The sequence below is a fragment of the Sminthopsis crassicaudata genome, chromosome 4 (assembly GCF_048593235.1).
Source record: "Sminthopsis crassicaudata isolate SCR6 chromosome 4, ASM4859323v1, whole genome shotgun sequence".
Taxonomy (NCBI): Eukaryota; Metazoa; Chordata; class Mammalia; order Dasyuromorphia; family Dasyuridae; genus Sminthopsis; species Sminthopsis crassicaudata.
Window position 1 is genome coordinate 401,815,666 of NC_133620.1, and position 144,179 is coordinate 401,959,844.

The 144,179-nt window shown below is 38.1% G+C and overlaps 3 protein-coding genes across 4 annotated transcripts; 1 reads left to right on the top strand and 2 right to left on the bottom strand.

The window, feature by feature from the left end:
* The first annotated feature begins 5,563 nt into the window (after positions 1 to 5,563).
* Positions 5,564 to 46,501, top strand: TMEM63A (transmembrane protein 63A). Its single transcript, XM_074262626.1, has 25 exons — positions 5,564 to 5,682; positions 11,372 to 11,589; positions 15,781 to 15,977; positions 18,033 to 18,112; positions 20,567 to 20,633; positions 22,191 to 22,228; positions 24,784 to 24,926; positions 25,642 to 25,693; positions 27,185 to 27,293; positions 28,836 to 28,906; positions 30,644 to 30,724; positions 31,129 to 31,252; positions 31,441 to 31,574; positions 32,644 to 32,781; positions 35,299 to 35,452; positions 36,513 to 36,619; positions 36,753 to 36,839; position 37,998; positions 38,080 to 38,141; positions 38,885 to 39,047; positions 41,133 to 41,238; positions 41,580 to 41,747; positions 42,856 to 42,971; positions 43,426 to 43,488; positions 45,356 to 46,501. Exons 3-25 carry the CDS (start codon positions 15,783 to 15,785, stop codon positions 45,512 to 45,514), a joined length of 2,418 nt encoding a protein of 805 aa, XP_074118727.1. The 5' UTR covers positions 5,564 to 5,682; positions 11,372 to 11,589; positions 15,781 to 15,782; the 3' UTR covers positions 45,515 to 46,501.
* Positions 46,502 to 50,516: 4,015 nt separating this feature from the next.
* Positions 50,517 to 96,175, bottom strand: EPHX1 (epoxide hydrolase 1). 2 transcript variants are annotated; one of them, XM_074262624.1, is made up of 10 exons: positions 95,914 to 96,175; positions 93,931 to 94,005; positions 63,403 to 63,590; positions 60,896 to 61,076; positions 59,719 to 59,946; positions 59,049 to 59,178; positions 57,845 to 58,056; positions 56,850 to 56,958; positions 51,704 to 51,829; positions 50,517 to 51,337 (listed from the first exon to the last, which is right to left on the bottom strand). In XM_074262624.1, the coding sequence occupies exons 2-10, from the start codon at positions 93,974 to 93,976 to the stop codon at positions 51,136 to 51,138; spliced, it is 1,422 nt and encodes a 473-aa protein (XP_074118725.1). In that variant the 5' UTR covers positions 93,977 to 94,005; positions 95,914 to 96,175; the 3' UTR covers positions 50,517 to 51,135. The 2 variants fall into 2 exon arrangements, with proteins under 2 accessions (XP_074118725.1, XP_074118726.1); XM_074262625.1 differs by lacking the exons at positions 93,931 to 94,005; positions 95,914 to 96,175 and adding an exon at positions 79,089 to 79,127.
* A 10,390-nt stretch (positions 96,176 to 106,565) lies between these two features.
* Positions 106,566 to 123,695, bottom strand: SRP9 (signal recognition particle 9). Its single transcript, XM_074262623.1, has 3 exons — positions 123,471 to 123,695; positions 111,904 to 111,972; positions 106,566 to 107,506 (listed from the first exon to the last, which is right to left on the bottom strand). The coding sequence occupies exons 1-3, from the start codon at positions 123,540 to 123,542 to the stop codon at positions 107,387 to 107,389; spliced, it is 261 nt and encodes an 86-aa protein (XP_074118724.1). The 5' UTR covers positions 123,543 to 123,695; the 3' UTR covers positions 106,566 to 107,386.
* Between the last annotated feature and the right edge of the window lie 20,484 nt (positions 123,696 to 144,179).

Genomic DNA, 144,179 nt, shown 5'->3' on the forward strand with positions numbered 1-144,179 from the left:
GTTGGCTTTCTATCCACTCCTCCAAGCTGGCTTATTCCTGATCTTTTTCACTTTCCTACCTAGTGGGTCCTTTGAGATCTGAGGAAGAAAAGTGATACAATAAACATGAAGAGTTTATAAGTTTGCTAATTCTGATTCAGTCTTTGATAGAGACTTCCTGTCAACTTCAATTTGATTCAATTCGATAAAATAGTTATTAAACACTATGTATGTGAGTGTGTATACACATTGTGTCAAGTGCTAAATATGCAAAGATAGTGGAAACTCAGAATAGACCCAACTATCTTACCATCTAATTTAGGTTGTAATTCAGCTTACATGAGGATAAGAAATGACACAAAAAAACAGATATATAAAGGAGAGTGAAATGACTAAAATGGAGAGATCTGAGCAAGAAGTGAAGAAACTTAAGGGAGAGATCACTTTTAGTTACAGAGGTCAGGGAAGTGAATGGAATGAATAATTATTGAGTAGAACTCCAAAGGAAAAGAGGAACTTAAATGAGAGATGAGGAAGAAGTCCCTTCCAGATATGGACAACCCATTGCCTCCCAAAAGTTTCTAGTAGGAGAGCCCAGTTTTATATAATATTTTTTTCAAATTTCCTTCCCAGTAATAGTGGCTATACCTTTGATGTGTGTGATAATGACGAACGCCTATGAACTCAATGATGTTTTTAAATGAAATGATATTCTATTACAGCACCTGCAAATATTTGAAAAGTCATGTATGTGTGTATGACTCATAGTATTTATTCAATATATAGAAGGTATACTTGCTTCTTTATTACCTCAATAATGTTGCTAAGCAGCTTTCAACAACTGAAAATTTAGTTGAAGTAAAGAACATTCAATTCCAGTTCTGATCCTATTACCCTTTGTATTTCAGATTCTTGGCCAAAAAATAGATAAATAAAAGGTCATATTTCTTTGTAAAATTGTTTGTTTGTGTCTATATGTTTCATTGAGATACAAATGGTCAATCAATCAATCAACAATAATTTACTATCACTTAATATATGCCATTTCACATTCAAGTTTGTTTTTTTTTTCCAACTGTGCCCAACTTTTCTGGATCCCACTTGTGGCTTTCTTGGCAGACACTAAAGTGGTTTGTCATTTCCTTTTACAGCTTATTTTACAAATGAGAAAATTGAGGAAAACAGGATTAGGTGATTTGCCCAGGGCCACACAGCTCATAAGTGTCTGAGGCCAGATTTGAACTCAGAAAGATGAGTGTTCCTGACACCAGGCTTGGCAGTCTATCCACTCTGCCACCTAGCTGCCCCAGTATATGCCAGGCACTGTGCTAATTGATGAGGGCTCCAAAAAAGGCAAAACAAGTGATTGCCTTCAAGGAGTTCACAGTCTGATAGGGGAGATTGTGACTCTGTTATAAATGTAAATAACTAGATACATATAAGACACATTGAAAGTAGATAATGGGGGTGGGTGGGGAGGAAGAGGGAATGTTTATCTCTGAAACACTAGCAACTAGGGAAAACCTTCAGAAGAAACTAAGAACTGAGCTGAGAGGAAGGAGATTACAATCCTTTTTGTTATTGTTATTGTTGTTTTAGTCCTATATAAGGTAAAGCCTACTGCAGAGGGAGGCACTATGGGAAGGAGGCTTGAGGAGAGACAAGTGTTTGGCACAATGTGATGGACCAAATCAGTTCCAATAGAGCAGTAATGAACTGAATCAGCTACACCCAGTGAAAGAACTCTGGGAGTTGACTATGAACCACTACATAGAATTCCCAATTCCTATATTCTTGTCTGCCTACATTTTTTATTTCCTTCGCAGGCTAATTGTATACTGTTTCGAAGTCAGATTCTTTTTGTACAGCAAAATAACTGTTTGGACATGTATACATATATTGTATTTAACTTATACCTTAACATATGTAACATATTGGTCAACCTGCCATCTGGGGGAAGGGGTGGAGGGAAGGAGGGGAAAAGTTGAAACAAAGGTTTTGCAATTGCCAATGCTGGAAAATTACCTATGCATAAAATTTTTGTAAAAATTAAAAAAAAATTTTCTACTAGCCAAAAAAAAAATTGAATTAGTGTTTGGCAAAATATATTAAGAGACTTTGTTGCCTGAAATATAGTCAATTGCAGGAATCTGGGACAATGCAATTAGAGAAATTCCTTCCTTATCTTTTTTCCTTCCTTCCTTCCTTCCTTCCTTCCTTCCTTCCTTCCTTCCTTCCTTCCTTCCTTCCTTCCTTCCTTCCTTCCTTCCTTCCTTCCTTCCTTCCTTCCTTCCTTCCTTCCTTCCTTCCTTCCTTCCTTCCTTCCTTCCTTCCTTCCTCTTATCTTCTCTTTTCCTTTTTCACCAGTTTGTAGAACTTCTGGTGTGAAAATTGCTACCATCCACAAAGATCAACAATGGTGGAAAGAACATTGAGTCTGGAATCAAAGGATCTGGATTCTAATCCCATTTATAATAATTATATGAAATCTTGGGTAAGTTACTTAACCTCCATGGAACCTCAGTTTTTTCATCTTTAAAATAAAAAGTTTGGACTGGAAAGCCTCTGGGTTCTCTTTTTGTTCTAGATCTATGAGCCTATTAATAGAGTTTGGATTAGAGTCAAGAAGAGTTGAGTTCAAATCCAGACTCAGATACTAGATGAGAAACCCTGGACAAGTCACCTAGCCTGCTGGCCCGTTTTCTTATCTAAAATGGGGGTAAGGAAAAGACCTGTAATGATACTTAACTCCCAGCTGTTAGTGGGAGAATCAAGTGATACGATATTTATGTTGGAAATGAAGATTTCAGACTCAAGTTTTCAGAGTTAGTGGAGAAAGGCTTTTATTACATTTCTTGCAAGAAGCTGGCATGATATTCCTTTCAAAGAGCATCAGTATCTTCACAGAAGTTAGAGCAATCCTGCCTTAACTCCAACTCCTCCTCCTTCTCCTTCTCCTCCTTTTCCTCCTCCTCAGAGTTTCCATTGGAGGATACCTCTCCAAGATCTAACATTTCATTACATTCCCACTACATGTACCCCTTGATATATTTCCATGTCCTTTTTTCCCTTGCTTTAACACCATGTGTTCAAATATGGTGGATGGCTCCTCTGTAAGAGAGAAGTTGGTATGCATGAGACTTATTAAGCATATTCAACAGAAAATTTAGCTTGCCTGGGCATGAACCCAAGTCATTTATATTCAACCAGAGCTTGTAGTCCCTTCTGTTAACTTAAAGACATTCTTTAGTCCCCTTATCCAAGAGGTGCTGACCCCAAAGCCTACATACATCACATTCTTTTCTTACCATGGAAATATTTACATAACTCACATTTATTCCTATTTAATTTTGATGGGATACAACTTCTAGGGGAAATATGGCAGTAGTACTGAGGCCTTGACAGTACTATAGTTACACAGATAATACTGGCTGCCAGATACCAATCTGTTGGTCTGTGATAACAGGGTTTCCAACCCTGATGGGATACTCTTCTGTTTCTATCTCTAAATCATAATATTCTATATTGAGGGGCATAATAAAATTAGCATTTTAGTGACATGAAACACCAGATCTCTGTCCTTTTCTTATATATTTATCTTCTTACTCCTGGTTCTTTGCTAACATCCTTTTGGAACTTAGCCAGCTTCAATTGGCATTCCGATTACAACAAACTTTGCCCCTTGACTTGGAGATGGGCTCAAGCCTTCAAATTCTTTTGAGATACCTCATGACAGGGGTCTGTGATACCAACCTTTGGGGGTCTCCTTCTGAATTTCAACAATTTCTTCTAATTGAATTTGGCTTAATATTATAACTATTATATATATAATTTAATTATTATAGCTAGTCAAGATTTTTTTGGAATTTTTCAAATGTGTGTGAGAATTGGACAGTGATTTAGTTTCCACAGAGTTATGAAAAATAGAATTGGAGATTTGAAACAAATTAAATTAAATTAAAAAGTGGAAACCTAAGAAATGGGAGGCTGGGACCCACAAGGAACTCAAAGACTGTCATTGGGGTGGAGGTTTTAGATTTGAACAGAAACCCTCTAGACTTTGTCCCCTTCCCCTCTGGTTATCTTCTAAAAAATCTTAAGAATGTAAGCTCCTTGGGGCAGCTAGGTGGCGCAGTGGATAGAGCACCAGCCTTGAATTCAGGAGGACCCGAGTTCAAATTTGATCTCAGACACTTAACACTTCCTAGCTGCACTGGGAGATGAGTGTAAACTGTTATTTTTACCTTCTGAATCCAATTCTTCCTGTGCAACAAGAAATTGGTTCTACACACATATATTGTATCTAGAATATATTGTAATATATTTAACATGTATAAGACTGCCTGCCATCTGGGGGAGGGGGTTGGGGGAGGAAGGGAAAAAATCTGAACAGAAGTAAGTGCAAGGGATAATGTTATAAAAAATTACCCATGCATATGTACTGTCAAAAAAAAAAGTTATAATTATAAAATAAAATAAAAATTAAATTAAAAAAAAAAACACTTCCTAGCTGTGTGACCCTGGGCAAGTCACTTAACCCCTGCCTCAAAAACAAAAAAACAAAAAAGCAAACAAACAAACAAAAAAAAAAAACCAAATATGCATATTCAAGCAAAACAAATTCTCACATTGGCCATTCTAGAGATGTGTCACGTTTGTAAGGAGCCAGGTAGCATCTTTATCCATGGTTCTAGGACCAATTGTAATTCGAGTCTTAACAGCAATCTAGTCACTCCAGCACAGTGCATGGAGTCTTTTGGCTCTCAGTGGAACTATGTTATCTATACATCAAAATATAAGGTATATAAGTATAAAAATACTTTACTTACACAATACCTTACTACTTTGAAGATGGTATGGAGGACAGGAGGGCTGGCCTTGGGATCGTAAAGACCCAAGTTCAATATTTTCTTTTGCTCCTACAGACTGTGATCATAGATAAATAATTGGAGGAGGGAATTTATAGGGGCATTTTATAAATATCAACTCATTAAATTTTATAATCCTGAGAGGGGTATCTATACATGTTTCTCTGCCTTAGCTTCTATCTTTTCCCATACTCTCCTTCCTTTGGCAATAATTTTCCCGGTTTGCCAAAAAAAAAAAAAAAAAAAAAAAAAAAAAAAAAAAAAAAAGGCTGGGAGCTGCCCCTTTTCTACCCCTAGCTTCACATCCAAGCACTCGCCCTCTTCCTTTTTCTCCACCCAAACCTCCATCCAGGGTGGAGGTGAAAGTGAATTTAAGCGAATTTATTTCACGTCTCCCAGACCACGTGTGAATCTCCTAAGACGAGCTGGGTGCTGGCTAACTTCCTTTTCCCTGCTCGGAGCTTCAGTTTCCCCGTGTGGAAAATGAGATTTTGGGAGCAGAGGTTTTCTCTGAGGTCGGTAAGAAGTTCGGGAATGCTTAGTGAAGAGGAAGTACTCAGCTGTGAGGTTTGAGGAAGCGAGGTGGCAACAGGAAGATCGGGGACCCAGTGGAGGGGCGCAGGTGCCTCGGTGAGTTGGGCTTCGGGGCATCACTGGAGCGGAGCCTCCTGGGTGACCAGCGAGCCCAAATTGGGCAAGAGGCGGAGCCTCTGCGCATGTGCATTGAAAGTGCTTGAGTTTCACTTTGTAACTTTTAAGTAGTCAGGCCACCTCTGGGCCGGGCCAGGTGGAGCTCGGCAGCCTCTCGGGGCCAGGACCGGAGCCACTGCTTCAGGTAAAGGGCTACAGGGGTCGGGAGGCGCCGCCGCCGCTGCCCCTCGCCTCCCGGCTCAGGGGTGCTAGGGACTGGCTTGGGCAGGGGACACCGTCCCCCAATCCTGCCACGTCAAGTGTGCGGTTCCGGGGCGGGCGTGGCAGGTCCAGGCCTTCTGTTTGGTCCGGCCGGACTGTTGGTGGTTGAGGGGTGCCCATTGCCCTCCTGTCTCGGCTACGAGAAAAGAAAACCTAAAGAGGCCCCTCCCCGGGGGGAAGCGTGACTGTACCCTCGGGGCAGCGCAGAGCTACTCCATTCTTTTCTGGGATTCCTCACTCCCTGCCCAGGATTCTCTTCCCTACACTTCACTGCCTCTTTTCTTCCGCCTTATTTCTGCTCCTTCCCCTTCTGATGCTCTTTCCCCCTCACTACCTACTCCCTCCCCCACTTCGGGGGGCTGTCCCCCTTTCTCTCTGTCTACTGGCTCTGAAGCCTTCACCGGCCTATCCCGGAGCTCCATTAATTGACATTTCCTCCCTAGGCTCCAAACCCTCCCTTTTAGGGTTCCCTTTCATCTACTCTGCATCTTTTAGATACCTTTTTTTAATTTACGTTGCTCTTCTCCCCACAGCAGGTAAGTCCTTTTAGAGCAGGGACTATTGTTTTTTTCCCTTTATATCCCTAGAGTTTAGCTCTATGGCTGTTAACTGGTTAATAAATGCTTTCTGATTGATCGGGTTCATCTACCACCGGGAGACTTGGCAGGAAAGAAGTCAAGGGACTGCTTATTGAAAGGCCTGAGCTCACCAGTGGAGTTTGACCCCACAGGCTTAGGCAGAATATATCCCAAAGTGCTTAAAACTGCGCTAAGACTTTTGGGACACGCGGTATTTGGAAGGGCAAAAGATAGCGAAAGAAGGTACCTGGATTTGAACCACCTGTAACTAGTTTGGGGTGGACAGGACTTGAAAGCTGGCTAAGGAAGTTATTGTAAAGAAAGAAAAATCTACTAAGGTTTCAAAACCAAGAGAGCTTATGGTGACTTGGTGATTTCAGTCCTAAGGAGATGCCTCCCTTCAAGGACAAAATAGTAGTGGGGTGTTAACTTTCTGCTCTAAGTCCCAAGTAGTAAATAAGCAGTGGGGGTAGGAGTGGGGGATTGAGTCAGGCCCCAGACTGCTGAATGAGGCTATGCAAAAAAAAGGGCTCTCTATCCTTCCTGTGTGTGTTGGTAAACACTAGGAGGGTAGAGAAGGATTCTGAAAGGAGTACAGACAGAAGGAATCGTTCTTCCGCAGAAAGCATCCCATAAAAATGTCCCTCCCAACACAGGAAGTTCATTGGGCCCCTTAATAACAACACATCTGAAGAAATTTTTCTAAGGGTGGGTGTAGTCAGGAACGGAAAGCATATCCTCATTTCCCTTAGAAGTGTCATCACACAGTCCAGTGTTCAGTTGGGGGATGAACTTGAGCCAGCTGGCAGTTCCTAGACCAGAGAGTGGAAGAAAACACAAGTGTGAACTACTCCTGTGGAAACTGCTTGTGTGTTTCTCTAACTTGAAGGAATGACTTTTTGAAACCAGGAGCTGTAATTTCCTGGCCACAAGTTTGAAGTGTGCACAAAGTGTCCCAGCTCCAAAGAAAAGGCATTGTGTTGGGAGCACCCTTTTCAAGGTGCCTAGCTCATTTGCATATAGTTCAGCTGATGGTTGTTAAGTAAATGCCTTTAGAAGTCAGACTGTCTGCCCCACTAGGGGTCCTCCATGGAGAAGCTTTTGCAAAGAAAAAAAAAAAATTGAGTTCATTCACTAATCTAAAATTATCAGAACTCCCCAGTTACAGGATTTTAAGGGAGATGGCATCCAAGCTCCTGGACAAGAGATTAAGCTGCTTGGACTTAATTGTTCTCTCTCTCTCTCTCTCTCTCTCTCTCTCTCTCTCTCTCTCTCTCTCTCTCTCTCTCTCTCTCTCTCTCCCCCCCCTCTCTCTCTTAAAGTTTTTCATTTTCAAAACATATGCATGAATAATTTTTCAACATCAACCTTAGCAAAATCTTCAAATTTCTCTCACTTTCCCCCTCCCCTCCCCTAGATGGCAAGTAACCCAATATATGTTAAACATTTGCAATTCTTCTATATATTTTTCTACAATTATCCTGCTGCACAAGAAAAAATCAGATCAAAAAGGAAAAAAAAACGAGAAAGAAAACAAAATGCAAGCAAACAACAACAAAAAGAGTGAAAATACTCTGCTGTGATCCACTCTCAGTTCCCACAGTTCTCTCTCTGGGTGCAGATGGCTCTCTTCATCACAAGATCATTGGAACTGGCCTTAATCATCTCATTGTTGAAAGCAGCCACATCCATCAGAATTGATCTTCATATAATCATGTTTTAACTGTTCCATTAAATTGGTGGGGGAGGAAAGAAAAAAAAATATCTTTGTGTTTCTGTAGTGTCACTCTTCTGAGCTGCTTAGCCTTTTTCTGGGAGGGAATAACAAGGGTTAGTTGTTTGATGTTAGAGTTGAGGGAAACAGATTCAGGAATGCTAACTTACCAGGGTTATAAGGTGAATCTGTCTGTCAGAGCTGAAAAAGAAATTCAGATCTCTTGATTTCCAACACGTACTCTTTCCATCAATCCATGCAGTGTGTTACCTTGTAATATAGTCATGTAGACCCCCAAAGGCACTGAAATGTGCAGTTTTCACTTTGGTAAAGTCAAGGTTGGCAACTAGATTTGACTGAGAATCTAGGGTTTTAGACAGATTATGATTTCAGAAGGACAGCAGTACTGGGAAAGAATGCTGAATAAGGCATGCTGAGCCAGCTAGGGTCTAGCATCAATTATACTTTTTCTCAGCAGTGTCATCTTGAGCTAGCTACTTCAATTCTGTTCCTCAGAGGTAATTCATTCAGGAATATTGTGGAGATCAAATGGAAAAATTGTCCTAGGTATTTTTAAAATGTGATTTCTAGGTAGAATAGGACAGTTGTATTTATAGCTTTAGAGCTAAAAAGGATTTTAGAGGTCATTTAGTCCAATGTCCTCACTTTATAGATATGGAAACAGATTGAATAAATATTAAGCAACCAGAAATGGGATTTGAACCCAGATTCGCTGATACCAAATCTAACACTTTCCACTGTGCTGCGCTGCCTTATTATTTATTTTATTATATTGAACTATCCAATGTAGTGTGAGAGAGACATAATCTGAATATACTCTCAGAACACTCCTCAGCAGTAAGTGCCTACATGGCTAGTTTTCCTAGTGCCTTAGATTCTAGTTCACTGTGTCAAAACTAATGGCCTTAAGTATCACACCTCTGTCCCAGCCATCTGGTAAGTGGAGCTAAATCCTGCTCCCTTGAGGTTTTCAATCCCCAATCAATAAGCATTTGTTGCTTATTGCACCGTATTAGGTGCTAATGATATGAATGGAACAATATAGGACAATTAGGAATAGCTAGTTAGTACATTGGACAGAGCACAGGTATCAGGAAGACTCATCTTCCTGAATAGGAATTCAGCCTTAAACACTTCCTAGCTGTGTGAACCTGGACAAGTCTCTTAATCCTGTTTGCATCAGTTTCCTTAGTTGTAAAATAAACTGGAGAAGAAATGGCAAAGCACCCCAGTATCTTTGCTGAGAAAACCCCAAATGAGGTCATGAAGAGTCAGACATGACTGAACACAACTTGCTTCCTTGAGGGAATTCTATACAAAAACAAGAAGTTATATTTTGACCTGGGAGATAACATATACACATACATTTATGTAAACGTTCCCTGTGGAACAGAATTCCCCAAGAACGGGGATGTACATGCACTGGGTTTGATATTCATGGTCTAATCCTGACTAATCCTCACCTTAAGCCTGTGCTACTTCCCTCCCAGGATAGTTAAAACTTCAAATAAGATAAAATATCAAAAGTGTTTTAGAGATTGTAAATGCTATACAAATGTCAACCATTATGATTATGACAGTCTAGCAAGATAATAAAAGCTGTCTGCTGAGAACCAGTGTTTTGGCCAACCAAGAATGTCATTATTTAAATAGGCACTGAACTAGGAAGTTCGAGGATATGGCTAAGGAGTTGACATTCAGTGGGCCTTCATATATTGTTCATTTTGCTGCAAACAGATCCTAAAATGACTTCTAAGCTACAAAGCTAATCAAAGGAAACTTTGTTGTGGTGGTTTAAAAAAAAATAATTCTCTTCTTCCCCTACCAATTGAGAAGGCAAGAAATCCAATACCCAGTATACATATCATGTGATGCAAAATGTATTACTGCATTAGCCATCTTCCCTCACCTTAAAAAAGGAGTGGGGGGGGGGACAAGAAAAATAAAGAAAAAAATATGCTTCAACCTTCAGCCTGAGTCCATTGATTCTCTCTACCCAGGATGGATAGCATTTTATTTACTTCATTATACTTCAAAGAAAACTAGGTATCCTTAGTGTGATTGCTTTGTAAAGCCAGCCTCTGATCCCAGAGTGGCAGGATTGTACTGTCCATTAACTCTCCAGATTATTCTCTGGTAGAATTGCCCTGGTAGTATTTAGTCCCAGAGAAAAGAATCAAGAAATGTACGGATGGCTAGTAGTTGGGTGTTGACTGAGGGAGGGTGAATGGGAAGTTGGAGTGGGAACCCTTCATTTCCTAAAACTGTGGTAGAAAGAGGCATGGGACATTACTAGCCCCACACAGTATTGCTTTTGCCTCTCGAACTAGCAGAAGTTGTCTTATGAGTGGCTTGTTTTTGCTTCTAGGATTAGATACAAATTCCTGTTTGGAATGTAAAGGCCTTTCAAGACTGATTACACATTATTCCACTCATAAACTACACTCCAGTCAGACCATCCTATTTGATGTTTTTTGTACACAACTTCTATCTCATACAATTAGAAAACTATCTCCTATTTCAGAAATGCCATCCTTCCTCATCCTCTTAGAACCCCTAAATCCCTTCAAGGTCCAGCTCATGTGCTACTTCTTTCATGGGGCTTTCTCCAACTCCCCTAATTTTCTTTACTTCTTTATTTCCTCCTTTGTTCCTGATCATTTTGCATTTATTTTGCTTATATCTTCTGTTTACTTATATGTGAATATATTATGTTCCCCCCCTCCCCCATCCAGTAGAATGGAAGCTCCTTCAGGGAAAAGGCAGTCTCATGTTTGTATTTGTGTCCCTAGCACCTAATATGGTATTTGTCATATAGGTGATTAGTGAATTGTGATTGTTCAATTAAAAAACAATTGAAAACCTTGCCTTTTGAGGTAGAACAACACTCAAGTCTTAAGTCTCTGATCTTTCCCCTCCCCTTCTCTCTTTTCCTTTGCTTATTCTGTTTTCCTGTTTATTTTATGATCTAGCTGGGGGAAAGGCCTTTGGGGGATTAGAACATGACCTCAAGGGTCACCTTCCTAGACTACTATCTCTTCTTGAGCTAGAGAGAAAGTTGATCAAAAAAGAAAGTCGCTGGGAGGGACTCCCTTTGGAGGGGTAGGGTGAATGAAGCAAAACAAGCCAGTTTTTATATTTGTAGTGGAGTAGGAATTGGGAGGAAAGAGCTGATGTGGGTGGACTCTCAGGTAACTAGGGGCTTAAATTCAAAGATGTTTTAGCACCTTTCCAGGGAATGTGAAAATGCATCAAGGACCCTGATCTGGCTTTTTGACATTCCTTCCTATTTCTATTAGAGCAATCCATGACTGCCGAATGATCTCCAAGACTCTGGTTTTTCAAGACCTGCAGGAAATGAGTTGTCATCCTGGCGGAGTCCAGCTTTCAGCAGTGTGGGAGGCTCAGCTGTGGTGAGCCAGAGACAGGGAATGTGCGTCTCCCTTGCTCCCTTGGCAAACCCCAGAGAAGGCACCAAGTGAGGCCATTTTCACAGGATCGTGATTCTAGTCACCCAGTAAGTATAGGGAGGAGGGGAAGAGAAAGGCATTCATCTTGTTGCATTGGAACTCTTTGGGAATTTGGTTTGAGATCTTTTGCTGGAGGCAGTTGTGAAAGGACATAGGGAGACTCAGCCTCTGTAGCCCCAATCGTTAAATCACCCTTCCATATGTATCATTCCAGGAACACAACCATTTTCCTTGCTAAGCTGCTTTCAGGCACAGTTACATCTGACACAAAAGGGGTGTGTGTCCAGAATGGGGGGTTGGGCCCTTTTTTGTATGTGTTTCCTAATTATCTGTTAAGCTCATTCATTAAGTCATTCACTAAGCATGTTTGGGCAAACCCTTGAGATAAGTGCTTGAAATTGAGGAGAGTGAGCTCCCAGTGATTCAGTCTGTGCTCTTGGAGAGAGGACCCTGGACTTAGAGTTAGGAGCTATGCTACTTATGGCTCCTTGGCGTGTCTTAGCTTCCTCTTCTATAAAATGAGGTTAATGATACTTATATATACCTAGGCAGCTACGTGGTACAGTTGATAAAGTGCTAGGTGTGGAATCAGGAAGACTTGACTCCAAATCCATTCTGGGCAAGTCATACAACCTTGTTTGCCTCAGTTTCCTCATCTGTAAAATGAGCTGGAGAAGGAAATGGCAAACCATTCTAATATCTCTGGCAAGAAAACCCCAAATTAAGAGTCAGATGGGATTGAAAATGACAATGACAAATACACGTATCTAAAAGTGAATAGAGTTGGGACTAGACCTGGGATTTCATTGGCAGAGGGAATTCCCTAATGAGGAAACTCTTGCCAATGCAGGTAGATATCCTCCTTGTACCTTAGAATACTGTAGTTAAATGTCTTTCTTGAGAGTCACAGAGCCAGTATGTGGGGCTTGAACTCAGGTCTCCCTGGCTTCAAGACTGGCTTTCTACCCACTATGTCATGTTGTTTTTCAGCATGTAAATAATAATATCAGCAATGATAACAGCCATTTTTTATTGTACTTTGAAGTTTTCAAAGGACTATATGTACACTATTTCACTTGATCTCATATTTACCTTATATTTCTCCAGGTACACAAGCATACTCCATATATTCAGCCTTGGAGTTACGAATAAAGATGAGGCAACATATATTAAGTAACTTGTAAGCTTTAGTATGGTACACAAATGACCTTTGTTCCCTGGACAGTTGGAGAAGTTCTTGATTTGAGTGATCCAGGTTTCTGGAATTTAAGCTTAAAAAAGGATTTGAGGCTATGGGTCAAAGAAGAGAGGAGGCTGAGTATTTCTGTGTTTAAGAACCATGTGGTAAAAGACATTATTTTGCTATTATATTAACAACCAATTATTAAATTAGGATTAAGATTTTTTCCCCCCTTTATTTTCTCATTTAGGGACCTGTCCCTATAGGTCAGTCAACTAATCTCTGAAGGACATGGTTGACTGGCTTAAGACTTTCCTAATCCTTAGGAGGCAGTTTTTGGACCAGCACCAGTTGGACTCCACCCAACTAGATAATTTTACTTTTGTTTAGAATGTAAGCAGAATCTAATCTAGATGAATTTTTGTCCTTAAGAATTAAGCCCATGTCCTTGCACCCCTCCTTTGGATGTTAGGTTGGTCCACCTTCTGAAAGAGAAAACCAACCTGTGGTCTGGGTGGAGATGGGGAATTCCCCATCTAAATTGTTGAAGTTAGCCACATTCTCAGTAGATGGAGCTGGAGACTTAGCCCATCTCCTCATTTAAATGTTCACCAGTTGGGGTTGATTTCTCTTGTCAGGTGTATTTCCTTTCAAAAAAATATTTAAGTTATTTCATTATAGTAGGGAGTTTGGTTACACTGACCATCAATTTATTGATCATTAGTTAACCTAATTGATAAATTAATTATAAATTACTCAAAACTGTTTCAGGTTTTTCATTCGTTACAATGTACCACAGATGTAGCTACAGTTTCTACACCTGCATAAACAACACTCATAGTTTTTCATAGATCTGTGAGGTGAGGGCTTTGCAAACCTTAAGGTAACATAGAAATGTGAGCTCATCATATAATACACTACATAAAAATTTTTCCTGGTTCTTCAACTTTGTGCAACATCTTTAATTTTGCAGAATCACCAAATTATGGAGTTGAAAGGTACCTTAGTATCTGGCCCATACTTGAGAAGAAATCCCCATAAGATGATAGGATCATAGACTAGAAGGGAGTTTAAGCCTTTCATTTTATAGAAGTGGAAACTGAGGCTCAGAGAGGCTACATGGGTACCAAGTACCTGAGGCAGAGAGGTCACACTGGTAGTAAGTGCCTGAAGTCTTTCTGACCCCAATTCCTGTATTCTGTCCATCTTGCTGTCTGTATCTCCCACGAATAATCCTTTAGTCTGTTTGAAGGTCTCCAATGAGGGAGAGCCTGTTACCTCCCAAAGCAATTTATATTGCTTTGGACAGCTCTGATTGTTGGGGGATTTTTCCTAGATCATTCCAAAATTGTCTGTTTGCAACTTCTTCCTTTGAGACCAGATTGACTAAGTCTAATCTCTCTTCCAGCTTTTTCTTGAAGTCCTCCAATATACCACCTCCTGAGGTAATCAGTTTATTCCATTTAGGAGAGTTATTTTTAGGAAGTGGTTTTTCCCCCCTTTAACATGGAGCCTTTTCTTTCTTTTCTTTCTTTTTTTTTTTTTAAAGCATATTATTTTTACCTTTATTTTTTGGCAGTTCTTTTCTTTTTTTTAATTAATTTTATAATTATACATATATGCATGAATAATTTTTTTATAACATTATCCCTTGTATTCATTTTTCCAGATTTTTCCCTCCCTCCCTCTACTCCCTCTCCTAGATGACAGGCAATTTCATACATTTACATGTGTTACAGTATAACCTAGATACAATATATGTGTGTAAATCCAATTTTCTTGTTGTACGTTAAGTATTGGATTCCGAAGGTATAAGTAACCTGGGTCTTATACCTTCGGAATCCAATACTTAACGTACAACAAGAAAATTGGATCTACACACATATATTATATCTAGGTTATACTGTATAAGACAGTAGTGCTAATATTTTACATTCAATTCCCAGTTAACATGGAGCCTTTAAAGACAACCTTTAAAGTCATTTTAGAAGTTATCTAGATCTAGATTGTGTGGTTCTGGGATTCTATTTATCATGTACCTTCTGTGTCTCCTCTATCATGTTGTACATGTTGGACAAGGACATAATATTCCATTTTTTGGCTACTCATTTCTTTTCCATATATTTTCCTTATATTTCCTGGGGGTTTGCCTGTGGCCACCATAAACATTGTTTAATCCTGCTGGTGGCCTTTAGGACCATCTTTGCATAGAGAATATTCTTTTTTTTTTTTTTTTTCTGAGACAGCTAGTTGTCATTATAGATAGAGCATTGGGCCCAGAATCTGGAAGACCTGAATTCAAATGCAGCCTCAGATACTTTACTAGTTGTATGAGACTGGGCAGGTTACTTAATCTCAGTCTTCTACAGTTTACTTATCTGTAGAGCTGGGATTAGAATCATACCTTCCTCCCACCATTGTCATGAACATAAAATAAGATAAAATTTGCAAATACTTAGCACAATGCCCGGCACATTGTAGACACATAATAAATGCTTACTCCTTTTTTTTTTTTTTCCTTTTTGGCAATATGGCAAAGCCTATGGACTCCTTTTCAGAAAAATGTTTTTAAATATATACAAAGTAAACTGGTTTTGTCAAAATCCAGTTACCAAAATATTTTTAGAAACGAGTTCATAGGTCCCATATTCCATGGTCTGGAGTCTTTTAAAACATTGGCAGCTTCTTTCTACATGTTTCCCCTTGGTCTAGATTTCTCAGTTAATTTCCATTTGATAGACGGTGTTTGAGGGAACCTGTTTTATAACTAAGACCCAGAGTAAGTCTGGCTATCTCAACCCTTCTGATAATCTGGAATTGTTTAAACAATGGAACCATTCTCAAGTAAGGCTGCCAGGCACATAGCATTTCTGAATCCTGTTCTCTCTAGCTGACTTCCTGCTTAGCCACCAGTCCTTCCAAAGAGCCATCCACGCCCTACAGCAGCATAAGAGATGCTGGTACCAGTGGTGTGGTCTCAAGGGAGTGTCTTCACTAACTCTGACCCTGCTGCTTTTTTCTTTTCCTTTTTCTTCCTCTTTTCCCATCTGGCCTCCAGGAATGCAGGGGACAAGTTTCCCAGCCCTCAGCCTGTGGCACTCCGGGGTGATCAGGAGCAGAGAGCGGCTGAGCATTGGTGATAAGCCCAATGACACGTATTGCTACAGCACTGTCAACAACACCAGCACTGTGCTCCAGGGAGTGACCTTTGGTGGAGTTCCTACTGTCCTGCTTATAGATGTCAGCTGCTTCTTGGTGAGATGCTCCCAATTATCTCTGGTTTAAGGGGGAGTGAATCAAACTAAGTGGGGGCCCCTACCTCTAAGGAGTTTATAAGTTAGGATGAGGGATATTATTCTGTCTTGGGGAAGGGGAGAATTGACTCCTGAGCAGCATGGAGTGAAATAGGAAATTCAAGAAGGCTGAGGTTAACAGGATGAGTTGGGTCCTAGAAGGAGAGAGAAACAGGTAAGGGTGGGGCTAAACCCTAACCCTAACCCTAAATTCCCTTCTGTCTCTTTCTCTGTCTCTCTGTCTCTGTCTCTGTCTCTCTTCTTCTCTCTATCTCTCTGTTTCTGTCTCTGTCTCTGTCTCATAATGAGAGTACTGAATTACCCTGGTAAGATAGTGGACTTCTGACTCAGTCTTTCCAGTATTATGCCAAAATGCTATATTGTTTACGATATGCTTCAGTCAATTAGCATGTGCCTTTAAAACCAATCATTAAATACAAAAGCCACAAGTTTTAAGATTCTACCATGTGCCAGATACTGTGATAGAAAACAAAAGTGAAAGCATCTCTTCCCTTATGGAGTTTACATTCTCAAGGGGGAAACAATACGTACATCTTTTAGTATGGACAAATTCAATACAAGTGTTAACTTGATATGAAGGAACATATAAGGAATATATTCCTAAGAAGATGAAAGAGTTTTTTCCAGAGGAAGGTTGAGATAGCAAGAATAGATCAATTTCAGTTACAGAAAACCAAGGTTGTAGGGGCCCAACAATAAGTCATAGAAAAGAATGATGAGCAAATGACCTAATATGGTCTCGGTACTTCAGAGAAAGGAGGAGGGAATGTGTTTCTGGCAAAAACAAAAAAATGGGGATGAAATGTGAGGAAGAACAAGAAGGCCAGTTTGGATGGACCATGGAGGAGAGTAATACACAATTAACTTGAAAGAGCAAGGTGGAGCCAAGGTTATAATAGGCTTTAAAAGCCAAATGGAAGGATTTATATTTACTCCTAGAAGTAATAAGGAACCATAGAGATAATTGATCTAGGGAGAAACACACAGACCCGTGCCTATGATACATCACTGTGGCAGCTTCTTGGAAGATGGATTAGAAATAAAATGAAGTTCCTGTTTGCTTATTTGCAGTGATCCCCAGTGATAGCTCAGATCCACTGGAATCAAGCCAGGCTCTGTTATTGCTCTCTAAGAAAACAAAACTTGAGTGATTAAAAATTATTGATCAGGGCTCAGTCAAGAGAAAATGAGCAGGCTTTTTGCTGTTAATTCTTATACACACACACACACACACACACACACACACACACACACACACACACGCTTAGTCCTTTCAGTCATGTCAGTTCTCTGTGACTTCATCTGAGGTTTTCTTGGCAAGGCTACTAGCATGTTTTGCCATTTCTTTCTCGCAACTCATTTTACAGATAAAGAAACTGAGGCAAACAGTCAAGTGACTTGCTCAGTGTCACCCAAAGTAGTTAAGTATCTGAGGCTGGATCTGAACTCAGGTATTTCTGACTATAGAACCAGTGCTCTATACACTGCACCACCTTCTGCCATATATATGTATATGTGTGTGGGGGTATATTTTATATACATATATATATATGTATGTATGTATATGCACACACACACATATAGATAGATAGATAGACAGACAGATATAAATGTGAAAGAACTTGGTCTACAGGGCTGTTACATAAATGCCTCCAAGGGCCACTTTTTAATCTTTCTGTTTTGATATTAGTAGAAATTGGACAGTGGGAATGTTGCAGTTAGATAAGACTAAGATCAGGGGAAACACCTCCATTGCAAGAGAGTCTGTCCTCCTACCAGGTTACAGCTGGGTAGGGTCCTGAGAAATGATCGCCTTTCCATGCCCATGGAGGGGAGTTGCCTTTGCTGAAGATACACAGGGTGCCGATGTAGGTAGTGGACTTAGGATGGTGTTACCCTCATCCCCAAGAAATCTCTATTTCTAATTAGAAAAACATCTATGATGCATCTGTTTGTCTTTCTCTTTCCCCGGCCCTTTTTTCTTTCCTGCTCATAGTTTTTAATAGTTGTATTTTCCATAATTCGAAGAAGATTTTGGGACTATGGCCGCATTGCACTGGTGTCAGAAACAGACAGGTAAAAATAAGATTCCTTGGGGTGAGGGTAGATTAAAACTACTTTAGTGTAATGGCAGCAGGACTGTCCCTTGGGTCATCTCCCAGGCTTTTACTTTAGGGTTGGGGTAGAGGGGGGCCTTCTGGGCAGTGTCCACAGGAGGGAATGTGTGGTCAAGAAGGAGATAGCTCTTCTAGCTGGTATGTCTACTAGACCAGAGATATTCATTCCTCCCCCCCCAAGGGTTGCTGTAAGGAACAAATGAGATAATTTATGCAAAGTATCAAGTTAATATAAATGTTATAATTCAAGCAACTCATAAAATAGTCATCAAGGTTAACTGCTTTCCCTACTCCTCACCCCCATCTTCAGGCATCCCAATTTTGGCTTTTTTTTTACTTCATAGAAATCCTAGATTTTCACTTTAACTTGGTTTCATCTTGATAAATATGTTGAGGGTAGTTCAGAGGTGTGATTGACTGGGCTAAAGCCCAGAAAGTTAATGTAGGCTTATAATAGAATCCCTGCTCAGTTGGAGCATCACCATTGAAATGACCTTTTGTTCTTGCTGTTGCAGACACCCCTCCTAGTCCTGGTTCTGATTGTCTGTCTCAAAAAGAACTATGCCAGGCCTTGTGACCAGGGTTCTTTGCATTGAACTAAAAATGTACAGGGGAAATAAAGTTGCTAAAACTCCCTATGTGTTTCAACATTGAGGAAAATGTGGAAAGAGGAAGGTTTCTTTACTCAGTCTGCTTATTTCAATTTTGAAGTTAATAAACTCCAAAAAAACCAAAAGGGACTTATTAGGATAAAAAACGTTCATCTCCAGCCCTAGTTAAAGCATAACTCAGGTGCTTGGGCACCCTTTGAGTTTATTGGGGGAAAAATAATGACTGTATTGGAAGACATAAACTTTTAATATCATACTGTGCTCTAAAGGCCTTTAGTACATTTTACATTAAAGGGAGAAAGGTGATGGCAAATTATAGATCTGAACAGATACAACTTCCAGATCTGGCTAGATATTATACATACCTGGGTGTTGTATCTGCTGCTGCAATAGCATGTTAATAGGGAAAACTGGGGCACAGAGGCAACTTCAGCTGAGAATTCGTCACTACAGTGTTTTCTCTTTTCACCAACCTAAGCTAGTGCAGAAATGTGGCTTCTGTGGGAGGAGGGATGCCTATGACCTGCCCTGTTCTGGGACCCAATTATTTGTTACACCAAAGCTATCTTGCTTTGTATCGATTTATGAGCCTCGGGATAACCCTGAGAACAAAACCATTTGCTTAGATTTAATTGAAGGAAGTCTTAGGCTGTTTGTTTGCCTTTTGAAGATAGGGAGAAAAAAACCAAGGCTCAAAAAAAGTTTTTTGTGAGATAGTATTGTTGTTATTTGTCTTATGTTCTCAAAGAGGACCAGGACTTCAGGGAGGGGATGCCATAACATTCAAACGAATTGAATGACTTGAGGGAGGGGCTGTGCAAAATCACCTGCCTTGCTTTTCCCCCCAGAGCCCTCTGCGTCCAGTTGCAAGATATAGATCAAGACAACTGGATGAAATGGGACACCTGGGCCTTTTAAAGTTAAGATCTTCCACCAGGTCTCCATTTGCCTGAGGTTGTACCCATTCCATGAGTAAAGCTAGGTAGCAATTAGTGTATTGCTGAGGGCACTGAACACAGAATTCTATGATGGAGTAGAAATCCTGATTCCAACACTTAGTGAATGCCTGGGTGAATTTGGACAAATCACAACTTCTCCATCTTTAGTTTTCTTATCACTGGTTTATTGGCAGGAAAGTGCTTTGTCAAGGGGTCCCAGGCCCACATTTTAATGCATGTGGGAACACAAAAAACAAGTGAGAATTTTTTGCCTTAAAGATTTGTCTGCTGGTCAGAGGATTAAATGACTTGTTTATAGTCATCCATTTTAACCCAGACCTTGAACCCAGAATTTCCTGACCACAGATCCAGCACTCGTAGCCATTATACTAAGAGTTCCTAAAGTCACAGGTAAAGCCTATGACTCCTTTGGAAAAACTTTCTAAGAATGTCTTTAAATGTATAAAATTGTATGTGTGTATGTATACGATATGCACAAATATATGTGTATATATACATGCATGATTACAAGTTAAATTATATTGATAAACAGTTTCAAAAATTTTTTTTAAAACACCAAGATTGTGATATGTCAGACTTCTTTGAAATTTATCTTGGGGAGAGGAAGGAAGCAATCTATAGATCCCTAGTTGAGAACTAGCAATAGGGCTAGCTAGAAAGTTTCCAATGAGTCAGTAATTCTCCAAGTGATGCTGAAGGAAGCCATTGTGTTAGGTCCTACTCTAATGGGGTGACTTAGCATAGGGAATAGATTCCCAGTCAGGGAGGGAGGATAACGGTGGACATTGTGCCCCAGGTGTGATTACACAAGCTTACACACTTTTCTCTCCTTGTGTATCTCAGAAATTCCAGATACCAGAGGCTGTCATCTTCTTCTTCCTCAGGGCATTACGAGTTTGAATCGGATCTGGTTAGTATTTTAGAGGTCACAGCAATGTGGGCCGTGGCTATAGGGGAGAGTTCCTAACAGAAATTTGAGAGTAAGATTACTTCTGGTATTGAGTTTGGTTTAGTAAATATACCACAAGGGGGCAGGCCAGTTTAGGGGAAAGATGCCTGGATCCACACAATTGGATTGAGTCTCTGTACTCTAAGTGTGATCCCTCAGAAAATTTTTTAATTTCTCTGAGAGTCTTCCTCCTTAGCTATAAAATTACAGTAATACTCTACTTCCTACCTTTCAAGTTGGGGCAAAGAAAGAGCTCTGTAAATGTCAAAATTTAAATTTAAAAAAAATTTTAATCAAAAAAAAATAAAATAAAAACCAATAATTTTTAATCAATATTAACATTAATAACAGCAATTATAACATTACAGATTTGTTGTTGTTTTATGTCCTCTATTCTCAAAGAGGACCATGACATCAGAGGTGATGTGACTTTCCCTGCCAGAACACTCTGGGTCCAGTGGCCAGATAAAAAGCAGGTTGACTAGAGATGGTCCTGAATGCAGGGTCATAGATTTAGAGCTGGAAGAGACCTCAGGGACCATTTAGTCCAACCCTTTCATTTTTCAGAGGAGGAAACTGAGGTTCAGAGAGATTGTGACTTTTCCCAAGATCACACAGGCAATATTATTATGTGCTTGTTTGGCCCATGCTCATCAGAGATATAATGGTGGAGAATTTGGAAAGATATATCATGGGTTAGAATAGAATTGGGATATTTAAAGAATTCATGTCAACAGGACAAAGATAATAGAAAAGATGAAGACCAGTAATTGTTTAGCCTTGAAGTTAACCAGTAGTCCCAAGAGGGCCCCTTAGTAAATTGAAGGTATAGTGTTGTAAGAGGGAAGGAAGTGAGAGGAAGAAAAGTAAGAGAATAGGACAGAAAAAAAAGGAAGGAGAGGGAGAGAGGAGGGGAAAGAAAAGAAAGAGGTCCCCATGCAGTAGATGATCAGCATTTGGATTGCTGACCTATTTCTGAAGTAAAGGCATATTAAGCCCTAGGGAGTTTTTAGTTTAAAAATAATTGTGATTGCTTCTAAAGTCTACAAACAAATTATAACTTCCTTCCCTTAGACCTCACTCTAAAAGTGGCCCCAGATTGCTATTTTCTCCTTCTTATGCTTCTGGTCCAAGCAATATCAGTTTTTTCCAAATGTTCCACTGACAGGCTCCAAATCAGTCCTGAGATGTCATCATCTCTTGATTTAAGTGCTTGGACTTTACCCTCTTGAGCTTTAAAAATATTTTTCCCCTCAATTATTGAGACTTGAAAGAAATGTTTTTTCCAGTGTTCCACACACATGGTGCACGGCTGTGATTTTTTTTTTTTTTTTACAAGGAGCATATGGAGACTGTCTTGAGAGGGACAAAGGGCCAGCCTGCAGAATTGTGGACAGATAAACTGCTTTCAGAATAATAGGAAATTAAGTTGTTGTTTGATTTCAAAGATTATGAAAAGAATTGTTTCCTCAAAGCAACAGATGCTTAAAAGCTAATCAAGTTGTTCTTTATTTCCAGGGGTGTTGTTCATGGCTAACTGCTGTTTTTCGAATGCAGTAAGTATGTGATGGAGGGAGAAGTCACTTAGATTCTTTGTTACAGCTCATTTGTTTGGGTGGTAGGAATGTTAGAGAGAAAAGAACTGAACTGCATTGGGATATAGAATGAGTGTTTTTATAAGGGTGTGTATGCTTTTTTTTTTGCATTATAAGCATTATCTTGAGGTTGAAGCATAAGTTTCATCCCAAAAGTCCTTCAGGTTTGGAAATGGAAGTGCTCAAAAGGACGGAAACCCACAAAACAGTCATAAGCTGCTGAAGCATAAAGGGAACTTATGCTTTGCAACAGACCATCTTGGGAATGTGAAGTGGTCACAAAAAGAGTTCAATTGAGTTATTGGGAAATGACAGAGGAGGAAGGGTAGCTGGGGGTATAAGGCCCCCCCTTTTTTCTCAGTTACCCAAAATGTAAATTCTGCCGCTGTTGAAACTCGCAGCTTTGTGCATTGCTTTCTCTCTAAACAGAATCAGGTATGTCATTGGTGTTTTTCTGTTTGGACCAGGTCATTGTACCAAAACAGGGACACATTTCTAAGCTAGGTCCTTTAAAAACTAGCCATTGATTAAAAACTGCAATTAAAAGTTCTTTATTAATAGCAAATCACCAATATTAAGTCTAGTTATTGCTACAAGGGGTTTGGCATTTTTTTGTTTCACTCTTACTCCTAGTAAAAGGTAATGAGAGTGGGGCAAGAGGATGTTTTAGTTAAAACTGATGAAGGAAATAGCTGATTTTCTATTACTCATTCTTTCATTCAACAAAATATCATAAAATACTTGCTGTGTGTAAAGCTTAGTAGTAAGATCTCTGGTTTGGAAGCAAAACTATGCAGCCAGATGGGGAGAGCTTTATTTGAGCCCTGGTACATAATGATACTTGATTCAACTTTTTAGGATTGTAATATTCTCTTAATTCACTACCATTGTGGTAGCATTGTAGCTTTGTTGTTGTTAAATCATATCAATCAGATCCAACTTTTTGTGACTCCATTTGGGTTTTTCTTGACAAAGACACTGGAGTGGTTTGCCATTTTCTTCTCCAGCCAATTTTACAGATGGGGAAACTGAGGCAAACAGGGTGAAGTGACTTGCCCAGTATCACACAGCCATTAAGTGTCTGAGACCAGATTTGAACTCAGGAAGATAAGCCTCCCTGACTCTAAGCTCTGCATTCAATCCACTGTGCCACCTAGCTGCCTTTAATTCTTAACAATTAGAGTTATCCCAAAGTGGAATTGTGCTGCTTTAAGAGGCAGTAGGTTTCCCTACTCATCAGTGGTCTTTAAACAAGCTGTATGACCCCTTGGTATGTCATAGTATGATAAGGACTGGGGAGGGGTTGTAAACTAGATGGCCACTGAGGGCTTTTCCAATTTAGAAATTTTGTAATTCTGTAGGAAGAGAATGGAGATGGGAATACCTATTAGAAGTTATTGGTAGATAGTAATTAGGGCCTGTAAGGGCAGTGGGATTAGAAGGGGGGGTTGGGGAAAGGGAACACTGACTTGGAAAATGTTGAATAGCTAGAATCAATGGGATTTGACTATTGATTGGGTATGAAAGGTGAAAAAGAAAGAAGATTCAAAAATAACCGCAGAATTTTGAACTTTTGAGAATAGTGGGAAGTAGTGGTACCCCCTGACAGAAATAACAAAGTCAGAAGAAAAAGTGGGCTTAGGGAGAAAATGAAAAACCTAAGTTTGTGGTTCACGTTGAGTGTGAGGTGATTGTGGAATATCCAGATCGAGATATTCTATAGTAAGTTGGAGATAGGAGTCTCAGAAGAGAGGTCAGGGCTGGAGATAGGACTTTGGGAATCATCTGCATAGAAGTGGTAGTTAAAGGTATGGGATTGAATGAGATTATTATTGAAAGAAGAAATTAAAAAAAACATTTATTAAGTGCTTACTACATGGAAAGCACTGTGCTAGCTACAGGAGATACAAAGAAAAAAGGAAGGTCTCTGCTCTTATGGAATTCATGTTCTAAAAGATGTTTCAGCTTCAAGTCAGATGGAAAGGTCCCATGGTCCTTAGGATGCAGCAGTAAATATTGTCATTTCTACTGATGAAATCATCCCAGTTTCTGATGTTGGACCATTTGAAAGTGCTAATAACTTTCTTTTCTTGGTCTATAGTAGCTACATGCACAGTACAAGCAGAAGGAGTTGCCAGACTCTCTCTGGGAGTTGCTTCCCAAGATGATGACTTTGAGATCCATAAAGGAAGCAAGGCCAGTGGTCTGGGGAAGAATTAGTTAATAAATTAAGATTATTGAACTTCAGTGAGAACCCAGTAAAGTTATGGACCGTTCATTTGTAGTGAAATCAGCTCTGTTGTGTGACCTTTTCACCCTCTAAAGCAAAAATAGAGGAATAAAATGCACAATGTATTTTGAGATATGTGTGTGCACACACTTTCACACACTTGAGTGGCCCCATGAAATGCACAAATGTAGAGTCTTGGAGGAATTACTGGACCAAGCTATTTAATTGAAACTTGTGTGTGTGTGTGTGTGTGTGTGTGTGTGTGTGTGTGTGTGTGTGTGCCCAGAGATGAACAGATCCAGGAATGGTGTGGAGATGATGCCATACATTACTTGAGCTTCCAACGCCATATCATCTTCCTGCTGGTGGTACTCAGCTTCCTGTCTCTGTGTGTCATCTTGCCTGTCAACCTCTCTGGCGATTTACTGGGTAAGAAAGAACGTTCTCTCCCTACTTCTGGGGTTGGAGGTAGGAGAGACCAGAGCAGGGAACTCCTTGGGAACTCCTTGACAAAGATCCAGAATGGATCTCCAGGTCATTATTAACGACTGAATTCAGATATGAGAAGGTCTGAGTGCCAGGTCACCTAGATCAGCCTAGATCACAAAGATAGATCATATACAAACCTGAAAGTTGAACAAAGGTCTTTTTTTTTTTTTTTTTCTAAATTCAGTGCTTTTGTCTCAATACAACTCTTTTCAGTCAAGTTCCACATTCGGTGATTTTTTTTTCCCTTTAAGTATTCCACAAGGGATCTTATTTTCAAATGCTGAAATTAATTTTCATCCATGGTAGAGATTCCCAAACCTAGAAATGTTTCTAATTTTCCTAAGGACTAATGTTTCTAATGATCCAGGATGTTTCTAAGGGCTGCAATGAAATTAGCTAGAACTAAATTTTAGTTTATTTTGGCTTATAAAAATGCACGCATACTGGATAGTAAAAGAAAAAATATCCAGGATGGTGTTCCAAAGTGAATTCCAGGTAGTGTTGTAATTTGCTGAGAAATGAGAATCACTAGTTTCTAGGTTAGATTTTATTTTACTTTAGTCCCTTACACCAAGTTCTATAAATGCAAGCTGACTTTCCTTATCAATCTACTTCAAGACTTGTCTCAGGAGAGTTGTCTCTGTTTTACCTGCAGATAAAGATGCTTACAATTTTGGGAGGACGACAATAGCAAATCTGCAGACTGGGTGAGTGTCAGAGTTGGGGAGCAACTATGAATATGAATCCGAGGTTGGGCTAGCAATCCTTGTTCTGATGTGTGTTTCTTCTTAGGCAGGAATTTGAGGGGAAGCTAGATTGGGAATCACAGAATAGGCCCCAACAAATTCAGAAGATAAGAGGAATAGCTTTTGGGTGGAAGAGAAAGTTTCGTTTTGGACAAGTTAACTTGAAATGCTTGTGGGATATGCATTTGGAGACAACCTGTAGGTAATGGGAGATATAGGGTAATAGCTCAGAATCAAGTTCAGGCCTGAAGATGCAGCTTTGAGAGGCAGAGATAGTCATTTGAAGCATGAAATTGAATGAGGTTCTGAAGGGAGAGAGCGTAGGGAGTAGGATGTCTCAGAATCCCTCTCTTCCTTTGAGATCTAAATCAAGTATCATTTTCTGTATGATGAGTTTCCTATCCTCCCCCTACAACTACTGGCAGCCTTCCTTTCAAACTACTTTGTATTTAAACAATTTTGTTCTGATTTGTATTTATTCACTTTAAACTTATTATATATATATATATATATATATATATATATATATATATATATATATATATATATATAAATGTATTTATCTCCTCCATTAGAATGTAAATTCCTTGAGGGCAGATGCTATTTAATTTTTGTTTTCATGTCTTCATCACTTCTACAGTGCCTGGCACTTAGTAGGTGTTTAATAAATATTGGTTGACTAATAGGTAGAGATAAAGAGAGGGTCAAGTGCAAGCAGATTTGTGAACTTTAACTGCTTGCAAGTGTTCTTCTGAACCAGGATCTTGAATGTCACAAACAAAACTCATTTTTTATAGGGGGTGCTCACAAAAGAAGTAGCCCCTCATGCCCCAGAAATACGAATATTTTACAGTTAAAAAGGAATAAGGGCAGGGAGAGAGCTTTCTGACATATACAAGATATACAGAGTAAGAGGAAAGATCATATGGGAGAGGAAGTGGACGACAGCTAAAAGGACTAGGAAAAGCTTCTTGCAGGAGGTAAGATTTGAACTGAGGCTTGATCATGAGATAGAAGTGAGAAGGAAAAAAAATTCCAGGTATAGGGAAGAGCCAATAAAAACACACAAAGGAGAAAGTGAGTGAGAATGAGAAAGAAGGCAGATATTGATAAATCATAAAATATGGAAAAGGGAGTAAAATGTAATAAGATTAGACAGTTGGGAAAGGCTTTAAAGGCCAAATGACTCTTTATAATTGATCTTGAAGATAATAAGGCAGTCACTGGAGAAGAGGGAAGAAAAGGGATGTAATCAGACCTACATTTTAAAAGGAAGATCACTTTGATAGTGAAGTGATCAAGAGCTTGAAGCACCCTAGCTCACTAAAACCAGCTCTGCTACATGACTGCAAATACCAAATAGAGCCAAAAATTGAGATTGCATGTGAAATACCTAGGTGTTCCCCTCTGCACTCCCAAACCCGACACTGAACTTTTTTCTCTTCTCCTCAGAAATAATTTGCTGTGGCTGCATACCATCTTTGCCGTCATCTACCTGCTGCTGACCATTGCCTTCATGAGGCACCATACCCAGTCCATCAAGTACAAAGAGGAAAACCTGGTCAGTGACTGCCAGTGCCCAGAAATGGGAAGGGTGCAGAGAGGGGAAGCCCAGTGGGAACTCCCCCAGCTCATCCTGATCTCTGCTTGAGGTCGCAGAGGATTTGGGGGGAACTCATGATTGCAGATTTGCTCCTGAATTTCTCCTGGGCTTTCCAACTGTTTCTTCTAAGATCTGAAGGAAAATATTATCAGCAGAGGAGTTTTGACTGTTTAATTTTTCATTTTGCTGACTGCTTCTTTTTTGCTAAGATTTTCTGATATTTTATTCCTAATTCTCAAGTCACATCTTAAAACAAAACATTTTATATTTGCCTCCACTCAGATTAAACTCCCCCATGTAACAAAGAAAAACAGTTAAGCCAAAATACTTGATAAAGCTACTTTGTCTTAAAATATGTACTACATTCTGTTCTTGTACTGTTCTTGTACAAGAATTAAATTATTCTTTTCATTTCCTAAATCATGTCTTTCTTTTTATTTTAAATAACATTTGATATATTCCCCAATGAAAAGCAAAGACAATTTTTAACATTTGTTTTTTCTAAAAATTTTGAATTCCAAATTTTCTCCCTCCTCTCACCTCCTTTCTCCGTGAGATATAAGCAATTTGCTATAGATTGTCCTTATGCAATCATGCAAAACATATTTCCATATTCCATGTTGTGTAAAAAAGACACAGACTCAAAGGAGAAACACACACACATACACAATAATATGCTTTGACCTCCATTCGGCTGAGTCATATCTTTAAAAAATAATAATAAGCAGAATCAGGTGTTCTATGATCAGGCACACCCCCAGAGTGGAGGGCAGCTCTGGTTTTCCTGAGGTTAGCTGGGCCCCAGATTTACTCTGTGGTCCAGAGCCAGTCAGCTCTCTTTTCTGGGTTTTTGTTTCTCAATCTCTCTGTATTGCAAATAAAGCCAGCACTGTGTTTTCCGTGCCTCAGAGGCTTCTGAAGAAGGTGCCACATAAACAAATCTCTTCTTTTTCAGTTAACAGAAAGGCCTAAAGTAAAAGCCAATAAAGCATCCAGTAAAGTTTCCCAGATGTTTTCTTTCTGGAGTCTCTGGAAAGAACAAATCAAACTGTGCTGTTTTCTTAGAGCTTTTCAAAGCCCTCCAGGAGTAGTTGTCAGAGGATCCAAATCCTAGTCTCCCTTCCACTGCATGAATACCATTGGGCAAGCCCTTGAATCCCTTTGGGCTTCTATTTCCTTCAGCTAGGAGAACAACAGTGCGTGGTCTATTTCCTAAAGGTTGCCATGAAGTTGGAATGAGATTATCTGCATAGAAATTCTCTGTAAACTGGAGAATGCTTTACAGAAAAAAAAACAAAACAAACAAACCAACCCCAAACCCTGACATACATTGATATTTATCTATTTATTATTACAACATTATATGTTATATATTATTAAGGTTTGCAGAGGGCTTTTTATACAAGACTCATTTGGGCGGGCACATTTGAGGGACACATTCTAGAAGTGTTATTTAAAAAGGAATGTGCTGTTTTTGTCTTTTTGTTTTTCCTGCTGTAGGTGAGGCGCACTTTGTTTATTACAGGACTCCCCAAAAACACCAAGAAAGAGACATTAGAAAGTCATTTCAGGTAAGGAGGCCAATGATGGAGCTTCCTAGGGCCAAACCCCCACAGAAGTGAAAACATCCTTAGTTATTGAATTAACCTTGGAAATATCTGAGAGCCACATAAAAGTCAGGGTCCAGGATCCATTTAAGGAGAATGCTCAGTCATGGGACATAATCTGTGCTTAAGAAAGATCATTTTGTTTTGAAGATAGATGGAGCAGAGAGGGAATTGTGGCAGCAAGATCAACCAGGAACCATCCATTCAAAAGGCAGGTTTTTCTTGTATCACTTTCACTTTGCCCCATCTAAGAGGACTAGTTACTACAGGTTTTTCTTGTAGCACTTCCACTTTCCCCTAACCAAGAGGACTAGTTACTACAGGTTTTTCTTATATAACTCCCACCTTGTCCCATCCAAGGGGACTAGTTACTGAAGAACCAGTAACTAGTCCCCTTGGATGGGTGAAAGTAAGAGTGAGACAAGAAAAACCTGTCTTATACTATAGCACTTCATTAATGCAGACCACTTTCTTTGAGACCTTGGATCAGGGCTGGGCTGTAGCTGAGTCCAGCCTATCAAGCAGAGAAGCAGTGTGGCAATGTAGATAGAGTGCTGGGCTTAGCGTCAGGAAGACCTGAGTTCAAGCATAGCCTTTGAGGAAGGAAAGGAAACAAGTACTTATTAAGTGCCTACCTATGATCCAGGCATGTGATGAGTGCTTTAAAAATATTATCTCATTTGATCCTCACAGTCACCTGGGAAGTAGCTGCTATCATTATCCCCATTTTATAGTTGAAGAAACTGAGGTCTCAGAGTGACTTGCTCATGGTCACACAGCCAGAAAGTGCCAAAACTGGATAACTATATTTTAATATAATTGGTTTTCTTTGTAATCTTGTATATTATGCATTTAAAACAAAATAAGGTGGTTCCTGATTGATCTTGCTGCCACAAGTCTCTCTCTGCTCCAGTTTTTTCTCAACTCAAAGTGATCTTCCTTAAGCACATTTTGGCCATGTCACCTCGCTACTTGACAAACTCTAGTGACTCCCTACCCTCCAGGTTCAAATATTAAATCCTCCATTTACAACCTGGCCCCCTATTGTTCTAGTCTTTTTGCATCTTACTGCCCAGACCATCACAGTCTTGCCCCTGTAATATACTCTGATATCTAGGACCAAAGTCCTCTTTAAAGCTCCTAGCCCAAGATGCTCATCTGCAGATTGGCTCTCCTTATGCCTGGAATGCCTCATTCCTGCCTCTGACCTGCCCTGGCTTCCTTCCAAGTCCCAGCTAAAATCCCACCTTCTATAGGAAGCCTTTCCCAGTTCTTCTTAATTTGTGTGCTTTTCCTTTGTTAATTATTTCCTTTAAAAACTGTACAGTATATATAGAGCTTGTTTGTACATAGTTATTTGAACATTGTTTCCCCAATCAATGCACTTTATAGTTGAAGAAACTGAGGTCTCAGAGTGACTTGCTCATGGTCACACAGCCAGAAAGTGCCAAATCCTAGATTTAACATTCAGACTTTCATAACTTTAGGCTAGTACTCTGTTCATTATACTATATAGTTATGCAGTGATACCATATAGCAACTTCCTAGCCTTGTCAGAATTCTTCATAAGAACAACCCATGAAAAGCTCATCTTGCCCATTGGTTACCATTTTAAATGAATGATGATATTCTCTGAGTAAAGTTTGCTCTTTCCCATCATGCTTATTTTGTTTCCTTTTCCCTCCTTTCTCCATGATGCAGAGAGGCCTATCCCACCTGTACCGTAGTAGAGGTTCAACTATGCTATGATGTTGCCAAGCTAATTTATCTGTGTAATGAAAGGTAAGTTAGAAGAATATGTATGATGTCAAGGGATCCTGTGAGAGTGGGGCCAGGGAACCTTAGATTAAGCAAAACTGTCAGGTTCTAGTCCTGTCTTTCGTGGTGATCCATGTCTCTTCAGTGATAAAGTGAGCAAGACAAGCTTGAATAATAAAACAATTTTAATTAAAACATTTTGTCAATACACTATAAGCTTCTTGAGGGCAGGGACTATTTTATTTTTATCTGTCTTTTCCCCCAGCACAGTGCCATGTACATGGTTGGGACTTAATAAATATTTGAATTTAATTAAAATTTTTTCCCCCTGTCCACAAGGAGCAGATTCTTCTACTTTTTGTTGTCTGTCCATACCTTGATAAATATTGCCTGTGCCTCTGCTCTTGAATTTTCCTCCCCATTTGCAGAAAGAAAGCTGAGAAAAGCCTGAACTATTACACCAACCTGCAGATAAAAACGGGCGAGCGCACATTCATCAACCCCAAGCCCTGTGGCCAATTCTGTTTCTGCGATATCTCAGGATGTGAGAAGGTGAGGACCTTGAACCTTTTAGGAATAGGTACTGTTCCACAAGCTGAAGGGAACTGGCTCCTCTTTGTCTCAGTTAGTTGAGTTCCTATAGGACAGGTTATATGGTCTTATGAAGGTCCTGTAGCTTTCTGGGTCTGGGCAATGTCCCATCATGTTGCTGTGGGATTGAATCAGTATTTTCCCGGTAGGAAGACGCCATCATCTACTATAGTCGGATGAAAGACAGGCTGCTGCGAAGGTTATCCCAAGAGGAACACACTGTTCAGGATTACCCCTTGGGAATGGCTTTTGTCACCTTCCAGGAACACTCCATGGCTAACTTGTGAGTAGATACAAATGGGGATTTGGGCTCCAGATTCTGCTTTCCCAAAAGCTCCCTGGTTTCCATTTCTGTTCATTTTTTGTTCATTTCCCACTTACCTTTATGGGCTATCTTTTAGATACCAAAAGGATGCTGTGATTAAGATAATATGACCTTCTGCTACAAAAGTGAGGGGCTACAATGAACATCCTCCCTTTCCAAACTATTTTTTGACCCTTGGTATACATTTGTAAGATTGTAGATTAAGGGTGAAGTCATCTATGAACATGGCACAGGGATAGCTAACTGGTTCAGGTCACGATTCACCCCTGGTACATCAGCAATATGTTTTTTTTTTTTTTTTTTATTAAAGCCTTTTATTTTTCAAAACATATGCATGGACAATTCTTCAACATTAGCCCTCGCAAAAAAAAACAAAAAAAAACACAAAAAAAACTTGTTCCAATTCCCCTCCTTCCTCCACGTCCTCCCCTACATGGCAAGTAATCCAATCTATGTTAAACATGGTAGAAATATGTGTTAAATCCGATATATGCGTACTATTTATACAATTATTGATCAGCTCTATGTTTTAACTAATTGAGCTGACAAGCTTTGGTATCACCTTAGAGAACCATCCTACATTAACTCAGGCTTTGTCCTTTTTGCCATATTTAAAAAGATCTTCTCTCCATTTCATTTCCACCCCTAGGATATCAGTTTTAGAAACACACTAATCCTTTCTTCAACTTTTGAATCCTCAATATTCCTTGAAGTCAGAAGACAAGAGTTACAGTAAACATGGGAAAAACATTGGAAGGAGGAATATTCTGAGGAAGTTTATTTGTGAGCAGAGAGAAGAAACTGAGGGGAACCTGATGGTATAGCGATGAGCTACAAGACGAGTTATCTCCATGATCTTGAACAGGAAAGACTTTAGGGACAGAAATGGCTCAGAGGAAGGCAGAGGTGCTCATCTCACTCTTCAAGGCTTTCAGAAGGTCTTCCAGTGAATCCCAGTCTTTGCCTTGGTAGGAATGAGTCCCTTCTACATGCTGGATGTGTTCCAGTCTGTCTTTTATCTTGGCAGCATCCTCAAGGATTTCAACGCTTGCAAGTGTCAGGGTTGCAGGTGCAAAGGTGAGCCACAGCCTTCGGCCTACAGCAGAGAACTCTGTACCTCCAGCTGGACTGTAGCCTTCGCCTCCTATCCAGAAGACATTTGTTGGTGAGCCTGACTCCTAGGGGACTGGATTTGGGATGGGTATTGGTGGGAAGGACTTGTATTTATTACAATGAATTTTGCATCTGTTGTTCATTGTTGTGTCTGACACAAATCTCTTGGGGATCCCACTCCGCTGTGTTGATATAATAACTCAAATTTGTATAGAATTTTAAAGTTTGTTAAAGTCTTCCTATCCATCATCACAATAAACCTGTGAGATAGATATGACAGGCAGGTGTTATTATCCCCATTTACAAGTACGACTAAGTGATTTTTCCAAAGTTAATGAGTGTCAGGTCTATTTTGACTTATACGCCATCATTTCTTACCCCAATACTTCTTACCCACACGTATTCAATTTAGTGGAACTCTGCCTAGTGAACTCATTAACCATTTTCTGACCTGTCTCTGCAGTAGCCTTATGACAGGTTAAATGATGGAAGTTCAAACTGTTAATGACTTAGCTCCTTGGAGTCGCTACATGGAGCCTATAATCCCATTCCCCTCTCTCCTAGATCATGGCTTGCCCAGCCCTTCTGCTCCATGACAGGTCCAAGGCAGGAATTCTCATTCTGGGGTCTGTGGATTGATTTCAGGAGATCATGAATTTATATCAGGAAAAATATCTTTATTTTTGCTAATGTTTAACTGAAATTTAGCATTGCCTTTAATGTTTTAAAAATGTTATTCTAAGAACAGAGTCAAAGATTTTACCATGCTGCTCAAAGCGTGATACAAAAACAACAAAAAAATGTTTTTACATACAAATGGGGGGAAAATAAAATACTAAATTTAAAAAAAAGCCTAGATCAAAATGGGCACGAACAAATCTGTTATTGAAAATTCTAGAGCTCATTCATGTAAGCGTACTACACTGGATTGATTCTCTTCAGCTAAGACTGCTTCAGGCTGTCTTTTCACGGGTTGCTCTGGGATTAATCACTGTATATTCAGGAATATAAAGGGATGGTATTATTAGTCTGGGGGAAAAGTATTTATTTTTTGAGCAAAGTTAAAGATAAAGGTTAAAAAAGGGATATGATATCAAAAAAGAATACCTGGTCAAAGGTTTAAGCTGAAAGAACCAATCAACAGGCCTTTGTTAAGTACCTGCTATGTGCCTGGCACTGTTAATAGGAAAAGAGAGAGGAAATGGAGGAGGGAGGAACAAGAAAGGGAAGACGGATGGCAGGGGGAGAAACATAGAGATCTGTAGCCATATGCCAATGCTGTGGAGTCCAAGCCTTGCCTTTCCTCCTCTAGCCAGAAGTGTTCTCTCCTTTGCTTTTTCACAACAGTACATAAGGAAAACTTGCTTAATTTTGAGTGGGAAGGAGCAGAGATTTCCTCCTTTTTTCCAATTTGGGAAATTTTTCTTGTTTGTTACTAGCTCAGTTGTCTCCCTATGAATATGGATGATAACATTTCTCAGTTCAATTCAGTACCTACTATGTGCCCAATACTATGTTCATCTCCAGGAATATAAAGAAAAAAAAACAAACCATCACTTCCCCTCAAGGAATTCATATGCTAAGGGGGGACTACATTAGTAAACACACACATATACACATACACATATACATATGTATATCTGTACATATACACAGATGGACACACATAAATTATAGCTATACATATATAAATATATATCCACACATGCAAATGATATATATAATATATATATATATACACATAAATTATACACGCACATATAAAACTATATACATATGCATTTTATTTACACACATAAAATATAAACACATGTAAATTATATATACTCATTCGGCTTGCATATATGAATTACACATACACATGTAAATTATATATACACATTCAGCATGCATATATGAATTACACATACACATGTAAATTATATATACACATTCAGCATGCATATATGAATTACACATACACATGTAAATTATATACACAATATGTAAATTATATATAAACATGAATCTATTTAAGCATACATATATATTTAAATTAAACACACACATATATAAATAGAGAGAGAGAGATGAGGAAACATCATGAGACTAGTAGGCTGCAGAACAGGAATCAGAGCTTGCTTTTTCTTATGGCTCCTGGCTCAGCACTCATTCCACAGCCCCAGCTATGTTTTCCAAGTTACAGTTACAAAGTAAACATGTATGTCATCTAGTGGGTAACCCAAGGAGGGTGAATTTGCCTCTTTTGTTTCCCCTCCAAGCCTGCGGGGATCCAGTGGCTTGGCTTGCCTCCGGCTGAAAGCCATTCAGAGGTGGGTCTTATGTTAACTCCTGCATGTCCAGAAGTCAAGAGTTTTGTATTGAATCCCTCAGTAGGAATCCTCCATAGTCCTCAGTCTTGGCTGTATAAAGTCTAGAGACATTTAATACCTCTAAAGCCCTAGACATGGATCAGAACTGAGGCTGGGTGATATCTCTACACCAGGGGCTGCTCCTAGCAGGAAATATTGAGGGGAGTCGGGAAACGTTGAAAATGAGCTTCTCTTCCTTGTCTTCCTTTCTCCCACAGGAAGAATCTTTCTATTCAGGGCCTCCGATGGTGGTTTCAGTGGACAGGTATCAATTTCATCCTCTCGGTGGTATTGTTCTTCCTGACCACTCCCTCGATCATTCTCTCCACCATGGACAAGTTCAATGTCACCAAACCCATTCATGCCCTAAATGTGAGTGCTCGCTCTAACATACTTTGTTGGAGGTGGGAAGATGGGGGTAACAGGTGAAGATGAGAAGGAAAGAGAGAAAGAGGAAGAAATTGGTATAGTAATTGAAATAAGAAGGCACTAGCCAAGAATGAGAAAGATGAAGGGGTCATACTTGTCTCTAGAGTCTTGGGTAGAAAAGATAAAAAATCCTTATCATTTAAGACTAAGAATCTATGAGAATTATATTTATGATAATGAAGTAGGAGATGGATGTATGGTATAATGAATAGAATGTTGGAAGAATTGAGTTGAAATTTTTCTCATCACTTATTAGCAATGTAATCCTGAGCAAATCATTAATTGTTCTGTCGCTCAGTTTCCTTATCTGTAAAATGAGGGGATTGGCTTCTTTGAGTGCTCTTCCTACTTTGAAAGCCTTTGAAAATAACTGATATTGATTTACCTTACTTTAGCATTTGCAAAAGCATTTTTACATGCGTTTTTCCATTTGAACCACAACATTATCCCTGTCGCATAAGCTATGACTTATGATCACCTATTAAACAGATGAAGAAACTGAGGTTCTATCACAAGTTAAGTGACTTGTGCGTGGTCATACCTGTCTAGTTCAACCACTCTTATATCACATATGGGAAGACTGAGGCTGTGTCAAGTGGAATGACTTGTCCAGAGTCACTCAATCAAACCTAGTAGCAAAACTGGATCAGTGGGATCCAAGGCACCTGATTCCCAGTTCAAGCATCATCCCTTATCTGAATGGAGTTCAATTACTGCATCACTTTTCAGCTTGAGGATGTAATCATTGGTTTTCCTGGAATTGGCTTGGCTGAGGTCTCCACATTTCCATTTCTCTCCCCCCACCCACATATGTCTTTGTGGATTTTGTTTCTCTTTCATTCTGGTGTTCAATTAATTGTCAGCTGTTCATTTCAGACCCTTACCCTGCCTCCCAGAGGCATTGAATGCTGATACCAGCAGCTCCTTTCCCAGTGGGGATGGCATCCTGTGGACCCTATTATGCCTGTTCTTGCTGAGACTTACTCTGACTCTTATTCCATAGGATCCAGTAATCAGTCAGTTCTTCCCAACCCTCCTTCTGTGGTCCTTCTCTGCACTGCTGCCTTCCATTGTTTACTACTCCACACTGCTGGAGTCCCACTGGACCAAGTGAGTGAGCAGGGTGCCTTCCTCCTCTTAGACAAGTGGTTTTGGCCCATACACACATGATAAGGGACATTGAAAAGGAACATTGGAGGGCAGGGTGGAAATCTTTGGGACACTCACCTTTTCTTTTCTTTAGGTCAGGAGAAAACAGAATAATGATGATCAAAGTATACATTTTCCTGATCTTCATGGTGCTGATTCTCCCTTCTCTGGGACTTACCAGGTATAAAACATCACTTTCCACCGTGAGATCCACTTCTTTCCCATAAAAACATAGAATTTCATTGGCATGGATCTATGAGTATTTTTATTTTTTTCATTTTTGCCTATTTATAATATGACTGTAGGGCTTCATTTAGAATTAGGCATTAACTTATCCAAAGAGAGATTTAATTTTCCCCCTCTTTTTACTTTGATAATTAAAAGCAAACCCACCTTTTAACCATGTCACTTAGGGAAGTTCTCGTCATTGACCACAGGTGTCCTATTTAAAAGTTACAACTGAGGGGCAGCACAGTATGATGGGAAAAGCCATAGACCCCTAGTTAGGAGACTTGTGTTTGAATCCCAGTTCTTTTTACTAGTAGGATGACCTTGGATAGGGCTCTTATCCTGGATAAGCCTTGATAGCTGTAAAAAAGGAGGGATTACAAGTCTTGACAAAGAAAGACTCAAGTTTGTGAAATGAGTCATATATTTTAGGACCAAGCTACTTAAGAATTTGTTTTGTTTGATTTTGTATATTTGTCATCAGAGTTTTGTTTTTCTTTTTTCACTGGTAGGGAGGCAAGATGAGAAGACAGACACTAGTAATAAGGTTACAAAAGAAAAGAAAGAAAACGTATTATTGAAACATTTTTTTTAAATATACAGAAGGAAACCCCCCAAAAAAGTCTAGAAGCAAACATAGACAAACAGAAGAGTTTTGAAAGTATAAGATTGTATTTATTGTATAAAAAGGAAAATCAAGACTGCCAGTTTCATATACATATTCTTTTTTGTGAGTATATATATATATATATGTATATATACACAAATGTGTATACAATTTCCATATAATATTCTTTATTTGGTGTGTATGGTTTAAAATTTTTCTAAAAAGCTACAACCATTATAAAAAAAAAACCTTAAAGCACTAAAAAAAAAAAAAAAAAAAAAAAAAAAAAAAAAGAAGAAGAAGAAGAAGAAAAAGAAATAAAATGAAGGGATTAGATTAGGTCTTTTCCAGTTCTAACTTTCTGGAATTCCTTACAAAGAGCAGATATAGCTCCTGCTATTGGGCCTGTTTTTGGATTGGAGGAGAAATGTGTATATAGAGAGAGAGACAGAGAGCAGAGAGACAGAGAAAGAGACAGACAGAGAGAGAGAGAGAGAGAGAGAGTGTGTGCGTGTGTGTATGTGTATGTCTGTCTGTCTGACTGTGGATAATGGAAATAATATCAATGGATCCATTTCTATTCCAGTTTAGATTTTTCTTCCGGTGGCTATTTGACAAAGCTTCCTCTGAGACCTCAATCAGATTAGAGTAAGTGATATACATAGTGTATTCCCACATCCCTATCCCATGTTCTTTAACCCATTTATCTGGAATACTATGAAGGCCAAATATCCTACAGAGGATGAAGGGGGAACCTGATGCAAAAACTTTCAAGTTGAAATTTATGCTTCAAAAGATATTTTTCCTCCTTCATCCTTCCTCCTTCATTTCCATCCACCCCCTCCAAAAAAACCAAACAAATTAAAAAAAAAAAAAAAAAGTCTTAGGCTTCGTTGGCTCATATTGGGATTTCAGTCACCCTTGGGATAGGTGTGTACAGTGACTTCCTTGTCAGCATAACTGTGAGCTGATCCACTTTTTACTGTGCTTATGGAAATGTTATTAATTTTCTGGGGATAAAACTCAATTAGCCAGAGCCTTATTCATCCTCTGAACCTTATTTACAGCAAACTCATCCACTTGGGGGAGCGGGCACACTTGGGAAGGGAAGCAGCAGGATAATTAAGCTGTAACACTGAACTGCTGTCCTTGTGGGATCTGTTTGCCTGACTAGCTGAGACATATGCCGCGAGCACACTCCTACGCCCACATGCCTACTGTCCTTTCCAAGGACTCTCCCTGCCTGCCTCTGTGTGTTCGGCGTCATGGCTTAGCTCCCCAAAAGATTATTCCCCAAGGGAGTGGTCAAACCCTCCCTCCCTTTCTGTTTTATTAGGCCCTTCCCTTGCCCCCAGTCTCCTGCTTTGCCTCTGACCCAGGCTTTCCCCTAGGTGTGTCTTCCTGCCTGACCAAGGAGCCTTCTTTGTGAACTATGTCATCGCATCTGCCTTTATTGGCAACGGCATGGAGCTCCTGCGGCTGCCCGGTCTCATTCTTTATACCATCCGCATGATCATGGCCAAGACAGCTGCCGACCGAAGAAACCTCAAACAGGTGCTGGGGATAGACGGTATCCTCTCCTCTCTTACCTTCTTCCTCTCAGTGGCCACTTAAACAACTGCGTGGACACTCTGGAAGGAGCGAGAGATGCAGACTAGACAGACCTGGCCCTCAAGGAACTTAGGATTTGTCCAGGCAGAGTACTGGAAATAGTGAATAATACATTGCAGTCACTCTCAGTGCACTAGGAAGTTAGTAATGGAGTGGGAAGGAGTAATACATTTGGAATCATAAAATTTGGGTTTGCTATTTATTATCTTTTTGCGGTGTTTTTTTTTTTTTTTTGTTTTGTTTTTGGATGTGATTAGGGTTAAGTGACTTCCCCAGGATCACACAGCATGTCTGAGGTTAGATTTGAACTCGGGTCCTCCTGATTCCATTGTGCCACCTAATAATAGCCCCTATTTATTATCTCTGTGACTGGGCAAGTCACTTAACTTTCAGGGGAATCTCATTTTCCTCTTCTGTAAAATGAAGGAATTAGACTTAGATCAGGGGTTCTTAACTTGGGGCTCAGTTCTTAATCTTGGTCATGGATCCAGCCTCAGCCACTTATTAGCTGTATGACATTAGGCAACTTGCTTAACCTCTGTTTACCTCAGTTTTCTCATGTACAAAAAGATAATAATATTATCTATCTCTCAAGATGGTGTGAGGATAAAACGAAGTATTTGCATAGCTTTGTGAAACTTAAAACTACATAGAAATGCTTGTTGTTTGGTCATTTCAGTCGTGTCCCAATTTGGGGTCCCCCCTCTGTAACCTCATTTGGGGTTTTCTTGGCAGAGATAATGCTAAGATATAGAGATCCTTCTTTAGCTCGTTTTATAGATAAGGAAACAGGAAAATAGGGGAAGGGTCTTTCTAACTCTAACAATCTATCCACCGTACCACCTAGCTACTCGTATGAATTCTAGCTATTATTACTGAAAATGTTTGAAAATTGAATTTCAGTATAATTGGCTTCCCTTGTAATTCTACAAATTAGCATTGCTACCTTTAAGATTTGCAGATTGTTAGCATCTCGAGGTATACTGGCTCTCTAAAAACCAAAACAGAAAAAAAGCCATGCTCATAAACTTTTCATTTTAATTTACATTATTAGCATTTTCTCTAACACTTTCTTAAGTCTAAACAGGCAACAAAACAGCAAACTAAGTCTTGATTTGTTAACAGTTGCCAGTTTCTGTTATGTAAATATTTATACTGAAAATGTAACAGTTGGCTCTTCCCAAGCCAGTGCAAGCTGGCTCCAGCACCCCCACCTGCATCCCAGTTTTCCCCCTCCTATGGATAATAATATCTGCTCTCTATCCCACAGAAATAGGGAACGTTATTGTTAGACAGTTTTTAAAGATATTAGGGTGGAGGAACAGCTAGATAGTCAAGCACCAGCTTTGGAGTCAAGAGGATGTGAATTCAGATCTGGTCTTAGATACTAGTTGTGTGATTACTTAACCTGATTAACTCCAAAAGAAAAGAGAGAAAGAGAGAAAGACAGAGAGAAAGAGAGAAAGAAAAGAGGGTAGGAAGAGATGAAGGAAGAAAGAAAGAAAAAAAAAACTAATTTGGGTGAAAGAAAGAAAAGAGCAACTTGTCACTTTATTACTATACCTCCATAGAGCCGTCAGAACAAAGGCATGTTTAGATATCTTTGTGTGAATTCTTCTTCTTCTATTCTTCTTCCACAGGACAGTGTATTCAGGAAGACTTTATGGCAAGATTGAAAGGGGGGGGTTTGTTTGTAGAAAGAGAGCTGTTCTTCACAAAATCAAAGTTCTAGACCTGAAAGGGGCCTTGGAGACAATCTAGTCCAATCTCCTTGTCTTACTGAAGAGGAAATTAGGTCACTTTGGTTAAGTGATTTGCCCCAAGGCCACTCCAGTTAGCTAGCATCAGGCAGGCTGTTTCCTATATCTAAAATCTTCCATTGTACACTTCTCATTTTTTCTTTTTTTCTTTCTTTTTTTTTTTTTTTTAATTACCCTTTGGTATAACATTAGTAGTTGGGAAGTGAGACAGCTCTCTGAGTTTGGTCATTGCTTTCCTCTCTAACACTTCTTTCCTTCTGACCTCCAGCATCAGGCATTTGAGTATGAGTTTGGAGCTATGTACGCATGGATGCTATGTGTTTTTACTGTCATCATGGCTTACAGTATTACCTGCCCCCTCATTGTCCCTTTTGGTGAGTACTTCCCCTCCCCTCCCTCAGTATCCTTTGAAATACAAAAGAGAATTCTCAGTTGTAGTTTGGAAAGGAGTTTGTCCTGGGAAAGTGCCATTTGAGGACAGATCCTACCATATAGCAACTGGCTTTCCCTAGTAGCCATGGGAAATCGCAATCTTCTATTGAAATTGAAATGGGGATAAGTCAGTTGGCTTATCCCTGACTGTCCCTCTCTCCTGTGATTGGATGTGGTAGGGGCACTGGGACATTTGGGACAGGACAGATGACCCGGTGGCCACAGATCTGGCCCTTTTTTGCTTCTGCACCCTGATCCTTTGATCCCCACCCCCCTTTCACAGGTCTCATCTACATCCTCCTCAAGCACATGGTGGATCGACACAACCTCTACTTTGCCTACCTCCCTACCAAACTGGAAAAAAAGATCCATTTTGCTGCTGTGAACCAGGCCCTGGCTGCACCCATCCTCTGCCTCTTCTGGCTGTATTTTTTCTCCTTCCTGAGGTTAGGTGAGTAGCCCTGACCATGCTTATGAAAGGCAGTGATACTCAAGCACTTCTGTCCCAACTGAAGTCAATCCAGCCACTGCTCTCCATGAGGTAGTGGAATTGTGGCTCTGGATGGGGGAAAGGATTCCCAAAAACAAAGCAAGAAAAATCAGGAGTCAGACCAACTGGAAGCAGTCCCGATTTGATGGTGTTGGATTAGTCACTTTACTTCAGTAGAACGCATTTCCTCATCTGTAAAACTGGGGGAATTTGACTAAGGCCCCTTCCTGCTCTGATTCTGTGATGGTGTGAAGAGACAAATGGATTCCAGGCTTGTCCTAAGCCTTTCTTAGAAAGCTTACAGCCTTAGCATGTAGGATTTGGAAACTGTTGTCCCTGTGAACCAGCCAATCAGATCTCTTGCTGGTTTTAAGACATCTAATTGATGGTTCAATCAGAAAACAGCTTAACTTAAAGATGGCTCCTGGCTGTGCTTGGATGAGGTCTTCAGCAAAGTCAGTTTCCAAGCCATTCGGTACATAGAAGCAATCCATAGTGGGAAGGACCCAACTTGTAGGCCTGTGTCCCCACTGGACAAAACGATGGCATTGAGGATTCAGAGACAAAAGTGAAATGGTCCCTACTCTCAGGGAGCTTACATTCTTTTGGAAGGGATGATATAAAATAAAAGATCACAGGATCATAGATTTAGAGGTGGAAGAGACTTCCTGTCATCCTCCTCACTGTACAGGGAAGGAAACTTTTCGGTGCAGAGAGGTTTGCCCAGTATCACATAGGGAGAAGGTGGCAGGGCTGGGATCCAAATCCACAGCTTTTCCCACTGTACCGAGCTATCTCACTGTCTCTAAAGGATTGATACCAGGTTTCTTTGGGGCAGAGGGTGTATAGGGAAGGTTTCAGATCACCTTCACTGCAAGGTGAGGGGAATAGCCCAGGAGTTCACACATCGATAAGGGGGGGCTGACGTTTTCTGCTTTGGTTTTGTCGGGAGCTTCCTACCATATGAAGGTCTTCCTTTCTCGAGATCTGAGAGCGTGGGGTCCCCTCCCTCCTTCCCCTCTTGGCTCCGGCTCATTCTCCAATGCTGAGGTTTGTTTCTAATCCTCAGGTTTCCGAGCACCCACAAGCCTGTTTACCCTACTGGCAGTGTTGCTCACCATAGCCGCCTGCATAGGCTACACCTGCTTTGGCTGCTTCAAGCACCTCAGTCCCCTCAATTACAAGGTGAGATGACCCCCATCGTGGACAAGGAAGAGCAGTGGAGACTCATGTTTGTTATCCACTAACTGTTCTTCTGAATATTCTATTTTTACTTTAAGTGGGGTGGGATGACTTAGGTAGAAAAAAAAAGAGGGTCCCCATTCCAGTTCCCCCAAATCTTTTCATTTTATATAAGGACCTGGGGCTCGGGTTTGGTTGTAAGTAGAAGTCACCCAGTTTAGAGACTTCAGAGCTGGGATTTGAATGCAGATCTTTTAAATCTAGCATTCTTTACACCACCTTCTCCCCGTCCCCCATTCTTCATCACCCCTCCCCTAGTCTTCTATCTCTACTTCAGATGAGAGTCTGGTGCCAGCTGGTGCTGTTATTCTGGGTGTTAATAGGCTGTTTGTTTGGAGGGTGTCAGTTCGGGACAATTGGTTTTGTTTATCGTTGCAATTTTTGTTGTCGTCTATAGACAGATGAATCGGCAAACGACAAAGGAAATGAAACAGACGGACGCCTGCCTCCCAGAGCTGCTGTAAGTCACCACTTTTACTAGGAGTAATAGTGATAGTAGTAGTAGGATTTGTCGTTTGCTTCATTGCTCAGATTAATGGGATCCTGGCACACGGGAACACTACGGGCACACGAGAATCAATCATTATGGAACAGATTCGTCTGATTCTCTGATAAAGCAAGATAACGCTCATCAACAATCAGTCCCTTGTCTTTCAGATGCTTTGTAGCCCAGAGAAGAAAATGCATCTTCCTGGGCTGTTCCAAAATGATCACATTAAGTTTTGTCTCCCCTCCCAGATCTCTGTGCTCATTTATTTTTTCTGCAGAGTTAAGACATGTAACCCTCTGGCTTGACGGAGGAGAATCACAGGGCTCTCTGATTTTGTTCTCCTTAACTAGGATTTACTGAGCATCTACTATGTGTGAAGCCTTGTGCTTCCTAGGTCATAGGAATATGGCTATAAAGGCGGGGGGCACTGTAAGAGCCTTCTGGTCCAAACTTCTCATTTTAGAGCTGATGAAAAATAAGCTCAGTGACCTTTTCTACTCCTCCACCCCCAAACTAGGTGCCTCAGTGAATAGAGCCTTGGACCTTGAATCAGGAAGACCCGAATTCAAATGTAGCCTCAGACACTTACTAGCTTTGTAACTGTAGTAACTGTAATTGTTACTGTAGTAACTGTAGTTACTGTAGTAACTTTATCTTTGCCAAGAAAACTCTACAGACAGTATAGTTCATAGGATCGCTAAGAGATGGACACAACTGAATAATGACCAAGTCTCCTAAGTAGCAAATGATTTACACCATGGAGAGAACTCACTGGGGAACACACTATGAAGGTGGGGGAAACCTGGGAGTAATTCTTTCTGAGGTGTCCTTCAAAGGTTGGACATCTACTCCTAAAATACTAATAACAGTAAAGCAGTAATAACCTAAGTCACTTTGGGTTTTTCCATTTTGCTCTGGCTTTTCTCTCCCAACATGATTCATAAGAAAATATGTAAAAAAATGAATGTACATGTATAACCAAAAAAAAAAGTATATATATTGGGGAAAATAAAAATGTAATAAATATAAATAACACAATAATATTAATAATATAAAATAAATAAAAATAAATAATATATAAAATGACTAGGAAAGAAAAAAAAAAGAATAGCAAACTATACACAACAAATTTGCAGTTTTAATGCAATATCATCTTTTTCCCCCCAAAATTTATTATCTTGTGGAAATACTTGTTTTATTTATGTTCAGAATAAAAATTTTAAAAAAACAACAAAAATTTTAAAAATATATTCACCACTTTTAAAGAAAAGATAGGATCAATTGTGGATATCAGTCCTTGTTCCTTAGTTAAAGGAACTTAACTAATCCTTGTTACAGATTAGTTCCTTAACTAATCCTTAACAATTAATCCTTGTTCCTATAGTTGGGGTCAGTGTTGTATTAGAGTGGGAAGAACTATGGGCAGAGCTTTAAAATGCTCACAGGTCTCGTTTAAACCTTTGTACAGTTGGAAGCGTTCTAACTTTGGTGCTGGGAATATGAAGGGTTAGGTCTGGAGTTAGAAAGATCTGGATTCAAATTTGGCTTCAGACACTAGCTGTATGAAACCTGGGCAAGCCACTTAAGCTCTGTTTGCCTGTTTCCTCAACTGTAAAATAAAGTGAAGGTAAAAACAGCATCTACCTGGCAGGAACAAATGAGATAATATTTGTAAAGTGATTAGCCCAGTGCCTGGTATATAGTAGGTGTTATATAAATGCTTATTCTCTTCCCCTTCCAAGTATTAGGGGTGAAGGGTTAGATTGGGGTCTGGGACAGGTGGAGAGACTTAGCCAGGGACTTTAGCCAAAGTCCCACCTCCTCTTTTTGTCAACAGATGTATGTGCCCAGGGTCCTGAACGGCTTGGCTTCGGAGAAGACTTCCCTGTCCCCGCAGGATCAGCAGACATATGGCGCCATCCAGAACATCAGTGGGACCCTCCCTGGACAGGACTCTCCAAAGCCTTCAGACTTTGCTCCTTCCTTGGATGACTGAGATAAACTTAACCCAAAATGGGGATGACTGGGATAGAGCCTTCAGTCTGGCTCTGGGGAGAAGGAGAAGATGGACAGACTGCAGCTTGGTTTCCAAGCACCTCAGCTTCCTCCTCCTTTTTTTTTTTTTTTTTTTTGACCCATTTTAAGCACCATTTTCCTAGGACAGGATGAGCTTAAATGGCTCACAAAGTCAGGGACCTGAGAGGATTGTTAAAGTCTCTGCCCCAATCTGCTCAGCTGACATCTACTGGATGACCAGTAAGAGAGGCAACCCCGGCTTTCTGGACTCTGATAGCCCCTTTGGAGAGGGCTTTCCCTTCCAGCCCTGTCCCCTGGCAGTGCTGCCTCTGTGGTGCCAGCATATTTAGCTCACTGTCTGCAATAATGTACTTTAATTAAGGGTTCATGTTAGCATCGTGACCCTGGACAAATAATCCAGGGGACTAGAACAAGTACTGGGATTAAGAGACTGAGGCCAGGATGGGCTGGAGCAGGTTTTCTCCCTCCTGAGCCCTTGCACTAACACGCATATCCAAGCACACATGCGTATACCAAGTACACATGTTCCAGTTGTATGCAAAGAGCCTTCAGAGACAAAGGTTACTGGGTAGGTTTCTTGGTCAGAAGAAGGGGACTGCTCATTGTCCAATCTTCCCACTCTTGTCTTCCCACCTGCCAGGGAGTCCCAGTTTATTCTGTGCTGAGTCTAGACTTTCCTGTAGCCTCCAGGGCAGTGGTGATGGAGGGGAACGTGGTTTCAAAGCCCATCTCTTTGGTTCTTGGGTCCAGTGCTGACTGCAACCACAGTGCCACCGCTCCCTGCCTACAGTTGCCTTACTGCTTCTGTTGGTTATGCTTTCTTACTGTTGCCTGACGGTGTCAGTGACACTGCCAGCCAGTTCTCCCAGGGAATATGTTGTGAGAAAAAGATAATGGTACAAAGATGAAGTTGATGGCCCCTTAATAAAGCATGGAACGGAGAGTGCACAATGGCCAGCTAGTCTTTTCCTGACTTGATCCTCCCCCTGGCCCTCTTCTCCTTCGCTCCCTGCTTTGGGATTATGTGGAGTGTAAGCTTCCTCCCTCTAACATATACCCCTGCCTTGGACCAATAGCTGTATCTTCCTGATTTAAATTCTGCCACTGATGGCCCGGAGGGGAAAGTGAGGCAGGAGACCTTGCACAGCCTTCCCTCACTTGAATCTAACTCCTCTCCCCTGCCATATTAGGGTCCTTTTTGGAAACCAAGAACAAGAAGCAGCAATAGCTTGCTTCTGGTGACTGTCCTAGTGCCTTTGATCCTTCTTCCCTAGCCACACAGAAGTTTGACTCAGTTATTGGAAGGAGCACCTCCTCTGGAATGAGGGACCCTCAGCTTGTACTCAGACTACCATTAGTTACCTGGGGAATGAGATTGAGGGGGTCACTCTTTGAGCCTCAGTTTCCACATAACTAAAAAAGGTTTGGGGCAGGATACCTCCAGGGCCCCTTCTAGTTTTCAGTCTGCCTCTTGAATGAATGGAGTGCATCTTACATCTTTCCCAGCTCTCCCTGACAACCTTCCATCCCTCACTTGCGTCAGGGCCATCCTTGATTTCTCAATGAGTTCTGCTTCACATCACAAGTCCGCCAGTTGTGTGGAACCTCAGTTCCAGTCTCTGTCGTCTGACATTGCTCCAAGGATTGTTAAACTCTCTGTCTCTGGTCCCTGTCATCTGACTGCTACAAGGACCATTAAGCCTTGGGCTTGTCTGTGCTGTCTGGCCAGACCTCTGTTTGTTTATTCAGACCAAAGGGAAAGATTTTTCTGGTCTTTTGTGGTTCTGTGGCTAATTAAGTGAGGAATCCATCAACCAGCCAACGTTTATTAAGAGCCTATTGGGTGCTAGATGCTGGGGATGTAGTCAAAAAAGAAACAGTTGTTTTTAATATTCTGTCCCGAGCTTCTTTCTCTGGGTCTCTTAGTGCAAGAGCCCTCATTTAAGTATTTCAATCCTGTCTCCAGGCTGCTTTCCCTCACTCCTGGGCAAAAGCACTAAGGGCAGTCAACTGCTTTTCCGAGCTCTCTCGCCCTCGCTCTCGCTCTCTTTCCTTCTTTTCTTCCTTCCTTCCCTCCTTTACTTTCTCTTCCTTCCTTCCTTCTCTGTCTCTGTCTGTCTCTGTCTCTGTCTCTGTCTCTCTCTCTCTCACATGCACTTCCATTTCTGAAGGATGGTTTGGCCCTACTTTGGGAAATCAGGTGGGCAGTGTCATTGTCTTGGAAGAGCCGAGGGGTAGAGAGAGCTGCTGGTTTTCCAGCCCCGGACTTCTCCCAGTCTAGAACATTTGCCAGGCAGGGGCTACTGCTGCCAATAGCCTGTGATAGTCTCCTCCCTTGGGACTGGGATTGAGCAAAGAAGGAAAAGGATACAGGCTGTCAGATGCAGGGACGTCAGCTGGAGCAGAGAAGGTGGGATGGGAGCCTGCACAGAGCCTGGGAGTAGACAGGAAACCTGTTTCTGACTCCCATCTCTGACTTTTGCTAGGTGGGTAGCAAGTCACTTAGCTTAGTTCTGGGCCACAGCCACCTCGCCTATAGCAAGAAAAGGTCAGATTCTCTGGCTTCTAACGTCTTTTACAATTCTAAATCTATGAATTATGATCGTGTAAGGGCTGAATTTATTCTAACAATTTCCTTCAGGAGAGCAGACTTGGAACATGGAAAGGAGGCATTCTTCCCACTGCCCTGCAGGCGGTGCCAGTGGAATATTTAGATCTGGAAGGGACAGGGACTTTCAGTCCTGCAGTCTCTCCATCTTTTCTGGGATGATGCATCCCTATTAGGAAAAGATTTCTGAGCATATATATATATATGTAATTATATTTATATAGTTGTTTATACATTACAAACACTAATAATTATATTATAAAATTTGCATAAAAATGGAAATTAAAAAGAGGAGACAAAGATGGAAAGAAGATTTAGTCCAAGAGTCAATGAATGGAGATTACTGGAGTAACATGGTCAAAGCTGTGATAGGAAACTCATATTGGCAGGTACTTGGGGGTGGATTTGAGAGGGGCAGACTCTTGCAGAAGTCTAGGCAAGAGGTGAAGAAGTCCAAAATAGGTAACAGTGTAAAGGGGCAAAGAATCGAGTGATTTTGCAGTGGCAGAAATGGCTGGAGGTAAGGGGAGGGAGAATGAGCGCTTACAAAGGCTTAGTTGTCTGGAAGAATAGTGGTATCTTTATCAGGGACAGGAATTTGAAAGTTGGTAAGTTTATGGAGAAAAAACGTAATGAGTTTTATGACAGATCATAACCTATCCATCCTGTTTGAGTTGTTCTGTTCTACTTAAAGCAAAAAAGGAGGGAGGGGAGAGTCTGCCTTTTAAGGCGGTGAGTGCCATAGGCACTCATTGATCTGGGAGGTCCAGGGATGTGGCTACTGTGAATTTTTCAGTGGTATCGATGCAACTGCTGTGGGGGTCTGCTGGGTATGGGGTTAGGTTATAATTGCCCTGAGAGACTCACGTCTGGATCAGAAGGGGCAAAGTTGGGCATCTGCAGGACGGAAAAAGAACTGTGGTTGTTCATACTGGAGACAAAGCCCATGACTGATTATTTTGAGTATCTTGGCATGTGACATCTCCCTACTTCCCTATAAGTTGGCCAATTACAGGCATATCACTGTGACCCCCTTCTCTGAAGACCAATGATTTAACCTGGCCCTCCTTTTAATATAAGTGAATGGGAACTCAGATAAGTTGTGATTTTCCCATGGTCACACTGCCAGCTGGGATTCAAACCCAGGGTTTTCCCTGTTACACACATGTCCAAAACGAATGAAGGCATATTGCCAAGTTGGCTTGCCAGCCTCCCTATATTAGAGAAAGAGCTGCTTCCTGGTGCCCAGGGGTGGGAGCCTCTGCTAGTTTGGCAGCATTTCTTGTTATTCCCTCGGCTGTTTGGTTCTAAGAGATCAAAATCACCTTTGAACTGTGAACCTTTCTCTTATCTCACCCAGCCCGACAGAACACTGATATGTGTGCACCTGGGGAGCAGCAGAAAGAATACACACAAATCTCCTGAGCAGAAAATTCAGTCTGTCCCCATTACTCACCCACACCTTTCCCTCTCTCCCTCTCCCTTTCTCTTCCTCCCTCCCTCTTGGCAGCCCAGAGTCTGTGGCAGATGGGAGTCTGTGGCCACAAGCCACATTGTGGCTCCTCCATTATCCCCTGGCATCCCTTTCTTTGCTTCCAGATAGTGAGAATGGGGTGAACTTGAGGACAGTAACTAGACCCACCCCTCAGCAGCAGGCTTAACAGCTGCTATCAACAGCTCTGTAAATCAAGCCCTCCTGCGGGGGCCAAGATTAGTCCCAAGGGGTTGAGGACATCCACTCAAATTGCTCAACTCTGGTCTGTTGGAGGCAGGCAAAAAACATAATCTGGCAGGATGTGAGAATCCCCATAATCCCTCCCAATTTTAGATCTATGATCCTAGTGGGAAATTGGAGGCCCAGAGGTTCAGGGACTTATGGGGGTCCCACAGAACCTGCCCCACCAGCTAGGGACTGTGGTACTCGGACCAATAGTTTCTGGGAATCTGCTAACCAGCTGGGTGACTGGGGAAGCGGGGAATGGGGCATCGGCTTTCACCTGTGAGCTCAAGGAGTTAGTCCTCAGCTTCTCACTTTGAAACGAGGGCAAGAAACGAAGTCTCTTTTCCTAAGTTCTGGAACCTCCGAGCCCAGCCATTTAAGCCCTCCTGGCCATGTCTCTTCCTCTGAACATGAGGTGGCCGGATGAGATCTAGAACTAGAGGCAGTGAGCCAGAGAGGCTGGGCCATGAAAGGAATGCCAGAAAGCAGCATCTTGCTTCAATGCCATTTGGAAGAGGCAGGATTGGAACGAACTCTCCAGGATGCTCAGTCTCTGTTACACAGAGCCCATTTTCTCTAACCATTCTCCTTTCTCCACCCCCAACTTCCCCCATGTCCAAGGCTCAAGAGCTCTTGTGAAGCAAAAAAATTTATTATCAAAAGCCATTTTCCTTTTCATCTGCCATCTAGCCCAAACCTACCAACCTCAGGACCCAAGAAAAGTGTTGAGAGTCGTAGGGAAGGTGGGATGAGTGAGCGGTGATTTATTTGTAATGGGACAGCCAGGATGAGCAAACTCCCCTTACCAATATAAAGCTGCACCATCTGCAGCCCATCGAGGGAAGGGGAGCAAAATCACTCATTTGGCAGCTCTGTCCCATGGTAAGCTATATACGTAAATAAGCAATAGATAAAAGTAACAAGGGGCAAGGCGGCCAGTGCCCTCCCTCCCAATGAAGACCGTTTCCACCATCCCAGAGACCAATTCTGAGTAGCTGGGGCACAGAGAAATTTAGAAATATTGGGAACATGCCACAAAGATGGGGTTTCATTTCCCCAGACTAGTGGACCAACCTTGGGATTCAAGGCAAGGAGAGCTGGTACACTTCCCTTCCATCATCATCTTCAAGAAGCTGCTTATAGATTTATATCAGAGCTATGGTTTTGAGTCACGGGGGAGTCTGGGGCATCTGAGAGATGATGGGGAGAGATGGGCAGTTGGGGAGGGGAGGAAAGCATCTCCTCTTAAAACTCACTTCCCCTTTATTCTCCCTATAAACTTTTGGATGTCTTCTGCAAGCAGCAGAGGCTCTTCAAAGGCAGCAAAGTGCCCCCCTTGGGGCATATGAGTATAGGAGCAGAGATTCGGGAATTTCTTCCGAGCCCAACTTTCTGGACAGTGCAGTAGTTCATCAGGAAAAGCAGCCAGAGCAGAAGGTACAAATACCTTAATCCTACAAAACAAGAGAGGTCAAGTGAGAGGGGTAGATCATATAGCTTTACTCCCATCCCTGTTCCCCCAAGAAGGGGCTGAATCATCATGCATAAAGAAATAATTCATTAACTCACTGGTGTGAGTCAAGGGAAATTCAGGTTAAATTCAAGATTACAGCTTTCAGCCACCTTTCCCTAGCACCAACCAGGTAAGTGTCCTCTCCAGTCCAGTAAGAAGGAGGCAGGGAGGACGAGACTGGGCACGTACAGAGTGGATGGTGAAAAGTAAGATTTGGATGATGGAGAGATTCTGTCCCAAATCTTGCAAGAAGGGAAAAGCACCTCCCACCTCTCCAAAGGGATTTTCCTTCAGGTGTAAGACTCACTTTGAGTGTTTATGTACACCCATGCCTTGGCCAAGATTCTCCTTGTAGAAGCGCTGTGAGGGGATGATACTGGAGGTCACCCAGTAGATCATGATGTTGGTCAAGAGATCATCCAAAGTATATTTCCTATACAGATCAAAGAAAAAGTCCCAGATAGGATCAGGCTTTAGGGAGTCATTAGGATTCAGAGTCTCTCTGGGTTTGGAGTATCATGTACAGTGAAGAGAGTATGGTAAACAGAAGCAAATATAAAATATTCACATAGCAGCATAATAAATATAGACATATGGTTAGAAGAACTGCACATGTTTAACCTATATTGAATTATTTACTGTCTAGGGGAAGGGGATGGGAGGAAGGGAGGGAGAAAAACTTGGAATACAAGGTTTTACAAGGATGAATGTGAAAAACTATCTTTGTATGTATGTAGTTTGAAAATAAAAAGCTATTATTAAAAAAATTTTAAAATATTCATAAAGACATAAAGGCTAAGAAGTGTTTGCTACATCAGCACTCATTTAAGTTTCTAAGATGTGATTTTTTATTGAAGTTTTTTATTTTCAAAACATATGTGAAGATAATTTTTTTCAACAATGACTCTTGAAAAACCTTGTGTTCCATTTTTTCCCCTCCTTCCCTCACTCTCTCCCCTAGATGATCCAATATGTGTTAAAATGTCAAAATATATGTTAAGTTCAAAATAGGCATACATATTTATACAATTATCTTGCTGCACAAGAAAAATCAGATCAAAAAGTAAAACAAAAAATGAGAAAGAAAATAAAATTCAAGCAAACCACAACAAAAAGAGTGAAAATATTATGTTGTGATCCACCTTCAGTTCCTCTCTCTGGTTGTAGATGGCTCTCATCATCACAAGATCATTGGAACAGGTATAAAATATGATTCTAAGAAATAATAAATTCTCATTAATTTTATTTTCAATAATTTGGAACTTGGGATTGTCAAGAGCTGATGAATATGATTTTTATTGGATGAAAAATAGAAATAAAAAATTCACAAACACAAAGTTGTATGGGGGTGGGGTAGTGAGGAAGCAAGGCACTAGCAACTGGACAGATTAGGGTGGTCTTAGTGTAGGAGGTGGTCCCTGAGCTGAACCCCATAGGAAGCCAAGCACTCCACAAGCATTTATTAAGCACTTACTATGTGCCAGGCACTGTGCCAAACATTACGTATAGAAAGGAACTCATGGCTTAATCGGGTAGACAATATGTGAAAACAAAATATAAACAGGATAAATTGGAGATAATCAACAGAAAGAAGATGCTTATAGCATTAAAGAAAATGAGGAAAGGTTTCCTGTAGAAAGTTGGATTTTAGTTAGGACTTGAAGGAAGCCAGGAGGTGAGGAAGTAGAGCATTCTAGGAGTGGGAAAAAAGCCAGTGAAGATGCCCAGAATTTGAAGATGAAGAGTGAGAAGGCTTGTGGGACTGGATTTCAGAGTACATGATGGGGTGTGAGAAGCCTAGAAAGGTCAGAGGGAAGCAGGTTGTGAAGGGCTTTGGATGCCAGAGGATTTCACATGTGATCTTGAGGGGACAGGGAGCTAGCTGCTGGAATTTCCTGAAGAGGGGAGTGTCTTTGGGAAGTACTAAAACATCCAAGGATTGGAGAAGGGAGAAACAGGAAGCAGGGGGATCCACCAGCAGGCTAGTGGAATAGTTGATAAGAACTTATAGCCACAAAATAAGAGGAGAGAAGGGGACATATAGGAGAGATGCTTCAAAGGTAAAATAGACAGGACTTAGTAACAGATTGGATATGGCAGGTGAGGGCGTGAGGAGTCCAGGATGACATTTAGATTATGAGTCCGGGTGGCTGAGAATGGTGGTACATCAACAAAAACAGCAAAGTTCAGTAGAGGGGGGTAAGATTTTGGGGTAAAGGTAATGAGATCCAGCTGGAGATGGAAGTATGGAGATTAGCACAGAGGTGATAACAGAAGCTGATGAGGTAACAAAGTAAAAGAGAACAAAGACAGAATTAAAAAGAACTCAGGATAGAGGTCTGGGGCTACCCACCTTAATTAGCTTGACCTGAAAGAAGCTCCAACAGAAGTTTTGAGAAGCAGTCGGATAGGTAGAAGGAGAATCAGTATAGAGGAGTATCATGGAAACCTAGAGACAGGAGAGATCAAGGAGAAAAGGGTGATAGGTAAATATACAAGGTTGTAAAGATGGAGAAAAGGCAATTTGGCAGCTGAGAGATTCCCTGCTAACTCCGGAGAGAGCAGTTTTGGTTCAGTGATAACATGGGAAGCCAGCCTGTACAGAGTTAGGCAGAAAATGAAAGAAGAAGAAAGAGGGGATAATAGCTAGGGAGGAGGGGTTTCTCTAGTGAGGGCTTTTTGAGGATGAGGGAGATATGTCTGTGTTTGCAGGTAGGAGAAAGCTGCCAGTAAACAAGGAGAAATTGAACATAGATGAGAAAATGGAGATGATGGAGGAGGAGAGGAGATGGAATGAGATCACTTGCGCTACGGACTAAGAGACAAGAGTGATGGAGAAGAAGGCAGGGGTGATGTGAAAAGATGGGGAAAGGGAAAAAGAGGGAATGGGAAGGAAAGAAGCATTTATTAAATGCCTATTATATGCCAGGCACTGTGCTAGCATTTTATAATTATTATCTCATTTGATTTTCAAAACCTAGAAGATATGTGCTATATTATCATCTCCTTTTTAGAGTTTAGGAAACTGAGGCAGGCAGATGATTCATTCAGAGTCATAAATTTAGTAAGCATCTAAGGCCAGATTTAATCTCAAGCCTTCTTAACTCTAACTGCCTTACTCTTATCTGCTATGCCACCTAAGAAACTTTTTGAAGAATAGTCTCATTTTTCAGTGAAAAAAATGAGGTAAGGTGAGAGTTTAAAAGTGTGAGGGGAGAAGGAAAGAACTATGGGAGGGCTTGAGGAAGAATGAAAAGACTTAGCAAGAGGTATTGTAGTGAATGGGATAGTGAGTTAATTAGGCGGCTGTGAAAGGATTGCCTTGTAGCAGTGAGGACCCCTTTGAGGTACATAACACAAATCTGAGGTCAACCCAATTGTTATTGTTTTGTGATTATTTTTTTTAGTAGCGAAAGCAACATATGGTGAGAATGATTCAGGGCTGAGGCATGGCAGGGAGAGAGGCAAGAAACTCAAGGGACAGTAAGCAAAATTACAGTTTAATTGCTTTTTAAAGTTTCAAGATGGGGAAGGAGTTAGTGCTGGTGACCACCTGGGAAAGAACTGAGAAGGTGAAGGATTGGAAATCACAGCAAGGATGAAGAATAGGTTTGGGAATGCAAAGGGAAAAGTAGAATGACATTAGAGTGTAATCAAATAAGGGAATTTCAGAGTTCATGAACATGGAAGTGGTACATTTGTGGGAGATGACAAGATAAGGGATGACTGACATGGGGAATATGAGTAAGTTGAGGAAGTGAGTTGAAGATGAAGAGAATATAAATATGGATGTTGAAGTCCTCTAGTATGAAGGCAAGAATTGAGAAGGGCAGAAACTCATTGAATTTAATAAGAAAGGAAGAGTGTCCTGGAGACTGACAGATAACAGCTACCAAGATTTTGATTATGTAGTAGATATGTATGGAGTGAGCCTTAAAGGAGAGGTGACTGAGTGGAGGGAGAACATGAGAGAATGGAGAGAAAGGAGTATTCAAATTCCCCTATTGTGACGGGTGAGTCGGGGAAAATGGGTAAAAATGCAGCCAGAGCTGGAAAGTCAGCAATGTGGGAAGAGCAGTATCTCCCAAACAACCTCAAGGTTCTCCAGCAATACAATTTGCCCTTCCTAAGGGGTATCTTTTACCTAAAACAACCCACAGGCCCTGGATAGCTCTAAGAGCCGTGCTACCAAGAGAGCACTAGGGACACCTTTCTTATCCAACCTTCCACAGTCTTAGGGAAAATCAGCTGGGACAAGTACCATGTATTATTCACTAAGTCTGACAGCCTACGGTGCTGGAAACCTGAGGGCGACCAAACTTCATGTTCAGCAAACAATAATGTACAAGCAGGCAAAAAATGATGAGAACCTTCTCTCCCTCCAGCTACTACTCCAGCAAACACCTGGCCATGAGCTGACCTGTGGCCTGAGCATGAGCAATCCCCAGTGAGTATCCACAATCCAATGGGCTAAGCAATGACTATATATTTAATTAAATTCAAAATATTCATTTAAAATGCCTGAAGTATACATAGAGGCTCTAGGCACTGAGGGAGAATAAATTTACACAAGATACCTGCCCTAAGTCTCATGTCAATATTAAATATTTAACAAGCTAGTTGAGGATAAGGTCCAGAGTTGGAGTTAATGAAGCATAAGTAAGCATGTCAAGTCTGGGAATCCCTGCTATTCGGAGACTGTTGTCTTCTTAGAAGTTATTTCTATGTATTCTTGCCTGCTCAGACACCCTGACTGAAATTCCCAAATTTCCACTCAGTCTCTATGATGAATGAAAGAAGCATTAGGCTCAGAGTCTTAGAACTTGGAGATCATCAATTCCATCTCTGTCCTTTCACAGATGAGGAAACTGAGGCCGTTAAATGACATGCCCAAGGCTCATAGGTATCTGAAGTAGGATTTGAATCTGTCTTCCTTTCTCCAACTCAAGCAATATATCAACTATCTCTTGCTGTCTCCTTGCCCTATACTCTATTTTTTTTTTATCGAAGCTTTTAATTTTCAAAACTTATGCAAGGATAATTTTTCAACACTGACCCCTGCAAAACTTTGTGTTCCATTCCCCCCCCCCTTTCCCTCATCTCTTCCCCTCAATTTGTCCTATATTCTAAATGCCTTCCTCCCCCTACAGACTCCTGGACACACTGCCCACTGTCCATCACCATGTATTTTGGGTAAAAAAAATTTTTAACCCTCATGTGTCTCAGCTTCCATACCCATAAAAAGTGGATAATTTCTATTGACCCTTTCCTATCTCACAGGATTAGGATCTGTGAATTAACCAAAAAACCCTCATTTCTAATCCCTCAGAGATAAGGAGTCAGAGATAAAGATGATGGTGAAGAAGTTGAGGTAAGATTTCTGCTAATCTAAGATTCTCCAATTCTGGTATAGGTGGACACCTAAGCTCTAGAGAGGAAAAAATGGTACCCACTTTTCCAGGCCTCCATCCTCCAGATTTCGATAATCTGAATTGGTCCATGTGGAGAACTTCTCCAAGATATAGGCAGCCAGTCCCACGGGGCAGTTATTCAATGCACAGCCTAGTATGGAGGAAAAAAGTCAGGCTCTCTTTGGCAAGTCACTTTACTCATCTAGACTTCAGTTTCCCTAACTGAGAAATAATGGAAATAAAAATTCCTGCTGCACCTGCCTGAAAGTCCAATTTTCCACCCAATTCAAGATCTTCTTCATAGCAAGAAAGTCAGGCAACCTCTCTGCTTGCATCCCTCCAGTGATGAGGACCTCACAACTTCAGAAGGAAGCTTAATGATTTCTTTTGTATACTTGGCAGAAACGTCTCCCTTATCACTTCCACTCATTGGTCTGAGTTCTCCCTTCCGGGGCCATGAATTTTAGAAATTTAGCCCTTCTTCCACATGATGTCCCTTTACAAAGGGTTACAAGATTGAGAGCTACAAATGTCCTGAAAAGTCATCTCGTCCAACTCTTTCATTTTACAATGACCTCATTTTCCTGGACTTTTGAACAGGTCCCAGGACACTATCCCTCTTTACCTCTGCCACTCAGTAACTCTTACCTCCATTCAAGGCCCATCTAAATGCTATTTTTTACATGACAACTATCCCAATTCTCCTGTATTTTAGCAAATCCTCCCTCCCTCCCCCATAAAAATTATTTTATTTACTTTTCAAGTATTTTGTATGTATTTATCTGTTTTTCGCCAGAAGAATATAAGTTCCCTGAGGGCAAAGCCTACTTTCTTTTCTCAGAGCACAGTATCAGGTGCTTATTAAATGCTTCCTGAACTGAACCTGATTGTATGAAGTCTTAGCATTGAGTAGGAAGGCTGAGGCCAGTCTAAGAACTTGCATGTTGCTTTAAGAGTTAGGTTGGTTTTTGCTTCCTGCCAGTCTTGGGTCTCTGGAAAATCCCCTCCATGAGAAGGGCAGTGGGGTCATTTCTTACCTACGGTATCAGGTTTGGTGGCCTGGATGTGCATGTAGCCAGATTCTCTAAACAGAGAATTGAAGATGAGCTTGGCGGGGTACAACAGCTGCAAATCCCTCTCCTGGAAGCCAAAAAGCCATGGGAACCACCGTCCCATCAGAAGAGAGAGAAAAATGGAGAAGGTGCCAGACTCAAGGAAGCACATATTCACATGGATCCCTTTCACCTGTCTAGGAATACAGAGAAAGGAGATTTAAGGCATGGTTAGGTGACCCTGAGGGAGGAGATGGGGGCTAGAAAGAAGGGTAGAGGATAAAGTCCAGGGGAAAGGAAAAAGATGGAGTCATGGAGCATAGGGACACAACCTGACAAATATGGAAATATGTTTACAAGTGCATGTATTTAACCTATATTAGATTGCTTGCTGTCTAGGGGAAGGGGAGAGAGAAAAAAAAAATTTGGAACACCAAGTTTTACAAAGGTGAATGTTGAAAACAATCTTTGAATGTATTTGGGAAAATAAAAATCTATTTTAAAAAAAGGAGCATAGAGAGAAAGAAGAGGTACAGTCACCACATTCAGCTTCTGGCCATTTTAGGATCAGTGTTTACTGGACTTCATTCCACTCCCTCCAGAAGCCGAGTTACAGGAGTGGTAGAATTACAAGTCATTCTATCCAGGGTCTGTCCCACATTTCAGTAGCCAGAACTTGGAGGACCAGTCCCTGGATACCTCCCCTATTCCTACTCTCAACTCTGTCATGGGACTGGTTTGCCCTATTTTAGAATGGAGACAACCTGTGCCTCTGGTAACCATGCCTTAAATATAGCAGGCACTTAATAAAAATAATTTAGCTGAATTAAATGTGAGTAAACACGTGTGTGTGTGCATATATATGTTATGGCGAGAGTACAGATGTAGGACTGTGAAAAGTTCCTGCGAATGGAGGATGGAAAGATCCATCAAAATCCTACTTTGAAAAGTCAGTCTTGGTGGCAAAGGTCCGTGGCGTTAAATGGCAGCAGTATTTATGAACGCCAACATCCCTATTCCAAAACACTACTGGGCACCAGGGAGTTTGTGCACATAGTACGGGGAGATCTGGAGCAAGAGCCCAAATCAGGGCGTGGAACCCCTTCGGGGGAGGAGGATGCTCCATCCTTGCGGGTAAGACCCACAACTACCTGCATATTCACCCAGGGTACAAGAGCACAGCACTCACAAGGGCGCCATCTGAGCCATGTTGGTACAGATCAGGGATCCCCAGTCACCTCCCTGGACGAAGAATTCCTGGAAGCCCAGCCGGTTCATCAGCTTACAGAAGATCTGAGCAGCAGCCACACTGGTGAAGCCTGGGGAAAGGAGGAGTGGGCAGAAGCTAAAAAATCACGCTGGGTCCTATCTAAACTGCTCGGTCCCAGGGGCCAGGCCCTTTGTTATCCCTCTATTAGCAGGAGCAGGGGTCCAAAGAGGGGAGCCTTGTACCACTGGAGCGAGCATTCACTCACTCCCACCATCCAAAGGACCCCAGGATTCTGACTCCCTCACCTTGGCTGCCCGGCGGCATCAGGCTTTTAGCTCACATCTCCCTCTCCTCTTCCCAATAGCAGAAAAGAACTGATTACTCCTTTATTTTACCCTCTGCAGCTATTGCCTATGGCTACCGCTTCTTCTTCAGTCCAAACAGCCCTTCTTTCCTCTATGAAGCTGGTGCTAGTGGTAATGGTAAGAAGGAAAGCTGGGGGACATTCTGCAGGAACATGGTGACAGTAGGACAACCCATCCTGGAACCCCTGGGAGAAGTACATTTGATGGGAGAGCTTAGTCATGATGGGTTAGTGATGGGGGTGCTGACCAGTGTACCCCTGGGGCCCACAGAACAGCATCCATACCTTGCTTGTGGGGTGCGTCCGAGAAGCCATACCCAGGAATGGAAGGGCAGATGACTTCAAAGATCTGGTTATAATTCAGGCCGTGGCTCTCAGGGTCGGTCAGAAGGGGTATGATCTTGTAAAATTCGTAGAAAGAGCCAGGCCAACCATGAACCATTAACAATGGTTTTACTTTGTGACCTGATGGTGGTTTTGAGGGCTTCACATGGATGAAGTGGATGTCGAGCCCTGGAAGGAAACACAGCAAAGTGAAGTCCAGGGGCAAACAACAGATCTCCATGGGTAAGGACCAGAGCTGCACATTTCAGCCCAGAACAACACACACCATCCTCTGAGGAAACTAACTCTCTCAGCCAACTGCTAATCACTCAGTGCCCTAAGTGATTTTTTCTTAGTTCCATGGGCTTTCATCTTGTCTCCCCAATAGGCTTTTAAAGTCTCTTAAGGACAGGGACTTTATTCTATTTCTATATCTCTCTAGTATTTGCCACAGTGTGGGGCATGTGATTCTATAAACAATGAATGCAAGTATTAGGGAAGGAGGTCAGGAATACATGGATGTGGGGTGTGAGCTGAGGCAGTTCCTGGAAATAGGGAAGGTCAATGGGTAGGTTACTGGGAGTGGGAAGGTAGTTCCCTCCAGTTATCTCCATAAAAACAAATGGAGAGGTTTTCAACATCTTTCTGCACTTTCAAAGACTACCTTAGGACAGGAAATGTTCTGTTAGTGGCAGAGAGATCAGGGTATCCGAGGACTCAGTCTTATGAATGCACAAACAGATGGCCCCCAGGGGCTCTGGAACACACAGTAACCTGGGCCTTCAAAGGAGTCCTATAAAGGATCATTTCTAAGTAAGTCTTTGTATTTGTTTTGTTTCTTTATTTTTTAAAGATTTCTAGGATTCAGGCATAAGAAAAACCTTTCTGACAGGTTGTTAATGAACACTAGAACAATGAAAAGGGGAGGCCATAAATCTCCAGCTCTGAGATAGTTTGAATGTGGCTGGACTTGTTAAGGGAGGGGGGATAGATAAGATGACCTCTTCGTGTTACCTTATTAAACAACCCCTACCGGGAATAAAGCTAGGGTAAGCTGTTGAGTCTGATGTCCAAGGCAAGAAGACCCTGATTTTATCACAGAACTATGGGCAAAATTAGGTAAATTTTGGAAAAATACCTTCAATTTTAGTTTTGAAATGAGGGTATTTGTTGAGAATCTCCACCTGCTTCCTCCAATCAAATTGGTTCCTCCAATAGGAAACCACCTTCTTAAGGTAATTAGAGTTGAATCCATAATGGAAACGGCTGTCCTCCAAGGGTGGGGTGAATCGAGCCAAATCAATCCTCTGGTGTAAGTCCTAGATTGGGAAAGAAGCAGGAACAAAGAGTGACAGAGAAATAGGGCTCAGCTGAATAACTCTATTCCCTAGAGATAGCTGCAAAACATTTAATCAGCAAATCAAAGAGGTTTTTTTTTTTGGGTTTTTTTTTTGGTCTTTAAAAATAAAAGGCTTTGACTAGGTGATCTCAGAAGTCTGATAATTGCAAAACAAAGGTTAAGCAAGAACTTATATTATGAACATAAACGTACAATGTACTACTGAATTATGAAAGAAGCATTTTATGGTATTTAAAAATGTTTTATTCATGTTCTTTTCTTCTCTTTTTTGTCAGATAACCACTAATTTACTTATCCTTTCCGCTCCCATAACCAACAGAAATCCTCTGTTGTAACATAAGTATACTCAAGCAAAATACTATGCCTTTACTTTTGTAATGGGCTCCTCATTTGGGATAACCTTATTTTCTCTATGAAGATGATCCAGCACTATCTTCTTTATTGTCTTTGCATCTTCAACTATCTAATAGACATCTAACACTGGATTTCTATATTCTATAGATGTTTAAAAAACAAACATTTTAATTTCAATGAATGAAAATTCACTTTCTTTCCTTTCAACTTCTCCCAGCTTTTGAAAAAGGAAAAAAAAACTCTTTGGAGCAAATATGCACAATTAAAAGATTAAAAAATGCATAAAGAAAAATTCCTACACTATCCAAGTCCAAAAAAAAGTTCATCATCTCTTTGCTAGGAGGTAGGGAACAAGTTTCATCATTAGTTCCCAGGTGTCAGTCATTGTGTTGTTCAGTTTCCCTGAACCCTCTTTATGAAGAAGAGGGTGATGAGAGAGAAATTTGCTCAACACCAGTGCTCTAGGCTTGATACAATTTAATTCAGCTTCCCTGACTCTTTCTGCTAACTAGAGTCCAATCACAAGTTCTTATCCCTTATATTCTTCCCTTTTAAATCCTTTTCCACAATCTACTCTCTATGGTTAGAGTTTGCTTTGCTTAAGACTAAATCCTCCCTTACTCTATCATCCCTGTCTTTACCTGCCTTTGTTTTCTCCCCCTTCTCTTCCATTTTGCTGAATTCAGCTGTGTTCTCCCCAACTTTAACTTGGAGAGACAGAGACAGAGAGACAGAGGGAGGGAAGGGAGAGAGAGAGAAGGTGGTTTTGGGGTTAGTATCCAGAAATCAAATGAGTATAAGACACTTGGGTTTTTTTTTTTATAGTGATTGCTTTTAAAAAATATTCTGATGTTCATGCTGAATGTACCCAAATAAGGTGTAGAGCATCTGGAACAACATGGTATAATAGAAAGATTATCAGTTCAGGTGATCTGAGTTCAAATCCCACCTTTGATGTATACAACTTCTGAGACTTTGGGTAACTTTCCTAGGTCTCTTATTTCCTTATCTTTACAATGAGGAGGACGGACTAGATGGCCAGGTTCATAGACTACTTTTTAAACTTTCCGAATTTTGTCCCTACTGGTCTCCTCATTTCTAGAGATTCTCACCACCTGTGGCCTCTTTCTCTAGTGTACTAGGGCATTCGGAGGAAGCCATTCCTTAGATGATATCATCCCACCCTCTGCAACCCCAAAGTCAGCCAAATTTGCTGAAGTTTCCAGCTTTCCCAGGTATAGCTCTTCCATCTGACCAAAGAACCATCTCAGTCCTACTTTTCACCCCTCACATTCTAGCTTGCCCATATGTGGCCAGGATATTTGGGGGAAGGATTGGGGAGGCAGGGGTGGGGAGAACTGGCATAGACGAAGCTAGAGATTGATAAGAAGTCTGAAACTTTCTGAGAGGAGTAAGTTATTAAAACAGCTACATTACCTCATCTTTTCTCCATCCTACCCTCTCATCCACCCAACCCTATTTACTATCAATGGCATGGCTCCTGTGGGGTCAAAAGTAGGCAAAAGTTACTAAAAAGTCTCCAATGCTAGGTTCCCTAACTTCAATTCCAGTGCATTTCTATTCTATGATGCTGCTAATGATATACTTCAAAGGCTGTTTCTTTCATGTGATAATGAAAATCATTGCACATTAAATCACTAATTGAGTGGACGTGGTAGGGAAAAGGAAATATTGTAGGATTAGTCTTGCTAGTTCAGGTTCAATATTGGAATTGAAAGGAGGCACTCCAAAGTCATTCAGCTCTCTCTCCAGTGTACCACACTGCCTTTCCCAAACAATCCTCTAAGATTACAGGTTGCAGAGGAACCCTTATTCAGAGCTTCTGGACTTCAGGCCCAGCACTCTAGCCACTGTACCATCTGTCTCCTAGCTCCTCTGTTTAGTTCTCTTCAGGAAGATGTCTCACTTACCTTGATCTCTTCTTCTGAGGTTTCTACCTTGAAGGGGCGGATGCTTTCATCCTCAGGTGTGCTGGGCTTTCTTCCTGGGCCCCACCATGCATCTTTCATTTCTAATTTTTCATTATTCCCTCTGTTAAGGATCCAGTAGATTAAACGGATCAGAAACAGGACAGCTAAAATCTGTAGTAACCACATATCTGTAAGAGAAGACACATACAAGCAAAATTAGTCAAAGGACAGTCAGTCCCATGGCTTAAAGTTTTGGCTTAAAGTCTCCAATACATCCTTATTCCCATGGCCCAAGCCAACCCCAACTCCCTCCAAAAACAGGGAACATTAGCCATCCCACCTCAAAGGGCTGGCCTAGGCTTAGCAGCTTGCAAGCACAGGGCACTGAAAAGAATCCTGAATTTAAGATTCAATCTAGACCTAGGAATCAAATACTGACTCTGACACTTACTACCTGTGTAACTATGGGCAAGACATTTACTCTTAAACTTAATTTTCCTCATCTGTAAAATGGGGATGGTCCCGTGCACCTCATAGAATATGGTGACAATAACATAAGATAATATATGCAAAATTCAATATAAGTATCAGTTATTGGAAATGAGAGTGAACTCAGAAGATGAACCTATCTACATTGCTATGAAAACCTGAATTGTCAATGAATCTATAACTGGCCTAGAGCACATAATGTCAAGGCTAAAAAAAACTGTTGGGATCAACCCTTTCATTTTATAGTTAAGGAAACAGTTACTAAGCAATTGCTAAAAGGTCTCCTACGTCATAAGGAAAAGATCAGAGTCAATCCCAGGTCTCCTAATTTCAACTCCAGTACATTTCTATTCTATGATGTAGTTAAATGATATAGTTAATAGGCTGTTTCTTTGATAGTTATTGCACATTAAATCACCAATTAAGCAAGTCACACTGGAGTGGATATGGTAGGAATATTGTAGGATTAATCCAGTTAGTTCAGGTTCAATGTTGGAATGAAAGGAGGCACTCAAAGGTCATCCAACAGTCAACAAAAGCCTAGCCATAGCAAAGAAAAGATCTTCAATAAGTGTACTTCATTAGGTAGTTTGGTAGACCCACCCCATGTCATTTCCATATGGAAATGGTGATTTGGGTTCTTTTGGGACATTGTGGGACAACCAGGGATTACACCCAAGAGGGCATCTTGATTCCACAAGTTAATCAAGTTCTAGATCAGCTCTTTCACTTTTGAGGAGAAAACTAGATTAACGTGGGGGGAGGGATTGGAACATTGATCCCACATACAAGGGAAGCCTTGGTTGAGAGGAGTAAATAAGAACTCTGATCCCAGGATATGGAATTATATTTCTAATATCTTGTATATCAGGAAGCCAGGTAGAGAGACTTCTTTAGGGGACTTCCTGGGCCCGAGTTTTATCATCTCCTCACTTCTCCCTTCCTTAAATATTTTGCCCCTACCCTACTCCATAGGATGGTTGATATGCAATTTCAAATATAGAAATATGAATGTGGAATGACTCTTCCACAGGTCTAGTTTTAAAATGGGTATTGATATCCCAATGGACAGTAGAATGGTTTCAGGCAGGTCTAACTTTGTGCATATATAGTTTTTGACTATCAAATAGATTCAAATGGCCCTAGCCTGAGAGTTAGAAAGAGACAGGTTTAAGTGCCTAAGCTGTGTGATCTTTGGTAAATTACTTCTTTTTTTTGTATCTCACAGTCCACGTCTGTAAAATCAAAGTTTCAAATTTTATGCTCCTCTAACCACAGAATGAATAAGTGATTAGATTGTTTCAAGTTCCTAGCCAGGAATTGGCCTCCGGCACTAGAAAGCTCTGAACTTTGTTAGTTTTAATGGGAAGGGAATGTAGCCCATTGAAAGGAATAATAAATGACCCCATTCATTCTGCAGCTTTCACCTGTCCTTGTTTCAGATCCTCCCCTTCCAACCCAAAACACCTGGAAAAATAAATGCCATGGCTTCCTGCCCACATTACAAGTCCTCATAGAGTCTTGAGTTAGTCATTTCATCTAATCCATACTAGAAAAAACAAAAATTCCCTTTATAAAAGAGGTGACAAGTGGGTCAACTTTTACTTGGTGATCTCCAAGGTTACCACTATTTTCTCAAATAGTATATTCTACTTTTGGACACTGAGACCCATTTAGAAAGTTTTTCCTAACATGAAAAAAAAAAGTATGAACTGATACAAAGTGAAATGAAAAGAACCAAGAAAACATTGTGTACAGAAACAGCAACAATGTGTGATGATCAACTATATATGACTTTACTTAGCAATACAATGATCCAAGACAATTACAAATGACTCCTGATGGCAAATCAAAATATGCTATTTTCATTTTTTTTTTCTTTGCCTAATGGACAACAGGATAGCTTATCATTCATTCACTGGGTGGGAGGACAAATGATTACATCTTATCTTTTTCCATAGTCTAAAACCATCCTGCCATCTTGGTACTTAGAGAAGAAGAACTGGGGTATAGTGGTATAGTCTGAAGATCTAGATCCAAAACCCAGCTATAACCGATTATTTGGTGTTCTTGGAATGTTACTGAACATTGAAGGATGAGAACATTAAGTTAGGACTTAGGAGAGACTCTGGGTCCTTATATGACTTGTATGAGAAGTCACTTAACCTCTTTCAGTTTCCTCATCAGGACAACAGGAAGGATAATACCTGTAATATCTAATTGCACAAAGCACCAGGAGATCTTAGAGGTCATCCAGTTGTCCATTTGAAGAAAACATCCTACACTTGAATGATTTGTCCAAAGCCACACAATCTGAATAAGTGATTGCTGGATATCATAAAAGTAAATAACAATAGCTGACACAAATAATGATGATGATAGCATTTGCATATCACTTTGTTATTTTTATTGTTTAACCATGTCCAATGCTTTGTCAGCCATTTGGGGGTTTCTTGGAAAAATTACTGAAGTAGTTTGCTCTTTCCTTTTCCAGTTCCTTTTTCAGTTGAAGAAACTGAAGCAAACAGGGTTAAGTGGCTTGTTCTGGGTCACACCCCTAGTAAGTGTCTGAGGCCAGATTTGAACTCAGGAAGATTTGAGTATTCATGACTCCAAAGCTGATGCTCTGTCCACTATACCTCCTAGCTTCTCTATGGGTTTGCAGATTTCTGTACATTTATTACCTCTGCTGATTGTTTCTTATAGAATAATATTCCATTGCATTCATACACCATAACTTATTCAGCCTTCCCCCAACTTTTTCCCTTCCAGCATTCAACACATGCAAAATTAGTTCTGGCTCTGGCCCTGGGATGCTGGAATGCAGCAATGCCCCAGAGGGGTTCAGCAAACAGTCACCACCAACTGAACATTTCTCAAAAGTTAGCCCATTGAAACTCCCTCCTCTCTCTCAGAACCCAGCATATATGGTCAGTCCTACACTACAACTGGCTAATTCTTTCTCTTTCTTCAGGATCCCTATAGCTCCAAGGGATTAGGAGAATAATGTCCAAAGTAGATGTGACAGCTTCTCTAATAAGAAAGGATTTTAATCTTTTTTTTTCAATCTTTAGATTTTTCTCCAAAGAAACAAAGAGAGAGAATTCTACACTGGGACTTGTCTGCCCCCTTTCTTGGCAGGTTCCTCCCAATGGACTCAGCTCCAAAGCTGCCTTCTGTGCTTGGTCCTGGCAGAAGGGCCTTTCTTCAAGGACTCTGATATGAACAGGGTGGGGGGATGAGGGGGGAAGGACCTCCAGGTTTTGTTTGTTAAAGAAGGATTCTCTTCTGCCATAGGGCCTGGGGAGAAACAGTCTATTTAGCTAGAATTAGACAGGAAGAACCCACACCAACAGCAGTTACTAGAAACATTCAGAACTTTTGCTTATCTCCTTATCATGTTTCAGTGTCCTAGATGAGTTTAGTTTTCAGTTGTGTCCAATCTTCCTGATTCCATTTTAGGTTTTCTTGGCAGAGATAACTTGAGCGGCTTGCCACTTCTCCAGCTCATTTTATAGATGAGGAAATTGAGGCAAGCAAAGTTAAGTCACTTGCCTAGTGTCACACAGCCAGTAAGTGTCTGAGGCCAGATTTGAACTCAGGTCTCTGACGACCTAGCTGCCCCCAGGATGAAGACATGGGGGTTATTTTCATTTCTATATTGGACAATCTTTAATCTGGTCATCTTTAGTGCAAGTAAAATCAAGGGGAACAGACCTGTAGGCATACTATAGTAAAATTCCATATGGGAATGTTCACTATTACATTGATTAGGTTCAAAATAACACAGTCCCTGAATTAAGATAACAACAAATAAGACAAATATCCACTTGTTAATAGTCTTTCAATGGCCTCCAAAAGCCGAGGGTTAGAAAAAGGTTCATTTGTTCTTTTCCTCATGGAGCTCTAACTAGGATGTGGTGATTAGGTCTTTTCAAGGCAGTGAAATTTAGAAGGCACAATAATTAAAAAATGGTTTTAGAAGATTGTACAAATTTTAAATTAGTGCCATTTACATCTGAGTAGCACATTTCAGTACTGCAGAAACACAAAAGAGTTACATCTAGATGGTAAAAATAATTAGTCAGCACTGGAAAACTGCACTCCAGATAAACTTCTTCTAGATATAATTCTATCCTGCTCTCCATCCCTAATTGCTCCCCTAAGAGCTAACTGCCCCAGAAATGGCCTTGAGATCTCTCAGTATTCCACTATGGGGTTAATATCAGCTTCCCTCCCATACAACTCAATTTGTGACAAGTACTTCTTGTATGTAAGCCTCTCGGAGAGGCAATGTGATAGAGTGATTAGAAAGCTGGTGTTGGAACAGAAAGATATGGCTCAAAGTCATGCTGATTCTAAGCCATGGGCCTAAGTAGTCTAGGCAAATCTCTTAAGACTTTAAGTTGCAGGAGGGTGTTGATATGCTTTAGTAGAAGCTTCCTCCTTTTGAGAGTTCCCTATACCCTTGAAACTTCAAGCATGGTTTTTGTCCCTACTTGTATTATTTTCACAGAAGCTACTGTGGTTTGGATGATAGACAATCCTGGAGTCAGAAAGTCCTGGGCTCAAGTCATGTCTCTTTCACCTTGTGTGACTGTGGGCAAGACACTTAATCTCTCAATGCTCTAAGCATTTCTTTAAAACAATATGTTTCCGAGAAGAGAATGGTTGATTTGTTAGCTAAGGTCCCTTACTAGGAAATCTCTGCACAAATCAGTTTCAAAAAAAAAAAAAAAGTCATTTTCACAAAGTTGACCAAAAATCACCAAGTCAGTTTGAGGAGACTTGTCCTAGAACTCTTCATTTTGCATATGCTGGGTATCAAAATTACTTGTTAGGACTCAACTCATCCTAATTTTTTCATCTGTCTAACTGGAATACACATTGGAGGACATATTCCAAGTAATATCCAATAAGATGATGCATAAGACATTTTTTCCAATTTTTATGAGCCCTGAAACTTTTCTAAAATAAAGAATTATACACAAAAGGTAATGCAATTGCAGTTATCTCTACAGCCTGAGACACCAAGAATCCCAACAGGAAAACAACTAGATGTACTAACAGCAGAAAATGCTAATTCTTTATCTATTTATTCAATATACTGTATCCACAAGCATACTTGCATATTCTCTGGTAGCCGGACACAACCGGACTTGTGCCATGGGACCCACCCAGAAACTAATGTAGTCTAGGATACCTCCCTCCACCTGCCCTCTGTCTACCATTCCAACACAACAAAGAACAGAACTGAATGCTACTTTCCCTCAATGGCTCAACTCTGTGCTGTGAAGTGGAAATGATTCAGGCCAGTTCCAATGATCTTGTGATGATGAAAGCCATCTGTGTACTCAGAGAGAGGAAATGTGGACTACAACAAAGTATTTTCACTTTTGTTGTTGTTTGCTTGCATTTTGTTTTCTTTCTCATTTTTTTGATCTGATTTTTCTTGTGCAGCATGATAATTGTGGAAACATGTATAGAAGAACTGCACATGTTTAACATATATTGGATTACTTGCTTCTAAGAGAGAGGGTGAGGGGAAGGGAAAGAAAAAATTAGAACACAAGATTTTAAAAATTAGAATACAAGGTGCAGTGTGACTGAGCCATGCCTTTCTGCTCCAAGACCAGCTTTCTAATCACTATATCACATTGTCTCTCCAAGAGGCTTAATTGTCACAAATTTAGTTATATGGGAGAGAAGACTGATATTAAATTAAAACACAAGGTGAATATTAAAATTACCCATGTATATATTTTGAAAATAAAAAGTTTTAATTAAAAAAAAGAAATGCAAGAAAAAAGAAAATCTTCTCTATCTGGGATGGTAGGACAGAATTGCACTGGATTATTGTCAGCCAGTCAGAGGAATAAGGAAGCAAGGAAACTGCCACCAGAATGTGTGGGACTCTAACAGGCCTGAAGGACAGAACATATGCATTTGGCTGAAGCTATCTCTGTCCCCCTAGGAGCCATTTGGGGCATAGATTGAAGTGAGTGAAAAATGAATTCCCCAAGATGGAAGAAAACTGGGATAGATTTGAGATCTAGCCTTCAGGGAAAATATCATCAAAGGAGGAATAAGAAAATATGTAATGAGGAAATCTAAAGGGAAAAGACTGAAATTACCAAAGGATTCAGGAAGAAAAAAAATTCAGTTAAAAATACTGAGCACAAGCAGATAAACCAAAAGAGAAGATATTAATTAGAGAAGGTAAAATGATCTCTAGATCATATAAATTAATCTAAACACTACCGAATAAAACAAAGGAAATTAAATCAACACCTGATGAAGCATTGAATCCTACAGATTCCCAAGACAGCATGAAACCACAGTGACATTTTCCCAAATGGTTTTAGAGAAAAATAATTGTGAAAGCAGAATTGATACTATACCTCCATTTTTTGGAAAAGCCATTTAAAAGTTTTTGGATCTTCCTTCTTACCAGAGAAGTCTGAATTATTGTGATATTAAAAGATAGCATATGTTGATGTTATATAATACTACACATATATTTTATGCATTTCTGAGTTTCTAAACTTTTTCTGCGTTATCTTCTGTTTTTTGCATATCATCTCCAGCTTCAGCAAAATTTCCATAATATTCCCATTTAATTTACTATGCCAACTCTGAGATACAGCAAAACTAAGTGGGGAAAGTCAAGATGTGGAAGGGATAACTACACAAATAAATGGTATTGATCTTAAAGACAGTTTTGGTTAGAGACAACTTATGGGTCTTACACAAGGAACATGACAGATGAAAAAATCTTAACATTATAATGCCAAAAAATTATAGAAAATTCAGAACTTCTGAAAAAAGGAAACAAAATGCCAATTAAAAGAATCTATAAATTGCTTCCAGAATAAATAAAAACTTATGCTGTAAACTCCAAGACATATAGTGGTTGATTTTAACAATTCCAATGACAAATCACAAATTTTACAAGAAACTAGGAAAAGATCTTCAATTAGAAAAGAAAAGAAATCCAAATAACTGAAGACTATTTTCTACCCACCAGAAACTGCAGAAGAGAATGGAGTAATATGTTGCAGAGAGCAAAAGAGCTTTACATCCAAGATAAAATATCCTGAAACCTAAATCTAAATTAGCAATGAAAAGAGATGGACATCTAATAATAATGAAGCATTTGAAACCTTTCATTAAAAACCACCCTAAAGAGATTGTCCACTTTGCAAATACCTACAAGAAAGGCAAATTACAACAACCAAGGAAAATAAAAGTAATGAAATAAATTACCTCAGAAGATAAAAACTAAAAAAGTAAAGACACCTTGGAAGTTAAAGGAGGAAAAAAAGGGTTTATTTTACTTAAACAAAAGGAAGCAAAGGGAAAAGAATTCAATAATGAGATAAAAGGGTAAAAAAGCCCAGAACTACTAAGTTAAACAAAACTCCAAAACCAGAGTAAGGGGTGATAAAAAAGAGTGGAAGTGATAAACAAGGGGGAACATATGTGTTGTCTGAGGATGAGGGATAGAGAGCCCTGGGAATAAGATTGACCTAAAGTAGAGTAAGCAAAAATAACTAAAGAAACAAAGCACTATTTAAAGAAGAAAAGGAACTAAAAATATCTTAATTCTGAAAATAAACTGATGTTAGAGATACATGATGGAAAATAAACTCTCATAACTTTTAATGTGAATGAACTAAACAACTAATAAAATGAGAAATTGGATATGAAAGCAAAATCCACAAATCTGTTGCTTCCTAGAAACACACCTGGAACAATCTAAATGAGGAGCTGGAACAAAGTTTACTATGTATCAGGTGAATCCAAAAAAGCAGAAGTCATAATCATTCCATCAGAAAAAGCAAAAATAAAAATTCCTAACATGAAGATAAAGGAGGAAATGATATTATGCTGAAAGGAACCACAGACAACAAAGCAATATAAATATTAAACTTGAATGCTTTAAATATCTTACATAGTATTTTTTCATTTAAGGAAAAAATTAACTAAATTACATGACATGGAGAGTAATACAATAACAGGGGGAGACTTTAATGACTCTCAGTTTTGGACAATCTTAAGGTAAGAAAAATTTAACAAATTGCTTAAGAAACTAGAGCTAAGAGACTTATGGCATTTTGTAAATGGTACTGCTAAATATGTGTGTGTGTGTGTGTGTGTGTGTGTGTGTGTGTGTGTGTGTGTGTGTGTGTGTGTGTGTATTTCTCAGCATCACACTGAACTTTTTTTTTTCTTGCTGAGGGTCACATAGGTAGTACCCAGGGTCACACAGCTAGCACATTGAACTTTTTACAAAAACTAATCAGGTATTAGAGCAGAGATATGGTAAATAAATATAAAAAGGAAGGAACAGCAAACATCACGTACAGAAAATAATGCAATACAAATGCAATACAAATAAGCAATCAGTTCAGAAAGTACAAACAAAAGATACGAACCAAAGACTTAATAATGAAATCCTAAATAATTATGGATCAAACAACAAATCATAGAAACAAAAATTATGCAAAAGAAAGTTATAATAATGAAATAACAAAATTTCTAAGATGGAGATAAAGAAATCCTGGAGAGAGATGGGAATTATTTCCATAAAAACTTACATTAACACAATCGAAAAAGAGGAGATTAATAAATCAAATCTGCATATAAAAATTAGAAATACAATAAATAAACCTATAACAAGCACAAAGGGAGATATTAAAAATTACAGGAATACAATTCACAGTGTATGCCCTGAAACCCTAGTTCCCTTTCTTTTCTGAGGAACATATATTTTACTACCCCTGTGGCCCTTTGGAAGAGGCTCATTGTTCCTTACCTTCTCACCTGAAAGTGGGTTCTCTCAACAGAAGAATGTTCTTGTCTTATAGAAGCTTAACATTTAGAAGATGAAATTTAGAAGATGGCTCCTAAAGGAGCTTCTTCAAAATTTGAAGCCCTTGATTTTGTCCACTCCACCATCCTAGAGATGCTTCCTTAACAAGGCTGCTGAAACACTACTGAAAAGTTTACTGTCCAAGATAGCTCCTTATTGAGTCAGGAATTTATCCTTATCCAAACAAGGGACTCCTAATCCTACCAGGGAGTTTTGATTCTCTCAGGGTTCAAGAGGAAGTCCAATCTTTTGTCAGAATTGTCCTGCCAACCCCTTATATGAAGAGTTTCCCCAATCTTCCTCCAAGAGTTCTGGAAAGAGTAAACAGCCTTTCTCAAAACAAATGCTGAATCCTTTACAAATTCTCAAAGAATTTTTAAAATTTTTATAAATTCTAGAATTGTAAAATTCTAGAGAATTTTAGAGAACTCTCCAACTTTTCTAGGTCTCTGAAACAGGAGATAATTTGGTCCAGCAGCAAGGTAGCTGAAATTGGAGTTGGGGGATGAGAATTTAAATCCATGGACCCCTCTTAATAGATATATGATTATAGGCAAGTCACTTATCATTTGTGGTCATCTTCTTCATCTGAAAGGTGAGAGGGCTGATCTCAAGGACCTCTAAGGCTCTTTCCATTTATATTACAAAATACGTCAGTCTTTAACACATAGGCTTTCAACATTTTAAGCAGGTTGGCAAAATGCCCACATATTGCTTTGTAATTGGTACACAACATGAAATACAGAAGATCTTTCTCAAGGAAAAAGATCTCAAATTTTGCTTTACTCCTCTTTTATACATTTTAGAATAGGAAACCACAACTCATTTTTCCTAATCCTAACCTTGACTAGTTTTCATTCTTTCCCAGCTCAGTCATGATAAAAGCTAAGTGGCCTCTCTATAACCTCTTATTCTTCCAATTTAGTCCAGGCCTGACTTGTTCTTCCAAAATCATTCTTCAAGGATTACGTGCTTTTAGTACTATTTTTATAGTTGGTTTAAATATACATTTATGGTAAAATTTCTAAATACAAACTGCAAATGATAATATGAAAAGTCAACCAAGTTCTCTATTGATCAGATCTCAAGAAACCATTTCAAATAAACAGCATGGAAAAAATATCAAAGGATGACCAATCCAATAGGAAATAGGGCCTTACAATTATAAATTTTCTAAATCAATGTTGGCAAATCTTTAAATTGGTGCAAACATCTTAAAAAGTAAATAAGTGATCCTACCTCTAGGGCCAGTGATTCCATTGACAGAACTCTATCTTCAAACATGTCATTAAAAGGAAAAAATAATTACATGTGCAAAAATGTAGCTGGGCAAAATGTCCATAGGATAATTGATATAAGATATCAATAGAGCTGGAAACTAAAAAACCATGTATTTTATCACCTTCACTTTACAGAAGAGGAAACTGACACTAAAGTAAGATTAAGTGAGTTGTCCCAGTTCATACAGGGAATGTATCAAAAGTGAGATCTGAACCCAGTTTCTGGTTCCAAAGCTGGTGCTCTTTCACTTGCCTGCTATATTTATTTGTAATGTTAATAAAATTAAAAACAAAAATTGAAAACAATCTCTTTGTCTAACACAGCTAAATGAATTACAGTATAATCTAATATAATATTGGAATAATATGGTGATATTAAAATAGGATAAACATAAATGAGAAGTAGTATTAAGTAGTAAAACAATAAAAAAATTTGCCATATCTGACACTGGAGAACCCAAATTTGAATCTTCAGTATGCCAAAACCTATGTGATCTTGGACAATTCACTTTTCAGATTTTTCAAGTTCCCTTTGTATAAAATAAGGAGCAGGACTAGGTAACTTCTAAGGTCCTTTCCAACTTTTAATTTTTGATCATATTATAAATACAAGAAAACATAGAAATATGAAGAAATGCAATTTGAGATCAGCCAATCATTAGTTATAAGTGTCTCCCCCCTAAAGAATATAAACTTTTTTGTATTTGTAACCCTAGGACCTGGTACATAGTAATTAATAAATGCTTGTTTATTGATTGATTGATAGATTATTTCTTCCAGCTTCTCTTACCTAGCAAATTTATTTCAATGCCTCTAACCTTTCCACATGGGTTCTATTTTCTAATTCTTTCATTATTTCCTTTGTTTTCTTCAGGATTCTCTCTAAAGTCCTTATTTCTCTCTGGTATTGAAGCCCAGTCCAGGATACAGTTCACTCTCAGCAGTTTACAATGAGAAGTATTAAATATAATGGTAGAAGGACTGACTTCAACCTGTTGTCCATCTCTTCATACACCATATCCTAGGATCCAAATTGTCGATGCATGATGACTGAGCATATTATCTATGACCTGGGTCTAATCTTGAGAGGACTAGCTTGAACTTTAAACAGAAACTCTTTTGACTTCATAGAGCAAACCATTGGATTTGGTCATGAACTAGTCCACTGTGTTGACTTAGGAGAGAAATGCAAAATCAGCAAATGATAAGGAATGTCTTATCTAACTGAAGAAGATTAAAAAAAAGAAGGGGTCATATTTCATGCTACCCCATGCTAGAATCAAGCCTTTAAAGCCTTAAGAATAATATACTTTCTTCTACAATTCAAATTAACAACTGATTTGTGTAGATCACTGTTTTCAAGTTCTTGGATATATAGAAAATTAGGATGGGCTCTGGTTTCATGTCATATCTCATAAAGACAGGACACATACATGAAAAACTATCAACAAAATACTACATTGTAATATGATATATAAGAAAGAGTTTAAAAACCTACATACTCCTCTAATATGAAGAAGGTTTTATTAAAGAAAAAGCAATTAAGCTGGACTTTAAAGGATGAGAAAGAATGTGTCTCAAATAGAGAAGGTCATTCCATTCATAGAGACTGCAGGGACAAAGAAAGACACATCATAAATAAGATTGTGCTGTATACATTCATGGGAACAGTGAGTACTCCGGTTGGTCTGAATACAGAATAGATAGAGACATCGAGGAGGCTTAATAGATACAGCACTGGATCTAGGGTCAGGAATAAGTGAGTTCAAGTCCAGCCCCAGATACACATATGATTAAACAATGCTTAGTAAAATGCCTGGTGCACTGTAGGTGGTTAATGTTAGCTGATTGCTTTAGATATGAAAAAAAAAATCACAGTTAAATGGAGCAGAATTTTTTAAAAATTTGAAAAAAGAAGCAAAAAGGGCAAACAGATCTTTTGTCAGCTTGTCTGTTTGATTCCACTTTTTAAAATACCAGTGTATTTATAAATTATTTTATTCTTCATTTTGCAAATATATTTAATGATTTAGCTTCAATGGTTAAAGAAGGATTTTTTCTTTTTCTTTTTATGTTTTTGCTTTTAGAGGCATCAGTGCTAACTAAATAGCTCAGGATAATACAGCCAATAAGTTTCTGAAGCTGGATTTGAACGAAAGTCCTCCTAACTTCAGAACCAGTGCTCTACAAGATAACTGTATAAATATGTATACATATACTGGACTTAACATATACTTTAACATATTTAATATGTATTGAACTACCTGCCATCTACAGGAAGGGGTGGAGGGAAGGAGGGAAAAAATTTGCAACAGAAAGTTTTGCAAGGGTCAGTGTTGAAAAATTACCCATGAATATGTTACGTAAATAAAAAGCTTTAATGAATTTTTTAAATGAAAAAAAAATTAAAACAAATAATAAATTAATGGGGAAAAAAGGAAAAAATAAAAGAACCAGTGTTCTATCTACTGTATCACCTAGCTGTTCTGAAGTTACAAAGTTATACTATATCAAGGGATTTTAAACTACATCCATTCCTTTCTTGGATTCTGTAATGTCCACTGCCTCTCAGTCTCCTTGTATCATCATCATCATCTCACATGAAGAGATCCATTCAACAGGTCTGAGTTAGACCTCCAGCAGCCACTGGCAGGTGGCTCCTGTATCACAACAGGATTCAATTCCTATTAATATCTACTTTAAATTCTAGGTCCCTGGAGATATGAGTCTGAATCCTGGTTCAACACTTAACCAGTTTTGGAGTCATGAACAAATTATTTCACTTCTCATTGCTCACTTTCCTCATCTGTGTAATGGGGATGATAATGCCCATTTAAACCATCCTCAGAGACTGTTTTAAGGAAAGCATTTTATAAACCTTAAATTGTAAATTAATCATAAACAAATTAATTTCCTTTATCAGACATTTTGCTCCATTATTGTTCTGTCTTTAAACTCTAACTCTAAGGACGAATATATCTCATTTTCACTCTTTCTTTATCAGCAACAAGTGCAAGATCTAGGGCCATGTCCAACCAATAATCTTCAGGGTCTTTTCTTGTCTTTGGGTTTTAGAAGAGAAATTTTTTTTAAAGAAAGCTCCAATTGTGCAGTATGATAAATGTGGAAATATGTTTAGAAGAAATAAAATAAAATAAAATGGATTTAAAAAAAAAAAAGCAAGCTCCAAGCTAACATAGTCTTGCATGATTTTTATGTATAATAGGATTCTAATTTGTTGCCTTCTCAATGAGGGAGGGAGGGAGGAAGGGAGGGAAAGGACTTATAAAAATAAAAGGGAGGAAAAAAAGAAATCTCCAAGCTATAATCAGCAAAAAAAAAAAAAAAAAAAACGGTTGGGAGAACTAAATGATCCTCCTAGAGAGAACAGTGTGACCTTCAGTAAAGTCATATGAGAAGAAGGGACAGACTGATCCTCAGCCCAGGTGCAAGGGAAGAAAAATTACTTGTGATAGGGGTACCATGACAACGGGAGCTGGAGAGAAGAGTCCTAGGGGTGATTATGCTTCTCAGTGGCATCTGAAGATGGTAAAGTGATATGAAGAGATACCAAAACATGTCCTCATCTCTATTAGAACTCCGCACAGGAGGGAAGATATAAAAAGAGTTGAAAGGTAGGAAAGGTCCAGGTTATAAAGGGCTTTAAAAGTCCTTTTTATATGTAATGTGAAGGCCAATAGGATGGCCCTGAAGTTGATTGATTGGGGTGGAGGGTAGTTAGGCATGAATTTTAGGAAGATCAATTTGATAGACAACAAGCAGAAATTGTATTGGAGCTGAGAGAGACATGGCGGTGGACCAAGTGTCAGGCTATTTTAGTAACCTAGTAGAGGGAACATACATCAAAGAGGGAATCTGGATGGATGACATGTTTTAGAATAGTGATAATAATCCTCTTTTAGCTCAGTTCCCTGTCTCAAGGAAGGAGTGGCCAGAAGTGGTCACAGTAACATGATATTCCATGAGTTCCCTCCATTCTGCCTATATATATGCTTCTGTATTTTTTAAATGTTTCTTAAATTAAAAGCCCTTAAATGACCTTATTCTCATGACTAGTTACTTATCAATCTCTCTCCTTTTCTACTTTCTAGCAACCTCCTCTGACCTGTGACCTTTACCCACCATACCCCATTCCCTTTTCAACTGCAAACAGGCTTGTCCTCATCCCTCCAACCATCATCATAACCTCCTACCTCCCTCTGCCAAGTCCAGTGTTTGTTCCCAAAGCTCTTTCCTCCTGTGACATATGAGAACCCCAATTATCTCTTCTTTTTTTCTTTTTAAAATTTATTGTTATTAAAGCTTTTTATTTTCAAAACATATGCATGATTTTCAATATTCACCCTTGTAAAATCTTGTGTTCCAAATTTTCTCCTCCTTTCACCTCACCCCCTTCCTTAGCCACAAATAGTCCAATATATATATTAAACATGTGCAATTCTTCTATACATATTTCCATAATTACCATGCTGAACAAGAAAAATCAGATAGAAAGGAAAAAAATTGGGAAAGAAAACAAAATACAAGCAAACAAACAACAAAAAAAGTGAAAATACTATGTTGTGATTCACACTCAGTTCCCACAGTCCTCTGAGTGCAGATGGATCCCTGCATCACAAGATCATTGGAACTGGCCTGAATCATTTTGCCATGGAAAAGAGTTGATTATCATATAGTCTTGTTGTGGCCATGTATAAAAATTTCCTGGTTCTGCTCATTTCACTCAGCCTCTCCAGGCCTCTCTAAAATCATCCTGCTGGTCATTTCTTACAGAACAATAATATTCCATAACATTCCTATGCCATGACTTTTTCAGCCATTCTCCAAGTGATGCTTCCCCTCTTTCTTAAAATGGTCCCCTTTCATTAAGAAAACAACAGGCACAAGGACTGCAACAATGCAAATGTAAAGACCACAAAATTACAAAGAACAAGACCTTGCTTCTTTTACTGTTCTTGCCTTTTACTGTTCCCCTTTTCTTCCCCTCCCTTGCATCCCATGCGATAACTATGGACACATACCAGAGCTCTGTTCTTGCCTTTCTGTTCCTCTATGTTTCTCCAGCAATCTCGTCTACTCCCACAGTTTTAATTACTACAGGGCTAGTCCCGACACATATTTTCCCATCTGTCAATGGGGCAATCTGCGTGAAGGTTTATCTATCCCTTCCTATTTATGCCAGGTACACTCCCCTTCCTTCAGCAGTATTTGGATATTACACAGTCCAAAGGACTCCCCTGAGATTAAGTCTGGGAACTTTACCCAGATACCAGCAAAGAGAGTTTTTGTACTTTGGATAATTCTTTGTCTTGTGAATTTTTAAAAATTGTATTTCCTTTATTCTGAACTTAATAAATGTCAAACAAAAGGAGCACCAACATACAACATAGACCATAAAAAATGTTGTGCATGAGATTGAAATTCTCTCTTACATATTCCTTGCTTTTTCTCTTAAGTGTAGCAAGTTCAATATATAACTTTTAAAGTTTTTCTTCTCCATTTCCTTCTGTTCTCTTCTGTGATTAAAATATTTTAAGGATTCTCTTTTTTCTTTTCTTTTTTAGGGGGCAACCCTATTGCTACCCCCCCCTTTCCCATCCATACCCGCTGGGAAAAAGAGAAAAACAAACTCCTTGTCACCAATATGTACAGTCAAACAAAACAAATTCCACATTGGCTGGGTTTTAAAATGTATGCCTCATTTTCCCCCTTTGAGTAATCACCCTTCTGTCAGGAGGTGGATAGCAAACTTTCTCATCAGTCCTATAGGGTTCACACCATTGAACAGAATTATTGTCTTTAAAAGCTTTTCATTTTTTCTTTTTTTTAAAGTTTTCTTAACAATGTTGTTTTTGTCTACATTCTTCTCTTCATTATGCTTACTTTACTCTGTGCTAGTGCAGACATGTCTATTCAGGTTTCTCTAAAACCTTCCCTTTTGTCATTATATTCACATATCATAATTTATTTAATCATTCCCCAATTGATACATACTTCCATGATTTTCAGTTCTTTGCTACAGAAACTGCACTATTTTTATAAATCTGGGTCTTTTTCCTTTTGATTTCTTTGATGCATACTTGCCCTAGGGATCTAGTTCTCTGTATCTTTTGTTGCTCATGAAGTGTGGAAATGGTTGCAGCTATCACAAGGAAATGTACCTTCAAGAAGCAAACCACTTCTATTTTTAAATATCCCCGAAAGGAAGATTTTTATATGGTCCCTTATTCTCCAGGAATGTGACAGCTTTAAGTATCTTTTAGGAAATTTTGTCTTGGGAGGGAATATAAAAGAGTTGACCATCATCCTGCAGTTCACTTAAAGTCTTATTGTATTATCAGTTTTTATTATGTACTTCACATACAGCTTGAAAGCAAGATTTTATTTTAGGAAAAGGCTACAAACTTGTTGGGAAAAGGAGGAAAAAGGAGACATGGGAAAGTTATCCACCCAAAAGATGAACCATATCCTAAGAACAATTCATTTGCTACTGCACTAAATAATGCAAATCTAAATTGTGGGACACTTAAAAAGCAACAAATATAATAATTTTTAAATAGTGACATAGTTTAAATTCTTGCCATTTAAATAAAACTTCGTAAGTTATTCTCTTATCTGAACTTCAGTGATGATAAATCAATGAGGGTCCTTGTAACAGGACTCTTAAAGCCTTCTATGCTTCCTAGGGTGATGATTTAATATCCTATCCTCACTTCTGTATCTATTTGTGCTTAAACCAAATGGAGAGCAATACAAGCTATCTGTAATGTACTTAGAAGAATGCTTGAAACAGAGAAGGTGCTTAATAAATTCTTGTTCCCTTCTCTTCTCCTTTGTGTAACACTCTTTGTGGAGCTACTTTCCCAATTTATATTTACACTGATGGGCCAGGTCCATGGCCCCTTAGACCATTACCTATAACTCGCTTAGGATCTTGGGATAAACCTAAAAGAGTTCCTAATATTATTACTACTGAGTCTTCCTTTGCAAAGCTCCTCAAAAATAATCAGTTGACTCTACAGCTTTTAGAAAAGGGATTTATTGAGATGGTATAGTAAGAACAATTGATACAAAAATTACCCTCTCAAATCTAAGATGCACTCTCCAACAAACATACCTAGTTTCCAGAGGAAGAGTCAGATTAAACTTAAAGTATAATGGTGATGAGGAAGACATATAGAAAACACATATTTAATGAATAAACTTACAACTTCTGAATATTAGAAGTCTTTTTCTCCCTTTTAAAAGTTCTCATAAAATTCCCCTTAGGTAAAGCTCTCTACTGGGCTCAGAAATTTAATATCTCTGGTTATACTCCTTGAAGTTACTTCCTTCCTCGGGAGATTATCTGTATATCTGTCAGTGTGCTTGTCTGATGTGTGTCCTTTGCATGCACTATCTCCTATTGGTCTCATAAAATATTTCACGCAGTAGAGAATAAGGAGAGAAAGAAACTCTCCTTTTTCACCCAGTAGTGATATCCTTGAAAAGGGCCTGGCTAGAATCGTCCAAATTGAAAATTTCCACCACTGGATTCCTCCACAATGTGAGAGAATTGCAGAAATTTCTCCTGCTATTTAAAGTTCCCAAGCGTATGGTTAGCTTGTTTGGTTAGTCAATCAGACTATTTTCTTCTTGATCCAATCAAAAAGGAGGCTGTACCTAATAAATGCGAGTTATATATAACCTTCTTGAGAGCAAGAGCTGTTGCATTTATGTCTCTGCACCCCTAATACACAGCATACTGCCTGGACAATTAATAAATGGATTTTGATTGATTAGATCATCTCTCCTTCCTTTCTTTTTTGGGCAGAATTATTTCAATTCTTTTTCCCTTTCCACATAGTTTCATTTTCTAATTCTTTTGTCATTTTCATTATTCATCTCAGAATCCTAAGTTTTCACTCCTCTCTGGTTTTGAAGCCCAACCCAGAGTACAGGCCACTCCAGGATGCTTGGAGTATGAGAAGTACTCATGGGATAATGGTAACCTGATATAAATGTATCTACAGACCATATTTTTATATGCCATCCCCAGGATTCCTGTTACTGATATATGCTGACTAGTCATATTATCAGTACACTGTATTCTCGTGAGAACTAGCCTAAATCTTAACTATAATATGTTTTTTAATCTCATAGACTAGACTATAGGTTTGGCAATCTGCCACTAAAATATGCTGACTTAGAACAGAAATACAGAGTTGTTGAATACTAAGCCATTTTTCATTCAAATGAATAATGAAAAAGAAGGGGTCATTATTTCATGCTACTTATGCCAGAATCTGCCTTAAATCATTAAGCATAATACACTGCATTTTTCACCACATAAGATAGACATCAAATGGATATATGACCTAGACACAAAGGGGGTCGGCATAATAAATTAAAAAAGAAAGAAATTATCTGTCAGAAGAGTTCATGACCAAATAAGAGATAGAAAAGACCCTCAAAGGTAAAATAAACAATTTTGTTTACATAAAATTTAACAAGTTTTTTTTCTACAATGCAGCTAAAATTAGAAGAAAAGCAGGAAACTGAGGGGAAAGTCTTTCAGAAAGTTTCTCTAATTTAAGGACTCATTTCTAAGAAACACAGGAAACTGATTCACACATGTGACTAACAGTTATTTCTCCAAAATTACTCTAAATCATTAATAATTACAGAAATTCAGATTAAAAAACAACTCTGGGATTCAATTTCACACCCATATGTTGGCAAAGTTGACAAAAAGAGGAAAACAATAACTGCTTGAGAACTATGGAAAAATAGATACATTAATGTATTGTTGATAGAATAGTGAACTGGACCAGCCAATATAAAAAGCAATTTAGAACAATGCCTTCAAAGCTATCAGAACTGGGCATATTTTTACCCAGCAATATTCCTACTAGGTCTATACCCTAAAGAGAACAAAGAAAGAGGAAAAGAACCAGATATACAAAAATATTTCTAATAGCTCTTTTTTGTGGTAAAAATGAAATGGAAATTGAAGAGGTGTCCATCAATTGGTGAACAGATAAATATGTTCTGAATGTGTTATAATACTATTAAGGTATAAGAAATGAAAAGGGAAATGATTTCCAAAAAACCTCAGATAACTTGTATGAACTGTTGCAGGGTGAAATAAGCAAAACCAGGAAAACAGCATATACAATAAGATCAAAATTGTAAAAACTGGATGGTGTTGGGGTGACAGAAAGGCTTATCACCAATACGCTAACTTCTAGGAGAGAAATTCTCTGGCTTTGGCAGCTCATGATTTTGAAAGACTTAGGAACTATCAACAAGTAACCAACAACAATTCCTGAGAACTCAAGATGAAACATGTTATCTACGTCTACACAAAAGTTGGCGGACTTGAGAGTGTACATTAAGCATATAATTTCTCAGGATATAGACAATAATGGAATTTGTTTTACTTGACTACACGTTTCTAACTAATGTTTTGTTTTTCTTGCTTTCTCCATGGGGGAAGAATGAATTAAGAGGGAGAGAAAGCAGAATTTCAGTTTTTAAAAATAATGTCTCTCGCTCCCTCTAATTCAATGCAATACAATAAATATTTATCATTGTTGTACAGATCATTGTGTTAAGTTTTAGGGACAAATTTTAGGTGTAATCTGATTCCTGCTTAACAAAACTTTTAGTTAACTAAGAGAAGATGACATATACATGACTATAAGATAATGTAAGGGCCCTTTAAATGGGCGGACACAGTGCATCGGGATTGAGGCCCAGAAGTAATTTCTGTGGATATTAGGACTGCCCTTGGGCGGGATCCTGGCCATATTGAGATAGCTTCGTAATGGGTGACTCTCTCGCTGATTGGCTGTGTGTGTGACCTCACAGGCCCTATATAAGCCCACTGCAGGCAGCAACCGCCCTCTTTAACCTCTGCTGTTCACCCTGGCTCCTAGCCTGGGTGGCCAAGCCAAGATGGGTAGCCGAAAGAGGTAAGGATTTTGGTAGTGAACACATGGGTCTTCTGACCAGGTGTTCACTCGGGAACCAACAAGTCAGGGCATCAGCTAGGGCATTATGTGAGTAGGTATAATAAAGGCTTTTAAGATTACACGTGGTTGTTCTTGAGTGCGCTACCGGTTATTAAGCTATACATTCAAGAGATTGTGGCCAGAGACCTTAGAAGGCCTAGAGGAGGCGAGCCGGGTAGAGCTACACTGCAAAGGACAGTGGTCAAAGGTACTCTGGTGGGTCTAGGACAGACTAGTAATTGTAACTGCCAGGAGAGCACGTTACAAGATAAAACAATACATAACAAATAATCAGCAATCACAATATGTTATAAAAATGTATTATCAACAACAAATATTCAACTCACAAACATACCCACTATTAATAAACATTTTGCTGGGGTTATAGAGAAGTTTCCCACCAGTAAACTAGTTACTGAGAGACAAATTCTTTGGCCATGGCAACTCATGAAGCAAAGAATATCAATTCTATATTTACACTAGCAATGAGGTAGAAAAGAGACAGAAGATGGTTTTTAGACCAGTTATAAAAACTAACTTTGTAGGACTTTAAGAGTGCAATTGAGTGTACACCATTCAATATGATGGATATGTGAAAAGATATGCTCCTAGAGGAACTGAATTATATCAATACTGACATTCTCATTATAAATGAAATGGAAGAAAAGGAAGTTGAAGCTAAATGGAAGGATGGCTCATAAGTTCTCTTTGAAAACACAAATAAAGGAGTTGGTTTTTTATCATGTTTCCAAAACGAACAAGAAGTATCATTTTATGGGACATTTGGATACATGGTATTGTGACACTTGTGATAAGTATTTGTTAAAAACAAAAACAAAAACAAAACTGCAGCTTATTTGCCAACATCTGTGCAGAGGACAAAGAAATAGAGGAATTGATGAAGAATTCAATGAAAACTTCCAAATTAGGGGCATCTAGATGGCTCAGTGAATAGAGTACTGGTCTTGAAATCAGGAGGACTTGAATTCAAATCCAGCCTCAGATATTTATTAGCTTGACCCTAGGCAAGTCACTTAACCCCAATTTCCTTGTCAAAACAAAACAAAATGCTTCCAAACTAAATATATAGTACATATTCAGTGACTTCAATATAGACATGGGTAGTGGAATTTACAAGAAATAATATGTTGTCAGAGCTAAAGAATCAGACACAAAAGAAAGGATACACACATATATGTTCACACACACACATATATATATATATATATATATATATATATATATATATATATATATATATATATATATATATGCTTCTCCAGATGTGTGGTATGTATATATATATATATTTATTCATGTTTATATGAATATTTTCTTCAAAATATTTTTTTTAAAAAATACTTTCTTCTCCAGGCTGTATTCTTGACTGTACTCTACTGGATTTTTGGCTCCATTGATCCATTCTTGGCCCCATTTCTTGTAGCCACTCTCTTCTCCCTGAAATTTCATGACATTGCTCTCTTCTGATTCTCCCTCTACCTGTCTATACTCAGTCTCCTTTTGTGGATCAGCATCCTGTTGCGAGGTATACCCAACTCTGTTCTAGATTCTCTTCTTGTCTCTTTCTACATTCTATATTCTACATCTCATTTGCTCCAATAGGTTGAATGATTATTTCTGTGAAATCTTCCTAGCTGGCCCCTATCCTTCACCTGAGCCTCAGGGCTACACCACTAACTTTTCCCTGAATGGCTTCTCTGTCTAGCTGTTCCACAGGTATCTCAAATGCCATCTTGTTAATCATACTTCCACAAATATCAAACTTATGTTCTTCTCTCCCCTTATACAGCCTGTTTTCTTTTAGACCCTTATTATCTCTTCCTTAATAACAGACTTTTAACAGGCTCCCTGACTTTAATTCATCTGCCATACAGTCCTGCTTTTCTATCATCACCCCGACTCTTCAATAATCTACAGTTAAAGCTAGAAATTTAAATCATCTGTTGATTTAAAAGAGTCAAAAAACTTGGGGTTCAATTTTGTTTCTCTATTCAACTAATGGGACATTAGTTTCTCCAACTATGGGACAAAGAAGCACAATTTTGCACCACCTTCTTAAGAAGCTGTTGAAAAGTTATTTTTCTGTTACAAAGTCCTAAAAACAAAAAAATGGTGACAACTCCAGGTTATTTTACTTGCTCTTGGGTTGCAGGCTGTGGAATGACAGAGTGATGACAAAATGCAGTAAAAAGAAGGTGCAGGTTAATGGGAACATGAGAACACCCTGATGTGATGTGATATCATCTGATATTTTCCTCATGGTGATTCAGACACAAATTAGAGTGAGAATCTTATGCTCTTAAAGGAAGAAAAACTGCGCAGGAATAGAGGCAGGAAGGGAAACACACACAAATAGTGGATTTTCTTCACAGATGCTAGGGTGGAAAAAGAGGGGAAATCAGGGAAGGTCAGCCTGAACCTCCCAAAGTCCAGGGGTAGTGTCAGCCAAGGGAGGGGCCAGGGCCTGAGATCTGTTTTTTCACTATGCTGATTTTGAACGTCCAGTGAAAAAGAGAAGACAGATGGTCTTTGCTTTCATTCTTGGGTGGATCTGCCAAGGCAAACAGACTGTGAACATTTCCCGCCCGCCAACTCTTCAGTCAGTAATAACTGAAACTGGTGGTGCATTCTCCTGGGACTTCCAGGCAGTGTCTCTGCAACCCCCACCCCCAAATGTTACATCCATACCCACAACAGAAGGAAGAGCTCACACTCGCAGGAAGGGGAACAAGTTCCCTGAGAAAAACTTCCTCTTGCATTTACTCACAGTTCTGATGGCCTGACTAACAGCTATCCTCTCAGCCGATCTCTAGAACAAAGTTGAACATGCCAGAGTGTTCAGTTAAGAGAGCAGGATGTGAGGGTAGGAAAGGGAGTTCTGAGCTTGGAAAGTTTCTCATGCTGTGCTAAGGTCAAGGATCATGCCAGTCTTTGGGGGAGGAGGCAAATTTAGGGCCTAAAGAAAGGATGAAGGTGAAAGTCTTCCATAGGAGCAAAAAGGAATGCTGGATTGACCAGAGTAATTTGTTGGTGAAAATGATAGCAAGAATATTGGAAAGATGGTAGAGTATGTCAGAAAATTCCAAGCTCTCTCTCCAGAATTTCTGCATAATAAAAACAAAATAGCAGACTAAGGAAACTATATAAAAAAATATAGTAACTATATAAAACTATAAAAAACAATATGTTGTCAGAGCTATGGAATCAGACACAAAAGAAAGGATACATACACATATGTTCATATATATATATATATACATATATATATATATTTCTCTATAAAAACAGACAAGATTTGAGGCAGAACTGTGGTCCTGAGACAAACTGAGATCAGAAGAAAGATACCAGGAGGGTCTTTGGTCTGTGTGAGGTATAAACTCCTCTGGGCTAGTTCTACTGGGCAAGTCCTGGCGCCAGTTGGGAGGTAGTCTCAGCCACGGTCACAGGAATCTTCAATTCCCTGTAGTGGAGAATTGGGCCTCTAAGTCCGGGAAGACTGAGGAAACCTCTGCTGATAAGGGACAAGATCTTGCCCAGCTGTACTGCCCAGATGTAGCTCCTGGAGAGAAAGAGCCAACTCAGGCTCAGTGAGTGCAGAAGCAGTGGGGCAGGGTCGTTGCTGACTGTGGGTACTTAGAAGGGAGCAGAATTTTTCATTCCAGACGAGAGGAGAAGACCTAAGGCCAGAGGTAACATCCCCATACCCTAAAACTAGAGGTGATTAAACTAATAATCTGCTAAAAAAAATTAAAAATAATGAGCAGGAAAGGAGAAAGAAGCTAACTCTAGAAGTTACAATGGGAAAAGAGAACATTAGGATTCATCTTCAGAAGAAGATATTGAAGCAAAAAAAAAAAAAGCTTCTCTTATCCCCCCCAAAATAACATTAAATGTAATGCTACTGTCCAAAAAAGAATTCATAAAACTCAAAAAAAAAAAAAGACTTTAAAAATCAAGTAAGAGAGATTGAGGAAAAGTTAAAAAAAAAAAAAAAAAGAACAATCCAAGAAAAACAAGAATGTTATGAAATAAAACTCAACCAACTAGAACAAAAGATCCAAAATTTTAAGGAAGAAAATGACTTCTTGAAAACTAGAATTGGAAAATTAGAACACAAGGTTTTTCAAGGGACAATTAAAAATTATCCTTACATATGTTTTGAAAATAAAAAACTTCAATAAAAAAAGAAAATTGGAATTGGGCAAGGGAAGCTAGCAAAGTTATGAAACCAAGAAATAATAAAACAAAATATCCTTGATCTCTTTTTTAGATTATTTATTTTTCTTATGAGATGTCTCACATTTTCTTCCATTTTTTTTCATTTTTTGTATTTTGTTTTATTATTTCCAACTCTATAACAAAGAAGATTATAACAACAAAAAAAAGAATCTTGATATAATAATAAAAAATAATTAAAGACAATTGTCCTGAAGTGTTAGAATAAGAGGAAAAGTAGAAATATAAAAAAAAAATTTTACCAGTCACCACCTGAAAGAGAGCCTACAAAGAAAACCTATAGGAACATGATAGCCAAATTCCAAAACCTCCAGGTCAAGGAGAAAATATTATGAGCAACAAAGAAAAAAACAATTCAAATATGATGGAGCCACAATTAGAATCACATAAGACTAAGCAGCAACTACATTAAAAGACTGCAAGTCTTGGAATACCACATTTTATTTTATTTTATTTTATTAAGAGTAAAAATGCTATGTTGTGGTCCACACTCAATTTCCACAGAACTTTCTCTGGGAGTAGATGGCTCTCTTCCTCACAAGATTATTGGAACTGATCTGAATCATCTCATTGTTGAAGAGAGCCACATCCATCAGAATTGATCATCATATAATCTTGTTGCCATATACAATGATCTCCTAGGTCTCATTTCACTTAGCATCAGTTCATGTAAGTCTCCCTAGGCTTCTCTAAAATCATCCTGCTGATTTTTTTCTTTTAGAACAATAATCTTCCATAGCATTCATATACCATAACGTTTTCAGCATTCTCCAACTGATGGGCATCCACTCAATTTCCAGTTTCTTGTCCCTACAAAAAGGACTGCCACACATTTTTGCACATGTTTGCACATTCCCTTCCCTCTTTTAAGATCTCTCTGGGATACAAGCCCAGTAGAAACACTTCTGGGTCAAAGAGTATGCACATTTTGATAGTTCTTTGGGCATAGTTCCAAATTGCTCTCCAGAACGGCTGGATCTATTCACAATTCTACCAAGAATGGGAATACCATATTTTAAAGAATAAAAGAATTAGGTTTGTGGCCAAAACTATCATACCTTCCCAAGTTAAGCATAATCATGAATGAAAAAAGATATTCAAAGAATCAGCAGGCTTTCAGGATTTTGTTACAAAAATACCTGAACTTAATACATAATTTGACATATAAGAGCCAAGATAAATATAAAGTAAACATCAAAGACTGATTACAAGATAGTCAATAAACACAAACTATTTATATTTTATACATGGAAATGTAAACATATGACTAAGACTATCATTATTGAGTAGTTTGAAAGAAAGTTTGTGGTAGAGCTGAATATGATGTGATTCTAAAAAGCAACACCATGTAGGAAAAGGTAAAAAGAGTCATTATGTTATACAAATGAGGTGCAAAAGGAAGAAATGATACAGAATTAGATGGGAAAAGAGGGCTAGTTATTCTGGAACCTTACTCTTATTGGAAATGGTTTAAAGAGGGAACTGCATATCTATCTAGAAAAGTATAAAAATCTTCTAAATTTATAAAAAAAATAAGAAGGGGAGGGAATAGGATGGGAGATATAGAAGGTTATAATGGTAATGGGATAAAGTGTATAGACTAATGGGAAAAGGTTAAAGAGGAGGGAAAACATGAGGGGAGAGGAAAAGGGGAAGAGGCTTGGGGAGTGAGGAGGATAAGTAATAGCAAGGCAAGGTAGTGGATAGAAATAAAGTAGAGGAATCAGAAGAGATACAAAAAAAATAAACACAAATATAATAATTATCAGGAGGAGAATTTATTAGAAAAAAAAGCAGCCAAAGTTAAAGCTAAAATAGATTTAATCAAAAGAGATAAAATAGGAAAACAACACTATATATCAGCCATATTAACCAATATTTTTAGACTATTGAAAATAACCAATCAATATAAGGTTGAAATATTGCTATATATAGAAAATGATGAGTTGGTAGATTTTTAAATAAATATAGAAAGTCTTGGACATATATAGGTTTATGTTATCCACTTTCAGAGAAGACAAATGCGCCCGTATGTACATGTGTATGTATGTGTATGATTATAGATATTTATGTACATGCCTATGTATGCATGTGCATAGATACATATATGTATGTATATCTAAATATGCCTATGCTTAATTGTAGCTTTCTTGAGGGAGGAAAGGAGAATAAGAGAAAAAAAGAATTACGTAAAAAGTAAACAGCTCAGAACAAAGGAAAATCTAAAAAGAAGCAAAGAAAAGATGGATATCTCTGAACACAATCTGTAATATTTATTATGAAGGATTTCTTGAAGTGGAAATTTATTGTTGCTTATTTTAAATCCCCTCTTATGTTCTATTGCCTAAGACAATTTTTTTCCTTTTAAAATTTTGTATTTAAGTATTAAATTAGTTAAAGAAAAGAAAATGATAGAGGAGAAAAAAATCCGAGAAGTACAGCTTGGACCTTTCTTCTTGGGCAGCACTGTGGAAAGACTGAGGGAAATCAGTCAATCAAGGACAGTGAAAGCCCTGGGTGAGTAAAGACAAACATTTATGGTTCAGAGATGTCTGATCTAGACCACATGTGACTTGCAACACTCCCGAATAACAGCCAAAATGGGACTAAAATGTAATTGTGAAATATTTAATACAATAAGACTATAACATACACAAAGTTAATTTGTAGTTTTCTAAGTATTTTTGCTAATCTGAGATGTGATTTAATCAGGACAGGGACCTGGTCTTTTGCTGAACTGCTCCCTTTGCTTTGGATAGTATATATCTTTTAATGTAGCATAAAATCATATTGCTTTTCTTGGATACTGTTACGGGTCGTTTTCTCTCCTTAGCTGTGAAGAAATGGATATCTTCACTTTCGGTTGACTCAGTTTCTGAACATTTGAATTTCGTTTGTTTTTAATTCTCTTAACTGCTAAGAAAATAATTTGTTCATATTAAGAAAAAAGCTGTCCCTTCCACAATTTAAATATAGAATTTCAATATTTAAAGACAAGCTATCCCTGATGAAGAATAAAGTTTGTCAGCAAGCAAAGAAAGGTTCAAATTTCAGAGAATAATGTACATAAGCTTTATAATCCACTTAGTTTGATTTTCTCCCCATACCCACACCTCTCCATGAACTTATTCTCTCTCTTATTATATACTTTACAATCCTTTATTCTTTTCTTTTCTTATCCCTCCCTTCAATCACTCAAGATCCCTATCAACTTGGACCACTGGTTTCACATTCTGACAAGCCCTTTTAACACTCTGTCACAAACAGCCCTGTTAACTAGAGAACACCATTTCCCACGGAATTTGCTGGCATAATTTAAGACTTACTTGGCCAAAACAGAAATGGATAGTATTGAGAAAGGGCACTGGGAATTTTTATTTTCTGATGGGGCAATAATATTGCTAGATTTTTTTCTTAAGTTTTTTTGTTTGCTTGGTTTTCATTTATGATGAACTATTTCTTTACACAACTTAAAGTACTGTGCATACAAACTTCTGGACTCAAAGATTTCACTACCAGGCAAATATGGATACATATCCAAAGAAAGAAGAAAAACATCTAGACATACAAAAATATTTAAAGCAGCTTTTTTTTTCCAGTGGCAAAGAATTGGAAATTGAGGGGATTCCTATCATTTGGGGAATGGGTAAATAAATTGTAGTATGTGATCATGGAGTATTATTGTGTTACAAGAAATGATGAACAAGATACTTTTAGAAAAACCTATAAAGACTTATATGAACTAAAACAAAGTAAAGTAAACTAGGGGAACACTGAACACAAAAATAGCAATACTGGTCGATAATCAACTGGGGAAATGAGTTTAGCATTGAGACTTTAACTCAAGCAATTAGCTCCTTTCTAGATTCTGCACTCCAAAGCTGGTCCTAATAAATTACTTCATATGTCTTCAATGCTCCCAACTTCCCCCCATCTGTATCATTTCCCTCTCTTTCTATCCTGTTCAAAAGCCTTGCACTCTGATTGATTAGCAAAATTTAATTTTAGTTAACAACCAGATAAATCCATGCATATTAACATACAAATCATTGATATAGTTTCCTATTCATATTTTTTCCAAGAACATATGTATGTTCAATGGGAAGGAAAGCCAAAACCGAAAAAATTGATCTCTAATGATGGCATTTCAGGCAGGCAACATAAAAAAAAAAAAAAAAATTGGTCAGAGAAGTATAGGAGAGGCAAAGGGCTTTCCCCACATTCCCATCCTGAAGGCAGATATAACATATTCTGCTTCAGCTTATGGTAAATAAACTCTACTGCTTGCCTGGAAGTCATTCAGAAGTACCATGAAAAAAGTCCTACAACTGGAGGACTGGGGTTTGAAGATTGGATTTAAGTCAATTTTTAGGCCTTAGTTTCCTCACCAGCAGAAGAAAAGGATTAAAGCAGATTACAGATTATAGATGAGCTGAAAAGGCCTCAGAGGCCACATAGTCTTGACCTCTAAAGTTTCTTTCAATTCTCAGGCTATAATCTTATAATTTCCTCCTCATCTAGGAACCAAGAGAACTTCAGAATCTGCCCTGAACTAACTGTCAGACTTGCAGAAACAAAAGATCAGGCTGAAAAAGTTTTTGTTCCCTCTTTTTCCTCTTCCTCTTCCTCCCCATTCTCCTCTTTTCTCTTCTCCCATTCTCCTCTTTTCTCTTCTCCCATTCTTCTCTTTTCTCTTCTCCCCTTCCTCCTCCTTTCCCTCCTCCTCCTCCAGGATTGAGAGTGGTAGATGTGACTGTTGGTATATGGCTGGTATGTTTGGGATTGTTACTCTGGATGCCCATCCATGTCTATACATGTTCGGAATTCCGGTAAGGGAAGATTCCTAATTTTGAGAACATTGAATATGAAAATGGTTTCCTGCCAACAGGCAGAAAGTGGACTAAAGGTATAGTATAAGACATACATTTTCAAACATGTCTAATATACTGGCTTGTTTTGTTTGACTATACTTATTAATGATAAGGAAATGGTAGTAGGAGAAGAGTTGGTAGTGATGTAAATTATACAAAGAAACAGAAGTTCAAAAGAAAACAAAAACAAGGTAATTTTGTTATTACTTTGTTGAGTTTAGCATATAATTTTTAAAAATTAAAGTATGTGGGGCAGCTAGATGGCCCTGGAGTCAGAAGCACTTGAGTTCAAATCCAGCTTTAGATTCGTAACACTTCTTAATTGTTTTGATCTTGGGCAATTCAATTAACCCCAATTGCCTCAGTGAAAAAATACATGGTTCACGTGAAAACCTCTTTTATTCTTGGTATAGTAAAATATTTGGATTGTTGATTAAGTTTATAATAAAAAAGAAACATGTTTAAATAATTGGGGGGATAGAGAGAGTAGAAGAACTATGGGATATGTTTAGGAAGGAAAAGATAATTCAGTTTCTCCTCAAAGAGGCAAAAAGAATGTCCATTGTTATTACTGCTGGTATATTTATATGGGAAGTATCTTGTGCCAAGCAAATCACACCCCAATCTCAACCACAACCTTCTTTCAGACCCCAATGGAGAAAGCCAAAGATTCTGATCCTCAAAGCCGCAGGAACAGTAGTGCCTTAAGTTTTACAGAGAAATAAAAGTTTCATACATACAGTTACTAGCAAAGTCAAAAATGAAACCCAGGAACTGGAACATCATCTCTGGAGGGTTAGGGGATGTCCTTGTACCTAGAAAATCCAAGAGAGTTTTAAAAAATTAATGGTAGCAAAAAAAGACTTTAATAAAGAGAATATAAAATAGACCCATACAAATTATGCTTCAAATAGATAGTACAGTGGAATGAAAAGAATATTGGCTTGCTGAAAGGCTTACTGTTACTTGCCAGCTGTGTAACTTTGGAGAAATTCATTCTCTAAACCATAACTTTCTCATAGAAAGACAAGATGGTCTCTAACATCATTTCCTGTCCTGAATTCTGTAACCCTATAACTCCTGGTCCAGGGCTCCTTCTACTCTATCACACTGATGAGTTTGCTAAGCGTTTCCTTTCAGTAATTTCTAGTAGTATCCCCCTAAAACCCATTCCTACTCTTGGGCTGATCTGCTCTGTTTATAAGGTAGAGGTTCATGCTACACGGCAGATGAAAGAAAGTCTAATGGCTAACCTGGGCATTAAATCATTGAAAGGGAGTGGGTGGAGAGGAAAAGCTGAAAAACTACCTGAATTTCTTCACGGAAAAACAAGAGACAACTATTAACATTCGTTATGTTCTATTGGCTGCATAAAGCAACAACCACAAAAAAACTGTTTAAACTTTTTTGGCTTCCAATAAGTGGGGTAAAGGCCATTCTATTTCCAAAGCATAACACATTTAAGCACTCCAGGGATCAAAGTTCCAATTAAGAAACCATCAAACCTAAATCAAATTATCTATCTGAAGGCTTGTTATTAATGGACAGAATTATGCTAAGCTCACAAAGAACTGTCCCTGGCCTGAAACCAACCGGTGTATCTGGGGGTCTAACTTTAAAATGCCCTCAGTTTTAGGAATGTTGCCAAACATTTTTAAACCCTGGGAAAACAAATGTTTTCTCAAGCAAGATTTCTCAAGGCACACACTAAAGGCCATTTAAACAACACCCGCAAGGGTTTAGCATGAAGTGGAACAATGTTTCTGGAGTCAAATGTTTGGGCACCTATTTACTTTTTACTTGGGATCCAAAATGTTAACTTAAGACTTTAACATGCTCTTCAAGTAAATTTCCTGAGTTTCTCTCTGTTTTCCTGGCTCCTGGCTGAGCGATTTGGGAGAAGTTACTTTTCTGAACTTCAGTTTCTTCCTGAAAAATTCGGGTTTGATTTTCCTCTAATAATGGGAGTAGCCCTGGAGACTAATCAAGTAAGTTTGGTTACAGGAGAAATGAAGGGTCGCAGGTGTGAAAGTTTAGGAAAAGGAAAAGAAACAGGGCTAAATATATTGACCATTGAGGAAAATCAAAATATATGGGTTTTTTTTTTTTTTAGCAGATTAGACATACATACATACACAGATAATTTTTTTTTTTTTAATTAACAAGCATTTATCTTCTCTTTCTCCCACGTGGCCCTACCACCGGAAAAATAAAACTTTTGGAATAAATATGCATAACCAAGCAAAACAAATGTCCCCCTTGTCCAAATCCAAAAATGTCTAATTCCCCATACTGAGTGTATCCTCTCTTTGTTAGATGGGTAGCAACCTTAAAAAGTTGTTTTTGTTTGTTTGTTTGTTTTTTGTTTTTTTTTTTTTTGTTTTTATGAAATAACATTTGAATTCTATTCGTGACCCTCTGCTGGCCGTCCAAACCCCACTTGCTGCCTCTACCCCCGAGCCCCCATCCCCACTCAGGCAGCCCGGAACCTCCGGGCCTGTCTGGAGGCAGGACGGAGGCTCTCGTTCGCCCCCCGAGTCTGCTTCCCGAGACCCAGAAGGAAAAGAGTCCCGTGCAAGGGTCCCTTGGGATCTCGGAGGCTCACTGCGGGCTCCTTCCCCGCCTCGGCTGCAGTGTCTGTCCCCGGAAGGGGGGGGATGGGAAAGGTGGGGGACGCACTCTAGTCCCTGGGGCATGAAAACAGATGTGACCGAAGCGCTTACGGTAGTCCGGGGAGTGCGCGAGGCCGCTGGAACCGGGCGGGGGACCGCAGCGATGCAACAGCGGATGCGGGATGCAGCGGCGCCAGCGCCGAGCCTCGGGTCAGGTGCCGAGGCGGGGGCGGTCCCTGTGCCCCGGGAGGATGGCAGACCGAACGAGCCTCGGAGCAAGCGCAGGCTCACCGCCACCAGTGTCCCCGCCTCCGTGGAGAGTCGGCCGCAGCAGCGGCGTGGGACGGGAAGGCTCCGGACTTCAAGGTCTCGTGTGGCCACGCCCAGCGCCGAGCCCGCCCCCCACAGCCCTGGGCCTTCTGCTTGGGAGCTGCGGCTGGGGACCCTGGCCGAGCCAGGCAGGCAAGGTCACCGCTGGGGAGGAGTCTGGAAACTGTGCTTTCCCCGTGTAAAAGAGCTAATAGAGCCACAGTCCAGCTTCCGCAGTCCCTTCCCCTAATGTCAAGGACTGTTATCTCTTCTTCATCCCATTCCGGAGCAGTTTCTGCTTCTCCTTTTTTGCCGGTTCCACATCCCTGTGTCCCGCACTTTTCCCCACTCCAACTTCTTACCAAAGGAACTCTGAGCAGACAGATCAGAAAACAGCACCAAAGTACTCCGATCCTTGCCCCATAGCTTTGTAATATAAATGACCAGCTCCTGCTTGTATTTGTAGAATTACCGGCAAAATAGTTAGGTGTGAATGGACAGAGCAGGCCACAGGAGACAAAGTCCAGACTACTCTGTCCTTGTTCTCACTTGAATTGCAATATGAACCCTCTCGTCCGGCAGGGATGCACATTAAACACTTGCTATAAAGACTTGTCTAACCTTAAAGTGTTAAAGCTATGGCAGAAACTAGGCACGGACCCACACTTAACACCACATACTAAGATTAGATCAAAATGGGTCCAAGATTTAGGCATAAAGAACGAAATCATAAATAAGTTGGAGGAACATGGGATGGTTTACCTCTCAGACTTGTGGAGGAGGAAGGAGTTTGTGTCCAAGGGAGAACTAGAGACCATTATTGATCACAAAATAGAAAATTTTGATTACACCAAATTAAAAAGTTTCTGCACAAACAAAACTAATGCAAACAAGATTAGAAGGGAAGTAACAAATTGGGAAAACATTTTTATAGTTAAAGGTTCTGATAAAGGCCTCATCTCCAAAATATACAGAGAACTGACTTTAATTTATAAGAAATCAAGCCATTCTCCAATTGATAAATGGTCAAAGGATATGAACAGACAATTTTCAGATGATGAAATTAAAACTATTTCCGCTCATATGAAAGTGTTCCAAATCACTACTGATCAGAGAAATTCAAATTAAGACAACTCTGAAGTATCATTACACACCTGTCAGATTGGCTAAGATGACAGGAACAAATAATGATGAATGTTGGAGGGGCTGTGGGAAAACTGGGACACTGATATATTGTTGGTGAAGTTGTGAAAGAATCCAACCATTCTGGAAAGCAATCTGGAATTATGCCCAAAAAGTTATCAAAATGTGCATATCCTTTGACCCAGCCATACTACTACTGGGCTTATATCGCAAGGAAATACTAAAGAAGCGGAAAGGGACCTGTATGTGCCAAAATGTTTGTGGCAGCCCTTTTCATAGTGGCTAGAAGCTGGAAGATGAATGGATGTCCATCAATTGGAGAATGGTTGGGTAAACTATGGTATATGAAGGTTATGGAATATTATTGTTCTATAAGAAATGACCAACAGGAGGAATACAGAGAGGCTTGGAGAGACTTACATCAACTGATGCTGAGTGAAACGAGCAGAACTAGGAGATCATTATACACTTCAACAATGATACTGTACGAGGATGTATGCTGATGGAAGTGGATTTCTTCAACATAGAGAAGATCTAATCCAATTCCAATTGATCAATGATGGACAGAATCAGCTACATCCAGAAAAGGAACACTGGGAAATGAGTGTAAACTGTGAGCATTGTTTTTTTTTTTTTTGTTTGTTTGTTTTGTTTTGTTTTGTTTCTCTTCCAGATTATTTTTACCTTCCGAATACAATCCTTCCTTTGCAACAACAACAACAAAATTCAGTTCTGTACATATATATTGTACCCAGGATATATTATAAGATATTTAATATGTATGAGAATGCCTGCCATCTAGGGGAGGGGGTGGAGGGAAGGAGGGGAAAAACTCGGAACAGAAGGGAGTACAAGGGATAATGTTGTAAAAAAAAAATTTACCTATGCATATGTACTGTCAAAGAAAATGTTATAATTATAAAAATTAATTTAAAAAAAGTGTTAAAGCTAATCGGGATTAATTACCTATTAAAGCTAATTTTTAATATTCCTATTATTTCTCTTCATTGTGAAAACATTAACATCTATAACTTGTTAGTGGGATTTAAATCCAGGTCTTCCTTATTCCAAATCCAGTATTCTGTTCCTTACAGCACATGACATCCATTATCCAATTATCCTATGCTACCTAGAGAGAAAGAAGGAAAAACAAAAAACAAAACATCTGACCGACAGATGTAGCAACAATGGCCAGTTTGTGACATGTGCTGATTGAAGATCTGGGAATTCATAGGACTGGAATTAGTTTGAAGTGGCCAAGACCTGAGTTACAGTAAGATTTGTCTTTATGTATAGCATTGATGAAAATGGTAAATAGGAAGTATCAGAACCAGAGAAAGAGGAAGATGTCCCAAGTACAGAGCTGGAATTAGAGCAATACTGGAAAAGGACAAATTGCTTGGGAAATACGATCAACGATAGAAGTTCAAGAATTCTTTGAATATTCATAGAAACAAAGGCCAATAAAACCAATGCTATTCAAAATATTTTTGGAATGACTTCCAGGATCTCCTCCCAATTCCCACCTTGCTTTAATTAGCTTTCTTTAATCAGGGAATACAATAGAATGAACACTGCACTGGACTTGAGTCAGAAGGTTTAGATTTGACTCCTGACTTTGTTCTTTATTATTTGTGATCATGGTCAAGTCCTTAGACCTTAAAAAAAAAAATTTCTTTTTGAATTTTAACACTTAAATGGAACATTTCTATATATATATAAAGGATTCTCTGAATATAAATCTCCATTCCATAACACTTGATTTATATATATAAATTCTACATTCTACTATCAAAACTGTCCAAATTGTATATACTTTCTCCTAAATTTTTGTTTTTTTCAGTGCATTATATATATATATATATATATATATATATGTATATGTGAAATAGTGGATTTGAGGGCATCATTATTGCTAGCTCCCCCTTCCCCTCTACCAACCTTTCCACTTAAAAACTGAGAAAGAAAAACCCTTGTAATAGTCAAACAAAAACATTAATACAGGGGCCAAGACAAAAAAAAAGTCTCTTTCTGCACTTTTGGTATCCATCATCTCAGATGGGTAAAGCCTCATCAGAGGTCCTCTGAGGATATGGTCAATGATGAAAAATTTTTTTACAATATTTCTCTCCTGTTTTTGTTCTCCTGTTTCTGCTCACTTTACTCCATTGGTTCATACCACCCAGGATGCTTTGAAATTCCTTAATTTCTTATGGTGCAATAATATAGGATTACATGCATATCTGACAATTTATTCAGTTGTTCTCTACTTCTCTAAAACATAATCTAAGGCACCCCTTATATTTGGTTTTTCTTCCAACCCCTCCTTCCCCTTCACCTCCTTTTAAAATCTTCCATTAAGGATCAGAAAATGTTTTTTTTTTTTTTTTTTTTTTTTTTGCTTCAACTATTTTCTCCCTAGTATTTTCTTCTCTTAATTCCATCTCTCTCTGTCCCATCTACACATGTTTACTTGAATCTTGATAGTTCTACACCTTACTTTGTAAGGTTTATCTGATGCTCATTTTCTCCCTCCCCTTCATCCATGTTTGTAAACTCTTCACACTTCCGATTTATGGGAATTGGCAAATTCTAATCATTTCTTCCTCCTTTCTACATTAGTGTATTTTCTTCTCCTACTCTCCCTTCTCTTTCCCCTCAGAACAGAACCACTCTAACCCCAAGACTATTTAAAGCTATTTTTAAAAAAAGAATTATATTCAGCTTGTCAGGGTAAATTGTACTTGGTTATAAGCCTATTGCCTTTGCTTTTTTGAAATACTGTATTCCAGGATTTTTTTCTTATGTGATCCTGCCTCTATAGTTCCTTGATAGTTGAACTGCTTCTTGATGCTTTTAGTACTCTGACCTCAGAGCATCTGGGCTTTGGCAACAATATCTCTAGTATTTCTCCTTCTAGGGATTACTTTGAGGAATTATCAATGGATTCTTTTTCTCTTTACTTTCTGGTTCTAATAGATTTGGGGAGCTTTCATCTATGACTTCTGTAGCATCTGGGCTTTTTTTTTTTTTTTTTTAAATCATGGTTTTCAGGATATCCACTGGCTCTTAAAGAATCTCTTTGACCAATTTTCCAGGTCAATTGTTCTTGGTATCAGACATCTTACATTCCCTTCTCTTTCCATTTTTTAGTTTTGTTCTATTATTTCTTGTGGTCTCATGGAATCATTGATTTGTTTGGTCTATTCTAATTTCCAAGGAATATTTTTAAGGAATAAAATTTACCATTTTCTCTCTATTCTTTTAATTTTTTCCTTCAGGACCTTAATTTCATTAAAAAAAAAAAATCTCATTTAACCTCTTCTATGTATTCATGTAGTCCTTAAAACATTTTCCCCCTGAGAGTTTACAGTTGTTATGGAGTTATTTTATGTTATTCTTTCTTTTGGAAGGTCATCTAGATCATGCCATTTTTTAATTTTAGTATTTGTTATCTTTCCTGGTTTAGTTACTGAAATGGGACCTTGTAGTAGAACCAGGAAACCCTGATACATTTTTAGGTAGAATGGTCAACCCTGTTTGATGATGTCTTAGATTCCTTCACTGATTTCTACCTCCTGAAGTCAGGCCTCCTCCCCAAATCTTTGGAGAGCCACTATTCTACTACATTGGTTGCTACCCACTTAGAATTCCCAAGGTCTCTATCCTGAGGTTTTCTCAGGGGATCTCTTTGCTTCCTCTACGCATAAAACCTTAAGGGGAAAAGTTCTTATTGGCTTCTGAAGTTTTTCCATAGTTGTGAGATGAAAGATACCATAATTCCTTAATGGATTTTGTGATCCCTTTTTGGTTGGGTGAGAATTTCTGAGTTTTGCTAAGGTATTAAACTTTTTTGATAGAGTTGGATTTAATAATCTCAGGTTCCTTCCAGATCTAAATTCTATAAGCTACTGCATAGAGCAATTTCGATTGAGAATAGTCATGTAGAGCAGTGGTGTCAAAATCAAAATCAAATGGAAGCCATTCATCTATACATAATGATACCTATGGGTTTTATAACTTAGTTTTAAAATGTTATCTATGCTTTATTGTATTTTTAAATTATAATTTATGGCAAACATTTCCCAACTGAATTTTAATCTGGTCATTCCATAGTGGTGGACAAACCAATTTGACACAGCTCTTACCTAGAGGCTATTAACTTTCAATCAAGCTAATTCAAAAATATAGTGTCTGGGAAAACTGAAACTGCATGGCATATTGGAAAGTAACCACAGATTTGGAACCAAAAGGCCTAGGTTTGATTATTCTACAACCTGATAGCTCTCTGATCTTGGGTCAAGACTTAAGTTCTCTGGGTCTCCTTTTCCTACAGTGGAAAATAAATTGGATTAAATCGTCGGGTTCCTACCAAGCCCAAATCTTAGATTCGTGATTTCAGTGCAATTAAAGAACTTTAGAGACCTCTATTGGTTACCCGTAGATATTGCCTTGATGGCTATTTGTTATGAAGGTAGGTTACTCCCTCCCAATACTCAAAAACCCTGATCCTCCTCATGCCTTTCTATTCAAGCTTTAAATTCTCTAAACTTTGTAAGACTTCTTCAAATCTCCTAGACAGTTAAGTCAGAACCCTTCTTTTCTATGTCTATTAACAGTAATTCCTACTGGATGAAAAGTATAAACATTTTACTTGGCAATGGGAATATTTCTTCCAATATAGCTCACTGGGATGACTTCTCAATCTAGTAATGGGCTAAGAACCACCAACAGAAGCTATCAAAATTAAAGAAATTATATGATGGCTTCAAAGGATATGAACAGACAATTTTCAGATGATGAAATTAAAACTATTTCCGCTCATATGAGTGTTCCAAATCACTATTGATCAGAGAAATGCAAATTAAGACAACTATGAGACATCATTACACACCTGTCAGATTGGCTAAGATGACAGGAACAAATAACGATGAATGTTGGAAGGGCTGTGGGAAAACAGGGACACTGATGCATTGTTGGTGGAGTTGTGAAAGAATCCAACCATTCTGGAGAGCAATCTGGAATTATGCCCAAAAAGTTATCAAAATGTGCATATCCTTTGACCCAGCCATACTACTACTGGGCTTATATCCCAAGGAACTACTAAAGAGAGGAAAGGGTCCTGTATGTGCCAAAATGTTTGCGGCAGCCCTTTTCATAGTGGCTAGAAGCTGGAAGATGAATGGATGTCCATCAATTGGAGAATGGTTGGGTAAATTATGGTATATGAATGTTATGGAATATTATTGTTCTGTAAGAAATGACCAACAGGAGAAATACAGAGAGGCTTGGACATCAACTGATGCTAAGTGAAACGAGCAGAACCAGAAGATCATTATACACTTCAACAATGATACTGTACGAGGATGTATGCTGATGGAAGTGGATATCTTCAACATAGAGAAGAGCTAATCCAATTCCAATTGATTAATGATGGACAGAATCAGCTACATCCAGAAAAGGAACACTGGGAAATGAGTGTAAACTGTTATTTTTACCTTCTGAATCCAATTCTTCCTGTGCAACAAGAAATTCGGTTCTACACACATATATTGTATCTAGAATATACTGTAATATATTTAACATGTATAAGACTGCCTGCCATCTGGGGGAGGGGGTTGGGAGAGGAAGGGAAAAAATCTCAATAGAAGTAAGTGCAAGGGATAATGTTGTAAAAAATTACCCATGCATATGTACTGTCAAAAAAAAAAAAAAGTTATAATTATAAAATAAAATAAAAATAAAAAAAAAAAAAAGAAATTATATGATGGCTTTATAGTTCATTTAAATTTTGGATCACTGGATAACACTGATAATAAAATATATTTTCAGTGAAATGAAATTTTAAAAATAAAAATAAAATTGAGCTGATAGGACCCTTCAACAGGCCAGCTGGTCTTATGCCATCATTTTACCAATGAGGAGTTGAGGGATTACATGAAGGGATTACTAAGGCTACTTCCAAAACCAAATGACTAAAGATAAACCCTGGTTTATAAGGGTAATCTCAAAGAGAATTTTTAAATGTTTTTATGAGCCTATTATTGTTTGGCCTAATAGCAGGTTCTTCAGTAACATGTTTCAGAAAATAGTACAGTCCTTCAATTAATGAGATAAAATCCAATTACTTATATTTTCATATATTTACAGTTTTAATTAGATTATGCCTACATTTATTCATCAACAGTAAGAAATAAATGATCAAAAATGTAAAGTTATGAATTGGTAAAATGATGCAATGCCTATATAGGACAATCTCTATTTTTTGATAAAAACATCAGATTCAACTAAAAATATTTATCATCTACTGGTCCCATTTGTCAGTTTTCCTCTACACCTGAATTCAGAATCTGGGGATTTAGTATTTAAAATAGTGGTTCTTTTAACACTAAGATCTCAGTTCATCAATCTTTCCTCTTATCCACATATTGAGGTTCTTATATTCATTTTCCCCAGCTCTTTCATACCTGCTGTCCTCATCTTCACCACCTGGCTTCTTTCAAGTCTCAGCTAAAATCTCACCCGCAAGAAGCCTTTCCCAATCTTCAGTACGAGTTTGGAGCTCTGAGAGCATAGGCTGTCTCCTGCCTTTCTATTTCCAAGCACTTATTGAGCACATTGCCTGGTCCAGAACAGTTAACAAATGCTTGTCAACATACAAACTATTCTATGTCTGCAATGCACATCCTGGTGTTCTCAGAGTCTGTGCCTTCCTTCAAGGCTCAAATCAAACAGCATCCCTCTGACTCCCTCTATCTCACCCCAGTTGAAAATCCTTTTACAAATTACTTATATACAAGTATCTGGCCCCAGCAGTATCCCATCACCCCTTTGTGTAGTACTGTTGTTTTTGCTTTTGTATCCATAGCACTATAGCTTTGCCAATAATGTTTGTTGAATTGGTGTTTTGCTAATTTAATGACATTGGCTATAGTCCAAAATTCAGATTTGCTGACCCAAACTTAACTATTTTTAAAAAAGTAAACTTTCTCCCCACAAAAATGAATTTCTATTTTTTAGAAAGTTTATCCTTATAGCAACTGAAGAAATCCAACATGTCTAGTACCCTAAACCTGCTAAGTATGCAATTAAAATAATTATATGAAACGACAAAGATAACTACAAATCTCTACTAAGATTTACATCACAAAACAATGGTTTCTATGTTGGCTTTATCAAAGCATTAAATTGCATGGCAAAAAGTTGTTCTTTGGCTTCTTTTTGTCCCACAAAATGTGAACTCGCAATGACCCCCATTTACCAACCAGAAATTTTAATACAAGACTGAGGCTTTCTTCCTCAACCTTCATTAAAAAACTGATAGGAATGAAGGACTTTTTTTTTTTTTAAAGGAATAAATTAAAACAGGAGTCATGGTTAGGAGACATTCAGGATGAGCACCAGGCGATTTCAAAGGTCTCATTTTCCTTCTTGATTTTGATGAGTTGAAAAAGGGGGAGTCCCTTCCTACTGTTCTTGTGTAGTTTCTCTCGGTTACATTTCATTTATTTTCAATTAGTTTCAGGATAGTTTTAAGTTTAATATAATTAAAGATTGTTGTTAAGTGTTAGGTTTTCTTAAAAGGGTAATAGAAGGTCTTATCAGCTATAAAACATTGCCAACATTGCCGCTAATAAATGACTAAGAAAAACATGAGCTGTGACTAATGCACTTAAGACAAAAAATTGGCAGGATAGGTAGGTGGGGGGGAAGAGAGGAGGGAAATGCCATTTACGTTCATGAGTATATAGTCTTTAGTAGATTTAGTAGGAGAGTAAGATAAAAACTGGAAAACAAAAATGAAAATAAGAATCAAATTACTTGATTCCCCATGTATTTATTTATACAACTACCATAAGACCTTTTCAAAAGGGCTGCCTACAATACTGTCTAACATATCTGAGAGGATTCAGTGGATGAAGGATGAAGGATGAAGGAGGAAAAACATGGTTTTAATGAAGGAAAAAAAAACTTTTTTCCAGTAAAGGAGAAAATACACAGGTGAAGGGCAGCAGGCTATTTAGAATAAATTAGGTTAAAAATATGTTCATATTTTTTCAATCTTCAAGAGCCTCATTGTATGTAATTCTTGTAAGTTATAATTTGACAGTTGTAAATAAATATTTGCTTCCCCCCCCCCAGTATTGCACAACTACAATAAAGATGGAAAGTTGTATTTAAAATACCAGAAACTTATTTCTAATCCAAGAATATGCTTGGCAAATTAAAGTTCATTATGTACAACATCTAATTTCAGAAGGGAAATATAGATTAGTACACTAATCCCTTTAAATTTTTTCTTACATCTAATGTGCTATTTTGTAGAAAATTGCCAGTGTTTTCTATTAAAGTATGTGTCTATTACTATGTTGGGCTGCTAGGAATACAAAAGAGCCAAACGATCCAATGGACTAATTTTTTTCACATAACATTTGTTTAAGTTGTAAAAACCCAACAAAATCAAAGAGGACCCAAGTAGCATCAAGAGTAGATTTGATAGTTTTATGTTCATTTCAACCCTAGTAAAATTTTTTTTCTTAATTTAATGTAAGAAAATAATCTTGCCTATAATATGGAAAGGGGAAAAAAACCCCAATGTGTAATATTGAGTACTGCAAAAACACACAATTAGTAGTTCTAGTAGTATTACTTATCCTTTAGGTTAAATCAACTTTTAATTGATTTTTAAAAATTTGTAAATCCTGAAAAATTTTTTTTTCAAAAGAAGCATTAAGATTTTTATGTTGCTTTTTCTTCATTTTTTATTTTTGCAGACTGCTTTGAAACATACCAAAACTCAAATGGCTAATGGCACTTTACAATGTTGAAACAGTAGCCAGATTAAATGTCAAACAAAAATATCTTAATGTGACATCTTTAAAGTTGAACCTTCATTCTGATGCTGGGCAATTATTTTTAAAATTGAGGGTTCAGGTTTTCTTTTCTTTTTTGGGGGAATGGGATGTGATGAGGAAAATACACATGCGATTTTAATGGCATTAAGAGTTTCCTTTAAACTCATCAGTACCTATTCTCTAACAGTTTCAGAGAACACTTAGACTTTAAATGGTGTATCAAGTAGAGAGATGACCTAGGAATCAGGAAGACTGGTTTCAAATCCTACCTCTCACACAGACTGTATGACCCTGGACAAGTGCTAACAGAGGTTAAAATGTAAAAATTATCAATCTTTAGTGATTGATTTGTAATTCATTAGCCATCACAACAATTAATCACACCAGATATGACATCATTTTTAGCACCTTCATTACTTCTAAGAAATGAACAAGCAAAAAAAGGAGTACAAATAATTTATACATAGATACAATAGTTTAATCAATCCTCAGTTCTTTGAGAAACTCCACAAATGGACCAAATATAACAAAGCTTTCTGGAGTAACACTTTTCAGTCCTTTGGTGGACATTGGTCATTCATTTATGAAAACAGTTTCTGATCACAGACAACTGGATTCAAAAGTTGTATTCTTATCTTGAATTATAGTTCAGAGAAATGATGGAATCATTTAGGATTAAAAACAGTTTAAATATGGAAAGTACAACCATATTTTAGGTTTGGCTTCAAAGAAGACATATAACATTTCTACAATTACCGTCATTATGATGTAAAATTAATTTTTACTAGTTTTGTTTATTGGTCAGAAATGTATTTTGTCAGACAAAATTATATCTGTAGAGAAATATGTTCAATAAAAAATGACTTTAAATTCCAAGTTAAAAGTTGAAAAGCAAACTAAACAAACAATATTTAGCTTTCTTTAAAGGTTAGATACATTTCACAGAATAAAGATGGCTGATCTCTCCTTTTCAAATTAGTGTTACAAATTTACAAGAGAACATATTTACAAGTCTTGCCCAACATCAAATAACCTGTAAAAACTTTTAAGCATGTTTTACATTTCAAAAATAAATAGAAGCTTTCAACTGAAAGCATATATATTTATAGCTATCTGAAGTAAGAATTTTTTTAAGCTACAGAGGAAAAAAATGCTCCCAAGCTTTTTAAGGGCCCACTGAGTTATATAAAGCCTCTTCTGTCCCAACATTTTCTTGAATTCAAGTGATATTTTCTTCCTTTACAAATGTGACCATCAGAGTTTTTGCTTCAAACCAGTCAATCCGTTTCCATGGCAGCACTTCGGGATTCCTTAGCTACCATAAGTCTCATTAGTTGACTATGGAATTTCTCAATCTTTTTTACATCTTGGGCCTGGTCTGTCCTGTATACCAGACACTGCAAAACAAAACAAAGAGTACAGATTAACAAAGCATCTATTTAGAATGTGATTTCCTATCTTTTAATATTATATACTTGTATATAATATTATATATATATATGTATATAAAATACTACATACTTATATAATAATACTATATACTTATATGACAAGTTTAGAGATTCTGCCACTTTATTGTGTACCTACTCATACTCAAGAAATATTGAGTTATACTTAAGCTCCCTAAAATTATAATCCACATTCATTTCTTTTCTTTAAATCTCGATCATTTTATAAAGCTATCAATGCCATTACAGCAAAAAAGATCAATCATATCCTAATATTTGAGAATATCTTTCCCTCAATGGTGTCTAGTTAAAAAATTATATATTAAGATTTTTTCTAAACCCAATGGAAAGAGATCAGCACCTAAATACCTATGTCTTTCTTATCAAGTTCATCAATGAGTCAGTAATGTCATTGTGGAAGAAATCAGGTAAATTTTATAATGCATTTTTCTTCTGCAGGAATTAAGAATAGGACAAAATAATTAGACAGTGGCATTCAAATTCTAGCCTAATGTCAACCCAAAGCCTGGATTAAGGCAAATAAGGTACCTATCCTACTTTTTTACTATTAGAAATCCAAGATTCCATAATCTTCCTCAGGAATCTGGAACCAGTGTCAGTTTTTCCTGACAAAAAATTCCACTTTTCCCTTATTATAATTTCAATTCTTTTTTTTTTTTCCATCATGGATAAAAAACTAAATCCCATATTGCATTAAAGTTATTAAAACATTTTTTAGGTTTCTTCTCCTCTCCAAAATAAAAAAACTTATCCTTACATATCGCTCAGAATGCCTATTTTCTGACTCTTTGAATGATCCCCCTTTCCTTTTGTAAAAGTATAGAGTAAAACCATGTCAGGAATGGGGAACCTTAACTTAATTTCATCTGACCCACAAAGTGTTAGTTCTACAAATGTCTTTAAATTACAAAAATGCTTTAAAAAAAACTTTGGAAATATGTTTTTAAAATTACAGATAGAGGCATTATGAATGTAAAAGTCCTAGATATTGTATATACTCCTTCCATGCCCCTTCCAAAACTGATCATAATGTAAAATTTTAATTCAAAAACAATTCACTAATTTAAGGTTATTCATTCTGCAATTTCCCACGTGGAACATTTTGAGAATGGGGGCAAATAGCAAAACCTCATTACTATGTTGTAATAATATGATCTAACAAGATGATTATAATAATGTTCTTTAATCATCCTTTGATGTTACTGCATTATGTTCAGTATATTTTAAGAAAGCAAGGAAAGCCTGTGATAAGATTTTAAAGAATGTTTCAAATCCCAAATTTACTGTTGAATAGCTTCCCATCTGTCAAATGAGTAAAATGGATTAGTTGACTTTTCTAGTCTTACATTCTTTTGAACATTCCAATTCTTTTATTTTCCAACCCTTTAATAAGTAGCTCAACAGAAAAACAGTTGTACTTTCTAATGGGCCCAATACAATAAGGTTTCTTAATCTTTTTGTTATCACCCATTCCTTTGTCAGATTAGTGAAAAATACAGCTTGCCCCCTACTTAGAATGTTTTTAAATGTATAAAATAAAACATATAGAATTATAAAGGAAATCAATTTTGTGTGTGTGTGTGTGTGTGTGCGCGTGTGTGTATTTGGCCTTGGCTAAGGCAATTTGGGTTAAGTGACTTGCCCAGGGTCACACAGCTAGAAAGTGTTAAGTGTCTGAGATCACATTTGAATTCAGGTCCTCCTGACTTCAGGGCTGATGCTCTATCCATTGTGCCACCTAGATGCCCTGAAATCAACTATTTAAAAAACAGTTATCAAGTTAATGCTAACTATGCTAGGATTAATTTTCAAGATTTTACAAACTATGAACTCTTTTAATCTTTTAAAACATTACTAACTCATTCACCTTGTGTTATATTTCCTAAGTCTGTCTGCCATATTTTATCTAACTAATGTCTCATGTCTGGTCATGTTTGATTCTGTCAATACTTGTTCTAACTGAGTTTCATCTTCTCCTGAAGAACCATTCTTGTAAATTAATCAAGATGCTGAATTTCATTTCTTTATTCCAAAGTATAAAGCCAACCAGTTAAGTGCCATATGTAAACAATAAGCATATTTTTATTTCCTTCATTTAGGTATCTGATATAAGTATTAGGTAACAGACTCAAGGACTAATCCTTTGGCCCAGCACATACACCTACTGCTGACCAAATGGTGTCACTTTATGGGTTGTCCACATATGCCTCACAGGAAGAGTCACAATTCTCTCTTCTTTGATTGTTGTGGATGTCACAGAGGTAGTATCAAATACTCAAATGATGTCTAAATTCTATAAGTTATATCTATTGTTTCCTTCTATATCTCCTTAACCCAACATTCTACCACAGAAAGAAATTCAAGTGACTGTGCAATATATACTCTGTGATTGTTATCAAGCCCTGCTGACTTAAGTATATCCAACTTTCTATAGTGTATACATATAGTGTGTGTGCATGCATGTGCACGCAAGCGTGCATGTGAGCGCGCACGCGCGCGCGCGCGCACACACACACACACACACACACAAAAAAAAACATGCTTCATTCTGGGTTCCCTACATAAGAGAAGACATATAGAACTGAAACGAATGATTCAATCTGGAAATGAAAGGCTTTAATAAGAATCATCACATATACAAAACACTACACAAGGAACTATATGTTGGCCATTAAATCTAGAATAAAAAGAACTAAGTTTAAGTTGAATGTAGTTATTAGCAGATTTATGGGTGAGAACTGTATGGGAGTAAGGACCATTAGAGAACACAATGACTTACTATGTATAGATTTTTTTACTGTCAGGATCCTTTTAAGGAGATAACACAATCATAATAGCATTTATACAGAACTTTAAAGTTTACAAAATTATTTACAAATATTATCTCATTTGAGTCCCACAACAATCCTGCAAGATACCTTTATTTTACAAATAAAGAAACTGAAGCAGAGATGAAATGACCTGACCAGGGCCATACTACTAATAAATTTGTCTGAGGCAGAATCTCAACTCAGATCTTCCTAACTCCAACTCAGGCACTCTATCCCCTGGACCAATAAGCTACTCCGATTTGTAATCTTCATCTGTGACAGTCTTCATGGTCTACTGAGAACATGAAATAGAAAAAACTAATCCTACTAACAAGTCTTATGACATGGAAAAACACATTTTTAAATAAAAATTGTGTGTTTTTCAGCCCTTAATTTACTGAAATATACAAGATTGTTACTGGGGAAAAAATAATCCTTTAAAGGTTAAACTGTCTATTACCTTACTTTAGTGAAGTGTTTTTCAAAAAGTACTTTCTAAGTTTTTAATGAATGAATGTTATGACTATGTTTATCTTCTAATCCTTATTACAGAACATATTTTTCAGTCTGCCACTATATATTCTTGGGCTAGATCTAATTTTTCATTTTTTTCATCAGTAAAAATAGGCTAAAAGAGAACTCTTCTAAAGCTTTATATAGCTCTAAAATTCTATGACTCCCCTTTAAAAAGATGTGGTTCTCTGTTCCATAACAAATTAATCACAAGTAAACATCAAGATTTTCTTTATATTAATATTCAAAGTTCTAAAACACTCTCTTTCTTTAAGAAAATGAACGTCACAGTCTTTTATTATTTCAACCAATTTAACAGCCTGTTCTCCAAGAAAATAGTATAATCATTAAAAATATAAGACTTTAGCATTACTGAGAAAGCATTATAAACACAAACTTTTAAGGGATTAGTTAGCTCCTGAGCAGAAGTTTTAAATCTTATTTTGTATCATGGACTCCTCACTTAGGTAGCATAATGAAATCTACATACATTACCTAAGACTGTTATGTTGCCTACATTCACAGTGGAAGAAAATACTAAATTTCAGCTGAAGGTTAGTTATAATTTTTCCTCTTATTCTAAGTCACAGACCACCTGAAACCTATGTAAAAGGATTATGGGTAAAGATAAAAACTGATATCTGCTTCATAATCTTCCTAATTAATCTAATTCCAGTTATATGTTCTCATTATGGTGCTGCCATAGATCCTGTTCTAATTATTCTAATTAATTTTGAGATATGGCTTCTACATTCTCCTTACATGAAGATGGTCAAAAGAAAGAAACTACTAGCATGGGCTTCATATGCTACTAAAGAAGCAAGCTGAATTACTTTCTAATACCCCACAAAAGTAGTTTCTAAAGCAATGTTCTTGAACTTGGAAAAGAGAATAAAACTAGCATCTTTATAAAATAATTTGCATAAATGCTATGATTAATTCTTAACAAATGATTAACCCAGGAAGCTCAAATTTGCACAATGAAAAAAAATTTATACTTACAACTAAATCATCTGTTACTTTGATACACAGATTCCCATCTGAGTGCCTATATTTGAGAACCACACGTGCCTGAAATACAATTTTAGAAACAGTGAAGGCATTTTGGCATTTTTTCATAAATTTTGCTTCAATAAAACAGATTTCAAATAATCTTAATCTCGCCTTTTCATCAAAACCAAAACATCTAAATGTGTCCTTTTAACAAAAAGAATTTATATTAGTGAAGTAGAAAGAGGCCTTTATCTTATTTTAAGTAGATTTATATAATACTGGTATCCAAATATAGCAGCTTTGTTTGAAGAATTATTTTTATTACCATAATGACAAAAATTAAACTATTTTGGAACTTTACTGGGAACAGGGAATTAGGTTTGAAGTGAAAATAAACCTAACATTGCTGTGCTTTCCTAAGGTTAGAGTTAATGAATGGCAAGGGAAATATAAAGTTTTTAAGCAGAGGACAAGTTTTAGAAGTCATTCTGAATCAATTCCTTCCAATTCAATGGTGCTACCACATCCATAACAATTTGACAAGCTCTTCTTATATTTTGCACAGCAAAATAAATAAAAAGCTATTCTTACTTTCACCCAGTTATTTTCAATAAATATTTACAGCCTGAACTCTCCCTCTTCCACATTAAAGTCCTACCTAAATCATCCATCATGGTCTCAAGATAACTCCAAATGTCTTAAGAGTATTATCAACAGAGCATAAAAATTCTGGTCCAACTGAAATTGCTATATGAATACCCAGTCCTAAGTCTGTATGTTTGAAGAAAAGGCTGGCTAAATTTGGAGAGGACCATCCCCAAAATGGTGGCTATAAAACAAAGAAAAAAATTTTAACTGAGTTACCTAACAAACATCCTCTACTAAAGTGGAGTGAGGTTGTGATCTATGAAATATTTTGTAAAATGTTAGCAGAGTTTTATATTTGCATATCCATGATAATCTTGTTCAATATAGTTAAATTGCTAAAGAATTTGGATTATGCTTTGCTTTAGTTTAAAAAAAAAAAAAGGCAAATATATGTATACTTTAGTTGAATATTGTTTGAGAGATAAACTGAGGCAACTATTTGGCTAGAAGTTAGAACAAGAATTTATTAAACAACTATCATGGCCAGGCACAATCCTAAGCTCTTTAGATACCCCCCCCCCAAAAAAAGCCAGTCCTACTTGTCTAATGGGAGAGAAAATATGCAAACAACTACATATATACACAAAATAAATTGAAGAAAATCAATAAACAGAAAAGCGTTAGATTAAGGAGGATCTGGAAAAGTTTATTACAGAAGATGGAGCTTTACCTGAGACTTGAAGGAAGCCAAGGAAGTTAAAAAAAAAAGAAGAGATGAGGAATAACTTTAAAGCATAGAAGACAACCAGTAAACATTTCCAAAGTCAGAAAAAGTAGCATTACACTAATATCCCAAAGAATATTGGGGGGAGGGGAAGTGAGAGGGTGAGAACTAAGAAGACTAGAAAGGTAGGAAGGGGCCACATTATGGTGGGAAAATCAGAAGATAACTTTTATATTTGATACTAACGGGAACAAGGAGATACTATAGTTGACTTGAATAAGAGCAGAATAACAACACTGTCAAACTTGTGTTTTAGGAAGATCAATTTAATGGCTGAGTAAAAAGATGGACTGGAATGGAAAGAAATTTGAGGAGGGAAGACCAATCTATTTGCTATTATTGCTACTGCAATAATCTACTTGTAAGGTAATGAAAAACTAAACCAGGTTGGTGACAGAATCGGAGGAGAAAAGGGTACAAAGAGAAATGTTACAATGGTAGAACCAAACAAGAATTGGCAGCTAATTGGATGGAGGAAGAAGGTGAGATTAAAGAATGGAGAATCACATCTAGGTAGTAATGCTGGCTTACTGGGAAGAGAAATAGGGAAATTAGAAAGAGGGCAGGGTGGGGGCTTTAGGGCGGAGGTGGGAAGATAATGAATTCTATTTTGGACATGCTGAGTTTAAGATTTGGCTCAAAATACCCAATAGACAGTTGGAAATAAAAAACTGGAAGTGAGCAGAAAAATTAGGGCTGAGCAAATAATTCTGAGAATTATAAGCATAGAAATAATAGTTAGATTAGAATCATGAAAGCTGATATTATCACTAAGAGGAAAGGAGAGGGAGAGGAGGGGAGAAAAGTCTAGGACAGAATCCATGGTGAAGAGCTCCAATAAGAGAGAGAGAAGCAACAATACTCGTTTCCAATCCATCATCCAAAGAGCTGTCTGATTCAAATACAGATGTCATTCTTGCTCACAATGCTTCAGAATAAAATACAAATCTGTGTCTTCTTTCACAAAATGATTAATATAGTAATATATTGACCATGTAATCTATTGCTTACGGTCTAAGAAGAGGGAAGGAGGGAAGGAGAAAAAATTTGGAACTCAAAAATTTTCTTAAATGAACGCTAAACATGATTGCACGCGCATAACTTGTATTAGGCTGTCACCTGTCTTGGGGAAGGAGAAAGAAAAATTTGGAAATCAAAATTTTATAAACGAATGTCTGAAAACTTTACATGTAAAATGACTTGCAAAAAAAGTGTTTTGCAAACCTAAAAAATGAATTTTAAAAATTGTCTTATAACTGGAGTAAAATAAAATTTATTCAAAAAGAATAAAATACAAATTCTAATTGAATAAAAAACCTTTCACAATTCTCCTTCCAAACGATTGTACATTTCACCCAAATCACCCTAACTTGATGTTCCTTGTACTGTTTCTTTCATTCTCCACCTCATTCCTTTCTTAGATTTGGATGCCTGGAATGTTCTATTTCCACATCTCTTCTGCCTCTTGAAATCCCTAGCTCCATTCAAGACAAAAATTCAAATGTCATCTCCTCAAGAAGTTTTCCTGATTTTTCCAGTGGTTTCTGGGCCTCCCTCCAACTCCACATTTAGGCTACATTATTTTTGATCTATGTGCATTCATGTTGTTCCCTATTCCCCTTCCTAACTCCCCTCTAGGATTAGAGCCTGAGCCCAAGGGCTATTTGCATCTCTCAGTATCTCTGTTTTTGGCACAAGATGGGTGCTTAATAAATATATAAATAAAAATTTTGTTTTGCTCAATTAAATCTCTGAACTTAAAGGACAGATGTCATGTCTTCCAAGGAACTGCATGCATAATTTAGGGGAAGTAAACTCATCATACCTGTGTTATCATCATTCTGCCACAGTTAGGTTTTCATTAGTTCTCATAGCATTCCAGAGTAATGAAATATATGTATATACCCAGACCCACACATTTAATCAAACTCCAACTCATTCTTCAGAGTGCTGTGCCAGGAAGATAGTAGGAGTGCTAGTGTGATTTCCTAAAAGATCAACTTGACTTAGTAATACGATGCTAAGGAATGTTTTCAAATTTCTGTGAGGTACAAAACAATACATTTTGCATGTGCATTTTTATATACATATGAAATGTTGTCATGATGTGCTATTTATCATTCCTAACATCTTCAACTTCATTCCTCTATATCTAATGTAGTGCTAAGCATAATGCTTTAACACAGATACAATTAAATGATCAAACTGTAATTTAGATTTTGGCATGTTGCCAGGAGTGTATAGGAGTACAAGATGAGCTTCATTGGCAAGGGTTAATATTCCTTGCTTTAAGCAAAAGCAATAGTACCAGTCCCATGCTGTGACCACTTTAAATTGTTCTACATGCAGTGAGCTGTTTGCGAATTGCTTCAGAATCTATAAGTTAGGAATAGAATCTTTTAAAATGTATGTTACTCCACAAAAAATTGTATCGGTCTCAATGTGGATATAATTTTTAGCAGTCCTAATGACTTTTTTCCTAAAAATTAAGAATATTATAAGCTCTACATTGTTTTCTCCAAAGAGTGCTAGGAGATATATTAAGCCTTTTATGTAATTATACAAAGACCAGTTAGAAGGCAGGAGGAGGAAAAGCAGCACCTGAGATCTTTTAAGTAGTAAGACTATGATCTATAGAGAAATGCAATTAAGACATTAATACATTGTTGGTGGAGTTATGAACTTATCCAACCATTCTAGGGAGCAATTTGGAACCATGCCCAAAGGGCTATTAAACTGTGCATATCCTTTGATCAAGCAGTGTCTCTACTGGATCTGTAACTCAAAGAGATCATAGAAAAGGCAAAAGGACCCATATATGCAAAAATGTTTGTAGCAGTCCTTTTTGTAGTGCAAAAAAATCTGAAACTGAGTAGATGCCCATCAGTTGGGCAAAGACCCATATATGCAAAAATGTTTGTAGCAGTTCTTTTTGTAGTGGAAAAAACCCGAAACTGAGTAGATGTCCATCAGCTGGGCATGGATTTTGCAAGGGTGAATGTTGAAGACTATATATTTTGAAAACAAAAAAGCTTTAAAAAAAAAAAAAAAAAAAAAAAGCCAAAAAAAACTAAGCATGTATTTAACACCTACTAAGTGTAAGGTACTATGCTGAGATTAAAGGATACAATGTCCTCAGGACTAAGCTTTAAAAAATTGTTAAAATCTCCAGAACATTACATATTGTTCAGTCTTCTCCAATTCTTTGTGATGCCATTTGGGGTTTTCTTGACAAAGCGTTTTGCCATTTTCTTTGCCAGCTCATTTTACGGATGAGGAAATTGAGGCAGAGTTAAGTAACTTGCTCAAGGTCACATAGGAAATATTTGTGGCCCGATTTGAACTTAGAGGAGATGAATCATATAGCGCAACGGCATTCTACTACATTTACATATTACACCTTGTTCAGCCATTCTCCAACTGATGTGCACTCTCTCAACTTCTAATTCTTTGCCATCACAAAAAGAGATGTTAGTAATAGTTTTGTACATTTTTTAATGATCTCTTTGGGACAGTGGTATTGTTGGATGAATACTTTGAACCCAGTCCCAACCTGCTTTCCAGAATGACTAGATCAGTTCACAACTAGACCAACAATGCATTAGTGTCCCATTTGGGGGAGGTGGAGTCAAAGTGCATCTGAGGAAAGGAAACATAAGAATTGCAAGAAGAAAGAATACTAACCCTAAGCCAAGAAGACAAGAGATTCTAAAGAGTTAGAAAGCTAGGATCTTGGAGTTTACTATGTGTCAATTTGAGAGAATAGCTAAAATGGTGGAAGGCGGCAAGAAATGGGGGTAGGTGAGAGAAAGGTCCTCCACCTTAAAATATAAGTCATGAAGTAGTGGAGGTCACAGCAGATTATTCTTTTCAGCAATTTTGCAGTGAGGAGGATTAAAATGACATGTAAGGCCATGTCTAGAACAAAAAAAAAAAAATTAAAAAAAAAAAACTATGATTAATTAGTGAACTGGATTTAATTTACTGAGCAGTTACAGACATGAGTTTAAAAACAGATATTTCATAAAATGAATACAGCTTACTTTGCCTTGTAATAACAAACTAAAATGAGCTGGGATTTAAATTTTAAAAACCCAGTTAAGTAATTGGTATGTTTAAGGGTAGAAGACTAGTAAAGAAATCATAACTTTGACTTTAAAAATAGGACACCATCCCACATTTTGGGAGGAAAGAATATGCAATTTATGATTCTCAATGAAATGAATGGATAGTGGTGAAGTACTTTACATTTCACTTCAATAGACAATGACTACTGTTTGCAGAGAGCATAATACTAAACGATGAAGGACAAAACTGCAATACTTGGATAAGACACAGTCCTCCCTTCTCGAAGCAGGGAGGACCAAAGGAGGTAATTTAAGAATTACTGAACTACCTGAATGCCATGAAGTTGTGGGGATATTGTAGAGATATTCCTTAATTGGGCAATGGCTGAACAAGTTGTGGTGTATTATTTTGTGCTACAAGAAATGATGAGGGGGGTGATTTCAGAAAATACTTATAAGAGCTGATGCTCATGAAGCAATATGAACTGATGAAGTGAGAAAAGACAGCAAGATTGTTGAGCACAGTAACAACAAAGTTGCAATGATCAATTATGAAAGACTTGGCTACTCTGAATTATACAACAATCCAAGCTAATTCCAAAAGAATCATCATGAAAAAATGCATTTTTGTTGTTCAGTCAGTCACATTTGATTCTTCATGATCTCGTGGGCTATATCACTTAGGCCTTTCTATCCTATACTACACCTCCTGAAGTCTGTCCAAGCTCAAGTTTGTTTTGCTTTCATGATGCTATTTATCCAACTGATTTTCTGTCATTCCCCTTTCTTCTTGCCTTCAATTTTTCCCAATGCCAGCACCTCTCCAGTGAGTCCTGTTTTGAATTCTATTTTCTCATTATGTAGCCAAAATATTTACATTTCAGCTTCAGTTTTTGAGCTTCCAATGAAATAGCCTGAATTTCTTTAAATAGACTGATCTGATCTCACAGAGACTCCTAGAAGTCTTTTCCAGCACCATAATTCAAAAAACACAGTTCTGTGGTGCTTAATTTTTGTTATAGTAGATATCTCAAGGTCATACATTGCTACTGGAAAGACGAACACTATGACAGTTGTTGGCAAACTGAAACCTCTGCTTTTTAGTAAGTGGTTTAGATTTACCACAGCTTTCCTTCCAAGAAGCAAGCACCTTTCAGTTTCATGGATACAATTGCCATCTACAGTTATCTTTCAGTCTGACTCTGCTTCCATTTCTTCTCCATTTGCTAGGAAGTGATGGGACCAGTTGCCATGACCTTAAACTTCAAGCCAACTTCATCTCTCGACTCCTCTTTCACCCTCATCAAGAGGCTTCTTAATTTCTTTTCACTTTCTATCATCAGAATGATATCATGTGCATTATTTCTTCCTGCAACCTTACTTCAGTTTTCAATTCATCCAACATGGCATTTCAAATGAATGTAAGTATATAAGTATCTATATATCTGTATAATACATATCTATATATAAAATACTATCTATTTCAAAGAGAACTGATAAACTCTGAGTGCAACCTGGTCTAATTTTCTCTATCTCCCCTTTCTTTTGCAATATGGCTAATATGATTTCACATAAATAATTTATATCGTTATTTGTCATCTTGATGAGGCAAAGGAGAGAAAGGAAGGAATTTTGAACTTAAAAGAAAAAACCTAGTAAAAACTAAATAATTTGGAAAGGGGAAGGAAGAGAAAAAGAAGTATAAAATCTTAGACATGAAAATAACTCTCTGAAAATTAGAATTAATCAAAGTGAATCTAAGGACTCCATGAAACATCAAGAAATATTACAGCAAAGTCAAATAATTGGGGGGGGGGGAGAGAAGTAAAGTATCTCACTGTATAAACAATCGATCTGGAAAACAGATTGAGGAAGAGAAATTTTAAGAGTCAATAAACTATTTGAAAATCATGGTCCCTCAAAAGAACCTGGACATTATATTTCAAGAAATCATAAAAGAAAATTCTGTAGAACCAGTGGGCAAAGAAGAAAATCAAAGAATGTGCCAGTCAAGTTCCTGAAAGAAAGTCCAAAATGAAAACTTCCAAGAACTTCCAAAGAAGAATTCAAGTACCAAGAAGCCATCTTCTGGATCACACAAGATTTAGCCACCATCATATAGATGAAGAGAACTCATAATAAAATGTCACATAAAGCAAAAATCTAGGTTTACAACCGATAATAACTTGCCCAGCAAAATTAATGAAATAAACTTGCAAGCACTCCTGATGAAAATACCAGAAGTGAATAGAAATTCACATACAATCAGAGGAGTTAAGGAAAACATTAAAAAGATAGTAATGGACAATCACAAGGAACTAAATAAAATTAGGAGTAAATTTGTATTTCTCAACCCTTTTATCAATTAAAAAAAAAAAAAAGCAACAAATTTTACAAGTAACGAAAAAGAACCCCCCCCTTCAAAAAAACACCCTCCAGATGGATTTACAAATGAATTCTACAAGGGGGCAGCTAGATGGCACAGTGGATAGAGCACCAGCCTTGAATTCAGGAGGACCCAAGTTCAAATCTGGTCTCAGACACAACACTTCCTAGCTCTGTGACCCTAGGCAAGTCACTTAACCCCAGCCTCAGAAAAAGGAAAAAAAAAAAAAAGAATTCTTCCAAACATTTAATGAATAATTAATTCCAATATTACATACACTGGGGAAAAAAAGTTAAAAGAAGGGGTGAGGGAATCCTGCCAAATTCTTTAACAAATATCAACTAGATACTTGTTCCAGAAAATCAAAACAGAAAGAAAACTAGACCAATATCTTTCATGAATATTAATGCAAAAAAATTTTAAATAAAAATATTATCAAGGAGACTACAACAATGTATCAGAAAGATTATACACCATCAGCAGGCTAGATCAATATAGGAATATAGGGCTGGCTCAATGTTAGAAAAAATTATCAAAACCCTGGAATGCTACAGGACCTCATCAATGAAATTAATGACCATTCAAGACAGATCAATAAAACTTCACCTTGAAAAAATAAATGAATGAAGAATATCTACAGCCTCAACAAGCAGCTTGTTGTGGAAATCCATGCATTACCAGTGGAACAGAGAAGAAATGAACAGGAAAACAGGAGAACAGGTTATATTGCACTGGGGAAACCATAGTGTAGACATTATTTAATGATGCCCAAGCTACTCTCCCAAAATAAAATCAGTTATCTGATGATTGTTCAAGTTGTGTGGCTGAATTATATAAGAGAAATAATATAAACAGAAAAATTCCAAGGACTGAGCACTGGACAACATTCCAGTATAATGGTTATAAGAAGAGAATGTAACAAAGCAAACAGAAGTAGTTGGAGAACTAAATACTTGGTAGGTAGGAAACTAGGAAACTATGACACAAAGAACAAGAATAATTTTTGAAACTTCTTGAAAAAATTTGGCAGTTTACCTATTTAAACATATAAATGTTTAAATGAAATATAAATTCAGATGTCTATACGTTCTCAAGTTTATCAGCTTTATTTATAACTCAGATCATAGAACAGGGCAGTATGTCTACATTTTTCTATATATGAGTGTCACTTGCAAATAGGCATTTAATAAAAGTTTTTATTAAAATTCTCAAGCTTCTCAGCCTTAAACTTAGGGAAGATAATCAAACCACAAACATAACAAATGCTGATGCAAATTAATACTACTACATTCCCCATACCTATAAAGTTTGTTCCTTTGCCTCCCAAATTATCATACCTTATCTACTAAGCTATTTCTTCTACTGGAAAATAAAACTGATATGAAAATGACTATGTTTTTAAAGTGACTATTTAGCATCCCTCTTTCTCAATACTACCATTTTTTAGTCTAGGATACTAAATGCTAATTTAAAAAACCAAACCAAAACAAAAAACCCCAGGAGACTCAGAAACAAATTAAAAATTGCCCCAATTTTAGGCTCAAAGTTCACTAAATATACCTGTCTTAAGAAATAACTTATAATCTGTATATAAGCCTGAGTCTTAATAATGCTTTATACATTTTAACACAATACCATGTCATGTGCAAAATCAAAGTTCAACTAAACTCAGATGCCAGGTCATTCATTTTCTCCCCAACTCACCTCCAGTTTTATCCCAAATTATGGAAACAACAGAAACAACTTTGTTTTTCCTGCTTTTAGCTAGCATTTACCATCTTAGTAATCTGAAAAGATCATGTCCCAAACCTGGCCAATTTAATTCAGTACAAGCAACATTACTTTTGGGTACAGGAGAGGTTTGAGTTTTGTTCCATCAAAAAAATAAAATAAATATATATATATATATATATATATATATATATATATATATATATATATATATATATATTTTAAAAAATGGTTCACTGGCAACCAACACTATACTTCAGTTCATATGAAGCCCAGCAAGTAAGTTTGTTTTCCCCTGCATGTGCTTGTCTCCTCTTTGAACCATTCCAAATTATTACTGCAGAACAAAATTTGGAGTGAATGGGAACCAATTCCTTAAGGTAACTGTGTTCTTATTCTCTTTTGTTTTAAAAATAAGCAGAAACCCCAAACCAATACAAACACCCACTCACCACCTTTCCAGCTTCTGAATTTGGGGATTAGCTGTTATATACAAACAAATCTGCCAGATTTTGCTATGAAAACCTTCAAATGTATCAATCAATTAGTACTTATCTTGCACGGTTCTGTCATTTGTATTTCAGTATACATTATCTTAGGGTCAGCTAGGTGGCAAAGTGGATAAAGCCCCAGGCCTGGAGTCAGGAAGAAGTAACTTCCTGGGTTCAAATCTTACTAGCTATATGACCCCTGGGCAAGATACCTGGGCAAAATCACCTAGGAAAAAAATGAAAAATTGCTAAGAAAATCCCAATGGGGGTCACAGAGTCAGCCACGATTGAATACACATGTATGCACAATTTTAAATAAAATCACTTTGCATACTTTAAAATGTTTTATTTCAGCTTCACATTCCTGACTAAAAACGTTTTTATTTGACCCCCCTCCAATAGAGTTCAGCTTCAATGTCTCCTCCTCAGGTGGTAGTTCTGGGAAGACTGTGTGCCACGGAGCACCAATACGAGAAGATACCAAAATGAAAAGTGATCAAATTCTGATCCTATCTTTAGTTTACGAACTGGTCCAGTTAAATCCAGAGTTCATCAATTAAAAAGTTGGCCAGTCAGTGATGAATTCTTTTGACAGCAGCAGCCAATCAAAGTTATCCACAGAGAACTGTGATTTTTCAAATTTCTTAACTAAAAACGTACTATCTATAAAGAAATCTTGGCACCCAATAATAGAATTCACCTTTGGGAAATGTGTTTCCTACCTTCCTACCTGATTTTTTCTAATACTGAAATGGGAACCAAACTCGTTAAGTTTAAGCTTTTTAATTTTTTTCTTGCAAAGACGCTGTACTCTTAAAAAAAAAAAGAGGGGGGTTAGGGGGCGGGAAACCTGAATATTAATTCCTATCACCACCCAACGAAACTAATCTAGACCGGTGCTGCTTAAACTTTTTCCACGTGCAACCTTTTTTTCTTTTTTTTAATAAAACCCCGAGTGTATGGGTATACAAAATACATTCATATCAAACATTTAGTGATACCAGATCACAATCTCGCGACCCCCTCCCCCATATGGGGTCACGACCCACAGTTCCTAGCAGCTTTGGTCTGGATGACCTTCTCCTGACTCAGGTCAGTAACCTTTGTCACTCGCTAGGCCCGTGGGGATGCAAAGATTAAGCAGAAACAGTTCCTGCCCTCCCTTCTGAAGGGTCCTGCTTACTTTTCCTACTTGAGGACCCGGATCATTGCAGATCATTTGGGGAGAAATACGGCCCCCACACGGGGGGAGGGGTACAGGAACGTGCCTCACCTGTGCCTACTGAAGGCACACCTGGTACCCTGTGCCCATATCTCTCCGGGCAAAGTCCCGAAGGACTGCAAGAGCGATCTCTGGCTCTGCCCACACAAAGGTTTTGTGGAGTAGGGAGGAGACAGAACTATTGAAAGAAAGCAGGTGCTTAAAAATATACACGTAAGGACCCACCGGGATAAGCCGCCCGCTAGCATCCTCTAGACTAAGAGCCGTGGAGGGATGCGGCGGCTAAAGAGCAAGAGACTCATGTTACCTTCATGGGATCGGCGAGGTAGAGCTTCTCGGCCGCGCGGCTAAATTCCTCCCAAGTCTGGTACTGCGGCATAGTGGGGCCGGCCCGGCACGGGTAAAAGGCAACCAGGCCGCAGGACCCAAAACCACCGAAAGCCGCTCAACCGACTCAGCGATTCCCTCACAGTCTCCGCGGCAAGATGGCGACGCCACCTCTAACCATCGGCTCCTACCATTGGACGGTGACGGAACGAGCTTGTCCAATCAAAAGGCAGTATGTGAGAGGGGCGGATGGAGAGTCACGTGGGACTATTACGTAGGACGTGTAATGAGCAGAATTGCCGCAGTGGCGGGAGGAAGTAGATAGAGGGAAAAGAAAACGTTCTCCCTTATTGGCCCGGAGCTATTGAAAGTAATGTGCCACTTTCTGATTGGTTCTTTCTTAAACCTTAATGACAGGACACAAACTTGCCGGTTCCTTATTCTGTGGTACCTTAAGCCCCACAAAAAGTAGGATGAGATGCCAAAAGTGCTCCTTTTGGTCAGTGAGTTTTTTAAGCGCTTGTATACATGAGGTGTTTAATATATGTTTATTGAATTGCGTTCTCCTGATTCTGTAAAGAAAGAAGAAAAGAACAACTTTCCTCTAATATCTTGGTCCCAGGGCTCTCCACTCTTAGAAATTATTGCGGACCCCAGAACTTTTGTTTATGTGAGTTATATCTTATCCGTTACCGTGTCGAAAATTAAAGTTTTAAAAGAAAATTTAAAGCCATTTATTAACTTAAAAGTAATAATAAGCCCGTTTCACGTTAAATAACAGTTTGGTTTTTAAATATATTTTTATTTACTTGTTAACATTTCCCAATTCTATATTTTTAAAAAATTAACATTTGTTTTTTAAAACTTTGAATTCCAAATTCTTTCCCTCCCTCCCCCAAGCCATATATTGATTAAATATAATATTAAGTATACATATGGAGTCATGTATTAAATTTATAAATGTGACAGAAGAAAACACAAATAAAATGAAAAAAAAAAAAAAAAAAGATGCTTCAGTCTGCGTTAAGATCATCAGTTCTTGAGGCAGCTAGGTGGCGCAGTGGATGGAGACCCGAGTTCAAATCTGCTCTCAGACACTTAACACTTCCTAGCTGGGTGACCCTGGGCAAGTCACTTTACCCCAGGAAAAAAAAAAAAAGATCGTCAGTTCTTTACTCCGGAAGTAGCATTTTCCATCATGGGTCCTTTGCAGCAGTCATCGATCAGCTTCAGGAAAGAAAACTCTCTCCATCAAAGGTTTTGGCGCTGTTAAATGTACAATATTACACATGGAGATGCATTTGTATATGTATATACACACGCACATCTATTTATGTAATGAGCTTATATATATAAAGGTGTCTATATATGTGTATATGTATGTAAGTTGTATTTGCACATGTAGTATGTACATATAGGTAGTGTGTGCATGTGTATATAGGTGTGGGTGGGTGTTGTATATGTGTGTGTGTGTGTGTATATATAGAGAGGTGTGTATGTATATGGGGGTGTATATATGTGTGTCTGTACATACCTGTGTGTATGTATTTATATGTATATGTGTATATAGAGACGTATATGTGTATGGGTGTGCCTATATGTATACAGAGGTATGTATGTATATAGCTGTGTACATGCACATATAGGTGTATTACATACCACTTTGTGTATATATGCATGTGTATATGTATATATAGGGGTGTGTATATGTATATGTGGGTGTATATATGTATCTGTACATAAAGGTGTGTATGTGTATATAGAGGTATATATGTATACATATGTATATGGGTGTATATATGTATATATAAAAAATAAAATAGCGGTGTATACATGTATGTGCATATATTTGTATGTATGTGTTTATATAGGTGTGTATACATACCACTGTATATGTATATGTGTGTATATGTATACATAGAGGTATTTATATGTATATGTGTATATAGAGACGTATATGTGTATGGGTGTGCCTATATGTATACAGAGGTATGTATGTATATAGCTGTGTACATGCACGTGTATATACAGGTGTGTATACATACCACTTTGTGTATATATGCATGTGTATATGTATATATAGAGGTGTGTATATGTATATGTGGGTGTATATATGTATCTGTACATAAAGGTGTGTATGTGTATATAGAGGTATATATGTATACATATGTATATGGGTGTATATATGTATATAGAGTTGTGTGTATATATATATATAAATAAAATAGCGGTTTATACATGTATGTGCATATATTTGTATGTATGTGTTTATATAGGTGTGTATACATACCACTGTATATGTATATGTGTGTATATGTATACATAGAGGTATATATATGTATATGTGTCTGTACATAAATGTGTGTATGTGTTTATATATGTATGTGTATTTGGAGGTGCATATGTATATGGGTATGTATATGTACATATATGTATGTACAAGAGGTATGTATGTTTATGGCTGTGTGTACATATGGCTGTATGTGCATATATTGGTGTGTGTATATATATATACATATCACTGTGTATGTATATGTGTGTGTATTTGTATATATAGGTGTTTATGTATATGCAGAGATGTGTTTGTATATAGCTGTGTGTATGTATGTGAGTCTATATATGTGTGTGTACATATTTGTATTTGTGTACATAGACAGTATATGTGTATATGTGTGTATATATATGTGTGTGTGCATATGTATATAGGTATATTATATATAGAGAGGTGTATGTAAGGGTTGTATATGTATGTGTGTAGGCATGTATATAGAAAGGTGTGTGTCTACATAAATGCCTATATATGTGTGGGTGTTTGTGTATGTATAGAAACTGTGTGTATGTAGGTATATATGCATGCATGTATATGTGTATTGTATAGATGTGTATATATATATCTATACTTATACACACATATAATAACATTAAAGAAGAGTGTTTTATAATCTGCTTCGCTGTTGAACCCTGAGGACCATGAAACGTCTCCATCTGACTTACAGCTGAAACCTCTATCTGTTGTTTCAGAACTTCTTGAAAGTAGAGACTGTCTTGCTTTTCTATTTGTTCCTCTTGTGTTTAACCCAGTTTTACACAATTTGTTGTCCAGCTTTTTCAGTCCTGTCTAACTCTTCATGACACCACTGGGGGTTTAAAGATATTGGAATGGTTTTGCTATTTCCTTCTCCAGCTCATTTTATAGATAAGGAAACTCAGGCAAATTGGGTTAAGTGACTAGCCTGCTATCACTGCTAGGAAGTGTCTAAGGCTGGATTTGAACTCAACTCTTCTTGCCTCCAGGCCCCTTGGTCTATCCACTCTGCCTCCCACCTGCCCTATGTTTGAATAAGTACTTTTTCATTCATCCTAGTATAGGTTACTCTTCCCATTTGTTTTCTTAGTGTGTTAACAAACTCACTAGATGGGGCAGAGACTTTGGTATCCCTTTGTAGCCCTGATCTAACCTTCTTGTGCCCTTAAATCTATTGAATACCAATATTTTGGGATTTTTTTAGATATGTAAGATGATGACAAAATAAATTCACAGTGCTGGAATTATCTTTTTTATTTTATTTTTTGTTTTTTAATTTTAATTTTTAAAAAATCAATAATATTTTACTTTCCAAATACATGTAAAGATAGTTTTTAACAGTAGTTTTTATAAGATTTTGTGCTCTAAATTTTTGTGCCTCCTTATCTCTGTCCTCCCCAAGACAACAAGTGATCTAATATAAATTAAATATGTGCAGTTCTTTTAAACATATTTCCATATTTGTCATGTGCAAGAAAAATCAGAACAAAAAAGAAAAAACTATGAGAAAGAAAAAAAAACAAACAAAAAATGAAAATACTATGCTTCAATCCACATCTCTTTCTGGATGTGGATGGCATTTTCCAACCTAAGTCTATTGGAATTGCCTTGAATTTCCTCATTGTTGAGAAGAGGAAGAAAAAAAATTAAATGAAAATACTATGCTTTGATCTACATTCAATTTCCAGAGTTCTTTCTCTGGATGTGGATGCATTTTCCAACCCAAGTCTATTGAAACCGCCTGGAATTTCTTCCTTGTTGAGAAGAGCCAAGTCTATCACAGTTGATCATTATTATATAACCTTATTGCTGTGTATAATGATCTCCTGGTTCTGCTCATTTCACTTAGCATCAGTTCATATAAGTCTCTCCAAATCTCTCTGAAATCACCTGCTGATTGTTTCTTATAGAACAATAATCTTCCATAACATTCATATTGTGTGGGAAAGGTGAAGAACTTACAGCTCAAGCATAACAGTAACTGTTAAATTAGCTGAAGCCTTGAGGCTTCAGTTTCAACTTCTCTGGTATCACATGATTTTAGTTAAGGCCTGGACTGCATTCCATTGTCCAAAGAAAGAATTAAAAATATAGGTGGCTCAAGAACCTATACCATTATCTCATTTATTGCATTCTGCTAACTAAATAGGGGAATAAAGACTTATGTAGCCAATCACAACTTATAGATGGTGGAATTTTGTGGGTTCTTTGTCTGAAATGTATAAAAATTGTGAGCACTCTCAGGGGAGCAGTCCTCCTGCTGTGAGCATTTTTCTGCTCACAGACAGGACTGCTCACTTCTCAAGATTCTAATTTTCTGCTTTTTACTTTGAGTGAATTCTGGGTAGTCATTTTTGGGTAGGAGTCTTTTGTGTCTCACACAATATACCATAACTTATTCAGTCATTGCCCAGCTGATGGGCATCCACTCACTTTCTAATTCTTTGCCTCTACAAAAAGGGTTGCTATAAACATTTTTATACTTGTGGGTCCTTTTTTTCCTCTTTTATGATCTCTTTGGGATGCAAACTCAGGAGTGAGACTACTCGATCAAAGAGTATGAAAAGTTTTATAGCCTTTTGGGCTATAAATTGCTCTCCATCAGCACATTGGGGACAGCTTAGGTGGAACAATGGATAGATATCATTCAGAGCCTGAATTCCAGTCCAACCTCAGACACTAACTGTGTGACCATGTGCAAATCCTTAACCCTGTTTGCCTCAGTTTCCTCATCTATAAAATGAGCTGGAGAAGGAAATGGCAAAACTAGTATCTCTGCCAAAAAAACCCCAAATGTCAAACACAAGTGAATAATCAGCACGTGACTTTCCCCCTGAGGCAATTGGGGTTAAGTGATTTGCCCAGGGTCACACAACTAGGAAGTGTTAAGGGACTGAGGGCATATCTGAACTCAGGTCCTCCTGAATTCAGGACTGGTGCTTTATATCGCACCACCTAGCCACCCCTCAGCATTCAGAACTATTAAAGGAAATTTTTTTTCTTAGTTCAATAAAAATATACCAAGCCAAAATAATGTTAACTAAGTTATAAACATACAAATTTGCCAAAAGATGATTCCTTCATAATGAAATGCCATCTGTAACAATAAATCTAAAAATATAAGGCACAAAATTGTTACAGAAAAAGAGATGTATTATGCTAACCCATTGTGATCTCTTTTTCTGTAACATTTCTATTCTTCTAGGACCATTTTAGTTCTCTGCTAAGCGGGAGGCAGTACCTCTCTACCTTGGAAGTTTTTCTAGCAAAATGAGCCAGTTTGGAATGAGAAGAGACCTGCCCATTTTTAAAAAGCCACCTGCCTCAATTCAATCCACCTTTACTATTAAGGATACCACAGTATTGAATCACGATGAACCTAACCCATTTTTACAATGGAAAATCATCTTCTCTGTCCTTTGTAGAACCATTGCCAATGAAATATTTGATCTAGGGTGCCAATATTTAAGAAGATCATGGGGCAGCTAGGTGATGCAGTGGATAGAGCACCAGCCCTGAATTCAGGAGGACAGGAGTTCAAATCTGGTCTCAGACACTTAACACTTCCTAGCTGTGTGACCCTGGGCAAGTCACTTAACCCCAGCCTCAGGGGGAAAAAAAAAAGATCATGTTTCTTTTCTATGGATACATTGGATGGCACAGTGCCAGTGGAAAACCAGCAACCAGGAAGATCTTCTAAAGAGAGAAAGCTTGCCCTACCTTGGAAAAGGAAATATGCTTTCCCTATTTAGATCAGGGCTAAAACTCACAGAGAGTTTTGAATCAATTGTGCCTTCTCTCTGGGCCTGCCTTTTCCTATTGGTGCTACTAAATGTAACTGAGGCAGGCTGCCTGCCAGCCTGCAGCTTGCCCCAAGTACCTAAATCATATGGGACAACAAGGATTAGTAGCGACATACATATTACCTTCAATGTATCCTCAGGGCTCCATCTCACCCAATTCCTTTGAGGTGAGGTCTCCTCACCCATCATCCTTGTTTCGGATGCTAGAATTCTTAGGTATAGCTATTACCATGTGACCTCTGGGAGAAATGTTTCTATATTGATGGAAGCTGTGTAAAAGAAAAAAGGATGCTTCTTCCCTATTCAAAAAAGTGGGAAATATTTGTTGTCAAACCTGATACCACCAGGAAAGATGGGAAGTTGAGATCTTGTTATAAGGAGATCAGAAGTTTTTTTTTTTTTCTCTTAAATAACTGGCCTTTTCATTATTAATTTGTCTGCATTAATTAAACTCCCTTAGGAAACAGTTATTGTTTTTATTATCTGTTCTTTTTATCATGTCTCATTTTTCTGCATCTCTAGGCTAGATAGATAATGGACTTTTGACTTCATTGATTTAGGAAGCTTCCATATTTAGCATATCCTTGTAAGAAAGAAGGTCCAGATCTCCTCTGTAGTTTATGAACTTATATAGTTGCCAGGAGCACTGAGAAGTTAAAAGACTTTTTTCCCAGGTCCATGCAGCTCTATATCAGAGATCAAACTTGAACTCCTCTTCCTGGTTCCAAGGCTGTCTACTAGCCAATTTTCCTTTTATGCAGTATCAATGGCTTCTTTAAATAGGTTCAATTAAACTAAATTAAATTGAAAATTGTATGCCATATCTTCTAATTTTTATTCTAATTTTATATTGATTTTAATCTTTGCTATAACAAGTTGTGACTGTACACAAGTACTGAAACCTATTTTTCCTGTCTGTTAAAGTATATACTTTGATTTGGAGAGATGTTATAGACCACCAGCTCTATTTTGAAAAACACATTTATGAATGAAGGTATGAAGATTCAATACAGACATTGGATCTTTTTCTTTTCCTTAACCTGAACCATATTTTTCAACATAGCTTCTATCATCTTACTCTATGCTTATTTTTGCATTGAAATTACCCTTTAAATGAAGTCTTATGATTTTTTTTTCTATCTCTTCATATTCAATAATGGATTTTGACATATAAGCAGCAATTAAAGTCATAGTTTTTTGTTTGTTTTAACAAATCTTAATCATAAACACTACAACACTGAATTACAATAACTTCTTATTCTACATTGCAACTTCCAATCTCTCCCTCTACTACTATTACTCAGTAATTTCTTCTTTGAGGTTCATTCAATCCACATTTAGCATCTAATCAAGATTCTGAATCATTGATCCCCTGGACATTTACTGATATCACCATTGAACTCTGTCTTTTCTTCTTTGATGAGTTCTATTTCTCTCTTTTGTGGCTAAACTAAGAGAAAGACATCTACAACTGGTGTCTCTATTTCCTTCTCTTTTAAATCATCTGACTTTCAATCTGAAACTTGCACAATGTTGTCCCTACCCTCAAGAAGCACACATTCTATGAAAGGGAATAACATGCAATCAATCAACTAACACACATTGGAAATCAAACTGCTTAGAACTAAGAGAGTAAGAAAAAAAGTGAAGGCCTTGATTATAGACAGCCTTCTAGGAGTTTGAGAATCTTCTTCATCTCCTGGCTTCCTTCAAGTTTCAGCTAAAATCCCATCTTCTGCAAGAAGTCTTTCCTAAAGGGAAAAGAATCCACTTGTACAAAAAAGTTTGTAGCAGCCCTTTTTGAGGTGGTAAGGAACTGGAAACTGAGTGGATGCCCATCAATTGGAGAATGGCTGAATAAGTTATGGTATATGAATGTTATGGGATATTATTGTTCTATAAGAAATGATCAGCAGGATGATTTCAGAGAGGTCTGGAAAGACTTACATGAACTGATGCTAAGTGAAATAAGCAGAACCAGATGATCTTTGTACATGGCAACAGCAAGCCTAAACAATGATCAATTCTGATGAATGTGGCTCTCTTCAACAATTAGATGATTGATGCCAGTTCCAATGAGCTTGTGATAAAGAGAGCCATCTACACCCAGAGAGAAGACTGTGGGAAATGAAATGAATATGGATCACAACTTAGCATTCTTACTTTTTGTTGTTTGCTTGCATTTTATTTTCTTTCTCATTTTTCCCTTCTTGATTTGATTTTTCTTGTGCAGCAAGATAATTGTATAAATATGTATGCATATGTTGGATTTACTATATATTTTACCATGTTTAACTTATATTGGATTATTTGCCATCTAGGGGAAGGGGTGAGGAAAAGGGGAGGGAAATTGGAATACAAAATTTTGCAAGAATTAATGTTGAATAAAGAAGATTCAACTTACTTCCAGTTGATCAATGATGGACAGAGACAACTACACCCAGAGAAGGAACACTGGGAAGTGAATGTAAATTGTTAGCACTACTGTCTGTCTACCAGGTTACTTATACCTTCGGAATCTAATACTTAATGTGCAACAAGAAAATGGTATTTACACACATATATTGTATCTAGGTTATATTGTAACACATGTAAAATGTATGGGATTGCCTGTCATGGGGGGGGGGGAAGGAGTAGAGGAAGGGAGGGGATAATGTGGAAAAATGAATACAAGGGATAATGTTATTAAAAAAAATTTTACTCATGCATATATACTGTCAAAAATTTTATAAATAAAATTTAAAAAAAAAAGAGTTAATGTTGAAAATTATCCAACACAAGGTTTTTCAAGAGCTAATGTTGAAAAATTATCCAATACATCTTTTGAAAATTAAAAAAAAACTTTAATAAAACTTTTAAAAATGTATTTACAAAAAAAGAAGTCTTTCCTGAACCACCTTAATGTTAGTTCTTTCACTCCATGATTATCTCTAATTTATTCTGTACATATATTATTTGTACACAGTTGTTTATATGTTGCCTCCTTTAATCTTCTTAAGGACAGGATTGTGGCTTTGCCCTTCTATCCCTAGCACTTAGTAAAATCCTTTTGGAGTTTTCTTGGCAGATATTAGAAGTGGTTTGCTATTTCTTCTCCAGTTCATTTTACAGATGAGGAAACAGAGGCAAACAGGATTAAGTAACTTGCTCAAGATCCCATAGCTGAGGCCAAATTTAATTCAGGAAGACTCATCTTCCTAATTCCATGACCTTTATTCTGTCTAGTGTGACACCTCAATGCCCGTCACATATAATAGGCATTATTTAATAAATTTAAGGCTTGTTGCCTGACCTAACAATAGAGATGAACAAGTATCCCATTAAGTAATGTTTTTTTGTTGTTTTTACATATATAAAACCAGCTGTGGTTTATTTGTTTTTCTATGAAGAGCCTATAAACCATCATCCCATTTAACTTCTCTTATTCAATTTATATAGAGAATAGCAATATTTATATAATTGATATAATTTATTTTCTCTATAGTGTGTCCTTTCAGTCATTGAGCAATGATTTCACATTTAGAGCACCAGAAGTTAAATGTATTTATAGATAGCCTAAAAACTGTGATCTGTGCACAGAAATGTTTCTAGCAGGACTCTAAAAAATGTATTAGGGGTAAACAAAGTGAAGGCCTGCAGACTTCTTGAAAAGGATTAAATTAGCTCAGCAGAGAAAAATACTAGTTTAAGTGACCAAATTATTTCTCTTCTTCCAGAGGAAGTGATTGAGAAAAACATCTCAGTCTTCAGATGTGTTCCCAAGCCATTTTGAAGGCTAGATCTTTCCCAGATCTTAGAAACTCAGTGAAAGAGACATGGGGAACGAAAAAATGGACAATGTGATCGGGCACAAAACAAACTTGCCTTGTAGCATTGTGCTGTAACAGATAAGGAAGGAAACAAGGTGCCCATACACCAAGGGGAAGGTCAACTTTGGCCTTAAATTTCAGGAATACGCTTGGAAATGCTATCCAGCAGAGGGCAGTGATACCTTTATGGTCACATTCAGACTGGGAGTCACTGAGGACAGTGCCCTAAAGCAAACCCTCTGTATTCCTTTTATGAGTGGACCTTTGAGGAGCCTCCTTCTCCCCAAGCTGTGGTCAGTGCAAAAATTCTCCAGCTATCCTCAGCCTGATCTGGGGCTTGAGAAGCTGGCAGCATCTATACCAGTTAGCTCTTTTTTTTTTTTTTTAAATAAAACAAATAAACATTTATTAAATGCCGATTATGTATAAAGGCAGCAAGATGGCACAGTAGATAGAATGCCAGGTCTGCAGTCAGGAAGAACTGTGTTTTAATTTGACCTCATACACTTACTAGCTGTGTGACCCTGGCCAAGTCACTTAACCTTGTTTGCCTCAGTTTCCCCATTTGTCAAATGAGCTGGAGAAGAAAATAGCAAACCATTTCAGTATCTCTGCCAAGAAGACCCCTAAAGGGATCACAAAGAGTCTGATATCTGGATGGGGGGAAGACTAAACAACGAAAACAACAATAAATTATTTATGGGGCTTTGTGCCAAATAAACAGGCTGTGCATAGAAGATGAAATGAAACAAAATCCTTCTTTCTAAGGAGATTAAAATCTGATGGTCAGTAGGTAAAATATATAAAAAAATGAACAGAATGGTTATATAGTATATTAAATATAAAGGAAAGATCCATACATTGTCATGAGAAATTTAAGAAGACAAATACCATTCAAGACTGATCAGGAAAGGCTGCATGCAAGAGGAAGCTTCCATGAGCTTTGAGGCTGTCTTGAAAGGAATAGAAAGATTTTAATAGCTGGAGATGTATGTGTTGAGGAGAATGGCACTGGATCAGGACAGGGCAGGACAAGATCAAGTTAGGATGAGTTGTCCAGTTGGGCAAGGACATAGAATGCATAAAGAGAACTAGTAATGATAGGGTTAGAAAGGCTATTGGAGTTAAATTGGTAGGCCCTCAGTTTCCAGCTATGGTAGGTTAGCAATATAGAGCTACAGGCAATTTATGAATAAGGGATTGATGTGGTCAGACTAGTGCATTAAAAAAAGATTTTTTTAAAAAGAAGCAGTGTAAAAAAGGACGGATTGGAGAGAGGAAAGGCTAGATTTAGAAGTAATAATTAGAGCTGTGAAAGGAAACATGTTCCCAAGGGAAGGGAAGCATTTATATAGTACCAGTGATGCACCAGGCGCTGTGCCAATTGCTTTTTACAGATATCATTTTATTTGCTCTTCAATAACAACCCTGGGAGTTAGGTGCTGTATAATCCCCATTTTTATAACTGAGGAAACTGAGTTGGACAAAGGTGTGACTTGTCCAGGGCCACACAGCTGGTTCCCGAGGCCATTTTTGAGCTCAGCTGTGATAAGTCCCAGCTCGGTTCTTTAGTTGCCTCTGGTCAGGAGAGGACAAACCACAAACCAGCTAGCTTCCCCCTCCCTCAAATAGCCGGGGGCAACCACTCCAGGTGGACTCTACCCTACACAGCCCAGACTTTTCAATTTCCCCAGCAATCCCCTTGAGGTAAAACACCCTTCAGTAAAAGCACACAACTTTCAAAACCAAAACAACAACAACAAAGAAACCCAACCACCTGTTTCTCGGGGTGCCGAGAGTGTGGAGTCTTGGGGATGTGAAAGGCCCCCATCTATGTGGCCACCCTAGGAGCGGGCCAGCTGGAAACTGAAGACCCCGATCTGAAGGACTGGGATTGGGAGGCGACGGGCTTTTTAGTTTCATCTGAAACTGATTAAAATGAAATGCAAAACAGGAGGAGCAGGGGAGAAGAGTTCAGAATCGCAGCCCCATGGGCCATTGTCTTTTCTCCCAGTGCCCTGCTCTCTGGCCTGGGTCCCATCACTGATCAGATTTCCCCTGGCCCAGGCAAACCCTGCCCTGCCTATAAACTCCACAGAATGGCCCCTTTGTACCAAGACGAACCAAAATAGCAGCATCTTCTGTTTTCTGCCTGGGGAGATTCACTTAAAACCCCTAAGTCCCAGATGTGAACGACAATGGAAGTTGTTGTTGCAAATTTGTGCCCCGGGAACAGATGAGAGATTCTGCCAGGCAGGTACTCGGAAAGCAGCCAGCAGGGTGGGTTGGTAGAGGAAAGGAGAGAACAATTATGCAGTCACTCCATTAACCCAATTAGCAAACACTGGCAGGGATTCTGCTAATCGCCCAAGAAGCCTAATGGTGGAGGTGGGAAAAAGGGACATGGGAGTGAGGGGAAGCTGGGAGAGGAATTCCCCAGAAAAGAGGGAAAGAATAAAACTTACTGGCAATTTCTTTGATTTCTCAGCTGTTAAATAGGCTTGATATTTTTAAAATGTCCTGCAATTGTACCATGCCCTCAGGCACTGGAATGAACAATGTTTGCATTAATTAATAAATCAGATGGTGTCTTATCACTACAGCAGAGTTTTGATGTGAATACATACAGGGTGGCCCGGGGAATTGTGATTGGAGCCTTGATTGATCGAAGCAGTCCTGTCATTGACAAAAGCTTAAATCTGTAATAAATGGTACACAGGCTAGGACCTCTCATCAAGGCCTATATTCTAGTCCCACTGCTATATGATCATGAAAACTGAGTTTCTGCTGCCTCATTTTTTCACCTGCATAAGCATATAAATACTCTATATGTAATTGTAGTGTATATATGTATATATGTATACATTGTGTATATGTATGAACATACATGTGAGTATTTAGGATAGGACCTGAATCTGTGTTTTTTTTTTTGGTGTAGGGACCTCAGGGATGATGAAAACACCTACCAACCCCTTCTCTATAACTTAAATTTTGAAATATTGCCTAGTTAAGTGACTTGCCTAGGATCACAAACCCAGTAGTTGTCAGAAGTGGGATTTGGAACTAGTTCATGCCATGCTTGAATTTGTGTGTTTACATCTATGTATGTGTACCCCCACACAGCTGATAGATGTATATATATATATATATATATATATATATATGTATATATATATATATATATATATATATATATACATATATATATGTATATATATATATACACATACACACACATCTGAAGCAGCATAGTTATATATGTATGTATATTTATATATTTATATACATATACACACAATCTGAAGCAGTATAGTTATATATGTATATATACACACATCTAAATATATATGTACATTTATATATTTATATTTTTGCACACATCTGAGTATATATGTATATTTACACACATAAACACACACATACACACACATATAGCTTCAATTTCCCTGCATATTCATTGCCAAACATCTCTTGAGAGGAAGTTGGTATAATGGCCAGAGAGTTAGTCTTGGAAACAGGAAGCCATGGATTTAAGTTCTATCTCTGACACACACCAGCTTTGCTCCCATAAGAGAGTCACTTAATTTCCCAGTGCCCTCAGTAAATCTGTAAGACTATAAGTCACTGATAGTTAGCCAGCCTGAAACAGGGAAGGAAGTCTCAATACTGGCAATTTTCAATATCTATGGAAATCACAAGTTTCTGTTGCCCTAGCACAGAAAACTCAGATTTTTTTTTTCCCCCCAGGAGAAGAAGGAAGGAATGAGTATGTTTTTGTTCTTCTAAGTGGAGGAAAGAAAAATCTGCCTGACATCTGTGTGTTGGGAGAGTGGGGAGAGTGTTAGAAGAGAGAGAATAATTAGACATTAGTAGATGAGAGAGAATCCCAGTCTTAGGGGACATAGTGGGAATGTGCCAGCCTTGTTCTTCGTCTCCCTGATTTTCAGATTTCCACAAGTCTTGCCTATCAAGCTGATTCTTTCTATTCTTCTATTAGTATTATTTTTACATTTTCTTATTTCCTCAACTAAGTTTTTTTTTTTTTGTAATTCCTTTATTGAGACATCAATACCCTTTAAAAGAGAAAATTAGTCAGAAATGAAGGATACAGGCATTTATTAATTACTAGTATGTATTAGGTTCTGGGTTAAGCACTTTATAAATGTTATCTCATTAATCTTTACAATAACTCTGGGAAACAGATACTATTGTTTTTATTGCACAATTGAAAAACCTGAGGCAGACAAAGGTTAAGAGATTTGTGTAGAGTCACACAGCTAGTATTTGAGCACATATTTGAACTCAGCTCTTTTTAACTCTAGGCCCAAGACACTATTTAAGTGGCCACCCGGCTGTCAAACTTTTTTTTTTCAATGCAAGTAAATAATATTATAGTTCTTTCATCAATCAATAAATCAAAAAAAGTAAAAGAGCTTTTATTAAATGCCTTATGCCAAATTTTATGCTAAGTGTAGGAGACCAAAGAACAAAAATTAAATATTCCTTGCTTTCCAGGAGCTTATGATCTATTGGGGAGACTATACTTATTTAAGTATTTTAAAATATCTAAAATAAATACAACGTAGTTTGGGTGAAGAACACACTAGCAAGTAAGGGGATCAAAAAAGCTTCATGTAGAAGGAGCCTCAAACTGAACGTTGAAGGAAATTCAGGATTCTAAGAGGTAGTGGTAAGGAGAGAATAGATTCTAGGCATATGGAACAGCTCCTACAAGAGCACAAGAAATGAGAGTTGGGGTATTGTATGCATGAGGAATAGCAAGAAAGCCAGGTGGCCGAACCAGAGCAGCCTAAAGAGGAATAGTATACAATAAGTCTGGAAGGGTATATTGGACCTGGTTGTAAAGGACTTTAAAAGGCAGAGTAGTTTGTCTTTGATCACAGAAATAATAGGCAGCCACTGGAGTTTACTGAGCAGGGGAGTGATATGGTTGAGGTGATACTTTAGAAAAATCAGTTGGGCAGCTTCCTGGGAGATGAATTGGAGAAAAGAGACTTGAAGAAGGGAGGTCAATTAAAAAGCTATTTCAACAGTCCAGGCAAGAGATGATATATATCTGAGCTAGGGTAGTAGCCATAGAAAGAAAGGAGTAGACTTTTTAATATATTTAATATTTTTTATTTTCCCCAGTTACACATAAAGCAATTTTTAAACATTTGTTTTTAAAACTTTGAATTTGAAATTCTCTCCCTTTCTCCCCATTCTATCCCCATTAAGAAGGCATATGTGAAATTATGCAAACATTTCCATAAAAATCATGTTGTGCAAGAAAACATAGATCTCTACCCCCCCAAAAAAAAGCTGCAAGAGAAAAAAAAGAAAGTTTTTAAAAAGTATGCTTCAATCTGTATTGACACAATAAGTTCTTTCTCTGGGTACTGATAACATTTTTTAACATAAGCCCTTCAGAATAGTCTTGGATCATTGTGTTGCTGAGAATAGCAAAGTCTTTACAGCTGATCATTCCACAACTTTGCATTATTTTGTACTCAGTACATTTCACTTTGCACATGATCTTGGAGGACTTTCTAGGCTTTTCTGGTAACATTCTGCTCATCATTTCACCCCCTCATTCTTTAGGATTAGATTATTTAGTTTCCAATTTTTAATCTATTTTTCCCTGGCCCTTTATTACATGTAATTTTTTTTGCATCATAATCTGAAAAAGATGCATTTACTATTTCTGCCTTTCTGCATTTGATTTTGAAGTTTTTATGCCCTAGTATATGGTCAATTTTTGTGTAGGTTCCATGTACCGCCAAGAAAAAGTATATTCCATTCTGTCCCTATTCAATTTTCTCCAAAGATCTATAATATCTAACTTTTCTAAAATTCTATTTACCTTCTTAACTTCTCTTTTATTTATTTTATAGCTTGATTTATCTAGTTCTGATAGAGAAGGTTGAGATCTCCCACTATAGTTTTGCTATCTATGTCTTCTTGCAGTTCTCTTAACTTTTACTCTAAGAATTTGGATGTTATACCACTTGGTGCATATATGTTTAATATTGATATTATCTCATTATCTAGGACATCTTATCTATGGTACCCTTTAGCAAATTATAGTTTCCTTTCTTATCTCTTTTAATCTATTTTTGCTTTTGCTTGATTTGAGATCAAGATTGTTACCCCTGCCTTTTTTTTTTTTTTTAATTTCAGCTGAAACATAATAGATTCTGCTCCAGCCTTTTACCTTTACTCTGTATGTATTACTCTGCTTTAAATGTGTTTCTTGTAAACAACATAATGTTGGATTCTGGCTTTTAATTCAGTCTGCTATCTGCTTCTGTTTTATGGGAGAATTTATACCATTCACATTCACAGTTAAAATTACTAACTCTGGATTTCCTTCCATCTTATTTCCCCCAAGTTATATTTTTTCCTTTACCCCTTTCCCTCCTCTCCAGTGTTTTGCTTCTGGCCACCCTCTCCCTCAAACATCTGTCCTCCCTTCTATTAGACTCCCCCTTTCCTTTCCCCTTTCCCCCCTACTCCCTATAGAGTGAGACAAGTTTCTCTATGAAATTAAATTTTTCTGATATTCTCTCTTTGCTCATCATTTCTTATAGAACAATAATATCCCTTCATGATCCTATATCACAATTTATATTCAGCTATTCCCCAGTTGATGGTCATCTCCTTAATTTCAATTCTTTTTCCCTGAGAAGAGAGCTTCTATAAGTATTTCTGTACAAAGAGGTCTGAGAGAAGCAGACTTGAGAGGCATTGGGGAAGCAAAAACAATGGCAACTGATTTGATATGTGGAGTTTGATAAATGATAAGTTGGCACTCTGGAATACCAACCTGGGTAAATGGAAGCCCTTGCCAAATATAAGGAAGTCTGAAGAGGGGTGAGTTTGATGGGGTCTTTAGGAAAGAATTTAAGATGTCTACAGGAATCTGCTTTGCAGTGTTTTATAGAAACAGTTGGTCCTTGAAGACTGAACCTGAGAGAGAAACCAGTGCTTCTCTGTGAGGCAGGTAGGTGGTGCAGTGGATAGAGTCCTGAATTGGAGTCAGGAAGATCTGAATTCAAAGGTATCCTGACTCCAGCTGCGAAATTCTGGGCAAATCACTTAACCTGTCTGCCTCAGTTTCCTCATCTGTTAAAAAAAAAAAAGAGTAATAATAGTACATACCTCCTAGGGGATAAAATGAGACAACATTTTAAAAGTGCCTGGCACTTAGTAGGTACTTGATAAATTCTTATTTCCTTTCTCCCTTCCATACAACAATCCATCTTGAGTCTCCATGCCTCTGTATTGGTGACCCTTTATGTTTGAAAGGCATTCCCTCCCTCCCTTTGCCTCACAGAAACCATCTACCTTCAAGATACTTCTGCATGAAGCCTTTCCTGATGACCCCCAAATAATGTACTGAGCCTCCCTAATTTTAGCTACTTTGTATTTAGTTATATTTATTCTGTATTTTATGTTGCATTTATTTTTTTCTGTATCTTTATATGCTGTATTTATTTTGTTTATATTTATTTCCCGTGGTAAAAGGTAAGCTCCTTGTGAACAGGGATTGTTTTATTTTTTGCATTACCAGCGTCCCCACAGTACCAGACACATAGTAAGCAGTTTGTAAATAAATTAATACTTGTTGATTCATTGATATGTAGATTTGGGAGTCACCTGTAGAGATATAATGATTAAATGACCTTTGATAGTACCACATGTGGTCCTGATTGGTTGCTTAGACTCTTGTGGCTCTGTTAGACAGGACATTAATTTTTCTGAGTAAAATGCACAATGTCTCACCATACATCCAGTTGTTTTACTATCTATATCTATATCCATGTCTGATGTTGATAACCTCTAGAATAATTTTCCCTAATGGGAAAGATGTTTGTAGGATAATATAATTTAGCTTCCTCATTTTATATAATAACAAAGAGAAAAGTTCTCTACCCCAAGATATATTGCTCCATCTCATATATAAACTCACATACACATACATATACTCACAACCTATACATACCTGTATTTATTTACATATGTATATTTCACAAATACATATACACCCACAATAAATATATCTCTATGTCCCAGGAATTAGTAAGTATACAGCATTCCTCTGATGGCATCTCCATACATGGAAGAGGCTGGAGAGCCTACTTCTGGAAGAGGTATAATGATTTCTAATGGAAATGCCTTGGAGAGAATTGGAGCAGTTGGCTGTGGTTGGCTAATCACCAATGGTAGATTGGTTGTAGAAACATTCAAAAGGTACTAGTGACCAAATCCCCAGCTAATTTCTTTTCTACTTCATTTTGTTTCTGGCTGCTTTGCCCTTGTTTTGATCCTTTTGCTGAAGGCATTTGATGAGAGGCAATTAAAGCCTTGAACCCTCCCCACTGAGGCTGAAATGTGTCCTCCTGAAACAGGTGTTGGGCCCTAGTTCTGTGTTTTATGTTCTAGATAAAGGGATTAAAGGCTCTGATTTTGAGAATTGGGGAAAGCTAGGAAAGCATGTCTCCATCATCAGTGTTCCAGAATGTCAGGTTTTGTAGAAAGCTCAGTATCCATATCTAGAGGAGTAAAGAACGTTCAATCAGTTGATCAATATTATCGTGTCAGGCACTCTGCTAAGTCCTAGGGATACAAAGTCAGACAAAAGACAGTCCTTTCAAGAAGCTTACAATCTTCTGCCCAAATCCTATACTAGGACAGGACTCACCCAGCAGTCATGAATGTAAACTTGGCAGGAGCAATGTTCAGAAGAAATAGTGCTAAGAGTAAACCTAAACTGCACAGAAAAGAGAGAAGGGAGAGTGTGGCTGAGGTGTTGGAGAGTAATTGATATTTCCTTATTGCTCCATCCTTGAAATAACTATCCCTTAATAAGAATTACTGGTGTTGTACTAAAATAAAACTAAGGGGTATCACCCATCACTAGCTGACAGCTTACTACTAAGGTGCCACCACTAGCACCTGAAGATGAGGAAACACAGCTAGAGGGAACTTCAGCCAGTGGCAATAGAGAAAGGCACCCCAACTTTTCAGAGTACCCTGAGAACCTTAGGGGAAGATGTGTTAGAGCTCACTCACCAGAACATAATTACTACACAGAGATATAGTTTTAGATGCAGATGTACAATCTACCTAGGAAGCTTTTGTGTATTTGAGAAATGCTATATAATCTTGATTTTAGTTATACCTTTCACCTGGGAATGAATCATAAAGTAGACCAAGATGAACAGACCAGCTGTGTCATGATTTAGTTCGCTTACCACCCATGAATTGAGTCTCTGCCGCCCTGCTTCTTCAGGGGTTGGAGTCAAGTTGGAGCAAGAAGGGTGGGCGCAGCTATTGGGATCCAATTAAACAATACCATCCCTGTTCTCAACAAAAAGACAGAATTGCTACAGATTCTTCCTCCTCGTTTCATAATTCCCCAATGAGCTGCACCTGGTCCTTTACCCCTGGGGTTGCAAGGCTAGCTGCATCGTAGGTGGCCCCCAATTCCTCAAGGAAGTCTGAGCCCCTCAGGCCACTAGCGTTTGGGAAAATGACTCATTATTTTCTGTATGATGGAGGGAGAGAGTTCTTGAAACCTCTGACATCTTTAGGGGTGAGTCAGGAGAATGAGATCCAGATTTTCTTCCTTTTGTTCCCTGCAGGAGGGCTCCTGAGCCACTCACACTCACCTGTGGGCAGGCCAAGGCAGGAAGATGCTGTGGAGAGGCAGGGAAGAACATAATCCCTCGTGGGATGAATGGGCAGGAGGTCTTTCCCAGCATTCCCTGGAGTCTTCTGCCCTCTTTCCTGACCATGTATTTGTAATGTCAGCTATTCTGTGCCTGAGAAAAAAGGTCTCAGACTTTAAGCAAGCTGACACAAGCCATCATTTGGGGTTGTTCTTGTCTCTGAACTTGTCTTACCTAGGGAGTTATCGTAGCAAGAACAAGTAACCTTTAAAAAAGGGGGGAGGGCATTTAAACATTCCATTTTTGTTTTTATCCGTTGTTGCTGTTGTTTGGTACTGTTCCACTTTGCAGGCGCCACCTCCCCCACGTGCAGACTTTGGCTGCCTCTCTCTTTCCTCCCGGGCAAGGGGCCCAGGAGCCCCTTTAAAGCTCCCAGGATTTGAACCTTGGTGCCCTGCTATGGTGTTGAGAGTCCCTACAGCTGCTCTGGACAGGCAGGGTCTCCTATTCTTTTCTTTCTCTTCCTTCTTCTCCTTCCTTCTTTCTCTCCATTTCATCCTTTTCCTCTCCTCCTTTTATTCTTCTTTTTCTTTTTCCTCTTTCTCTTCTTCCTCCTCCTTCTGTCCTTCTCCTTCCTTCCTCTTTCTCCTCCTTTTCTTTCTCATCCTTCTCCTCTTCTTCATCCTCTTCTTCTTCCTCCTCCTCCTCTTTCGCTGACTCCAGGCTTTTTGGATTAGGGTGTTGGTGGAGTGGAATTTGGCAAAAGCTATGGAAATTGTTGCCAGGGAGGAAGCTGAAAGGAGATAATTAGACCTGGATAATTGGTTGCTTTTTAGTTTTTACAGGCAATTGTGGAGCTGAATGAGAGAGAAAAAGACACCATAATGTTCCCTCCTGGGGGACAGTGGGTAACCCACCCCTATTTGAAAGGAAGAAACGGACTGGACAAACCTAAGCTTTCTGGCATATCATATCTTTCTGGAAGAGATACATCTATTAGTACAATTGTTCTCTTCACTTCATCCCCCACAATGGTAGGAAAGGTTCAATCTCACTTGTGTTCTTCACCATCAAGAGAAAGAAAAGGAGCACTGAATA

What these genes read in the sequence shown, in the direction of transcription:
- EPHX1 (XM_074262624.1), bottom strand. Translation starts at nt 93,976, where the DNA reads ATGATGTTCCAGTTCCTGGGTTTCATTTTTGACTTTGCTAGTAACT. An exon ending in CCTCAGAAGAAGAGATCAAG is followed by an intron (nt 61,077 to 63,402) that starts GTAAGTGAGACA and finishes TTCCCAATCTAG; the next exon opens with GACTTACACCAGAGGATTGA. An exon ending in ATGGCTCAGATGGCGCCCTT is followed by an intron (nt 58,057 to 59,048) that starts GTGAGTGCTGTG and finishes CTGTATTCCTAG; the next exon opens with ACAGGTGAAAGGGATCCATG.
- TMEM63A (XM_074262626.1), top strand. Translation starts at nt 15,783, where the DNA reads ATGCAGGGGACAAGTTTCCCAGCCCTCAGCCTGTGGCACTCCGGGGTG. An exon ending in ACATTAGAAAGTCATTTCAG is followed by an intron (nt 28,907 to 30,643) that starts GTAAGGAGGCCA and finishes TCCATGATGCAG; the next exon opens with AGAGGCCTATCCCACCTGTA. An exon ending in ATTTATCTGTGTAATGAAAG is followed by an intron (nt 30,725 to 31,128) that starts GTAAGTTAGAAG and finishes CCCCATTTGCAG; the next exon opens with AAAGAAAGCTGAGAAAAGCC.
- SRP9 (XM_074262623.1), bottom strand. Translation starts at nt 123,542, where the DNA reads ATGCCGCAGTACCAGACTTGGGAGGAATTTAGCCGCGCGGCCGAGAAG. An exon ending in ACCTCGCCGATCCCATGAAG is followed by an intron (nt 111,973 to 123,470) that starts GTAACATGAGTC and finishes ATTGTATTTCAG; the next exon opens with GCACGTGTGGTTCTCAAATA. An exon ending in AAGTAACAGATGATTTAGTT is followed by an intron (nt 107,507 to 111,903) that starts GTAAGTATAAAT and finishes TTTGTTTTGCAG; the next exon opens with TGTCTGGTATACAGGACAGA.